Source organism: Nycticebus coucang, chromosome 1 (genome assembly GCF_027406575.1).
Source record: "Nycticebus coucang isolate mNycCou1 chromosome 1, mNycCou1.pri, whole genome shotgun sequence".
Taxonomy (NCBI): Eukaryota; Metazoa; Chordata; class Mammalia; order Primates; family Lorisidae; genus Nycticebus; species Nycticebus coucang.
Window position 1 is genome coordinate 45,981,877 of NC_069780.1, and position 144,179 is coordinate 46,126,055.

General features: G+C 36.7%; 1 protein-coding gene, 1 non-coding gene and 1 pseudogene across 2 annotated transcripts; all 3 read right to left on the reverse strand.

Annotated features, from left to right (window-relative positions):
- Positions 1-14,540: 14,540 nt before the first annotated feature.
- MAD2L1 (mitotic arrest deficient 2 like 1) lies at positions 14,541-21,527 on the reverse strand. The gene is made up of 5 exons (XM_053573259.1): positions 21,346-21,527; positions 20,387-20,533; positions 17,814-17,934; positions 16,486-16,589; positions 14,541-15,373 (listed from the first exon to the last, which is right to left on the reverse strand). Exons 1-5 carry the CDS (start codon positions 21,416-21,418, stop codon positions 15,201-15,203), a joined length of 618 nt encoding a protein of 205 aa, XP_053429234.1. The 5' UTR covers positions 21,419-21,527; the 3' UTR covers positions 14,541-15,200.
- LOC128590217 (14-3-3 protein zeta/delta-like) lies at positions 21,467-117,006 on the reverse strand (annotated as a pseudogene).
- Positions 22,869-22,991, reverse strand: LOC128593357 (small nucleolar RNA SNORA26). The gene has a single exon (XR_008382337.1). It is a non-coding gene; the product is annotated as a small nucleolar RNA SNORA26 (small nucleolar RNA).
- Positions 117,007-144,179: the final 27,173 nt, after the last annotated feature.

Below are 144,179 nucleotides of genomic sequence, written 5' to 3' on the forward strand. Positions count from 1 at the left end.
AGATCTGAAAAATACAGTAGAATCCTTCAGTAACAGACTGGACCAAGCAGAAGAAAGGATTTCTGACATTGAAGACAAAGCCTTTGAACACTCCCAAACTCTCAAAGAGGAAGAGAAATGGAGAGCAAAAACGGATCATTCTTTCAGAGAGCTCTGGGATAATTCAAAGAATGCTAATATCCGCCTCACTGGAATCCCTGAAAGTGATGAAGTGGCCTCGCCAGGCACAGAGGCCCTTCTCCATGAAATTATGAAAGAGAATTATCCAGACATGCCAAGAGATTCTGAAATTCAGACAGCAGACATTTTTAGAACCCCGGCACAACTCAATCCCATTAAGACATCCCCCAGGTATATCATAATTAACTTCACTAAAGTGAATATGAAGGAGAAAATTCTGAAAGCAGCCAGTTGTAAGAAATCCATTACCTACAAAGGGAAGAATATTAGAACGACTGCAGATCTCTCTGCTGAAACTTTTCAAGCCAGAAGAGGGTGGTCGTCGAATTTTAATCTCCTAAAGCAAAATAACTTTCAACCTCGGATCCTGTATCCAGCTAAACTGAGTTTCATTTATGATGGAGAAATTAAATACTTTAATGACATTCATATGATGAAGAAATATGCCATAACCAAACCAGCTCTTCAGGATATTCTCAGACCTATCCTCCATAATGACCAGCCCAATCCTCTACCACAAAAGTAAACTCACTCAGAAACTTTTGATCAAATTCCAACTTCCACAGTGGCAAAAGAATTAAAAATGTCCACTGGACTTTCGAAAAACTCCATATGGTTTGAACCGTCCTCTAAAGAGGCACAGGTTAGCTGACTGGATTACAAAAACTCAGGCCAGGTATTTGCTGCATACAAGACTCACATCTTACCTTAAAAGACAACTATAGACTCAGGGTGAAAGGATGTTCATCCATATTTCAGGCAAATTGTAATCAGAAAAAAGCAGGTGTTGCAATTCTATTTGCAGATACAATAGGCTTTAAACTAACAAAAGTAAGGAAGGATAAGAATGGTCACTTCATATTTGTTAAGGGTAATACTCAATATGATGAGATTTCAATTATTAATATCCATGCGCCCAACCAGAATGCACTTCAATTAATAAGAGAAACTCTTAACAGACATGAGCAACTTGACTTCCTCCGGCTCCATAATAGTCGGAGATTTCAACACTCCTTTGGCAGTGTTGGATCAGTCCTTCAATAAGAAGCTAAGGAAAGAAATTTTAGATTGAAACCTAACCATCCAACATTTGGATTTAGCAGACATCTACAGAACATTTTATCCCAACAAAATTGAACACACATACTTCACATCAGCCCACGGAACATACTCCAAAATTGATCACATCTTAGGTCACAAGTCTAACCTCAGTAAATTTAAAGGAAAAGAAATTATTCCTTGCATCTTCTTGGACCACCATGGAATAAAACTTGACATGAGAAAAACAGGAATCTGCATACTCATACAAAAACATGGAAGTTAAATAACCTTATGCTGAACGATAGCTGGGTCAGAGATGAGATTAAGAAGGAAAGTCAGTAGGGCGCCGGCCCCATATACCGAGGGTGACGGGTTCAAACCCAGCCCCGGCCAAACTGCAACCAAAAAATAGCCGGGCGTTGTGGCGGGTGCCTGTAGTCTCAGCTACTCAGGAGGCTGAGGCAAGAGAATCGCTTAAGCCCAGGAGTTGGAGGTTGCTGTGAGCTGTGTGAGGCCACAGCACTCTACCGAGGGCCATAAAATGAGACTGTGTCTCTACAAAAAAAAAAAAAAAAAAAAGGAAGGAAACTGCCAAATTTTTGGAACAAAGTGACAATGAAGACACAAATTATCAAAACCTCTGGGATACCTCAAAGGCAGTCCTAAGAGGGAAATTTATAGCACTGCAAGCCTTCCTCAAGAGCATGGAAACAAAGGAACTTAACAACTCAATGGGACATCTCAAGCAACTGGAAAAGGAAGAACATTTCAATCCCAAACCAAGTAGAAGAAAAGAAACAAAATTAGAGCAGAATTAAATGAAATAAAAAACAAAAGAATTATACAACAGATCAATAAATCAAAAAGTTGGTTTTTTGAAAAGGTCAATAAAATAGATAAACCTTTGGCTAACCTAACCGGAAAAGAAGAGTAAAATCTCTAATCTCATCGATCAGAAACGACAAAGACAAAATAACAACAGACTCCTCAGAAATTCAAAAAATCCTTAATGAATACTACAAGAAACTTTATTCTCAGAAATATGAAAATCTGAAGGAAATTGACCAATACTTGGAAGCATGTCACCTTCCAAGTCTTAGCCAGAATCAAGTGGAAATGTTGAACAGGCCAATATCAAGTTATGAAATAGCATCAACCATACAAAACCTCCCTAAAAAGAAAAGCCCGGGACCAGGTGGCTTCACATCAGAATTCTACCAAACCTTTAAAGAGGAATTAGTACCTACGTTGCTCAAACTCTTCCAAAAGGTAGAAAAAGAAGGAAGACTACCCAACACATTCTATGAAGCAAACATCACCCTGATCCCCAAACCACGAAAAGACCCAACAAGAAAAGAAAATTATAGACCAATATCACTAATGAATATAGATGCAAAAATATTCAACAAGATCCTAACAAACAGAATCCAGCAACACATCAAACAAATTATACATCATGACGAAGTCGGTTTTATCCCAGGGTCTCAAGGCTGGTTCAATATCCGTAAATCTTTAAGTATAATTCAGCACATAAACAAATTAAAAAACAAAGACCATATGATTCTCTCAATCAATGCAGAAAAAGCTTTTGATAATATCCAGCATCCCCTCATGATCAGAACACTTAAGAAAATTGGTATAGAAGGGACATTTCTTAAACTGATAGAGGCCATCTACAGCAAACCCACAGCCAATATCATATTGAATGAAGTTAAATTGAAATAATTTCCACTCAGATTAGGAACCAGACAAGGCTGCCTATTGTCTCCACTGCTCTTTAACACTGTAATGGAAGTTTTAGCCACCGCAATTAGGGAAGAAAAGGCGATCAAGGGTATCCATATAGGGTCAGAAGAAATCAAACTTCCGCTCTTCACAGATAATATGATTGTATATCTGGAAAACACCAGGGATTCTACTACAAAACAGCAGCATCTCAGGTTACAAAATCAACATTCATAAATCAGTAGCCTTTATATATACCAACAATAGTCAAGCTGAAAAAACAGTTAAGGACTCTATTCCATTCACAGTAGTGCCAAAGAAGATGAAATATTGGGGAGTATAGCTAACAAAGGACGTGAAAGATCTCTATAAAGAGAACTATGAAACTCTTAAGAAAAGAAATAGCTGAAAATGTTAACAAATGGAAAAACATACCATGTTCATGGTTGGGAAGAATCAACATTGTTAAAATGTCCACACTATCCAAAGCAATATACAATTTTAATGCAATCCCTATTAAAGCTCCACTGTCATACTTTAAAAGATCTTGAAAAAATAATACTTATTTTATATGGAATCAGAAAAAGCCTCAAATAGCCAAAACATTACTCAGAAATAAAAACAAAGCAGGAGGAATCACGCTACCAGACCTCAGACTATAGTATAAATCAATAGTGATAAAAATAGCACGGTACTGGCACAAAAACAGAGAAGTAGATGTCTGGAACAGAATAGAGAACCAAGAGATGAATCCAGCTACTTACCATTATTTGATCTTTGACAAGCCAATTAAAAACATTCAGTGGGGAAAAGATTCCCTATTTAACAAATGGTGCTGAGTGAACTGGCTGGCAACCTGTAGAAGACTGAAACTGGACCCAGACCTTTCACCATTAACTAAGATAGACTCTCACTGGATTAACGATTTAAACTTAAGACATGAAACTATAAAAATACTTGTATAGAGTGCAGGGAAAACCCTTGAAGAAATCGGTCTGGGCGAGTATTTTATGAGGACCCCCCTCCGGGCAATTGAAGCAACTTCAAAAATACACTACTGGGACCTAATCAAACTAAAAAGCTTCTGCACAGCCAAGAACACAGTAAGTAAAGCAAGCAAACAGCCATCAGAATCGGAGAAGATATTTGCAGGTTTTGTCTCCGACAAACCAGAATCCACAGTGAACTCAAACGTATAAGCAAGAAAAGAACAAGTGATCCCATTGCAGGCTGGGCAAGGGACTTGAAGAGAAAATTCTCTGAAGAAGACAGGCACACGGCCTACAGACACATGAAAAAATGCTCATCATCTTTAATCATCAGAGAAATGCAAATCAAAACCACTTTGAGATATCATCTAACTCCAGTAAGATTAGCCCATATCACAAAATCCCAAGACCAGAGATGTTGGCGTGGATGTGGAGAAAAGGGAACACTTCTACTCTGCTGGTGGGAATGCAAATTAATACATTTCCTTTTGTAAAGATGTTTGGAGAACACTTAGAGATCTAAAAATAGATCTGCCATTCAATCCTATAATTCCTCTACTAGGCATATACCCAGAAGACCAAAAATCACATCATAACAAAGATATTTGTACCAGAATGTTTATTGCAGCCCAATTCACAATTGCTAAGTCACTGAAAAAGCCCAAGTGCCCATCGATCCACGAATGGATTGATAAATTGTGGTATATGTACACCATGGAATATTATGCAGCCTTAAAGAAAGATGGAGACTTTACCTCTTTCATGTTTACATGGATGGAGCTGGAACATATTCTTCTTAGTAAAGTATCTCAAGAATGGAAGAAAAAGTATCCAATGTACTCAGCACTACCTTGAAACTAATTTATGGCTTTCACATGAAAGCTATAACCCAATTATAACCTAAGAATGAGGGGAAGGGAGAAAGGGAGGGGAGGGAGGGGGGAGGTGGGTGGAGGGAAGGGGATTGGTGGGATTACACCTGCGGTGCATCTTACATGGGTATATGTGAAACTTAGTAAATTTAGAACGTAAATGTCCTAACACAATAAGTAAGAAAATGCCCAGAAGGCTATGTTAACCAGTGTGATGAAAATGTGTCAAACAGTCTATAAAACCAGTGTATGGTGCCCCATGATCGCATTAATGTACACAGCTATGATTTAATAATAAAAAATACAAAGAAAGAAAAAAATTGAGTTTAAAATCAGAGTAACCTGGCTTATTGTACCCTGAATGAATCCCCAACAATAAAAAAAAAATAAAATTAAAAAAAAAAAATTGAGTTTAAAGATTTTTTCAAGGTCTGACCTTGAAACTTGGAACATTTGTCTTTCAATTTTAAAAACACAAATCCCCCTCAATAGGTAGATCCATGTTATTCGGCTTATCAATAAGGAGTCATTTAATAATTGGAATAACATAAATGCCATTTCAATTTGTAGAGTCAACATATAAACAAAACTTGTACCCCTCTAATCTGTTTCATGTTTTTGTAACCCGTATATTAATTTTAGACCATAAAAGTTAAAAGTGAAACAAATATAGAGTTTAACCATATTATTTAAAATTATAGCAGTAACTAAATATGCCTGAAAAAAATTAGGAGTAGGTGGATTAAAAAATCTGAACACAGTTTTTTATCTTTCCATAAATATCTAAAATTGAAAACAGACCAGGAATATTAGCATATGTTTGGAGTATCCTGATAGACTATAAGTAGGGAATGGGGGATCAAAGTTAGATGAAGAATCTATTCTTCATTTGGTATTACCCTGATCTATTTTATTTTTTTTTTTTTACTTCAGCATTACTTTTAGACCATAAAAGTTAAAAGTAAAAACTAAAACAAAAGCAAAACTTTCTGTAGCTGCAGCTCTTGGCACTATTTCTTTCCCCAGCTGCAGCTACTCTCTGTATACTTATGGTCAGACCTCCCGAGACAGGAAGAAATAAAAGCGGGCGGTAGAAAAAGTTTCTGCCCTGGAGTACAGGTTTTCTGGGGTCTTATTTTGTCTGTGCCTGTGTTCTATCTTTTCAGTGGCCCAAACTTTCTGAATACTAACTTTTGGCTACTTTAACCCATTATATCTACAAACTCCTTAAAGTTTTGCTGAACTTTGGGATCCTTTCATTATCACTTGACAAGAGTAATCTTGACTCACTGGACCTTGCTATGATCCTTGTATTTTAATTAATAAAAAAAATCATGACCATGGTCAACTCTTGGTCAGCCTGGACCGGCTTGATTTGCCTAGGTGGGAATGAAAAGTCCATGGAAGAGTGATTATAATTACTATTATCAGAATAAAGAAAATGTTAAATATTATTAAATTAAAATATTGCTGAGAGAGTTAGGGGGGTCATGGTCATTACTCCAATCCTTATGTTTCCATAGAAAAAGAGTGAAAACTTCACTCTCCTAGAAAGAACACACATGGAGGATTAGGGAATAGAGGTTTCTATTTATTTATTTATTTTTACTTTTTTAAAAATTTCAGATTAATGTGAGGGTATAAAAAACTAGGTTATTATGTTTGCCTTTGTTAGGTAGACTCCCTCTTACATTTGTGTCCTGCACCCAAGAGGTATGCCATATACCCTTTACGATGCGCCCATTAAGTGGGAGCACACCAATCCTCCTCCCTCCCCCAACTTAAACTGAATTGAGTTTTTCTCTTATGTGGGCATGTATTAGATTGTTTACTGGCTTCATACTAGTATTGAATACATTGAATACTTGCTTTTCCATTCTTGTGATACTTTACTAAGAAGAATGTGTTTCAGTTCCATCTAGGTTAATACAAAAGATGTAAGCCAGGCATGGTGGCTCTCACTTGTAATCCTAGCTTCTCGGGAGACCAAGGCCGAGGCCAAATTCTAGACTCGCCTGAGTAAAAGTGAGACTTTGTCTCTCAAAAACAGCCAGGTGTTGTGGCAGGTGCTTGTAGTCCTAGTTAGTTGGGAGGCTAAGGCAAGAGGATCACTTGAGCACAAGAGTTTAAAGTTGGTCTAGGCTATGATGCCACAGCATTCTACAGAGGGTGACAAAGAGAGACTCAGTCTCAAAAAGGAAAAAAAAAAAAAAGATGTAAAGTCCCCATCTTTTTTATGGCTGAATAGTATTCAACGGTATACATATACCACAGTTTGTTAATCTATACCTGGGTCGATGGGCATTTAGGTTGTTTCCACGTCTTGGCGATTGAGCTGTGATAAAACAATCTAGTGCAAATGTCCTTATAATAAAATGCTATTTTTTCTTCAAGGTAGATGCCTAGTAATGGAATTATGAGATCGAATGGAAGGTCTATTTTGAGTTTGAGGATTCCCCATACTTCTTTCTAAAGAGGGTACAGTAGTTTGCAGTCCCACCAACAGTGTAAAAGTGTGTCCTTTCTCCCCACATACATGCCAGCTTCTGCAGCTTTGGGATAGAGGTTTTCTTCAAACTAACCAGTTGGCATTGAAGTCCTGAAAGCATGAAGCCCTAGATACAAAGAAATGAAGAAACCAGAACATCTACATTTTCTAAGAACCAATATGTCTCAAATGCAACTCACTGAGAAAGCAGGGAATATATACAGGGAGCTTCCCAGAAGCATCACCACCACCAACAACAAAATCACAAAGAACACACACACATATCAAATGTGTGGAAGCACAACTGTTGGTGGGCAATTTCTGCCCAGTGAATGCAGATTCACTGGTGCAGTTGAATGGCCTTCCATGGGGCTGAAGCCCTGCTGTCCTCAGGGCCTTGTCTACAACGCAGGTATTACTAAGTTTCTATCATAGTTTTTGGCTGGCAACAGCCATTTCAAATGAGATCACACTATTTAATTCTGGAGCCATAATTTCGCTTGCAGTTTCTTCTGTGATTATTGATCCCTTGGAGAGCTAAACTAATTAGAGATCTGAATTAATTTCAAAGAGACTGAAGAAGCGATGTTCATTCCTAAGAAAGACACCTCAGCATACAGCTGAAGTTATAGGAACCCAAGGCCTGGAGTAAGACCCTTTGGCTAAGATTAAGCAAATTCTATAAAATTGAGACTAAAGGAAGTCAGACATTAATTTCTACAGGCTTTTCATTTACAAGAGGATTCAGTTTGGGGAAAAGAAGGAAAACTAGAAGAGTTTCATATTCAAATTTGGAACATTTTTGCATTGTTGATTTGGTCTTTGCATTCATCTGGTGAGCTATTTTGGACAACATAACAGGGCATAATTAGTGATAAGAAATAGAATACGGAATGACTTTTCATCTTAGGGTGCTTCATGGAATTCTGTCTAACTCATGTTGCTAAAGTCTTTTGTGTGCAAAAAGCAAAATACCCATAGTAGTTCCAAAGGGACTTAGTGCAATAGAAAGTGTAGTAGAATGTTTCAATAACAGATTAAAAGAAAAGAATCTCAGAGTCTGAAGACAAACTCAGACTTTTGAAGACAAAAGCTAAATCAATCATTTAAAGAGGCAGAAAAGAAGCCAGTAAAAGTAGAAAAATCTCTTAGAGAATTATGGGATTGCATGCAATGAACATATGAATTATAGGTATCCTGAAGAAGAGACCCAAAGGCATGAAAGCCCCAATGATGGACATCACAGCTGAAAATTTCCCAAGCATCACCAAAGATTCAAACACACTCCTTTTAGATGGCTATCAAACCCTGGTTCACCTCGATCAGGGAGAACATTTCCTAGACACACTGTGATTAATTTGTCCAATTAAAATATGACTGTAGAACAAATGGTCTTAATATATACAGAACATACCACCCCAGTAATACTGAGTATACATTCTTCTCGTAAGCTCACAGGTCATTTTCCAAAACTGACCATATCCTAGTACATAAACCAAACCTCAACAAATTTAAAAAACAGAAATTGCACCTTTTATCTTTTCAGCCACAATTGAATAAAGACAGATAAATGAACAAATGCTTAATGTTCCTAGTCATCCGAGAAATGCAAATCCAAACAACCTTGGGACATCACCTAACCCCAGCAAGAAGAACCCACATCACAAAGTCATAAAGCTACAGAAGCTGGCCTAGGTGTGGAGAGAATGGAACACTGCCACGCCTTTGGTGGGATTGCAAACTAGCACAACCTTTTTCAAAAAAAGGTATGGAGAATCCTCAAAGAGGTAAAAGTATATGTTCCATTTGTAGAAGTAGATCGTCCTTTTATCATGAGGACAGTGGCACTCAATGTTTACAGCAGCTCAATTCACAATTGAAAAGATGTGGAAACAACCCAAGTGGTCATCAATCTATGAACAGATTAATAAGATGTTGATATATCATGGAATTACTATTTAGTCATAAAAAAGATGGAGACTTCACATTTTTTGTATTTACCTGGATGGACTTAAAGAATGTTCTCCTTAGTAAAGTATTTCAAGAATAGAAAAACAAGCACTTGATGTACTTTAAATACAAATTTAAAACTAGTACATGAACTACAAGTCCATATGAGAAAAAAACAGTTAAATTCAATTAGGGGGAGGGAGAAAGTGGGTTTGGCAATCTCCCACCTATCAGGTACAATGTAGGGACATATGGCACACATCTGGGGTGAAGGACTCAACTACAACACAGATGTTACCTAACAAATGCAAACAATTTAGTCTAATCATATGTACTTTTATATTTATTAATCTGGAAAAAATAGTGAAATGAGAGAAGAAAATGTTGATGGAAGAAAATAAAGACAGCCAAATACTCTGTGTTTATAAACACTTAATGGCAGTCTATTACACAAGTGTTTTTTTTTTTTTTTTAATTAATGCAATATTCAAATATTTTGACTTCAAGTTCTCACTTCCCCTACTTCGGGTGAGATTCACATGCTATGCTAGTCTTCTTGCAGCTATGCCTGGGACAGGAGGACCCTCCTTAGTCTCTGAGAGGCAATGAGATATGGTAAAAAGAATATTGCCTTTGGAATTGAGCCTGGGAATGGTTCAGGTCCCTGCAAGTTAGGCAAATTACTTACCCTTCTTGAATCTCAATTCTTATACCTGTAAAATGAGGATAATAATCCTGATAGGATTGTTGTTGGATTAAAATAATGCAAGTAATGAAAGAATTTGATGACTGATCCCCTTCTTGCCCACAAGTTCGAATGAAGATATTCTACGAAGCATTCATTCTCCCTAGATAGGTTTTCCTCATAGTTTTGCTTTATGGCTCCCCTCTGGGACTCAGTGGGCCTTACTAGAGTTGTAAAGTCCTCACATGGATTCCATCTTTCTTCTCTTCTCCCTTCGTAGCCCTGAGCAGAGGTTTTGGGGCTGTTCCTTGCTCCAGAGCACTCCTTATTTAGCACTCAGACTTCCTACATCTGATAGCTTCCCCCATCTCTATGTGTTTCTAAGACCACAGCCTGTGGCTCAATTCTCCCATTTATCCACCAAGTCCAACCTCCATTCACTTAGGAGGAGCAAGGTGCCTGGCATATAGTAGATGATTAATACCCATTAATTTCCTTTCCTAGACTTGGAGGCTGTCTATTATACAGGCTGTTTTTACAGAGCTGTACTAGCTATTATGATTGCGAACACAGTGCTCCAAGAATCGTATTTTAGACATGAAATATCTTGCACATCACAAACTCAGTCTTTAAAACCATTAGCATCTGCACTTGGTCAATGAAACTGCCATTTCAGAAATAAATCTATGTCTATGTCCAGGCATCCACTGAATATGCCCAAATCTAGATAGTTTTTAAAAATGTTTGCAATCTTTCCCATGCATGGAAATGGAGTATGGGTGGTCCAGCTTATACTTGGTGGCCTTTTTCTGCACAGATAAAATTCTAAGACAATAAAGATTTTGATCTGATGTGAGTTCCTTTGTGCAAACAAACTTGCATAGCAAAATAGTGCAGATAAACCTAGATGAAAATGGCCTTTGCACAAATAAATGTAACTATATTATGTTTCTCTGGCATGAAAATAGATCAGATGGCAGAGGACAAAAATAGGTGACATGGTAACATAAACCGACTTGTGTAATCAAGAGGGTCAACGCTGACATTTTTCTCTCTAGACCTTTTCTAATAGTCTTGTTGCTAGGGCTACAATGTTTTTGCCAATTGCAACAGAATTGTCAACTCTAATGAAGATTAAGTAGCTTGCTCAAATAGATTTTTTTTTTAAAATAAGCGTCAGTGAATACTTCTGGCTTTAAAAGTCATCATCATGAAGAATGGAAAGATCTCTAAAGATCTGTTTTTAGAAAATATAACTAATAAAATTTGAAATTTAGTATAGTTTACATTTCAGGGTTATACTCTTTATTGTAGTCACACTGAAGAAAATAACCTGAAATAAGTATTTATAAATTAAGCCAAAAATAAATTCCCTAAAGACTGAGTAACTGAGGTTACTGAATGAACAATTCTTCTGATTAGCTGGAAAATTATATTGCATAATTGTTCATAAATTCACACCTGACTTATTTTTTAGGCAATATAAATAAGGTTTAGGATAAAGCTCTATACTTTGGTTTCTCCCGTTAACTGGTCAAAATCATCTGATAACATACTATCTGAAGAAAGTGTAAATACAAAGTCACCCAATAAGACTTGGTTAAGTTTTGCAAAGTGAAATACTACATAAAAGAAAAACTGCTTTAAACATTCAATTGCTGAAAGGATATAAAAAGTAAGAGAAAAAGGGTGAGGAAATACTACTTTTGATGTGCTTAATGGGGAGTCAGGAGTTTCCTTGGCTGAGGACATAAGAATTAGACCACCTACACTTCAAGAGTATGTACCACCCTAATTAATCCTGCAATTCTATTGTCAGAATAATTAAATTTATGAGAATTAAATAATTCATGAAAAGTGCTTAGCATGTGAAAGATTCTAAGTGCTTTTGACCCCTCATGTATTTATATTTTTGTAGCCAGAAATCTCAATGTTAATTTCCACAAAGAACAGCTGAATATTATGGTCTTTAGATCCTAAATAAATTCATCTTAATCTGAATAGTTATACCATTAGTGACATCTGCTGGAAAATATTATAGTTACAATGCTAAGTATTATATACCCATTCTGCCCTTTCGTGAATAGTATTGAAGAACAATTTTATACAAGTAAATGAAAACAGGTTAAGAAAACGTCTATGAGGATATTCACCTTATTTTTTCAATAACTTGAGTCTATAATCTAATATAGGTTAATGAACATGAGAAACATTAGTGCATTCTATTTTTTCAGTGTGCATGTTATATAGCAAAAAGATGATTTAAAATTGAAGTATAGATACTTTATGCTATTCTTTATTTTCTTTTGGAGAGTCTTACATTTTTGCCCTCACTAGAGTGCTGTACTGTTGTAGCTCACAGCAACCTCAAACTCTTGGGCTCAAATGATTCTCTTGCCTGTTTTTCATTTTTTTTTTTTTAAGTAGAGACGAGGTCTCACCCTTGCTCAGACTGGTTTCAAACTCCTGAGCTCAAGTGATCCATCCATCTTGGCCTCCCAGAGTGCTAGGATTACAGATGTGAGCCACTGTGCTCGGCCTTTTTATGCTATTCTCAGTCTCTTTTTATGTATCATATACCAAAGAATCTCCCTTCCTAAGCTTTCAGATCAAAGTTCACTGTGGGTTGTCCTATGGAGTATCTCAAAGAAATATGGAATTGAGATAAATTGTGAGAGAAAACTAATTTGAGAAACTATTAGTTTGGAGGATGGAGGCAACAAATGATGATGCTTTATAAGTAAGGCTTAAATATTAAAAAATCAAGTGCTCTGAGCTAGGGATTGAATATTTGTGACTAAAAGAGCAAACCGTGACCTACTAGAGTTGGCAAAGTACAACTCTTGAGCCAATCCATCTGGTTTTTGTTATTGGAACAAGGTCATGTTCATTCAAGTATTGTCTATGGCTGCTTTTAAGCTACAACCACCAACTTAAGGCTCTCAAAGCCTGAACTATTTACTAACTGGCCACTTACAGAAAGTCTGTCAACCCCTCCTTCCATCAGACATCCACATGCCCTCCTCACCATCTCCATGGGAGGAATATACTTCCTGGCCCCAATGAAGTTTGACTTGGGAAGGGAGGTTACTTTGGTCAGTGGCATGTTGGAGAAATGTTATACCTCTGCTTAAACTTTCTTGCAAAGGGTTGACTTCTCTGCTGATGCTGGGAGAAGGATCCCAAAGGCCAGGTAGTCCTTTCTGGGCTCAACTGGAACCTGTTTTCATTACCTATGATAAGCAAAACTGAGTCAGTCCAGGCAGGGTTAGAGACCCACCCGACTGTCTTAGAATCTTAGCCTCTTGTTATTTAATGGTATGGAAGCTGGTCAAAATCTTTTTTTTTTTTTTTTTTGAGACAGTCTCACTTTCACCCTGGGTAGAGTGCCATCGTGCCATAGCCCACAACCTTAAACTCTTGGGCTCAGGTGATCTTCTTGCCTCAGCCTCCCAAGTAGCTGGGACTATAGACTTCTACCACAACACCCAGCTAATCTATCTTTAGTAGAGACAGGGTCTCATTCTTGCTCAGACTGGTCTGGAACTCCAGAGCTCAAGCAATCCATCTGCCTCAGCCTTTCAGAGTGTTAGGAATACAGGCGTAAGCCACCAAACCAGGCCATCCAGTTACAATTCTTTCAGCTGTTGGTTTAAATGTCTTCCTCTGAGGATGAGTCTCAAGGTGATTTAAGAGGGTAGGGTAAGTTCATCTGGAGTTATAAACCAAAGCTTTTCCAATTTAGCTTTACCAATAAAACTTGCAGCGTGGCTCCTACTCAAATCCAGAATCCATATTTCTTTATTGATATATAATTAGTCCTTTGCCTTTTATTTTCCTCTCCCTTGTAAGATCTCAAGCTTTAGAAAGGCCAAGAATTGTTCCATTCATTCTGGTACTTGACACACCGTATTTTGCACATTATAGACGCTTGGTATGTCATTTTTGGATGAATATAGATTATGTGCATTTACTTAAGAAAAGTGAAGGCTAAATAAGTTAATACACACAATGAGCTTAGAACAGGGTCTAATTTTTTTTGTTGTTGCAGTTTTTGGTCAGGGCCAGGTTTGAACCTGCCACCTCAGGTATATGGGGCTGGTGCCCTACTCCTTGAGCCACAGGCGCCGCCCAACAGGGTCTAATATTAAGTTTAATAAAATTGACTTATTACAAAATAAGATTTAGAATAGGAATGAGATAAGACTTTTTAGAAGTCTGCCTTAAACTGAGATTGGAAAAATAGGTGAGAACTGAATAGAAATCATATACTTGATAAGAGTATTGATGAAGGCAAAGGAGTAAGTGTGGTATTTTAATATCTAAGAAAAACTAGGTTGACAATAAGCCTAAGAGTATAGAAAGGATCACATCCAACATTAGTTAAACTGAACTAATTCCAAACAATAGGTTATTTTAAGTCTACTGCTACGAGATGAAGGGGGTATAATCAAAGCTTATCCATTAGTACCTCAACTTATTCATTCAACTTTGTAGGCTTAGACCCTATAACCTCAGAGACAAAAGAAATAATTTGCTACTTTCAATCATTCTTTCAATAAACTATCTTAACACCACATAAATATCAAAATATTTTAAGACACACTATATACAAATTAAACTTTATTTCCTCATTTTCATTTAAAGCTTGATTTTATAAAATACAAACCAAAAAATTTTAAGAGTTCTGTATCATAGTAAATTAAACATTAGAAACACCCATGGCTTCATAGGTTCAATTTACATAAATTAAAATAGATGAAAATGTATTCAATATGGAAATTATACAATAAAATAAATGACAAAAGGACCTAATAAAGAAGTAATCTCATTACTTATGAATCATTACTTACTTTTAGGATCTATACCTGAATATTCATTCTTCTTTTGCTATATTTTATATATTTAAATTTCTCCCTACATATGTTGAGTCAAGCCACTTGACCAAAATGTCTGACTTAGGAAAGCACTTAGCTTTACAGCAAGTTTTTCCATCTACAGTTACCACCTTTAAAAAAATTAAATTACAATGCTGACAAAAATTTGCTGGCTCCCTCTGAACACTGTGCAATAAACTACGTCAATCCTATGGTTAAGTCAAATAGGCACTCCCAAAGTGGGACAATTACACATAGTTCAGTAAAGTATAACGGTTTTCCTTATTTAACAATTAACCAATGAAATAAAACATTCAACTATATATAGTTGATCTGGTTTCAGGAAAACCACATTTAAAAATTACATACTATGTGATCTGCCTCATCTCATCCTCAGTCACTGACAGGAATTTTGTAGGCCACCATGCTATTTACTTTGTGGATTGTAGTGGTAAATGAACGAAGACGGACTTCCTCAGAATTGGTAATGAACTGGGGTCCAGACTCTTCCCATTTTTCAGGTACAACCAAATCTTTGTCTGTATAGATCAGCAGATCAAATGAACCTAAATTGGGAATAAGATCATAAAAGTACATTATTTTTCACAATGAAAACTACCCTCCCAGTCTCTCTCATATTTTGTTAACCCATTGTTAAAAAAGATAGTTTAGCCTGGTTTCTAATCACTAATTTATTTTTCTCAATGGAAATTTCTTTTGCTAAAGGAAATATTGTACCTTTCAACTTTGTCTTATGAAAAATTCAAGTTTCTTTTCTTTAATGACAAATTCATTAAAAATAATTGGAGTATATAATCATGTGATAAAATATGAGGTAAATAATCATGATAAATAAGATTGAGAAGACACAATTACAGCCATAGTCTTAATTATACACATACATAGGTGTAGAAAATAAAGACAGTGAAAGAAATTACATCGAAAATTTCAGGAGTGGGTATTGTGAAGTATTTTTTCTTTCCTTTTCAGCATTTGCAAATTTTCTAGACAGAATATACAGTTATCCCCCTTCATCGTGGTTTCACTTTCCACAGTTTCAGTTACCTGTGGTCAAGTCAACACTGGTCTGAAAATATTAAATAGAAAATTCTGGAAATAAACAATTCGCAAATTTTAAATTGTGCAACATTCTGAGTAGCATGATGAAACTTTACGCCATTCCACCAGGAATATGAATCATCCCCTTTTCCAGCATACCCACACTATATATATTGTTTATCACTCACTTAGTACCTGTTCTGTTTTTTGGTTCAACTATTGCAGTTACACAGCAAATGTGTTCAAGTAATCCTTATTTTACTAAAAATGGCCCCAAAGCACAATAGTAGTAGTACTAGCATAGTTATAATTGTTCCATTTTATTATTATTGTTAACTCTTATTGTGTATAATTTATACATTAAACTTTATCACAGATGTAGTATACATGAAAAAAATTAGTACAGGATTCAGTACTATCTATGCCGTCAGGCATTCACTAAGGGTCTCTCTGTGGATAAGTGGAATACTCCTATTACTTTTGCTTTATTATGCTTTTCCCATTTATATTACAAGATATTGATAATTAAGAAAAAAATGTAACAAAGAATAAATGTAATAAAGCAGTAGCTTAATCTTTTCCCCAATAAATTTAAGACAAGAAGATGTGCAATGCTTACAAGAAACTTCCAATAGTGGCAGAAATGTCACTGTAGCTGTGATCTGCCTGATCACTGAACGGATTTCATCCTGGATAGCTTTCTGAGACTTTTCTCTGGGTGCACTGTCAAAAAAGCCAAAATTGATTAATTCACTTTAGGTTTTAATGAGTAAAAGAGTTGCAAAGTTATTCATATGATTAAATACCATCAAAATCAATAAGCAACACATAAAAAAGGAGTTTTAAAATTTATAATAAAACATATAATAATTCAGTCACCATTCTTGAGAACATAAAATTCTCAGATTATATCCTTCAATCAGTTTTTCAGTTGATTGTAAACGATTTTTAATAATCCATCATTTGCTTAAAGTTATTTTTCAAGTTATATTATTATTCAGAACTGCCTTAACTGAAAGTCATTTCAGTTCATAAAACAGTCTGTTTGCTATCTTTCCAGAAAAACAAACCCTAATATGGACTAAACACAAAAAAGGAGCTATTTTTAAAATGTAAGAGTATCCTTTGGATCTATAACCTGGTAGGCACAATACATATCCTTATTATTTATTCTTAACCACCTTTTAGGGTTCATCTTAGTATCAAGTCATCTAGTATCAGACTGACTAGAAAATTTGTCAACCACTTCAAGTCAGGAAAACTTGAGGATCTCTTAAAATAAAAAGCAGTATCTAAAATATTTAATTTGGGTTAAGTATTTTGACCATTTTAGTAATGTCTAAATTTCTAATTTTCTTTTATTGCAAATAACATATTAAGTTGTATATAAAATTGTTTTTATACGCTAAACATTTCCTAAAATAGACCAAAAACTTCAGAAGCAAATTAAATTTCAGTATGAGAAATGGTTCTGAGTTTACAGAAAAGCACGCCAGGACAATGCTAAGCCCTGAAATACAAAGGTGGGCATTTCCCATCCAGGGTGCCCTGAACCTTCAGAAGTGTCTTTGGAAGTTCATGGCATCAAACAAAGTATAGTCATGCTGCCGCTTAAGCTGTGTGAGAGTCTAAAATTATCCCCTACAGTTAAAAGTACCTTTGAACAATTCATTAAATGGTCCACCTAATACACTGCACAGCTTTGTATATACCACCATACTAAAGTTATAAAGTCACTGTACAATAAAGGCAATTATATTAAAAGTATATGATACAGGGTGTCCATAAAGTTCATCTATGATTTACACTGTAAAACCATTTTTTATTTAAAACATAACCGAGAAATAGACTATAATTTATATAAAACTAGTTCAATATAATTGAAACATTTAGTAATGAAAAGTCTTGAAAGAAAATGAAAGTGAAAATAACATAATATCTACTTACCTATCATCTTTTGCAGTCTTGTCACACTCAATATCAAACTGCCATCTTTCAAGGACCTCACCACTTTCAATATTTGAGATAACTACAACCAGTTTCTGAACTGAACACTTGTACAGCCAATCTGCAAGACACAACAAGGCATCTTTTTTGGTCCACTGCATTGTAAAGCAGCTCTTTTCTTAGGTATGTATTACTTCCTATCCTTAGCAAATACATTTCTACCACTGCTACTTTGCATGTCCTCCCACATGCCCCACTAGTAACCTAGCTTCGGTTTTCAAACTCATTTACAGTGAGTACTGAATATATGGTAGCTCCATCCTAATCCAAGGTGATGACAGAGGAAATGGGTATTAATCTAACTATCACACCAATAAATGAGAAATAATTATTGAATGGCTGTTATAAAAAAGATATATGGTGCAATGAAAGCATAAAACAGGAAAATTTGATCCATTCAGGGAGGCCTAGGAAGGTTTGAGTTTAGCTATTTGGATCAACAATACCAAATATGCAAAAGGAACAGGCCTTAAATACTCTAAAGGGAAGAACATATCACCAGAAGACTGAAAGCAGGCCAGTAAAACTGCAATGAAGAAACAAAGAATAAACAGGGTAATGCTGAATAAATAAATAGGAATTTATTTATGCAAAGCCAGGTGGGTAAAATTCTAAAAATTACACTTTAAGACCAGCCTAGTCATCACTGTGTTTGAAGCAGGGCATGATGTAATTAGATTTGGATTTCAAATTAGATTTGGATTTCGGAGATAATCCTAAATTTAGTTTTTATTATGCTTGTAGTATATAGATATAGCTACTGGATACATGGGGTCTGGAATAAGGAAAGATTTGAGTTAGATATAAGTTTGTGGGTTGACTACACAAATGTTAGTAAAGCTATGCACGTGTCAAGGATCACTTACAAAGAAATTATAAAGAGAGAAGAGGGCCTCAGAGTGAGCTTTGAATTAATCTTGGAAACTGGTATAGCATATTCAGGAATCAGCATATTTTTAAAGTGAAGAAATAGCAATCTAGCCAAATTTTGTAAATATTTAAGACTCATGAGATACCAAGCTCTCTGCCACACATTCTTTTTTAAACAACCCTTTAAAATGTAAAAACATTCTTAACTCATGGGTATTATGAAAACAGGCCACCTGTTTGATGTAGCCTGTAGACCTTGTGACCTAGGGCATAGCATATTTCAGTAACTTTTTATTATAATAGCTCTGAAAAGGAAGTGATTACATGGTAATGTGAAGCAGATTTGGGTTAGGTGGTAATTTGTTCTTTTAAAATTGGAAAGAGGAAACCAGTAGGAATAAGTAAATCAAAACAAAGAAGAAAATACAGGAGGGAAGAAATAGGATAAAGACCCTAAAAAGCTAGAGGCCAAGGATGTTGCTTAACATCCTATAATACACAGAAAAGCACACAAACAAAAGAAACATACAAGCTGAAATGTTATACAAACAGAAGAAACATACAATCTGAAATGCTGTACTAGAGAATAAACTCTATATTCCTTTGACTGTCAGGCTTGAAACACAACCTGCACAAATGTTGAGAGATTCCATTCCTGTAGGTAAAATGGCAGGGTAATATTAACAGCTTATTTACAGAATAATGTAGCTTACAAGACAGGCACCAATCTAACAAAGTTTAGATGGTCATCTTCAGAAGGGCATATTAAAACTGAAGTTTAAAAATTTAATTAAAACTGTCAGAATGAAACAAAAATTTGAACAAAAATTCTGAACAAAAATGAATGATTCCTAAATTTAAGAATTCAAAGGAGAACAAGATAGCCACTGTAGAATGGGCAGCCATTTTAGAAGACCAAATGAGAAAACATTTGATCATTTGAAAAATCAGAAAATTGTGAAAGTGAAAACTATTAAGAATTTTAGAAGGGAAGAAAGAAATTGATGGAGAATAAATATTCATCCAACAGGTAATACAGCAACTTCTTGAGGTAAGGGGGGGGGAAATGTTCAGATAGAAAAACCTTACTGACTTACAGACAGAATTTTAAAAAGACAAAATGAAAACAGGTGAAAAAGAAAAGTCTACTAAATGTTGTTATTTTGTTAATTACTTTTTTTTAAGTTTAGTACCTTGGTTGAATTCAGTGTTAATTTCCCTGATCTTAATTTAATAACATTAGACTCCTGTAACTTAGTTACAGAAAATCAGGAATATATAGTGAATATGTTTTCAAATATGTAATAAACACCATCATAATTATATAAAATTGCAATTTGTTCCCTATGGCCATATTAGTGGCAAAAGCCATTTCTAAAGGAATTATTTGATGGAAAACTTTTGTTAAGCCATGCCAGATTCATAACATCAAAATATTCAGGCCACTCAAAATATAGTGAGGAAGGATGAGATTTCTTTCTATGTATATTATTCACTTCCTCCAGGTGAAGAATCACTATATTTGAGATGATAGTGTGTTTTACAATTTTTTGTACAGAGCTGAAAAATGACCATTTAAGATGCTAGGAAATGTAGATCCTAGAAGGTCTGCAAAAGTCAAATTGTTTACAATGATTAAATACCTTTTAGCTGTTCCACCACATTGTTTAGGTATTTTTTGAGCTCAACATCAGTAGTTACAAGCAAAGTGAGTCCATATTTCTGCACTCGAGTAAAAGTTTCAGATGGATATATGCCACGCTGATATAAAATGCTGTTGATGCCAAATGCTGAAAGCAAAAGAAATGTTATAGAGAAGCTGTTACCACTTTTTAACTATAGAAAATAAAATGTATTTAGATGTGGTTATGGTTTCATTAACACTATAGTTGTAAAAGACTACATATTTTTGTGTGTTCTGCTGAAAGCAGAATAGGTACAGACTGGCATTAAAAAAACCTTAAAATCTTGCTGCTAAGTAAAAAAGATACCTGCATTTATGTGGCAATAAAAGAAAAAAAATGCCAAAGTGCATTAATCACTGCCAAATTTCACTTCCGTGTAATTGAAGACCAAATTCAGATTATGTGGTTAGAGGATGTCAAAGACGGCTTTGGCATCCGAGCTGGCACCTGATTGATTAATCCAGTGCCTCAGGCAAGCCTCTCCCTCTCTTTACTCCTCAGAAATCTATTAGAACCTACAGTTAGCCTGGCGGAGAACAGAGCTTCCCCAAGTCTTGCACCCTACCACCAGCCTCAGAATCACCGAAAGCAAGGCCTTGGTAAAAGTACACCCTGTGCCTGACCACAGTCACACTCCGTCCTAAATCTCGGGAAATAGGGGGTGGGAGCATTTGCACTTCTAACGAACGCTCCAGAGAAGCTACACCGCGAGTAGGCCTCAGCAGCACCTAAGCCTCCCGGCTCCACCTTCAGCAGCGCGTCCGGAGGAGGCGCCCGCAGCCGCCTCTTCCCCCGTTACTCATATGGAGCTGGAGGCCCGGGGCCGTGAGGGCTTCCCCAGACCCAGAGGCCAAGCCACTGGCCTGCGGGGCCGCCTGGACTCAGCTCTCCCCCACCCGACCTGCGCGAGGGCTTACAGAAGAACTCGGCAACGATTTCGGCGCTCCCGCGCAGGGTGATGCCCTGCTCCCGGGACAGTTGCAGCGCCATAGCCAGGCACGCGCTTCCAGCCGCCAAACAGCAACCGGAGCAGCACCCTCAGCCGTTCCCCGCCAATCGTTTCAAAAGTAACGACGCAGCACGCCGTCGCACGCAGGCGCGAGGAGCCTCTAAGCCCCGCCCCGCGCGGAGGGGTCCTGCCCTTTGCCTCTGGCGTCCCACGCCTTCCCCGAACGTCAGATTCACGCAGGCGCAGTTGGTGGATGGGCGGGTCGCGCCCTTCCGGGTAGTGACGACTTCGTGGGTATTTGTTGATAGTTGTCTGTGGTCGCGGTGGCAGGAGAAAGGAAGATGTGCGATCCCAGTTCTAGGGGTTGCCGCGTAGCGCTGTGGACTGGGCGACAAGGAGCACAATTTCTGAATCTAAAAGTGTAACGGATACTTTCAAACAGATAACTGTTTGCCAGCCCTGCCTGGAGTTGCCCCAGTGGTCCCTAGCGAGCAGTCTAAACTTCTGCCAGATTCTTTGGGAATTTAAAAACCAACTGCGTGCGCGGCAGCTAAGCCACAGCTTCAGAGGATCTGTTTCTGTGAGAGACCGTGGCTTTGCTGGAGAAATTGGGTTAGATACTGAAGGGACGAGCCGCATCCGCTTTTCTGTCCTTTGTTCACGTCTGTCCTGGGCTTAGGGCCCCTTTCGGTGGCGGGGCACAGTATGGGAAGGCTCGGGGATGCGTCTGGAGGTTGCTTCTGTCCAGCCCGCTCAAGCTTAGGTGGCTGGCCAGCAATAAGGTCACGTTATTTGTAAGGCCCATCAACATTGAAGAATTTTTCAGTGAATTTTGACTCAAATTCAGTAACTTTTCGTGTTAGGGTGACAGATACTAGGGAAATAGTGCACAATTAATGTTCATGTCAATTGTGAAAGGACTATATTCTAAAGCAGCTTGGAATCTTATTGTAAAATGAAGCCTGAAAAACTTTTGATGTTCACCAGACATACTGTTACTTAATTATATGAGAAATAACTGAGTGTGTAACTTATGCTGCTGCATAACCAATTACCATGAATTAGTGGCTTTAAAACAACACTTGTTTATTTTTTCAGTCCTGTAGGTCAGAAGACTGGGTATATCATAGGTGGATGTTCTGCTCTGACTCTGAACCAAAAGTAGGCTCTCATCTGAGGTCTGAGGTCTTGTTTCAAGCTGTGTGGTGATTGGCAATTTCTTCCTGGTTGTTGAAGTGAGGTCTGTGTTAACACCTTGCTAGCTGTTGGCCCCAAACTAGTCTTGTACCTTAGCCAGGTATCCCTTTCAAAGGCCTTTACATGTTTTCCAGTCTCTGACTTTTTAAAAATAATTTTTAAACCCTAAGTCTGTGACATATTTAATCTTTCTTAAATGTTAATGTATTAAGGAAAATTTTTTTGACCCCTTAGACTGTGTAAGGACCTGCTCTTAAGTATTTTCGTTCTTTCTTTTTTTTTTTCTTTTTTTCCAGATGTAACTCCAAACAGGATCCAAAGAGGAGTTTTAAAAATCTCTTCTCTGGGTTTTATGGAGATTTACTCTACCTTTCTGTGTTAGCTTCTTAAAGCACTGCATCAACCTTAAAAGGGCACAGGAAAGGGCGAAGTATTTTCATAGCATTTCCTAGTGCTACTTGAGAGCATTTCTTTCATTGTAAATAATTACATAATAATTATGTAAATAATTATAGAGCTTTCCTGCACCAAAAATAAAATCATATCAAGTTAGATAAATCTGAAAGTTTACTGTCAAACAAAAACTACAGGTCACAATCCAGGAGACTTCAAACCAAGTGGTAAGTAGCTTGCCAAAGAGCAGTTACAGCATAGGTTATAAAATATGAAGAAGGCAGTATTTTGATCTTTTTCATGATTGATATTCATGCATTTATGCATACATTAAGACTTCTTTTGATTTGGGTTTGGGGTTTTTTTTTGGGCAAATAGACCTGTGTAAGTTGTTTTGTTTATAGCCAATTGGCTTAATTTCACTGAATCATACTGACAAAAATGTAAAGCTTATGTTTTGTGTTTGTGACTGGAGATAGTGTTTCAGGAAATCGGGATGATTTAAATTTTGGTTATGTGCTTCTGATCAATTTGCGTTGGGATATAGCTAAACTTTGACCTCCATTTTTAATGTCTGTAAGATCCATGATGGCATTTAGTGGGTTCTTAACAAATGCTATATATTTTTTGAATGAATGAGCATTTGAGTATTTGTCTAGGAGAGCTTTATGGAAGAACCTAAAACATTTTCTAATTAGTAGGTTGGATGGATGAATGAGGTCACTTTTAGGGAACTTTGGGTACCTATCTGAGTTGACTAAACTGGAAGAACCAGGGATTTGTAGGTTTTTCAGATTGAAATAATTAAAGGGGCATTTTTTCCCCTAATATTAATGATGGCAGTCTGGACTGTTTACAGGGCAGTCTAAGGTAATGGTCCTCAAACTTGAGTGTGTAGAAGAATCTGTATTTTTCAAATTCCTAGATTTTAGTCTCCCTTCCCCAAAGCTAGTTCTGTCCAATGTGATAGTAATTAGCCGCAGGTGACAGTTAAGCACTTGAAATATGCTGGTCTGAATGAATAGATGGTGCAAGTGTAAAATATAAGATTTCAAAGATTTAGTATTAAAAAAGAATGTAAGGTGTCACATTAATATGTTTTCTAATTGATTACATATTGAAATTTTATTTTGCATGCATTGCATTAAATATATTATTAAAATAATTTCACTTGTTTCTTTTTAGTTTTTTAATGGAACTACCAAGACATTTAAAATTACTTGTGTATGGTGCCCCATGATCGCATTAATGTACACAGCTATGATTTAATAAAAAAATAAATAAATAAATAAAATAAAATAAAATTACTTATGTGACTCATCTTACATTTCTATTGGACAGTGACTTGTTTTAACTGGCATCCCCAGTGATTCTGATGCAAGTCTTTAGACCACTCTTTGAAAAACAATGGACTATGGTGGATATTTTAGCACAGGGCTGGGAAGTTGAGAGCTTGGATGAAAAAGATGCCAGAGAGGTGGAATAAGAAGGGGTTCATTAGGGAAAGACATTTTGAAACAAGAATTGAGTTGATGGCCGAATATACTGAAAGAAATAAATGGTAGTACAGATAAGCCAAAAGTGCCAAGCCTATAATACCATGTATAATCAACAGGCCCTGGCAGGAAAAGCTGCCCAAACTCTGAGCTTGTTCTGCTTTTATTTATCAGAATAAGACTTGAGATTCTAAGAGCTTTGGAGGGAATTCTTCGCATTAACTTTTTGGAACTTGATTTGGCATGGACTCCATCTTATCAAAACATGCACATTTATCTTTATAGAGTTATTTCTTAAAAACTTTCAGTTACTTGAGTTTTTTCTTCACAATTCAAGGAAATTGTTTTAATGCATATTGTTTAAGGGGAGGCTATTTTGATAAGGAGTCTGTCCAACTAAGACTGTTTTTCAGAAGAAAATTCAGAGTACGTAACCAAACTCATATTAATAAAAGAGGTAACTAGAAGTGTGTCATAAACAAACTTATGTTTCATATTAGGGTGCTAAAAACAGAAATATTCAGTTTCTAAAGCTAGGATCAAAGGAAATTTTAGAATGAAGGTGATAACTAATGATTTAGTTGAACAACCTTATGGATAATGAAACAGGTCCAGAGTGGCTGGATAGTTCATCTAAGGTTCGGTATCTAGTTAGTGGAAGTTTTAGTAGAGAATCTAGGCTGATTTAGTCTTAGAGTAAATTATATATTTTTAAAAACATGATTAAAAATGCTTCTTTTTAAAGTTCATTTTTGAAAAGATTAACAGATTTTAGGCTAAGGGTTTTTACTCAATAATCTGTACACTTGTCCAAAAAATGGCAGTTACATAATGAATTTCGTGTCACTATACCAATAGTGCCAGAAGATGGCACTGTTTACATGTAAAATAATATATTTTAAACTTCTAGTACATGTGTATGTGCCATTCAATATAAAATGAAGGAAAAATGAATTTAGTAGTTTCTAAGGTAGTAATAAATGTGGAATAATTCAGATAAAATGTTGAATCATAATATTAACGTATCACAGAACTGTTATCCTTTAGTATATGTACACACACACATACTGAAAACATAGGTACAGGTTGCCCATCCTTAATCCAAAATCTGAAATACTCTAAAATTAGAAATTTTTGAAGTTCAAAGGAAATGCACATTGGAGCATTTCAGATTTCAGATGCTGAACAGATAAGTACTATTCCTAATTCTGAAAAAATCCAAAATCATAACCACTCCTGATCCCAAACGTTTGGATAAGGGCATACTTATACTATGTGGGAATAGTATATATATGATATAGTATGCATTTAATTTACATCTCCTCACTTGGAAAAAGAAAACATTTTAGATAATAAAAGTACTATTTTCATAGATTTTGAGAGTTTTTCATCAAATTGCCAGTAGTTATTTTATTTTTGAAGCCAACACCTGAAATGGTATATTCTAAATTTGATAAAACAGTAGCAGATACTGTGATCGTTTTAATAAGACATTCACCTACCAAATTTTGAAAAGTCTTTTTGCACATAAGCTATTTAACTATATCAGTTTAGGGAATGTGCTTTATAAAAAATTATTTTTGTCTGAAAACTTAGAGATGTTTGTTACATGATATGCCTATAAATATATCCATATTATTTTCCACTTTGTGTGAAGGACAAGAATTAAATCTGTAATTTTTTACTTTTATTATTTAAGATTTTAATGATATTTGCATTTTTTCATGGGCTTAACAATTAAACTGCATAAGGTAACAGCATTACTGTGTTGATTTTGAATTATATCATCGCTTTATTATGTCAGTGGTAATGTGTAGTCATTTAGTAAATCTTTTCATAGCTTAACAATGGCTACATACCTAAAGGTATAATTTGAATGGTGTGAGATAATAGATTATATTTTCAGACTTAATATACACTATATATACACATTTAAGAAATTGAATATACACTATGTGAAATATATATTGCATAGATCATATGTTATATAGAACGTGTGTGTGAGAAGACTACGTTCTGCTGTCAATTGGATTTGACAGCACAGTACGTATTAAAATATAACTGAAATTCAAAGCAGCTCAGAAAAATTTCTGATATGGAAACTGCCCACACAAAAGTTCTAAGAAGAATTAAGAAGTCATGGCCCTACTAAAATTAATATCATGAAATTTAAGGAGTTGAATGATTTTATAATTACATGTTAAATTTGGTCATTTTATACCTGTAGTACATTTTCAGGTGATTGCTTCTAAACATATTGTATGTGGGATTATTGCTATTATTGCTTAATATGTAAATATAGGTGAATTAGTTCTGCTAATAAAACTAAAATGTTTGAGTAAGTAGAAAAATATTTTTAAGGAGTTCTATACATAAAATAGATTACAAATTTGAGTCTTTCTCAAGTATTTGTCTCAACCATTTTATAAAACATTTTTGAGAAGAAAAAGCTTTCTGAAAACATAAAAGATCACTTTATATTTTTCCTATTTAGATAAACTTGGGCTTTTTCAACTAGAAAAGTTTTCTTAGAACTTGCATTATAGTTATAGCTCATTCAAACAATACAATAGTCAAGCCATATTTATCAGATTAAAAATCAGTCATGCACATTAATTTCATAATTTATGCTGGAGCTTTCAACTTATAAATTGAATGACAGTGATTTTTATTCTTGAATAATGTACATAACCTTTTTATCATCAGTCACCAATGAAAAAGGCTTTCCAAACTCCAGAGGTTTTGGTTTAAAGTTGGAGATCAAGTGGACTCAAAATTAAATGATGTCTTTTCATGATTGCTTAGTCCTAACTCAGTTATAAATACAGATGCTAACTTTTTGCATTGAAATAAATGGCAATTCTCTGTTAAGGTAATTTTTCACATGATCCAGAATACGCCTTTTTAACCTGTGTTAACATCATTAAAATAAAACTTGAAGAAAAAGTTTCATTTAACCGATATACCTCCCAGAGCAGTCTTGCAGACTCTAGTATGAGGAATAATAGACTAGCATTTGTATGTTTTAACATGTATTCGTAAAATTTTGAAGTTTCAATTTAAGATGTGGTTATAAGTTTGTATTATCAAAAGATAATGAGATAGGGGTTTTTTTGGTTTGGAATTTTATATTGACTCATAAATTTTGAATTATCCTAAATAATAAGATTCTTAGTCTCCGTTGCAATATTTAATTCTCAAAAGCAGCCAAAAATACAACCATAACATAGAAGGCAAATATCTTAGGGACTTAGGACATTACTGTTCCTGGGATGCCTGCCTACCTGTCTTACGAAAAAGCTCAGACATGTGGGAAAGGCAGGTCATAAGTCTGCTTGTGCCCCAAGTACACTTGTCTATGCTTGTGGGAGACTGAAACATGGAGGAAGGCTTTGGAAGAACTCTGGATATATGAATGTACTTTTCTCTTCTCTTTCTCAAATATCTTGTCCAAAATAGTGTATCCCTTCAGTAACAGAAGTGTAATGGATAAACCTATATAAGTGTAGGTTATTTATCTCTAAATTATAAACATTTTCCTCATAGTGTTAGGCATTATTTACACACGTACACACAAATTATACATGGTTGTTAGAAATTAAAAACATGAGAACAAATAATTAAAAAATTCTTTTTTATCATTAGAAAACATTTGTATTTTCACATAATGTATTAATATATTAAGACATACGTGCAAATATGCTTCAATACTTTTTAAAATCTTGGTTTCATCATTTTTGAAAGAGTGATATAAATGTCTGATACCTCAGGGGTTTTTTGTACTCCTCTGGGGAGTTTGTGTTTTTTGGCCATCATTGCTAAAAACAGATACATCATAAAGATACGAAGATCCAATTTGGAGAAAGTGCACTGTTGACTTATTTCTTTTTATTTACCTGTATTAGCAATTATGCCAAGTTTTGTTGAAGAGGGAATATTAAATTTTAATTTTACTTGTTCCAATTAGGTGTTCTTACAAGCTAATTAAAAGGTGATCTATGAGATTTTTATAATTTTAACAAAAGGTCTAAAAGCAAGAGTTTAAGCAGTTTTTGTGACCCAATTGTTAAAAATATCAAAGCACAATACATTTTATTAGTTGAGAATTAATTTAACAAATTGTTGCTACCTTTTAATTAGTTTTGGAACTAATTTGTAATTTAGAAAAATTATAAATAGTTTAGAGAAATCTGTGTCCAAATTTTTCTTTTTCTTTTGTTTTTGGAGACAGAGTTTCACTTGTCGCCCTTTGGTAGAGTGCTCTGGCATCATAGCTCACAGCCACCTCAAACTCTTTGGCTCAAGTGATTCTCTTGCCTCAGCTGCCAAGTAGCAGGGACTACCAGGCACCTGCCACTATTTTTAGAGACAAGGCTATTTTTAGCAACAAGGTCTCCAACCTGTGAGCTCAGGCAATCCACTGCTTCGGCCTCCTGTGTCCAAATTTTTCCCTTGTGCAGATGGGAAGTTTGTCTTTGCTCAGTGAGTAGGGTGCCAGCCCCATATACCGAGGGTGGTGGGTTCAAACCCAGCCCCGGCTGAACTGCAACCAAAAAATAGCTGGGTGTTGTGTCAGGCGCTGTAGTCCCAGCTACTCGGGAGGCTGAGGCAGGAGAATCGCTTGAGCCCAGGAGTTGGAGGTTGCTGTGAGCTGTATGATGCCATGGCACTCTACTGAGGGCGATAAAGTGAAACTCAGTCTCCACAAAAAAAAAAAAAAGAACTAGTTAACTCAAACATGCTCTCCCAGTAGCATGAGTGACTTTTGAAAACCATTTACTTGCTCATTAATTTTAGGAGTCACCTTTTCTTTGAAAAACGGAATGAAGAAGTGTTGATTTTTCTGACATGGCTAGATAGCACAGTATTGCAAAGAGATAGGACCAATAAGTCTGGAAAAGTTGACCTTTATTACTTCACGATCATGACCCATGACATTCTGACATGCAGACTGAGTATGCAATATCAGTCTATTTTTTAAATTTTAGTAAAGATTATCTTATTATTATTATTATTATTTGCAGTTTTGGCCAGGGCTGAACACATCATCCCCAGTAAATGGGGCTGGCGCCCTACTCCTTGAGCCACAGGCGTGGCCCAGCTTACCTTATTTTTTTTTAGTTTAAAGATAATGTAAGTAGAAAAGTTGTAATATTCTTTCTGGTACCCCAAAGGATTATCTTGTGTGCCTGTTTGAGGTCTGACAATTAAGTTCATGAAATCATCCTAGAAAAAGCACCACACACCTTATTGGTGAATATCACTATCGTTACCTTCAAAGTACTGTTTTGGGAAACTATGTACCAATGTCAACTTCTAGTCCATCCTTCAAAGCAGTATTGAACTATTTTCTGGAATGACTATCAGAGCTGTCACTGTACAAAGAGCTCACCCATGAACAAAAGCAAAGAAGAGTTGAAGTTTGCCAAGACTTTCTGGAGAGGCTAGACAATGTTTGGGGCCAGTTATTACTGATGATGAAACATGGGTGTGCCAATACAACCCTGAAACACAGCGTCAAATTGCACAATGGAAGTCAACCAATTCTCCAGATCCGAAAAGTCCTGTCAGTCCAAATCAAGCATCAAAATGATATTGCTAACCTTTTTTTTTTTTTTTAATATTAGAGGGGTCATTCATTAGAATTTGTACCAACTGGACAAACAGTTAACCAACTTTACTATTTGGAAGTGCTGAAAAGGCTGTGTAAAAAAGATGAAAATAAACTGAACATTTTGCTAACAGCTCATGGCTCTTGATGACAGTGGCACCATCTGTGTAAACAAATAACTGTGTTAGAACACCCTACTCACCTGATCTGGCTCCCATTGACTTTTTTCTTTCCCCAAAGATAAAATATTGGAAGCAAGACGTTTTGATGACATTCAGTACATCAAGGGTCATGTGACCACAGCTCTGATGGCCATTTCAGAAAAAGAGTTCCAAAATTGCTTTAAAGATTGGGGTAGGAGCTGGCATTGGTGCAGAGCTTCCCCAAAGTAGTACTTCAAAGATGACCATAGTGATAATTCAGCAATGAGGTATTACTTTTTCTAGGATGAGTTTGCAAGCTTAATTATTAGACCTTGTATTCCACTTTGGAAGCCATTAATTTGAAGAATGTATACAGAAGTGAGGCACCCTCTGTTGGGAATGGTAATGTTCCTTGCTTATCCCCTCCCCCAGGTGAAGGTATAATTAGGATGGCTGACCTGCTTCCCCATGTGGAAATCTCAGCTATCATTCTTTATGCTGGACTCTCCCAAAGCTTGCTGTGAGGCAGATACATTCTTTCTCATTGGGAAGGAATACTTCACACTTTTGAACCCTACATATTTACCACTTAAATATGCTCAAGACAAGAATAAAGCTCTTTTAGGAGTTTCATTAAAGTCTTATGTGATGAAATTCTACTGGATCTTATGAAAAAGAACTTTACTGTTGGTGGCATAAAGGTGGATATCATGGTGCTATTAAAGAAGCAAGAATCTCCAAGCAGTCTACCAATAGTAGAGTCCCCAGCCAGATATGGCACAAAAGGATGTCACCCTAGCATGTCTAGAGAGACCTTTTAGAACAGACTATCTGGACAATTTAAGAATTATATATGTATATTTTCCTCACCTGTAAAATAGGGTAACAATAGTCCTTGCCACATAAAATTTTTGTAAGTATTACATTATCTAATTCAAATGAAGCTTTAGCTTAATGCTAATATTCCTGTGGTGGTTGTTAGTTGTTGTTGTTACTTAGATGGCTTTTCACTCACTAGTCCATGCATCTTTCCTGGGTTCGGTGCATGGTTAGTGTAGGACAGTGATTTTCAACAGTGCCATGAGAGGACATTAATTTTAAAGATCATTAATTATTTTTGAAAGAATTTCAAAGCACAGTAAATATATTCTATTTTTTACTCTCGCTCTCTCTTTTTTGTTTTGATCAACATAATTTAAGGGTGCCACAGAAGTTGAACTATAGGTTCAAGTGTGCTGTGTGATAAAAAGAAAAGGTTAAAAAACACTGGTTTAAGATAACAAAAGGGGCCTTAGATAACGCAAATTAAGTCAGATGGGGACAACCACTCTCTTGCTGTCATGACAGAAAATATAATGATGATAGCTAGCATTTATTGAGCACATACTTATCTGCCAGGCACTCACCTTTATGCTTTACAGGAATTCACAACCTCATGAGTTAAATATTACCTGGATTTTATAGCTGAGGAAACTGAGTTACAAAAAGAAGCTGAATAATTTACCCAAGTTAACCCATCTAGGAGAACTGAAGTGAAATCCAAATAACCTAGATGATAGCAAAATACGAATCCTGAAAGGTAGAAGGTCTGACTATATTTAGATAGATAATCTACCTAAGGCAAACTATAGTGGGTCCTTATAACCCATCTTTTTTCCATCTTGGATGTGAAATTCATGAAACCCATCCTGCAATTCAATCCAGTGGAACTGAAAGGCTGAAAAATCAGAGTTGGAGCAAGGAATCGAAGCCAAAAGTAGAAGAAGAGAAACAAGAGGTGGGGTCCCGGGTAAAATGTTGGCTCTTCTGGCGAAGAGTTGGCAGCCAAAAGGGCACCTTGACTAGAGCTGCAACAGCAGAATTTTTTTTTTTTTAATTTGGTGCATTAAACAAATGTTCTGGCTGAGGACTGGAAGGGTAGTTGAAATCTAACCTCCTGTTTGATTTACCAACTCTATTGATGGTTCTGGCAAAAGAAAATAAGAACGTTTAGTACAGTAGGAATGTATAAAGGTGACAAATTTAAAGGGTATATTGAAAATGTGTTCAGGTGTGTTAGGTGAACTCTGAAGATTAATCTGGATTCTTTGGGATCATAATGGTGATGATAAGTTTGTGGCATTGGATTAGTTTTCCTTCAAGTGGTTTTAGGCCAGGAGAAGAAAAGATCCAGGGAGGGGATTTGGAGGCAATAACAAAATGACACATGGAGAAAGAAGAGGCAGGGAAGAAAACTCAGAAGGAATGGAGACATAGGAGGCAAATCAGGAGAGGAATGTGTTAAGAATGTAATTAGGTGGGAAAATATTATTTTGGTAGTTTAGTACATGAGAGAATGACTCAGCAAACTCGTAGATTCTGTGCTTAAAAGATCTTTGGTGAATTAAGGGGAAGAAATTTGAATCATGTATTAGGGATAAAAATACTATTTTTCAAGGAGTTTAGAAGTGAGGGATAAGAAAATGGAAGGTAAAATTTTGTAAAAGAAGTGGAGAGTGGGAGATCCAATAAAAATAATTACTGAGTCTTGGGAATTTTATTATTAAGATATGTAGAGGAAAGATTTCACAGTCCAAGTGTGAAATATAAAAACTGAAGTTGAAAGCTGGATAGTTGTAACTAATAGAGCCAGACCCAGAGGCCATGGAGCTCAATGGCATCAACGTGCTCAGGGGGGAATAAGCCTCAGAAGAGACAAATCCCTCTTGGAAACTGAAAATAAGGAAGAAAGGAGAGTTGAGGTTATAGGTAAAGTCTTATTTTTTTTTCCTGGAAATTCAAATGAAAGATGATGTTTAGCTTCTCAGTGGAAGAAGAGACAAGATAGGGAAGTGGAAGAGGAGAAAGACAGAGTTAGATAAATGATAAGAATTGGAAAGATTTTGGAGGCAGCCATGGTGGGGAATGGGTTGAGAAATCAACCAAGGAGAAATAAAAATACAGAGCACTGTACCTCAATAGACATTTACTGAGCATTATTTATCCTATGGTGTGGTGATGTATAGATGAAAAAGGCGGAAAAAAGAGTCTTTGTCAGATGAATCTAGTTGGGGAGTCATTATACAAAGAAAGCTTACATTGAGGTACAAGACGGGAAACAAGTGAATGTATACAGTAGTTGCAAAAAATTCAAAGATAGCCAAAGGAATGTTTCTTGCAGTATGTAAAACTTGAAAAGTGCTTAGAACTTTGGATGGCAAAGATGGCTGGCATTTAGGGAAGATTTAATGGAGAACATGAATTCCAGTCTGGGCCATAAAAAAGAGGTAGGAAAAAAGCCTTCTTAGGTATAGATATATAGGGAGGATATCACTGATACCAAACTTAAAATCAGTGGAACTAAAGTGTGTTAGCATCAAACTAGCTCAATTTTCCCTGGGACAGTCTTCATCAGATGAATCACGTGTAGATCCTCTTTATACAGAGCCTTGTGTGGCAGGCTAAAAGTTTGGACTTTTCTCAGGAGACATTAAGGAGCCACTGAAAGTTTTTTTAGAATTATATTATGTGGACTGGGCAACTATAGCTCAGCGGCTAGGGTGCCAGCCACATACACGGAGCTGGCAGGTTCAAATCCAGCACAGGCCTGCCAAACAACCATGACAACTGTAATCAAAATATAGCTAGGCATTGTAGCGGGTGCCTGTAGCTCCAGGTACTTGGGAGGCTGAGGCAAGAGAATCATTTAAGCCCGAGAGTTTGAGGTTGCTGTGAGCTGTGATGCAACAGCACTCTACTGACGGAGACATAGTGAGACTCTGTCTAAAAAAAAGAAGAATTATGTGAACAATTTAATTAAAGTTGTGTTTTAGTAATATTATCATGGCAGAGGTGAATATGGATTAGAAAACATATAGTGACAGTCCAGGTATGAAGCACTCAAGACTTAATTATTTTAAATTATTCTTCACTGTTTAAATATTAGTGAGTACCATAATTACCGTAGTTTTGCCTCATCATCATAGATTCATCAATTCTCACCTACCCACCTTTTCCTGAGCTTCCACGTCTTTGATTTCTTGGCCTTTAACCCTTCTAAATTTTCACTCTTCAGCTTTTGTCTTTCATTATTCTTTTTCTGTATGAGCTTTCTAGCCCTTTGTTCTGACTTTATTCTGAGGATAGACCTACACACGTTAGCCTTGCCATAGAGAATTCCAAGAAACTGATGACCTATGTCATTCATTTCCTAGTGTTACTGATATATTCCATAATATTTGCTTAACCTTAGTGGTTATTAATGTTTTATGACATACTATTGCATAAAATCAATAAAATATTTTTGCCTTTTTTTGTTGTTAGGACTAACAGATGAGTGCATTAAATTTAGTGTAGTTGTATTTGTAAGCATAAGAATAGTAGTGTGTGTAATCCTGTAAGTTTTGTAACATTTACTGTTTTCTCTCGATTTTAATTTGAAAGTCTGTAAAATTAAAGTCAGAAATTCATATATTTTAGTTTGATCTTTATGGTTTTCTTAAAATCAAAATGTTGCTGTTGGTTTCTATCTGTATAAACTGTTTTCCTATTTAACCAATTATCTACTTCTGCTTTCTCTTATAGAGCTTTATTGTCCAAAAAATAGTGAATATTAAAATGTTGGTGTAAAAGCATACAAGGGATGAAAAATGTATGGAAAGGAGTTTTGATTCTGAAATATAGACATATTTACATACACATACTATGTTCCTGGAACCGTGTGACTCTCTGAGAACATTCCCTTTAAGGCGTCCTCTGAGAACATTCCCTTGAAGGCGTCATTAAAGTAGTTTCTAAGTGTCATTTTTCAAAGAACTTAAGGCTTTAAAAAGTAGAAATTCTGAGTAATTATGCTTAATGCAAATTGTACTGAAGGCAATAAGAAAGCATTGAGTAGTAAATTTGACTTTTTAATTATAAATGAGATATTTTATTAATGATTCAGTCCTGCACTTCTGCTTGAACACTTCTACTTGAAAGCGTTTTCTTTCTTTTTTTCCTCAGTGAAAGAGGACAATCAAACTCGTTTCAACTTCAGAGTTCAAGAAGGGGTGAAAAAAATGAATAGAGGGGAAGTCTTCATTCTGGAAAATGGATCCATTTTGAAGTTCAACTGGGAAAAACTACATAGATATATTACAATTTTTGTATAAAAAATATATCTAACTTCACGATTAACTTGATTATTTGATTTATAATGTAAACAAAGCGTAATGTTGCTTATAGCCCATGAATAAACACTTTTTCCAAGCTTGACAGATTAAGTGAAAACAAAGGGAGTGACCGAAATAGGAGGGGGTCATGAATCTGTATCTGCATGGAGGAAGGGGCAGTACTTTTGGGGAGTGCAATTTACATGAGCATCTGGGTCTTTTGTCATGTTTTGGATGGATGACCTTATTGTGAATAGCATTAACAAAGGTCTGGTTGTCAAAGCCTAGAAAGAAAAATGCAATTAGCCACAGCAATGAGGTGATGTCTGTGTTTGGGGGGAAGGAACCGATACCTAAATGGCTATAGAAAACCCTGAAATGATACCATTAGCAAAAGCCCTATTTGTGAGAGAGTGTATGTATGTTTGTGTATGTATGTGTGAATATGTATCTATTATATAGTTATCTTAGCTCAGTGGAATATGACAAAAATAGTCATTTTGGGGTACTGTTTGTTTAATGTGATAAGAGTAAATTTTTACCTGTTTCTAAAGAAATGACCTCTGCACAATGAATTTGTAACTCATAACACATTAATTTCACCAAGCTGACATTTGTAATTCTGTTTGTTTCTATGTAAAGAAAAGTTAGAATTAAGTAAAAGTGCACTGGAGTCCAATAGAGGTTTGCTCTTTTTTGGGTCTCATTTCTTTCCCTTGTAAACCATGCTATCCAGAGTAGAGAACCATATCTAATCTCCCAATTAGGTCAGGCCCCAGGGTAATCAATCTCCTTAACAGCAGATGCCTTGTTTTAGCAAATGAATGGTTGGTTTCAAAAGAAGTTTTGTGTTGAGGGAAGACTGCAGTTGGCATGGGTGATTAGAACTCTTTTAAACTTTATAAAAAGCTTCATTAGATTGTTTCATGCCCACACTTTGTGAACTAAAGTAAATGCTGTATATATCCATCTTGAAATGAACATGGTAGGAGCTTTATACAGCCAATGAGAGCATCTACATGCATATAAATGGAATTATTTGAAGTCAAAAATTTGTGTGAGCATTTGAATTGAACCGTGATTTTCGATAAAATCTAAAACTAATTATACATTTTGCTCTTCATATTTATTATGTCCCTTAATAACAATAATTATTAGATTAGCCATGTTTAAACTGAAAATATAATGATAAGTTAATAAGATTTTCATATTTATTGCTCAGACTGCCTTGGTATTAGTTTATACTTTTCTTCATTTGTAATGCTTTTTCAGTTCATGTTTTTACCACATAATAAATGGTCAGCATGTGAGATAACTTTGAAGTCAAGAAGAAATAATTTTAAAATCACAGTTTATAAACAATGTATACTAAGTCAAAACTCTAGCTTGACTTCATTTTGCTCACACTCAATCTAAGATATATTGAAATATAGTGAAATAATTTAAAATAGTACAAATGAAAAAAAACCCTAAAGCCTTCATACATTATTTTTGATAATTATTGTTGAAAATGATTATTGGAATTTGTCATTGGTACTGGAAATAATACATAGAGTAATTTGAGAGGCTACTTAAGTACCTGATACCTTTTTTAAGATTGCAGATTATATAAACAAAAACATCAAGTTATGACATTTGCAAGGTAGGTGAGTAATACATTCACCAGCATATTTTGGACTTTATCATTTCAACTTTATTAAATAATGGTCAGATCTGTCAATTTTTATCCTCTTCTATAAGTGATTTCAATCTGTGTCATCTATGGGAAGGTGACATTTTCTACAGTGAAGGCTGATAAAACATTTGAGGAAACACTAAAAAGAGCTGATCTCTAAATTAAGGAATATTTAATGCCAATTACTTCTTACTTTTTCATACAACTTAAATACTAGTAGATGTATAGGATTATATTACTTTTTAAGTAAGATTTTAAAGCAAAATGGGTAGAGATTAGTGAGATAACTAGATATTCATACAAAATTTTAAAAATACAGACATTCTTGGTAATACAAAAATACCAAAAAGCACTGTGATAATTCACTTTTATTTATTCTAATTTGCAACAGCATTTTAATGTCACTAGAAGTGCTTTGGCATATTAATAATCTTAAAGTTTTTAAGTACAAAATAGTTTGATGTCCAGCTCTATTACTCAGTCACAGTTAAGATTTAAAACTTAACTTAGTGATTTATATAATTGCATGTAAGGCAATTTACATTATGTTTAATTAACTTAACATTAATTTCATACAATAGCTTTCTTACTTAGCTTCCAATGATTTTTCAGAATCCGGAGATTTCCAAACAGAAGTGCTCTTACAGCTAAGTTTTTTTTTTTTTTATTGTTGGGGATTCATTGAGGGTACAATAAGACAGTTACACTGATTACAATTGTTAGGTAAAGTCCCTCTTGCAATCATGTCTTGCCCCCATAAAGTGTGACACACACTAAGGCCCCACCCCCTCCCTCCATCCCTCTTTCTGCTTCCCCCCCATAACCTTAATTGTCATTAATTGTCCTCATATCAAGATTGAGTACATAGGATTCATGCTTCTCCATTCTTGTGATGCTTTACTAAGAATAATGTCTTCCACTTCCATCCAGGTTAATACGAAGGATGTAAAGTCTCCATTTTTTTTAATGGCTGAATAGTATTCCATGGTATACATATACCACAGCTTGTTAATCCATTCCTGGGTTGGTGGGCATTTAGGCTGTTTCCACATTTTGGCGATTGTAAATTGAGCTGCAATAAACAGTCTAGTACAAGTGTCCTTATGATAAAAGGATTTTTTTCCTTCTGGGTAGATGCCCAGTAATGGGATTGCAGGATCGAATGGGAGGTCTAGGTTGAGTGCTTTGAGGTTTCTCCATACTTCCTTCCAGAAAGGTTGTACTAGTTTCCAGTCCCACCAGCAGTGTAAAAGTGTTCCCTTCTCTCCACATCCACGCCAGCATCTGCAGTTTTGAGATTTTGTGATGTGGGCCATTCTCACTGGGGTTAGATGATATCTCAGGGATGTTTTGATTTGCATTTCTCTAATATATAGAGATGATGAACATTTTTTCATGTGTTTGTTAGCCATTCGTCTGTCGTCTTTAGAGAAAGTTCTATTCATGTCTCTTGCCCATTGATATAAGGGATTTTTGGCTTTTTTCATGTGGATTAATTTGAGTTCTCTATAGATCCTAGTTATCAAGCTTTTGTCTGATTGAAAATATGCAAATATCCTTTCCCATTGTGTGGGTTGTCTCTTTGCTTTGGTTATTGTCTCCTTAGCTGTACAGAAGCTTTTCAGTTTCATGAAGTCCCATTTGTTTATTTTTGTTGTTGTTGCAATTGCCATGGCAGTCTTCTTCATGAAGTCTTCCCCCAGGCTAATATCTTCTAGTGTTTTTCCTATGCTTTCTTTGAGGATTTTTATTGTTTCATGCCTTAAATTTAACTCCTTTATCCATCTTGAGTCAATTTTTGTGAGTGGGGAAAGGTGTGGGTCCAGTGTCAGTCTTTTACATGTAGACATCCAGTTCTCCCAACACCATTTATTGAATAGGGAGGCTTTCCCCCAAGGTAAGTTCTTGTTTGGTTTATCGAAGATTAGGTGGTTGTAAGATGTTAGTTTCATTTCTTGGTTTTCAATTCGATTCCAAGTGTCTATGTCTCTGTTTTTCTGCCAGTACCATGCTGTCTTGACCACTATGGCTTTGTAGTACAGACTAAAATCTGGTATGCTGATGCCCCCAGCTTTATTTTTATTACTAAGAACTGCCTTAGCTATACGGGGTTTTTTCCGGTTCCATACAAAACGCAGAATCATTTTTTCCAAATCTTGAAAGTACGATGTAGGTACTTTGATAGGAATGGCATTGAATAGGTAGATTGCTTTGGGAAGTATAGACATTTTAACAATGTTGATTCTTCCCATCCATGAGCATGGTATGTTCTTCCATTTGTTAATATCCTCTGCTATTTCCTTTCTGAGGAGTTCATAGTTTTCTTTATAGAGGTCCTTCATCTCCTTCATTAGGTATATTCCTAGGTATTTCATTTTCTTTGAAACTATGGTGAAGGGAGTTGTGTCCTTAATTAGCTTCTCATCTTGACTGTTATTGGTGTATACAAAGGCTACTGACTTGTGGACATTGATTTTATATCCTGAAACATTACTGTATTTTTTGATGACTTCTAGGAGTCTTGTGGTTGAGTCTTTGGGGTTCTCTAAGTATAAGATCATGTCATCAGCAAAGAGGGAGAGTTTGAACTCCTCTGCTCCCATTTGGATTCCCTTTATTTCCTTGTCTTGCCTAATTGTATTGGCTAGAACTTCCAGCACTACGTTGAATAGTAAAGGTGACAGAGGACAACCTTGTCTGGTTCCAGTTCTAAGAGGAAAAGCTTTCAGTTTACTCCATTCACTAAAATATTGGCTGTGGGTTTGTCATAGATAGCTTCAATCAGTTTCAGACATGTGCCACCTATGCCTATACTCTTCAGTGTTCTAATTAGAAAAGGATGCTGGATTTTATCAAATGCTTTTTCTGCATCTATTGAGAGGATCATGTGATCTTTATTTTTGCCTCTGTTAATATGGTGGATAACGTTTATGGACTTGCGTATGTTAAACCAGCCTTGCATCCCTGGGATGAAGCCTACTTGATCATGAGGAATGACTTTTTTGATGATAAGCTGTAATCTATTGGCTAGGATTTTGTTGAGAATTTTTCCATCTATATTCATGAGTGAGATTGGTCTGAAATTCTCCTTTTTGTTTGGGTCTTTTCCTGGTTTTGGTATCAGGGTGATGTTTGCTTCATAGAATGTGTTGGGGAAGATTCCTTCTTCCTCAATTTTTTGGAATAATTTCTGCAGTACAGGAATAAGCTCTTCCTTGAAGGTTTGATAGAATTCTGGAGTGAAGCCATCTGGACCAGGGCATTTTTTAGTTGGAAGCTTTTTTATTGTTTCTTTGATCTCAGTGCTTGAAATTGGTCTGTTCAGGAGCTCTATTTCTTCCTGGCTAAGTCTAGGGAGAGGGTGTGATTCCAAATATTGATCCATTTCCTTCACATTGTCAAATTTCTGGGCATAGAGTTTCTGGTAGTATTCAGAGATGATCTCTTGTATCTCTGTGGGATCAGTTGTTATTTCCCCTTTATCGTTTCTGATTGAGGTTACTAGAGATTTTACTTTTCTATTTCTAGTTAGTCTGGCCAATGGTTTATCTATTTTATTTATTTTTTAAAAAAACCAACTCCTTGTTTCATTAATTTTCTGAATGATTCTTTTGTTTTCAATTTCATTGATCTCTGATTTGATTTTGGATATTTCTTTTCTTCTACTGAGTTTAGGCTTAGATTGTTCTTCTTTTTCCAATTCCATAAGATCTCTTGTGAGATTGTTGATGTGCTCTCTTTCTGTTTTTCGAATGTAGGCATCTAAGGCGATGAATTTTCCTCTCAAAACTGCTTTTGCAGTATCCCACAGGTTTTGGTAGCTTGTGTCTTCATTGTTGTTATGCTCAAGGAAGTTAATGATTTCCTCTTTTATTTCTTCCTGCACCCATCTGTTATTCAACAGAAGATTGTTTAATTTCCATGCCTTTGGGTGGGGTCGAGCATTTTTGTTAGAGTTGAGTTCCACCTTTAGTGCCTTATGGTCTGAGAAGATAGAAGGTAAAATTTCAATTCTTTTGATTCTGTTGATATTTGTTTTGTGTCCCAGGATATGATCAATTTTGGAGAATGTTCCATGGGGTGATGAGAAGAATGTATATTCTTTGTCTTTGGGGTGGAGTGTTCTATATGCGTCTATCAAGCATAGTTGTTCTAGGGTCTCATTTAAATCTCTTATATCTTTGTTTAATTTCTGTTTAGAGGATCTGTCCAGCTCTGTAAGATGTGTGTTAAAGTCCCCTGTTATGATGGTATTATCAGATATCATATTGCTCAGACTGAGTAAGGTCTGCTTCAAGAATATGGGAGCATTTAAATTGGGTGCATAAATATTTAGAATTGAAAAGTCTTCTTGTTGTATTTTTCCCTTGACCAATATAAAGTGACCATCTTTGTCTTTTTTGACTTTAGTTGCTTTAAATCCACATGTATCTGAAAATAAGATTGCAACTCCTCTTTTCTTCTGAATTCCATTTGCCTGAGAAATTGTCTTCCAACCCTTGACTCGGAGCTTTAATTTGTCTTTTGAAGCCAGGTGTGTTTCTTGAAGACAGCAAAAGGATGGCTTGTGTTTTTTAATCCAGTCAGCCAATCTATGTCTCTTCAGTGGGGAATTCAAGCCATTAACATTTATTGAGATAATTGATAAGTGTGGTAGTATTCTATTCGTCTTATTTGGTGAGAGTCCATTGCTTAGTATTATCTTTTGCATCAGTGTGGAGGTTAGTTTCTGTCGTTTGATTTCTGAGTTCTTACTTTGCTGCTGATCCATTGTGGTGGTCAGTGTGCAGAACAGCTTGAAGTATTTCCTGTAGAGCCGGTCTTGTTGTGGCGAATTTCCTCAATGTTTGTATATCCGTAAATGATTTGATTTCTCCGTCAATTTTGAAGCTTAGCTTAGTAGGATACAGAATTCTGGGCTGAAAATTGTTCCGTTTAAGTAGATTAAAGGTAGATGACCATTGTCTTCTTGCTTGGAAAGTTTCATTAGAGAAGTCTGCGGTCACTCTGATGGATTTGCCCCTGTAGGTCAACTGGCGCTTACTCCTGGCAGCTTGCAGAATCTTTTCTTTTGTCTTGACTTTGGACAGGTTCATCACAATGTGTCTTGGAGAAGCTCGGTTAGAGTTGAGGCGACCTGGGGTCCGATATCCCTCTGAAAGCAGTGTGTCAGAATCTTTGGTGATGTTTGGGAAATTTTCTTTTATAATATTCTCTAGTATGGCTTCCATTCCTCTGGGGCATTCTTCTTCCCCTTCTGGAATTCCTATAACTCGTATGTTGGAATGCTTCATAAAGTCCCATAATTCTGACAGTGAACGTTCTGCTTTCTCTCTCTTCTTTTCTGCCTCTTTTACTATCTGAGTTATCTCAACAACTTTGTCTTCTACCTCTGAAATTCTTTCTTCTGCATGGTCTAACCTGTTGCTGATACTTTCCATTGCATCTTTAAGTTCCCTGATTGACTGTTTCATTTCCTTCAGCTCTGCTATATCCTCTTTATATTCTTCATATCGTTCATCTCTGATTTGATTCTGTTTTTGGATTTCCTTTTGGTTATTTTCCACTTTATTAGCAGTTTCCTTCATTGTTTCCATCATTTCTTTCATTGTTTTCAACATGTGTATTCTAAATTCCCTTTCTGTCATTCCTAACATTTCTGTATAGGTGGAATCCTCTGCAGTAGCTATCTCATGGTCCCTTGGCGGGGTTGTTCTGGACTGGTTCTTCATGTTGCCTGGAGTTTTCTGCTGATTCTTCCTCATGAGTGATTTCTTTTATCTGTTTCCTTGCCCTAATTTTCCTTTCACTTCCTCTTGCTCTTTAAGTTCTTGTGCCTGTGGACTAAGGGTTACAGGACTAGAAGTGTGAGAAGGTTGAGGAGCAAAAAAGGGATGAAAGAAAGGAGGACCGAGTGATCAGAAAAAAAAGAAAGATAGAGAAAGGAGAGGGGGTGGGCATAAGGAATATTGACAAAAAGAAGAGAGGTACAGAAAGAGGGAGACAGGGCAATATAGGTGTACAGTAGGGTACTTTGACACAACCTTAAAAAACCCCACCTTCTGGGGGTGCCCAGTTGAGTGGTTCCCTTGAGGTCAGCAGCTCTTTGCTAACCTGATCAGACACAGTACCCCACCTCCACCAAGTAGAGAGGAAAGACAAAAATGCTATAAATCAAACCAAAACAAGCAAACAGAAAACTTTCCGGGGATACAATTGGGTGAAAAACCAAATGATAGGGGTAGAAACACGAGCAAAAATGAAGTTGTAGTTATTAAAAAAGGCAGCAATGGGAAATTATGATTAAACTAGAAAAATTGAGAAAGAAAAAGGGATCTGTATGGAGAAGATTGAAGTTAAAAAACAAAAGAACATCAACAACGTCAAAATAAACAAACAAACAAAAAAAAACCCAACCAAACAAAAAAAAAGAAAAAAATACACAACCAAAAACAAAGCAGTTTGTATATGTTATTGAATATTTTCTGGGCAACACGTGGTCTTCTGAGGTATGAGATGTTAGTCACAGTTCTGATACGACTGGAGGCTGCTGATTTCTCAAACCCCAGCAGGTAGACACCCTAAATCTCTCTTCAGCCCACTTAAAAGGCAATTTGAACTTGTAAACTTGCTGAGCAGAAGCTTGCCCAGCTTTCTCACTGGAATCACTGCTGAAGTGGCTATCCACTTACCCAGTGTGCCAAAACCGGTCTCACTCTGCCCCTGAGGGTTAGGGCTGCAAGGCGGCTCAGACCCCACCCTTAGGCTACTTGGTTGCTGGGTTACAAGCTCCCACCCGTTTCTAGCTCTGCGACCCTGAGGGCGGAGCTTGCCGGGGCAGATCACTGGCAATGGTTCCGTGTGACCCACCGCCAAACACTATTAGCTCCGTCTGGCTCAGCGGCTCAGACTGGGGCCCTAGACAACGGCCAAAGCTCTCCGCACTCCCGCTTAGGCCTTCCCCAGGGCAGTTCAACTCAGTGCCAAGTCCAAGGACATCAAAACAGTTCACAGGTAAGGCCTTTCTGGTTTGCAGTCTCGCTGGTACTGAATTTACAGTTGTGGGTGGGTTTAGACGGATTGAACACATGCGACCACTTGCCAGTTTTCCACTGTTTTAGTCCTCCTCTTGGGGTCCAGAAGTCTCTCGCTGACTCCCTGTATCCTCATAGGAGTGATGCTAGGCAGTTCCCACCAGCCAGAGATGCCTGGAGTCCTATCTCCCCAGACTCACGGTGCCCAGATGCAAGGAAGCTGTTACTCGGCTGCCATCTTGCTCCGCCCCCCCTTACAGCTAAGTTTTTACATGAGTTTACATGAGTTACACACACACACACATGAGTATAATATGAAAAAAGTCTGGAAGAAGATATACAAATATATGAACAGTACTTTTGGGCAGCGGATAGATTTGAGTGATTTGTAGAATATTCTTTATTGTATTAGAGTCACTTTTTTTTTTATGATTACAGTAGTTGACCACCTTCCTGTACCAAACGCCTCCTAATTGACCTAATTTTCAACGATCAGACATGCATGTATCAATCTGTTCAGTAGGCCCAGTTCCTTATGTTACCCATTTCTGTATGTTGGCCAGTTTGTTACAGAGATTCTATTGTATTTTATAATTAGGGAAAACATAGCTATTTTCAGTTTCAAAAAACATTACAGTCCCAGCATTGGTGATAATATAATTTGATAATAATTTTTTAAGACAGGTTGACAACAATTTTTCCCTGTCCTTTTGAATCTCTGTAAAAACCTAAAGGGGCAAATAACTTGTTCTTTCCTTGGCATTAGCAATTTGGCTATGGTGCTGGTATAAACCACTCCGAGAAAATTACAATGTAATAATTGTAAACTATCCCGAGTATGTTGTGCTTAAAGCATCCAAGGACTAATCCAAGAGAACTAATAAGCCTGGTAAACAGAAGTGGTACCTTGGTAAACAGAAGTGGTACCTGCTCAGGGTCTCAGGACCCCTTTACACTCTTATAAATTATTGAAGAGCTCCAAAGATCTTGTGTTTCTGCAGGTTTTATCTATCAGTATTTATCATATTAGAAATTAAAACTGAGAAATTTAAAATACATTTATTAATCCATTTAAAAATAGTAAAAGCACATTACATATTAACATATGTAACTTTTCTGAAAAACAAAACAAAAAATATATACATGTACAGTAAGAAGAGTGACATTTTTGTAAACGTCTTTAATATCTGGCTTAATAGAAGTTGGCTGGATTTTCTTACCCGTTTCTGCATTCTGTTGTTTGCAATGTGGTATTTTCATTGAAGTATATAAAAAAATCTGGCTTCACATAAATACATAATTAGACAAGAGAGGAATGTTTTAATAACTTTTTCAGATGATGTGGATTTTCTTCTTAATATTATACCAAATCTCAATAAGTGATAGTTTGTTACAGATTATTTTCATCATGAAATCTCAAACCATATAAATAAATTTTTAAGACTGTCGAAACTCACCTGTTTCTCAAGGAAGAGTTCTAGAACAAATCTAACTTTTGCATTAAGAAACAAATGATAGTAATCCAATAATAATAAAACAATGCAGACCACATTTTGAAGGGTGTTTTAACAGTTTAATTTTCATGAAAGTTAGTATTTTATCAAATACTTTGAAAATATCCAAGTACTGCTTTACTCTCTAATCTTGATTTTTTTTTGTTTTCCTATCTTTTTTATTGTGATATAATTAACATACAAACAATTGTGCACATTGAAATTATAAAAATTGATATTTAGGTGTTCAGAAAGAAAATATCTGAACAATTTATGTGAAAGAAACTAGTCAAAGCAACTTACTATATCTTGATTTCTTAATTATTAGATAAATTTACATTAACATTTATTACTTATTCTATGGACTAGCTTTAAAAGTCTTTGCTTTTCATCCTTTTGAAGGTACCTCTATGTGAATGAATTACATAGATATGAGCTGTGTAGGGGAAAATAAACTTTTATCAGTGATTTTTGGCATGGGGCTCCCTGTTCTAGATTTCTGTCCTCCCTACATAAGTACAAAAGAAAGTCATTTCTAAACAAAAGCTTTGCTTCAGCCCTGAGAACCAAAATATTGATGTCTAAAAGAAAATGTTTGTTTCGGTGATAAATATTTATACCAGAAACGGAAGCCAAAATGCACATTTCCTTTTATGACACTCATATAATATGTCAGACATTATTAACAATAATTTAGAATACTCCCACACTTTGCTTTTGATGGTGTTTCCTTTCTTTGTAAACATTTGTAGAAAATGATTAATTAACTGATTAATAAAACTCTTTAAAATCCCTTTGTATGAGGGATTTTAAAATGGGGTCTAGTTATTTCCAGTATGACACTTCTTTTTGTGAATGGCAAAAAAAAAAAAAAATGATGTTTTTACTGGTAGGTCAAATAACAGCACTAGAAGATGTGATCCCAAGGAAACCCTTGTTTGCTTCGTGCCACTGTTCCAGTAAAGATCAGAGAGTAAGGAGAAAGTTGCAGTACCTTTTGTGACCTAGCCTAGAAAGTGACATATCATTATTTCTGATGTATTCTATTGGTCATACCACCAATATGCAAGTGTGTAAGGGAACTATACAAGGGCATGACTATAACAAGGCACGGATCACTTGAGGCTGGTTACCACAGCTGACTCAAAATGCAGAGCTGCATTGGGGGTTTGGAAGGTAGGGCATATTAAATACCCTGACTTCCCAGTTTTTATTATTTATTTATTTATTTATTTATTTTCTGGTTGCAGCCGTCATCATTGTTCTTTAGCAGGCCCAGGCTGGATTCCAACCTGCCAGCTCAGGTATATGTGGCTGGCCCCTTAGCCGCTTGAGCCACAGGCGCCGAGCCGATTTCCCAGTTTTTAATGTGCCAAGACTTGAGTAGTAGAACACACCACCAGTGTTTAACCTTCTTTTTTTCCTTTATGTTTTCTAGGGGTGTCAGGTGAATTTTTTAAAAAAAGTGACTTCCTTATTTTGTTTCTTTTGCTCATGTAGTGACAGTGCTATTTGTTGAATGTGAGTTTTGGTCTTTGGGACCCAGGCATTTATTTCTCTAACATTCTTTACTACATCTTGTCATATGGGTCTCCTTGTAAGAGAAGAAACAAAGTAGTTCCTGATTGGCCAACGGTATTATACAATCCTATCCTACTTCAGTGACCACACAGAACCAGACAATGTGTCATGAATACAGATATTAAAAATATGACTTGGTGCATCTTACAAGGGTATATGTGAAACTTGGTAAACGGTCTGTAAAGCTAGTGAATGGTGCCCCATGATCATATCAATGTACACAGCTATGATTTAATAAAAAAATAAAATTAAAATATGACTTAATATGTAGGTCCAAGAGGGTTAGCAGAGAAAGAGTGCTAAAGAATTCAAATGCTATACTTTCTTTTTCCTTTTTTTTTTTTTTTTTGTAGAGACAGAGTCTCGCTTTATGGCCCTCGGTAGAGTGCCGTGGCATCACACAGCTCACAGCAACCGCCAACTCCTGGGCTTAAGCGATTCTCTTGTCTCAGCCTCCCGAGCAGCTGGGACTACAGGCGCCCGCCACAACGCCCGGCTACTTTTTGGTTGCAGTTCAGCCGGGGCCGGGTTTGAACCCGCCACTCTCGGTATATGGGGCTGGCGCCTTACCGACTGAGCCACAGGCACCGCCCCTATACTTTCTTTTTCAATACCTATTATTAAAAAGTAGCAAATGAAGGGTTTTGCCGTTTAAAGATTCTAATTCATAATTGAATATAATGAGGAGTTCCTTAAAGGGGAATGTGCCTTCCGTAAATGTCACAGTGTCATAACTTTAGGCGTCGAACATTTTTCGTCAAGTTCAGCAGCTCATTTTCCTGCCTTCTTTTCTCCAGTCTGAAGCCTCATTTGTTTGTTCTTTTCTCCTCCGTTCCTTGTGCTCTTCTTTTACAACTTTGTTCTTACTCTTTTCTTTGCTGTCATCCTTAAAATGAGTTTAGGTCAACACCATAGGTAGATCGTGATCATGAACCATCGGCTTCTGTTCAGTTTGCTTTCCTGTGAGTTCTTTGGTGACCCATTGAGAGGTATTCCTGTTTCAGAAAACTTACGGAATTTGAGGCTTTGCTTGATACTCAATCAGCTAAAAATGGGTGTATGAATGTGAGCGTGCACTACTAATGGGTGCTCTATCCATTTGCTTTTGCTTCTTCTAGGATTGTAGGAGAAATTTCTTCTTTCTTCACTCATCAATCTCATGTACTGGCAGACCATTATCCTCAAAGGCTTAAAGAGGCTTTAAAATTTTTTTTTAAAAGCCCCAAACTGTGAAATGGGTAGAAAGCACATAAGTCTTCTGCTTCATCCAGATGTCCAATGGATTCTCAGGAAGAGCTTGTGACAGGATATTTTGTGCTGGAAGTGAATTGCCAATGTACTTACAGAAAATAGTAGGCCAAGTTTTGCCAAGTGCTTTGAAAATGAAGAATAGTTACAGAAACTATTTTATCACATGAACAAATGACCAGGTTTCTGCATGGTCCTGGAGAAAAACTTTTTAAAAAAGAAAATGACAAGAGTCTTAGATTTAAAAGGAAGCACTCTGAACAATCTCCTTTTCAAAGGAACTCCTGAAATGTTCAGAGCCTCTTGGGTTTACTAATGATGATATGTCTCAAGTCTTATTAGAACTCACCAGGAAGAACTGCAAAACCAAGTTAAATAGCATTTTGTCCCTTTTTGCCAGCACTAGTGTATGCCTAAATGAGGAGCACTTTCTTGAAATCTACTCAGCCTGAGATTTTTTTTTCTCTGAAAGGAGAGAAGGAACTTGCCTAGTCTGACAGTTGTGGATTTCTGTGAAATGAGAGTGTCCTTCAATTTAGTGCTCATGCTCACATACAATGAGGGTTTCCTTTCTGGGGCTCCTAAATTTGAAAGTTTTTCCAAGGGCTTCTCCTGAGTCAAGTGATTGAAAAGGGCTGGAAAGAGAAAGACAACAGCAGTCTGTGAAATAAACTGTTTAGATTGAGCCTGTAAAAATAAGGCTGCAAAAATCAGTTTTGGAGATGGGATTATTCTTTTTTTTTTTTTTTGTGGTTTTTTGGCCAGGGCTGGGTTTGAACCCGCCACCTCCGGCATATGGGACCAGCGCCCTACTCCTTGAGCCACAGGCGCCGCCCCAGAGATGGGATTATTCTTAAACATTAGAAAAGTTAGGAACCATTCTAATGTTAAGGCTTCCCACACAAGTGGCTATGTTTACTTAATGGATGGTGAACATGGGAATATATTTTTATCCTACCTGTGATTCTGCTTGGTAAACCAGATGAGAAAGATTTGAGAGGGACAGAGAATAGGACCTTCCTTGGGTATCTGCAGATATTTAAAATGTTAACTCCTAAAGAGGCTGAAATCATCTCAAAAGGGCTGATAAAAGTATTATTAGTATTACTTGGGGGAACGAGGAGGATAAGATTTTGGTGCCTTTTTCAGCAGACTCCAAGACAAAGACACTTTTATTTTGATAGTGCAAAACAGAAGGATTCTGGGAATAAAATAGAACACACAACTCTGGAACTGGGTTCCTTTTACTTTGTAAAAGCTGCTACTCTACAGAAAGATTTAGATTTTATAATTTGTTTTAATCACCTTTTGTATTCGTTTGTATTTGGTAAGACCCAGGTATGATACAAGCTATTCCTTCCCAGCTGTAAAATAAGTGTGTACTCTGGGGATCTGAATTCATTCATTAAAAAATTTGTTTTTAGGTTTATCACCTGTTTATTTCCAGTGACATCTGCGTATGTTATTTTATAAATGATGAGATTCCAGGGGGTATTGAGCACGTTTCTTTTTATTTTTTTTTTACAAAGTTAGTTAAGAAAAAAGCTCCAATGTTGTTTTTAAATAAACTTGTTTTGCTTTATAGAAGAAAGAATGTTAAACTTTGTATTTTAAAACATATTTCTCTAAGGTTAAACATGATTTTCAAATGGTGTTCTTGTATTGCTTTTGGTATGGTCAAATATTCAGCTTGTTTATCATAGTTTTTGATATTTTCAGAAAAATCAAAATAAATTTGTTCGCCTACTAAATTTTCTGCCTTCTCTTTGAATCAGTCATTCAAAACTTGTGTAAGCAATTGCTATCTACAGGAATGAAGCCCTTTAATTTGGCATTATCCAGAGCTTCAATCTTATCATCAGCGTACCGCTGAGTTCTGAAACTTCTCATTATATAGAGTTAGCTGCTCATTTCTTTTTTATGATTGAAAAAGAGATAGAATACTTTATGAAATGATACTTCTTCTTCCTACAAAAAGTAATTTTCTATGACTCTATGAGATTTTCCCAGGCAGACAAATCATCTTTATCTGAAAATGGGCATTGAAAATCACAGTCATTATTCCTCACTACCAATTTTTTTTCACTCAGTATCCAGTCAAAAGTCCCAAACATAAGCTGCTTTATTTAACTATCTGATATCTTGCATAAAGTCCAATGCAAACACTAATTAAGGAAAATTAATTCCAGAGCCTGGAATTACAAGATTTCTTTTTTCTTATATCTCCTATTGTCCATACTAAGGTATTTTGGTGAATACATGTTAAGGGCTTGACGGATCTTTCAGGTGCTGTGGATACTCATAGTCATCATCTATGAACACTTCATAATTTCCTCTATTCTTCTCACCTTCTTCCTCATAATTTTTTTGGAGGTAGCAGAACTCTCTGGGGCCACTTTCACTTCAGTGGACCAAGTGAAAAGAAACACTTTACAGTTTTCTATAAAGTTTTTCTTTTCTTTTTTCTTGATCTGAAACAGCATGGGGCTCGCCCCCAAAACAGCAACTGTACACTGGAAGCTCCCAGTGCTGGTGACATTACATGGACAAGGCCCAGGCAAGCAGCTGCATCTTAAGGCCCTGCCACAGGACTACATTTGGATTTTAAAGTGCTGACCTGAAGGCTTGGCTCAGAGACGCAATGAAAACTGCAAATATTCCACCCAGCAACCCTAAAAACACCTAGTTTCTGTCTCAGCCAGACCTGCAAGGTCAGCCAAAGCAGCTAAAAGAGTCTTAAATACATGCCAGATTCTGTGCCCTCCACAGGTTTGGAAGTCCACATAGCCCAGCCCTCAGCCCTGGATCAAGATACTGTGATATCCAATAATATAGTTCCACTCATCTCAGTCCATTGCTTACTTATTTCTCAAGATTCCTTGTCCGTTTACCAAGATGTTGGAGTTCAGGGTAATCTCTCCCTTTCCCCCATCTTGAATCTAGATCCAATCCAAAGACAGATGCAAGATTTCATAGAAGAAATCAGCCCTTAAAATGTTTTTGTGTTTGTTTTTTTGTTTCATCCATGTAATCATTATAGTAAATTAATTTTATGAATTTTCATGATCAGTAGCCTTTATTATTATTATTTTTTATTAAACAGAAAGTTGACTTCTAGAGGCAAAGTATTCTAGACACAGATCTTTTTAATTAAACACTTAGCCTCAGGATTCCACGTGTTCACTCAGTGGCATTTCTATTTAAATATGTCACTCACTCTTTTTTTAATAATATAAGCCTCCACTAATACTTACTAGTCCATTAATAAATCTACGTACTACCTTTACCTGGGGGAAATACTAATTTATATTTCTTAAGATCTATGACCAAGTAGTTATGCACCCCTAATTTATCACTGCTTAATACCCAAGTTTGTTTTTTTTTTTTTTTTTTGAGACAGAATCCTACTTTGTCATGCTGGGTAGAGTGCCATCGCATCATAACTCACAGCAACCTCAAATTCTTGGGCTCAAATGATCCTCTGGCCTCAGCCTCCTGAGTAGCTGGGACTGCAGACATTTGCCACAATACCTGGCTATTTTTTTTTTTTAAAGACTGGCATCTTGCTCTTGCTCAGGCTGATCTCTAACGCATAAGCTCAAGCAATCCACCCACCTCAGCCTCCCAAAGTGCTAGGGTTACAGGCATGAGCCACCGTGCCCGGCATCTAATACCCAATGTTTTAAGTGTTATTGTTTAATTTATTTTGTTGATTTATTCATTTGTTACAGGAGTATTCTATAAATATAGCCCTTTTTAAAAAAGTATTTAATTTTAAATGGAAGTGGAAGTCCTATTGATCAATTTTCAAATGTTACACAAACCTTACATTTGTTCTAAATCCCACTTGATCATGATGTATTATCCTTTTTATGTATTGCTAGATTGGATTTACCAGGAGTTTGTTGAATAATTTTGCATCTGCTTTCATAAAGGACATTGGTCTGTCCTTTTTTGGTAATCACCTTGTCTTTGTGGCAGGATAGTGCTGCTTTCATAAAATGATTTGGGAAGTGTTTTCAGTTCTTCTAGTTTCTGGAACAATTGTATAGATTTATGTCATTTCTTTATTAAAAGTTGAGTAAAATTTACCATCGAAAATACCAGGACCTGGAGTAAGCTTTAGGTATTAATGGAAAATTCATTTCTTTAACACATATAGGACTATTCAGATTATCTTTTTCCTCTTGAGTGAGATTTGATAGTTGGGATCTTTCAAAGAATTGATCAGTTTCACCTAAGTTGTCCAGAGCTGTTTCTATGAAGTTCTACAGGCAAAAGCCAGACTAATTGGACTTAAGAGGTTTCTAGAGGAGTTTTGGTATAAAGGGCAGCATATACTGTGGTAGTATCTTAAAAGAAGTGGGTTTAAGAGCCTTCTTAAAAATTTTATTTAAAAAAATTGATGTATTTAATAAGGGAAATAGGAGAATATATGATGTGGAAAGAGACCCCAGAGAATTTGGTTGCTCCATGTGTAATCAATAAGATGAAAGGTGTACAAATTGGGTTTAAATCACAAAGTGGTATGAAAATAATAGTTTCAGTATTGATTTAGTGCATATTGTTTCTGATCTTTCATCTTTACATCCTAGACCAAGGCAGATCACTGAGTTGTTTTCACTCAGGAACTGCTCTACCAACTTAAAGCAAGCTTCCACGTACCCACTGACCTTCCGGTTTTAAGTAAAATGAGGATTATTATAATTGAAGGAGCAAGGTATTTTAATAGAAATTATTGTTTCCCCTCATTTTCCCACTTACTTTCCCACCACTTGATATTTTGTTTCTAAATTATGCTGATAATTTTTACTCAATTGTGAAAATAGTCACTGATTGGATCTAGCAAGATACTTTAATGCAGCTGGGCGTGGTCAAGCACACCTGTAATCCTAGCACTCTGGGAGGCCAAGGCGGGTTGCTTGAGTTTGAGAACAGCCTGAACAAAAGCAAGACTCTGTCTCTACTAAAAATAGAAAAGCTGAGTCAAGAAGATTGCTTGAGCACAAGAGTTGGAGATTGCTGTGAGTTATGATGCCACGGCACTCTACCCAGGGCGACAGCTTGAGACTCTGTCTCAAAAAGAAAAAAAAAAAAAAAAGATACTCTAATGCCATGAGAGGAGGAAGGAGAATATTAATTAAACTTAGTTTAATTAAAGGTATAATGTATGCTACCTTAATGGTCAGGTGGTGTGTGTGTGTGTGTGTGTGTGTATGTTTGCGTGTGAAGTAGCCCCTTCTTTAGATACGCTAAGACTTGTATACCTGCCACCAACCTCTATGTTCCTATGATATACATAGCAAACCTCTATTAAAGTAGGAGATGGTCTTAAAACAAAAAAGATACTCTAATGCCATGAGAGGAGGAGGGAGAATATTAGATAGTATGCAAACAGTTATGCAGGGGAGATGGGAAGAGAGTTGAGCCCAACCAGCTAAGATCAATAAGTTATCTTGGTTTTGGAACCAGTCATCTTACAAAAAGCTAAGACCAGAGTGAACTAGGCAAAGCTCACTACATGTGCAAAATCCCTAGAGGAAAAAGTGCCTAATGTTATTCACTATATAGTGTGACAGAATCCAGTGATGAAGCCAGGTAAAACTAGATGAAATCACACAAATGGGCAAGGACCAAATTGTTCAGGACTTGTGAGCTATGATTAAAAATCATATTTTATTATGTTTGGTGCTAAATATGTAAAGGATTTCTATTTGTAAAAGATTATTCAGGTTGCTGCATAAAAGATAGATTACAGCAAACAAGAGTGGATACTGATAGCAGCCTATGGTAACTCTGGAAGTGGTGGTATTATGAATGACGGGTGAAATGAAGCAAAGTAGATGGACTTGGAGGTAACTTGGAGGTAAAACTCAAATTTCGAACTTACAATTTCAACTAGAATGCTCCTGAAAACTATTCATTACATGACTTTGGGCTTTTGTTTTTTAACCTTTCCCACTGTGTTTCTGCAGAATGGGAGTTTAGGGGACATTAAAATCACACACACAAAATGTAAGGGTTGTCCCATGATGTCTGGTGTGCAGTGGGTAGTAGCACACCGTACAGTAGCTATCATTCTTACGTTATTATAGCCCCATAATTGATAGGCCTGTGTCCAATTCTCTCTCTACACTAAACACTATCTCGACATTGCCACCCAAATCATCTTTGTAAGTTACAAATCATTTCACTCCTTTACTTAAAAAACCTCTTACGTCCTTCTCATCAATATAAACTTCACAATATATATCAAAGATACTCATCTGTCATTGAATCTTCATTTTTCACATCTTGTCCCCCATACTACCGGCCCTGGACTGGTGCTTCTCAAACTTTAACATGCTCACAGCTCACCTGCTCGTTTTATTTATACCACACGCTGATTCAGAAGATCTGGGTGAGGTTGAAGGTTCTGCCTTGTTGACAAGTTCTCCGAGGATGTTTCCTGCTAGTCTCTGGACCACACTGTGAGAAGCATAGCACTATGTACTTAAAGTTCCTGCAAGGTTATTCTGTGTCCCTGTAACTTTGGCTTTTCTAATTAATCTGATCTCACTGTCTGGAAGGACCTTTCCTCATTTCTGTACTTAATGAAATCATTCTCATCTTTTAAGATCTAACTGAAAGGTAGTTTTCTCTATGAAATTCTTTTTTAAAAAACATTCATTTCATTCACCACCACAGCCTCCCAAGTATTTGCCTTCTCTCTTCCTCATAGTCTTATGAGATACAATGGCAAATGGCTTTACTGCAGCACATACCATTTTGTACTGGACTGTTGATGTTCCCTGTTGGACTGTGCTCCTGTGGTCAAGTGTTCTGTCCTTGTTCTTTCAGCAAGTTAGGAAGTTTCTTGTACAAATGAATGAATAAAGCTGTGTTGTGTGCTTCTGAAAAATGATGAACCACTCTGTGTAGCAAATAAATAAATAAATATTTATTCCAAGTAAATACTAAGTTGGTATTTTGAGCTTAATTTTGCTTTTTTTTTTTTTTTTTTTGTATAAAGCACTCCTTAAATTTTCTTTGGTGGTTGTAGCTGGTCATCTAAGACAATTATACTTCCTTAGAAAGTCAATTTATTGAGTTTATTAACTCTTAACAGAGTAATACTTCTTTTTCGGATTTGAAAGCCTCAGGCTTTTCTTGGCTTAAGCCAAACTAAAATTTGTAAAGATTATACACACTGTGACTAATGATTTCTTTTAACTGTGCTATCAGAGAGTAACACAGTTAAAAAGTTTTTGCCTGAAGCTGGTAAGAAATGAAAAAAAAAAAAAAAGGAAAAATATAATTGCCTTTTTAACATTTAAATAATATGAAAAAGAGTAATAGGTATGCTACTTAATTTATGTTTTAATATCTACAGCCAATTCTTTAAAAAGTTCATTTTAAGCTTTTTAAAAATTATATTTATCTAATGGAGAAATTTATGAATCACATTTGACCAAAAGTGTCTTCAGGGTATGAATTATACTTTTAACTACCTCTTTAGCTTTTATGAAATTTTCTGAAAGAGAGAATCCAGGTTTATTTCCTCTCTTCCCAACCCTCCTCGTTCCCAACTGGAGAGAAATCACTTTGAAGTCAGTGAGAACTCTGCTTGCATTGCAGCATAAAATGAAAGCTTTCCTGCAACAGCTAACCAGGAGAAATGTCTGTCTATCTGCAGCTCCGAGGGCTCTGTTTTCAGGCTGAGTTGCGCTTTTCCATATGCACAACTCTGGGTGTTGCTGACTTCAGTTAAGTAGACTTTCACATTTTAATTTACATAGCATTAACACTTTTCCCTGAGAAGTGACAGTTTTATGGAGACAGTTCCTTGTCTATTCTCATGAAATTAAAAAAAAAAATTCCATGGGGCATTCATTTACACTTCTAAAAGTGATAGGCTGTGTTTTTATGCCATTTTCATTTGCACTGCTTCTGATAGTGCCATCACTAATTAAAAAGGGAATTTAGGGTAATATAAACAATACTCTTTGGCTATATTAAAAGCTTTTTTTTTTTTGGTCTGATAGTGAGGGAGAAAAGGCTGTTGGACAAAGGATAAATAGCTTTCAAGAGGTCTTAGAGTCTACTGTTTGCACCTTCCTTTGTGGAACTTTCTTCTAGTTTAGTTCCATTATCTGTCATTCTGTCCTACTTCAGCCCAGTGAGGGTACCCTAAAATCAATCACTCTGAAAGCAAGGCAGAGTTTAAATTGGATCTTGAAATAGGAATCTGATTTTAATATGAGGAGGGAAGCTATTTTGTTATGCCTGGTTAAAAAAGAATTATCAGTGGGAGCCCAAATGTAGGAAGAATGTTTGGAATATTCTAGGGGCAGCTCAGTGATCAGCTTTGTTGGATAGTAAAAGATAATTGAAAAGGGAAGCTTGGGGCAGTGCCTGTGGCTCAGTGATTAGGGTGCCGGCCCCGTATAACGAGGAGGGAGGGTTCGAACCCATCCCCGGTCAAACTGCAACAAAAAATAGTTGAGCATTGTGGCAGGCGCCTGTAGTCCCAGCTACTTGGGAGGCTGAGGCAAGAGAATCACCTAAGCCCAAAAGCTGGAGGTTGCTGTGAGCTGTGATGCCATAGCACCCTACCGATGGTGATAAAGTGATCTGTCTCTTAAGAAAAAAAAAAGGAAGCTTGAGGCCAGATTACTGAAAAACATAAATTTGAATCAAGTTGTTTAGACTTTATTCAGTATATGTTATGAGTTATTGAAATATATTTTTAAATGGTAAGATGATGGCCTTGTTAAATTTGGATGGGTAAGGGTATGAAACATCCTGGGACTACAGTGACAGTCAACAAGTAAAGAGAGGGAAACACAGTGGACAAAAAAGAGAGGGAAACACAGTGGACAAAACCAAGCCTTGGAAAGCTGACCCACATCTGTAGTCTGGTTCACAAACTCAGGTAGTAAATGGGCAATTATAGTAACAGAATTATTCTTTTCTACTGTGGAATGGCAATAAATAATAATAGCAATATTGGAAATCGAAGGGTTCACAGTGCATGTCATAAAATTTTCCTTTTTGGCAGATCCCTTGCTGGTGGGGGACGAATTTACCCTGCAAATAATCAGAGAAAGTAAAGAGCTTATCCTGATTCAAGAAGAAGACGAGGAGCCTTTATTTACTTCCTGAGGTTCAGGGTAGGCTCTTAGTTCTTTAGTTTGTATGAAATAGATTGGGATAAGGCGAACATGGGGTCTGAGATATTAGGACACGTAACATCTGGCAGAAAGTAAAGAGTAAGATCAGACCCAGAAACTTTGTCTGATGGATAAAGCCAACAGAATGTGGCTATATTATCAGGCTGGGCTTATCCTTAGCTCACTGGACCCCAAGTATATTGGTGATGAAGGAGGTTATTAGGTTTGAGGTAATCCAGCTGATCTCTGGCTCATCAGACCTAGAGAGGCCGATCTGATGATGGCAGTGAGATGGTAAACTGCTATGGGCTGAGCCTGTCCCCAGCTGATTCCTCACTGGGAAGAAGCAGAGGAAATGAAGCAGGGTAAAGCAGATGTCTCATGTAGTGTCTGTCTCCTCCTAGAAACTCTTCAGTGGTCTTTATAAGAATGTTCTAAAGCAGGAGCCTGCTATGCAAGTCCCTACACAATATTTATCAAATGGCTTTGTAACTGTATTATCTCTTACAGTTTTTTACATGAACTTAAGAACTTAATTTATCTGTTATCCTCACACACTTCATACTTTCCCTTTTCTACTCTTTTTCTTATAATTCCATTTTCCCTAAAATACCTTTTCTTCTTGCTACTTATCAAAATTCTGTAAGATCTAGGACAACCATTCACATACCTCTTGTTTATTTCAGCTCACAAAAAAGTAAACTCTCTCTTAACATCAGACTTCTTATCCATGAAACATTTTCTCATCCTTCCTTCTTGTAAGAATTCTTTATTCACATTTTTCAGTATAACAGGTTTATTGAGAGTCTACCTAGATGCTGTGAAAGGTGGGGGAAGACTACATTTTTTTTTGTAACAGGCCTTCACCTCTGTATTTCTTAAGTTATAGAAAATGCTACATAGATCATTGGGTGTATTAGTTTGCTCGGGCTGACAACAGAAATTCTTAGTGGGCTGGGTAGTTTAGGATCAAGGTGCCAAGCAAGTTAGTTGCTGGAAAAGACCCTCTTTCTTGCTATAGATGAGCCATCTCTTTGCTGTGTCCTCCCATGACAGGGATAAAACTCTCTAGTGTCTCTTCTTTTTATAAGGATATGAATCCATCATGGGGGCACTACCCTCATGACTTCCTCTAGATCTAATTACCCTCCAAAGACCTCATTTTTTAATACCATCACAGTGGTGGGTAGGGCTTCAGTATATGAATTCTGGGTAGACACATCTAGTCTATAACATTCCACCCGTGATTGCCCAAAATTCACATTCTTCTCACAAGCAAAACATATTCATTCTATCCCAATGGCCCCCAAAGTCTTAACCCATTCTGGCATCAACTCTAAAGTCCAAAGTTTTATCTAAATGCCATTTAAATCAGACATGATGAGACTGTAGATATGATTCATTCTGAAGTAAAATTTCTCTCCATCTGTGAACCTGTGAAACCAGATAAATTATGCACTTTCAAAATACAATGGTAGCATATGCATAGAACAGACATTCGCATTCCAAAAGGAAAAAATAGGAAAGGAAAGAGTAATGAGTGCTATGCCTGTCCAAGATGTAGCAATGCAAATCCCATTAGATATTAAGTTGTGATAAGAATCTCTTTGGTTTGATGCTCTGTTCTTCCATCCCACCAGTGTGGCAACATCACCCTCATGGCTGGGTAGTGTATGCACACCTTTTTTTGTAGGTAGGGCTGCAGGGCCCTACCCACACCATAGCTGTTTGCAGGACTGCTGTCTTTCCTCTGAAGCAGTGTGGAGGTAGTCTTACCCCCTGGGCTGGTGCACTCTGGGTCTGTGGTGAGAGTGGCATCCCTGATAACCTCTAAATCATTTATGTTTTCCTTTTTCCTTTTCTTAAATGGTGGCTTATGTTCATGGATGAATAGTTCTATGGTACCATCTTGTAGAATCCAAAAGTCCAGCAGCCTTTCTTCATTCTGTCCCATTTTTTATGTTCCTTTTAGTTCAAACCGGCATAATTCCATCTATATTCCTGATCTCTGATGGAATAGCTGAGGTCATGAGCCACACTCACATGATCTCTTTATCAAGTGGCTGCTCAGCCACACCTTTAGTTGTCTCTTCTGAACAAATGTACTCATCCTTTACAATATGAATGGCTGAGAATTTTCTAGATCTTTACATTCTGGTTCCTTTTTGCTTAACAAGTCTATCTTCAATTTATTTCCTTTCTGTTGGATTTTATTATAATCAGTTAGGAGAAACCAAGCCATTGCTTGAACTCTTTGATTAGAGGTCTTCTCAGCTAAATATCCAAATTCATTGCTTACAAGTTTTAGCTTCCACGGAACACTAGGACATGACCATAATTCAGCTAGGTTCTTTGTCACTTTGTAACAAGGATTACCTTCCCTCTAATTTCTAATAACACATTTCCTATTTCCATGAGATCTCATCAGAAAGGCCCTTATCATCTATATTTCTACCAACATTCTGTTCATGATTATTTATGTATTTACTAAGACGATGGAAGCTTTCTGTGTAACACTTCTCTTTTCTTTTTGAGCCCTCACCAGAATAACCTTTAATGTCCATATTTCTAGCATGTACCTCAAAATTCCTCCAGTCTCTACCTACTATCAAGATCCAAAGCCACCTCCCTATTTTTAAGCATTTATCAGAGCAACACTCCACTTCTTTGTCCTACTAGGAAATAAAAATTCTGAATATTGATGACCCAATGATAGAACTTTTAAATACACACACACACACACCTGATAGAATTCTAAGGAGAATTATATAGTCAAAGATTTTGACTCCTACTCTCAATAATTAATATTGTAAGAGGACAGAATATAAGAAATTTTATAGATTTGAATGGCACCATCAACCAACTTGACCTAATTGACATTTATAGTCCATTCCGTCTCCATCTAACAAGAGAATACATAATTCTTATCTGAGCACAAGGAGTATTTATCAAGATATATCGTATAAATGAATAGAGAAATTTTAGAGAGAAAAATTAGATGAAACATGTTCTCTAACCACAAAAGAATTAATAGAAATATAATGGCAAGGGGGCCACAATGGTGGACTAGAAGCAGCCCACACATGCCACTGTCTGGAAGAGGACTGAAAAGTGCAAGTAAGAGGTGGACCCTCTTGGAGACAGCACTGGAGATCATCAGAGAACTCACAAGGGACACTGAGAGTGAAGGAGACAGGGACAGGGAGATTCACTTGCCAAGACTGGAAGATACCTGGGGGACACTCTTGTTGGAAGAAAGATTTAAATTTAAAACACGAAACAGCAAAAGTTCTAGAATAAAATGTGGGAAAAACTCTTAACACTGGTGTCAGGAAAGATTTCATGAGGAAGGCTCTCTTGGCAATTGCAGCAACGCCAAAAATAAATGAATGGTACATGATCAAACTGAAAAACTTCTGCACAGCTAAGGGTACAACAATTAAAGCAAACAGAAAACTTTCAGAATGAGAGAAGATATTTGCATGCTACGAATCTGGCAAAGGACTGATAACTAGAATCTACAAAGAACTCAAACTAATCAACAAGAAAAGAGCAAACAATTTCATTTATAAGGGGGCAAAAGACAAACAGAATTTTTTCCAAAGAAGACAAACAGCCAACAAATAATGAAAAAAATGCTTATTGTCCCTAATCATCACAGAAATGCAAATCAATACCACCCTGAGATATCATCTAACCCCAATAAGAAGAGGCCACATTACAAAGTCTCAAATCTGCAGATGCTGGTGTGGCAGTGGAGACAAGGGAACACTTTTACACTGCTGGATGGATTGCAAACTAAGACAGTCCTTATGGAGGCTCCTCCAAGACCTAAAAGTAAACCTTCCATTTGATCCTGCAGTCCTATTACTAGATAGCTACCCAGAAGAAAAAAATCATATTACTGTAAGAACATTTGCACTAGAATGTCCATCACAGCCCAATTCACGGTTGCCAAGATGTAGAATCAACTCATGTGCCCATCAGTGCATGAATGGATTAATGAACTGTGGTATATTTGTACATGGTATACTATTAGCTATTAAAAAAGATGGAGACTTTACATCATTTATATTTACCTGGATGGAATTAAAGAACATTCTTCTTAGTAAAGTATCATAAGAATGGAAAATCAAGTATCCTATGTACCCATTACTAATCTGAAGGCTAAAATAAACAATTATACCCCCACATGAGAGAAAAACACAACTAAGTGCAAGTGGGGGGCAGGTAGGGGATTGGTAACCTGTCACCTAATGGGCACAATGTAAGGGCATACAGCATAGCCCCTAGGTGAAGAGCTCAACTACAACTTGAAGATTACCTAACAAATGCAAACAATGTAACCAAATCCTTTGTACCCTCATATTAAACTGAAATTAAAAAACATACCATCATCAGCTCAATATATGCAAAAACCCATTTGACAAATTATAATATCCACTCCTGTTAAAATCTTTTATAAACTAGAAATAAAAGGGAATTTCCTTAACTTGCTAAAGAGTTATCTAAAACCTACAATTAAAATTATACCCAGTACGGTGGCACCTGTAGCTCAAAGGGGTAGGGCGCTGGCCCCATATGCCAGAGGTGGTGGGTTCAAACCCAGTCTCGGCCAAAAACTGCAAAAAAAAAAAAAAAAAAATTAATTAATAAAAAATTATACCCAGTGATGAAAAACTGAATATTTTCCTCCCTGTGATAGATTGTTCGATCTCACCACTTCTATTAAATATTGTTAAGTTCTAGCCAAGGCAATGAAGAGAGGCGAGAAAAGCAAAGGGTGTTCAGATTTGAATGGAAAAAGCAAAATTATTTCTAGATAGCAATATCACCTCTAGAAAATCCAACGGAATCTATAGAAACCTACCAAAGGTAATAAATGAGTTTATAAGTTTGCAATACACAAAATAAACATACAAAAATCTGTTTTACTTTGATATATAACAACAAACCACTGGAAATTGAAATTTTAAAAATATCATTTACAATAGAATAAAAATCATCACACACATAGCAATAAATTTGACAAAAGATGTGTAGAACCTATACTCTGAAAACTACAAAACCTTATTGAAAAAAATGAAAGACAACCCAAATACCTATTTAGAATGAGTTATTGTAATGGACTAAATGTTTATGTCCCACCCAAATTCATAAGTTGAAATGCTAACCTCAGGTGATGGTACTTGAAGCTGCAGCCTTTGGAGGGTGGTTAGGATTGATGGCGAAGCCCTCATAAATGTCATTAGTGCTCTTATGGCAGAGGACCCTTGGAGAGATCTCTCACTCCTTTGGCCCAGTGAGGCTATAATCAGAAAATGCCAGCGTTTGGAAACAATGCCTCACTTGACACAGAGCCCGCTGCTGTGCCTCAGTCTTGAGCTTCCCAGCTTCCAGAACTATGAGATATAAACTTATGTTGTTTATAAGCCACCCAGTATATAGTATTTCGTTATAGTAGTTCAAAAAGCCTAAGGCAGACATCATAGACTGGAAGACAATATTTTTAAGATAGCAATTCTCCTTGAAATTGAATTATAGTTTCAACACAATCACCGTTAAAATACCAAGAATATTTTTTGGTAGAAATTGTAAATACCAAAACCTTAGAATATCTAAAATAACTTTGAAACTACAGAAAAGGTTAGAAGATTTATACTGTGAGATTTCGGGGCTTATACAACTCTGCTAAACAAGACTGTGGCAGTGGAGTAATGATGAAAAGATTAGCTAACCAGACCATAAGGTTCAGAAATGTACCATGCATATATGGTTAATATGTTTTTTATTCAGCTGTCATGATAATTCAATGGGGAAAGGATAATTTGCTCCAAAAAATGGTGCTGAAGAAAATGGGATGCTTATATGAAACATTTACCGTGTTTCCCCGAAAATAAAACATCTTCCGAAAATAAGACCTACTTACAGGTTTCCTTCTGGGTGAAATATAAGGCATCCCCCCTGAAAATAAGGCCCCCCCCAAGGCTCTGTCTCTGAATGAAAATGAATTTACCGTAAACTGGTTGCTAGGGCTGCCCCGACTGGCGTCTAGCAACCAGTGACATTAGGCAGAGTCCTGACATCACTGCTGTGTGGAGGCGGAGCGGAGGTCCGAGTGAGCGGTGAGCATGGGGCGGGAGAGAGGAGGAGACTTTTGCAGATGCGTGTAGAAGAACGGGAGGATCAGAGTGGACTGGACATGGCGAAGGTCGTGAGTGCTGGTCTGTCTCTGGTGACACTGCCTGATGCTTGCGGCTGCCCTCATGATGACTGAAGGTCGGATTCACAGTTTGTCTGGTTTGTGTTGACAACTACCGTACTACCATACCATATACAGGTAATAAATTTCCTTTATTTTCATTTAACAATAAATGTGTACTGTATTCTTCTTCATGGAAAAATAAGACATCCCCTGAAAATAAGACCTAGCGCATCTTTGGGAGCAAAAGGCAACTGTCTTATTTTCGGGGAAACAGGGTATTTAGATCCTTACCTCCCTACTTGAGGTAAGTAGTTTTTGACTTGAGGTAAATTTTTGACTTGAGGTCTTGAATTGGATCATAAATCCAATGACTGTTAAAGCAAAGACTATAAAACTTCTTGAACAAAACTTTAGAAAAAAATATTTGTGACCTTGTGTTTGAAAAAGATTTTTAAAATATGACACAAAAGGCCAAAACTATAGCAGAAAAATTCAATAAAATGAATTTCATCAAATTAATACTTTTGCTTTTCACTAAGTTTGCTTTTCCTACTCTTTGAACCATAGATTGGTAGAATGCATTTGCAAAGAACAGGCAGCTAGAACATATAAAGAATTCTTAAAACTTGATAAGAAGACACACAAGTCAATTTAAAAATTGGACTGGCTGGCCAAGATTGCTCATGTTTGTAATTCCAGAACTTTGGGGGGCCAGAAATTCAAAAACAGCCTGGGTATAATAGTAAGACCCCATACTTATAAATGATTTTTTAAATTAGCCAGACAGGTGGTACATGTCTATAGTCTTAGATACTCAGGAGGCTAAGAGACAAGGATCACTTAAGTCCACTAGTGTGAGGTTACAGTGAGCTATGATCAGACACTGCACTCTAGCCTGTGTGACAGAGCAAGACTATGTCTAAGAAAGAAAGAAATTCAAACAGGCATTTCATTAAAGAAGATATGTAAGCAGTAAACAACCACAGGCAAAGATGTTTGATGTCATTAGTCAGTAGGTAAGGTACAGATCAATACCACCACAAGATACCTCTACAGACTCACTACAATGGCTAAAATTTAACTGACTAACAGTCAGTTGACAGGGTGCGGAACATTTGGAACCGTCACACACTGCTGGTGGAAATATGAAATGCAGCAACAACTTTGAAAAAGCAGTTCAGTAGTTTCTTATAAAGTTAAATCCAAACCTACCATATGTCCCAGCCATTCCCCTCCTAGGTATGTGCTAAAGAGAATAAAAGCACATATCCTCACAGAGATTTATGTATGAATGCTCATGACAACTTTACTTACAATAGCCCCAAACTAGAAACAGCTCAAATTTCCATAGTTAGGTGAGTGAATAAGCAAATTATAGTATATCTATACAGTAAAGTAGCACTGAGCAAATAAATGAATGATGTCACACACAAGAATGGATCTCAAAATAATTATGCTGAGTGAAAAAAATGTACATTCTATATGATTATATTTATGCAAATGTTCAGAAATTGCAGACTAACCTATTATTACAGAAAACTGATCAGGGGTTGCCTGGGATATTCTTGAGGGAGGGCTCATGTGAAGGGTTGAGATAGATTAACAAGGGGGCAGAAGAAAACTTTCATAGGTGATGCGTTGTGTTCATTAGCTCAATTATGGTGTGGTTTGATGCATGCATGAACTCAGCACACTTCCCCCTCTTATCAGAGGATCTTCCCCCTCTTATCAGCCTCTTAAAACATGCAATTTCATGCCTCAGTAAAGCTGTTTAAAAACTATCATTGAGGCTCGGTGCCTGTAGCTCAAGCAGAGCTGGCGGGTTCAAATCCAGTGTCAGCCTGCCAAATAACAACTACAACAACAACAACAACAACAAAATAGCCACGCACTGTGGCGGGTGCCTGTAGTCCCAGCTACTTGGGAGGCTGAGGCAAGAGAATTACTTAAGCCCAAGAGTTTGAGGTTGCTGTGAGCTATGACACCATAGCACTGTACTCAGGGCAAAAGCTTGAGACTTTGTCTCAGGAAAAACAACCTACCATTGAGTTGTATTTATCTGTTTCTTTTTTTGGTCTGGATTATAAAAGTGTAGGGTAAAGGGTCTCTGTTTTGTTTAGACTGTGTACCTTAAAGACTTCAAGGATTTTAGTAGGGCTAGATACATAGTAGGGCTTAATAAATGTTTAACTAAAGATTAAATGATTATAAGAATAAGTTGTTTGAGTAATAAATTAGAAACAATAGTCTTATTTATTAGGTCTTTTTACATTTGCATTACTTTACAATCTCAATTTGATTAAAATTTCTGAATTAAATTAAAAGTATCTCTTTTAATTTACCTAGAAGGAATTAGTATAAAATAAAAGCCTGATCTTTATTGAAGGGGCACAAGTGTCTGCAGCCTTACTTTAAGGCCACTTGGAGGTTCTAACAAACTCCAGGTCTTTTCCAGTTGTTAGGTCTTCTATTATTGATTAAATACTATGTCCAGTTTCCTTTCACTTAATTGAAGTTTTATGAAGTGTTATGCAATTATTCTACCAGGATTCCCTGAGACCCTATGTAATTATCTGTAGTTTCTTTAGACAGTTTGTTATTATTAATAGTTTTTCTTCAATATAAGCAGCATACTACTTTATTCCCTTCAATAACATTCAAATAGAGATCACACATACTTGATTATTAACTTGAAATCATTTTATTACTATTTAATATTTATTATACTACACAGTATAGCAGGCTTCAGATATTACTCTCAAAAAATCCTCAAACTATTGACAATGCATTTGAATTGGATAGTATGTATAAATTAAAAGAGCTGTTATTTTAAAATATTTTGATGGATTTACCTTTTCTAAGCTTCATATTCTTCATCTTAAGTACTTTTCAAACTGTGAATGACTTATAGAAATGTGATTATTTTAAATTATTTTCAAAGATGTTTGCTGGTAAGTTTCCAGGGTGAATGGTTGACAAGATGTCCATGGGCGTGTGAGCTTTGCATATACGTTAATCAGCTGCCTATGTGTGAGGTCCGAGTGTGACTTTAAGTGCCTTTTAATCATTCCCATTATGCATATTTAGACTGCAGCAAGATACTACCAAAAAGAATGAAAGGGAGATGTCCGGCCAAGCAGAGTTTAAAAATGAAGTGTCAGCCCAAAGGCCAAATAAAAAATTTGTGCTTGTCCACCAAAGCTATTGTGCCACTATCTTGTTGATTTCATTATCGTGGTGTAGTTTCTACTCTTCAGCATCCTTAACTTTTATTTCTTATTTTCTCACTTCTAACTCTCCCTTTTCTTCATCCTCTGTTTTCCCTTACTGTTTCTGCATTCAATTTACTCAGTGTTACTTAGAAATCATCTTTGACTCAATGTGTTCATTAAAAAACCCACACATCTGAGAGATCATCTGCTTTGCTATAGTTAATCTTTGTAACATGGGCGCCTGCTGTCTAAACTGGTCATGCTTTATAATAAAATGCTATATTGTGAACTTAAATTTTTCGGAATACATACAACTGTACTCATTTATTACTAAGTAAATGATCAATTTTTCTGAGTTCTAAATCCCAATTTCCTCAGTAGTTAAGGACTCATGGAGGGACTGTATATTTAGGAAATTACCTAAAATCTCATTTGTGATGGATTCTCCTGGAGAGAGTGGAAAGGGACAATGAACATCCAGTCTACTTATGAGCTACAAATATTCTAATACAACACAACAGCAAAATCTGTCAGTGTGATCTGAGAATAATGTTTTACTCCAGTGTCTTTGTCTTTTCAGCTTTTTAAGCAAGATAATGAAGATAGGTCAATAATAATTAGGTCTAATGAATTGGTTACAGTAGAAAATATCCTTCCTTTAAAATACTTCCCAGTTCATTACTTATCCATAATCCTTATAGTTCCAATTCCATAATAAACTGCACAGGTCTTTCTTTGGAGAGGAGGGAAAAGCAAGACTATTAAGGACTTTTAAGCCTCCAAACTATTTTGGGGTTTTTAACCATCTTAGTACTCTTGCAGACCTGAGTCATGCCACAGTATGTAACTCTGGCTAGCACTGGGAAGATTCCATTGACATCTATGCACTTCAAAAGCCTGGGCCCTGAGGATGCTGTGTGAGATGACAACACTTCCTGGCCACTCTTCCTACGACCAGCATTGTTCCAAGTGCTTTGTGTCTATTGTCTCCTCTTACACAACAATCCTGTGTGATAGGTCATGTCCTTTCACAGACAGAGAAACTGGAATTCAAAAAGGGTAAGTAGCTTGCATGAGATCACACATCTGATGAAAAAGAGATCTTGGAATTCCTGTTTTGGTTTTGGAGTGCTCACTTTCTTAACCAGTACATTACGGCAGCCTCTGGACATCCCTCAATTGCTGTCTTCAGATACTGGTAAATGTGTCAAATATTACCGTTTCAAAGATCCTACCTATCGAAGATAGGAAAGCAAAGAATTCCATGGCTAGCTAGGTATCCACATCCCAATCTCCAAGAGTAGCAATCAAATAACCTGAACCTAAAGGTTATCACCCATTAGAATTCATTCTAGATAACGAAATGCACATTGATAAGAGCGCTTTTCATTGTGGTAAACTAGAAAACTGTAGAGAAAGGAAGGTATACCAGGACAAAGCCTTGTGCTGGAAATATTTGCTGTGCTTTTCCCCTTCAGTCTAGGCATCAAGGTTAATTCACCAATTCTGGTTCTTTGTCATCCTTTCTAATCCTGCCCAACACATTTAATATCTGTTTGTTAACATGCTTTTGCATATATGTGAATTATAAAAATAATGGTGTCTATCAGGAGAGTTTGGGCTAAATTGAGTGTTTTAGGATCAGCGAAAAGGAATAAACAAATGATTAAAAATCAAATGCCTCCCAGTGAGTATGTGTCATGTTTTTATGAATGTCAGGCTGGTAACAGCAGCATAGAGACTTAAATTTACTTTGCTGTCTCTCCTAAGAAATTTTATAGCCTGTGCTCTGAAATAGCCATGATTGGAGTTATCCTTAGGATTTGGCCCCTCCCTGACTTTGTTTTATTTAATATCTGTTCTTTATTTGTTTCATCTAATCTTTGAATTTCAGGCTATTTTATCCACATATATATTACTTCACAAAAATCAAGGATCCTTATCTGATGTGGAGATTCATAATGTTCTTCAACCTTTTGTTTTGTTTAACTTGCTTACTTCACTCAAATATTCGATCTAGCAATATTCTAGGAATTTTTATGTCAGGTCTTTAGGTATTCTTCTGACCTATTCTTCTTAGAATAGAATTCTAAGAAGTAAATAAAAATTTCATCTGCATCCCATAATTTCTACCACTAGAATGGTTCCCAGGGTCTGATTTGACACAGGTGGGCCTTAAACAGTTGGCTCATTTCCAAGCCATCTCCTATATTCACAAAAAACATTCACGAAAAAATTGGTTTCAGTGTCGGTTATGGTCCAAGCAGGTGATTACACTTAACTGACATCAAGAATGTTCCTTTTCTGTATTTCCATTCAAATGATCCACAAATGAATGACAGACTGTCCATGTATTTGAGTGAGTATAACACTGATTTGGCTGTATCTTTTAGGGTGAGAGGGAAGTTTTTTCGTTGTATTTGCTGGAAACATTTGTGAGAGGCGTACCACTCTGCCCAGTATTTCTATTGATCCTTTGTTTGGGGTGTGATGATTTCCAGTACATTATAAATTCCTGCTGTAGATAGATTCCTCAATCTCATTAGTGATTTTCCTTAAGTTCTGACCTTTTCCGGTTCTGATCTTTTCCTGTTCTGGATCTTTCTTAAGTATAGGACCCAGACCCAATTTTTTAGTTCCCCAAAACTCTTCTATAGCAAGTTGATCTATGTTTCTTGGGTTTGATGGTTAACATAGGGGGCTTGAATACAGGAACAACAGAAATGCAATTTAAACCACTAGGAATTTCTAATTGGCCATCTTTCTTCTTAGCTGTCATTTTTCTGAATTTGTCTTTTTCTAGGAATTCAATAGATTGGCAACCACATCAACCATATTTCAGTCACCGTTTGGCCCATTGATGAGAAAAGATAATTTTTTCTAAGCAAAAAATCAGGGTTTCCCCCCCCCACATTAACTGGTTAGTAGTAAATAAGCAAATAATCACTGAAATGTTTCATTTATTTCTTTTGTACGTTAGGAGACTGAGCAATTTTGTGGAATACATCATACACCAATTTTCAGCTTGGGATCCAACTGATAGCACTGGTAAAGTTGTTTGGCTGGTGACAACAGTGCCTGTTCTGATTGATTGTGCCTGTGCCCAGTAATTATTAAATACTGAAAATCCTCTGTGGCCAAATCTGTTTTCCTATTTAAATAGGAAAGTAAAGGTACAAAATTAATACAAATTAATGTATTTTTAGTTTTAGGTTTTTGTAGTTACTATGATTCACCCCCCTTCCCCCCCAGTTGATCTATTCAGGTTTCTTTTCTTTCTCTTAATCAAAGACTGAGAATAATTACATCTTTAAAAATACAATAAATACAAAGGTGGCCTTAAAATTATGTTTTTTTCTTAAGTATAGGACAATTATTTTAAACTGCGTATGAACTGTATGGCCACCCCCTTATCTGTATGAAAAGCAGCAAAGCACATCATTTGCTGTTTTCTTTTTTTCCCAGTCTTTCTATCACAAACTCTAATTGCAAATTTGTATAATTTTCTCAGTGGCACATGATCAGAATTTAGCATTTAAAAACCTTTACATGCAAATTCTGGGAAACATTTAGCTATTTATGTGTTTTTTTACCTTGTGGGATTTGGGGTAAGTAAAAAAGTATCTCAAAGCTGGTCTGAGTTATTATTGTTAGGAAAACTGAAAGAGTAAAATTTCAATGCAGATAATATATTCAAGCATAATATTTGTTTAGATTCATCTTTTAGTTGATTTTGTCTGGCTTAAGTATAAACTTCCAAAAGTGAGCATAGCAATACCTTGATCAGACATACTGTCCTAGGAGTCTGACTCCTAGAATGTTTACTTCAAGATAACGTGCTTGACTCAGTGTGTGACCTCAGAAAGTTTGGACCTTATTTTCAGAAATCAGTCTACGAACTTGAAATAAACAGAAAACAATATTCTCTCAAAAAAATAAAAGGAGCCATTTTACTTGAAATAGTACTCATTACCTCTGAGAAGCAAGGACTTTTTTTTAAAATTGAGAATGTGTGAATAGGATGAGTGCAGTTTGGTGGAAAAGTAATAACCCTAGGATATAACTACAAACACACTGCTGGGTTTGCTGGTACCGGTCCAGATGCTGGGGCTGGTTCTTTTGTTGATGGAGATGCTGATATTATCACTACAAGAAGAGAAGCAGTAGAAAGGGCGCTGCTTTCTTTTTTAAGCTCTATTATAACCTTTTAAAATGGAGTTAACATTTTTTCAAATTCCAGATTTAAAAGTTCAGATGAACAGTGAAGAAATTCCAAGATGCCTATAGAAACCAAAGTTGTAGTGCATATTTCTTTACAATATCTCCTAACTCTTAAGATATATCATATTTCAAGGATTCTAATATTTACTTTTTTGAGTACATTTTATCATCTCTGGAACCAAGAAGTATCTTATGGTGGTCCTGATATAGTCATTATTGCCTGTCCACGAGCATCAAAAACTTGCAGAATAATTGTTAGCAGCTTTGAATGAAATTCCAGAGATAGTACAGCATCAGCAATACTCCTGACAATCTAGAGAACAACATTGTATGGTGAAGCATGGTCACTCATGACTTTGAGTTGAAAATGTTTGGAGGCTGGGTACTGTGTCTCACACCTGTAATCTCAGAACTTTGGGAAGTCAAGGCTACAGGATTACTTGAGGCCCAAAGCTGAGCAACATAATGAGATCCCGTTTATATATAAATTTATTTTTTATTTTTAGAGAGAGTCTCACTCTGATGCCCTGAGCAGAGGGCCATGGCACAGTAACCTCAAACTCTTGGGTTCAAGCAATCCTCTCACTTCAGCCTTCTCCCAAGCAACTGGGACTACAGGTGCCTGCCACAATGCCCAGCTAGTTTTTCTGTTTTAGTAGAGACAGGGTCTTGTCTTGTTCAAGCTGGTTTCAAACACCAGAGCTCAAGCAAACCACCACCTCAGCCTCCCAAAGTGCTAGGATTACAGGCATGAGCCACCACATTCAGCTTTACATAAAAATTTTAAAAAAAGAGAGGGAAAGTATTGGGAAAGACTAGACTTGAAATGTGGGTAAACTTCAGGAATTTCTTAACCAATTTTTTTGCTTATATTTTTACATATGCTTGAGAATTATATAAAATAATTTACACTTCTGTAAGTATTACAAAACCCTATGAAGTTACAGTTTTAGGTTATAGAAAACATTATGTTAACTGTATAGCAGCATTTTTCCCCTCTATGATACATGAAACAGTGACATCTTTACATTCCATACAGTCGTATGATTGAAGACAAAGACTGTAAGAATATAGAATTCTTGAATTGTGAATTTTAATGAAATTTCTATCACTGCTATATTTCTTAAAGAGGTGAGACGAATCAGATCACATCAAAGGAGGCATTAAAGCATTTTTTCAGAGAGAATGGAAAATAAAATTTAGAATTATTTAAAATTTCCTTTCATTCTACAAATAACTTTCTTTTAAATAATTACTTTCAAATATGTTCTTTAAAGGCAAACTTCAAAGTCTCACATTGGGCCATAAGTAAACTACTTTGTCTTGTTTATTATAGACAATCATCTTTCAGGGTTTTAAAGTTTATTTTGGAAGAGGATTTAGCACTCTGTAAGTTTATACTTAAGATTGCAATATTGGCTGATGATCTTTCCTAAGATGTAGCAGACATAATAAATGCCCTGTGACACTCAATATTTTCAGAGTGTTTGCCATTACTGTATTTGATGGGTGTTATTTTTAGAAAATCTCTCTGATCTCCCTTTCTGAAAAGGAAACTAAAATTACTTTTAAATCCCTTCACTGTCTATGTATAATCTATGATTTAATATTGTTAAGTAAACACAGTGACACCTCATTTCCCTAGCATTGTCCAGGAAAGGTTTGTTCTACACTAGTAAATTTCCCAGATAATTGAAGGATGGACATTTAAATGCTAAACATTAAACTTTTTTTTTTTTTTACTATTTCTGAAAGAAATATTTCTACATACACCTTTCTATCATTGTTAAGGGAGAATACTGAAAATTGAAACTTGTCTTGTGTGATGATCTCCAGAGAGAAATTTCTTTATTTGGTACACAGTGGGTAGCAGGGTAAGAGGAAGCAGTCAATCAGAGCGGACTGCACTCAAAACTAATTGAACTTTTGCCCTTTTGTTGAAAATGTGGACTCATTCTGAACATCAGTTACAGCAGACATTGAGCCTTTCTGACTCCAGAGTTCTGTTATCACCCCCAGCATAGGGCTCTCATGTGCATTTTAATTTCTCTGGAAAGGCAGTTTCATCCCCTCACCACATGATTTGATTCAGAGTTCAGACATATTCTGATCATTAATTGAATTAAGCATCATCTAACTCTGCTTCTCCTTCGCACTTTCATCTCCTGGTGCATTTGGATGTTTTAGCCATCCAAATTTCAAATCTTGGCAGTATCTGTGATTTTCTACATTGCCAATCTTCCACTGATGCCTGATTACCTTTTTATAATTTTACTCTCATACTGCCTTAATAAAAATCATTGCCTTTGCTTAAAACATTTTAATTTGCCTTATGACGATATTCTAGCTCTCCAGTCTCTTCAGTGGTCAGTGTTTTCACCACAGAGTTGGCAGATTGTGCTGTTCACAGCATAGCGGAGCCTCTGCCACTGCCCTGTTCAAAGATCCCAGTTATTCTCTGCTTTTTTTTTTAAATTATCATTTACCAAATAATAACAAGCAATTATCAGCAGAGGCTAAGGCATACTTTTGTAATTGCTTCATGCAGAATTCTGTTGGATCACATATGAATGAAAGGATAGGAAATTATTTTGGTGTTAAGTAGTAAATTCCTTTCCTACAAATTATTCACCCCTAAATCTTCTTGGGTATCCAGATCAAACATATCAATCTTCCATTTGCAGGATAAATTATAACCTTCCCTATGCACTCTTTAGAAACCACTCAAGATACCCTAGCATCTCAACATTATTTATATATACTACGGTTATCATCACAAAACTTTAAATTTTGTCTGTAACTTGAGATGTCACTGAATCCTTTTAAAGCCTTTGAGCTTCTTTTTTTATTACATAATATTATAGGGGTACAAATTGGTTACATGTATCAATTTTATTATGATTATGTCAGGGCTATGAGTGTGCCCATCACCCAGATAGGGTTCATTGTAACCGTTAAGTAGGTATTCACCAATCCTCTCCTCCCCTCTCCCCACCACTTGATTTTCACCAAATTTTACTTTCCTCTATGCACATGTGTGCTCATCACTTCCAGTTTAACACTAGTGAGTACGTGTGGCATTTGTTTTTCCATTCTTTAGATAATTCACTTAGGATAATGATCTCCCGTTCTATCCAAATTGTTCCAAAAAGCAAGTTCATCCTCTGTGGCTGAGTACCCTGTTTTCCTGAAAATAAGACATCCTCCAAAAATAAGGCCTACTTACAGGAAAGATAAGACATCCCCTGAAAATAAGACCTAGCGCATCTTTGGGAGCACACCTTAAAATAAGACACTGTCTTATTTTCGGGGAAACAGGGTAGTATTCCATAAATACAGATATCACATGTTATTAAGCTACTCATGAATTGATGGGCACCTGGGTTGATTCCACATCTTTGCAAATGTGAATTGTGCTGCATTCAATATTCAAGTATAGACGACTTTTCGATGAAATGACTATCTTTCCTTTGGGTTACTGGAATTTCTGGATCAAATGATGTGGCTACTTTTATTTCTCCGAGGAATCTCCATGCTGTTTTCCATAGAGGTTGTACTCATTTGCAGTCCCCCCAGCAGCGTATTAAGTGTTCCTTTTCCTGTGCATCCACACCAGGATGTTTTAATAAAATCCATGTTGGATGTTTTAATAAAAGCCATTCTAACTGGGGTAAGGTGATATCTCACTGCCATTTTAATTTGCATTTCACTTGTGTTTAATGGCATTGAACATTTTTCAGGTTTATTAGTCGTTTGTCTATCTTCTTTTGAAAAGCTTCTGCTGATGTGTTTTGCCCACTTTTTAATGGGTTGTGTGAGCCTGAAAGGCTTTGCCAAGTTTCAGTTGTTCCTTTTCTAGCCACTAGGGGAGCTGCTGGTGGGAAGGTCAGGCAAGCTCTTCAGGATGGCAAGGCTTTTCACAGGGCAGGGGACTGAACGCTTGAAAGCTAAGCCCAGGTCTGGCTTCTTCCCATCCTTAGTCAGTAGCACCAGTTGTCTGAGGGGGAGGGTAGGTGCTTCCCCAAGTGACAACTCTTGAGCCCCTGTACACCCTGCTGTCACCACATTACATGTCCCACATCTCTGGGATTTTACAGTGCTGCTTCAGAGACGAGCAGTCTGTGTTAACACTGCTGCCAGCAACCTTACCTTGGAGCAGCACACTTGGAGGCTGCCGCTAGTCCACCATCTCCCCCGGAATCTTATTGTTGATCTCTAGTTTTATTCCACTGTGGTCTGAGAAGACACATGGTATGATTTCTATTTGGTTGAATTTGTCAAGACATGTTTTGTGGCCTACGATGTGATCAGTTGTGGAGAATGTTCCATGGGCTGATGAGAAGAATGTTATGTTCAGTAGTTTTTTTGGAAAAATGTTCTGTAAATGCCTGTTAGCCCCATTTGTCTAGAATCCCATTTAAATACAGTGTTTCTTTATTTATTTTCTGCTTGGATGATCTAGCTAGCTCCGTCAGTGGGGTGTTGAAGTCACCAGCAATTTTGATGCATTGTTTATCTCTTTGTTTAGATCTAGCAGAATCTGGGTGGTCCTGTGCTAGGTGCATAAATATGTAGAACCCTATGTCTTCCTGTTGAACTCCTTGCTTTCTCATTATGTAATACCATCTTTGTCTTTCTCTGCTATCATTGATTTAAAGTCAATTTTATCTTATATGACAATAGCTACACCTGCTTTCTTTTGGTTTCCATTTGCATGTAATACTGTTTTCTGTCCCTTCAGCTTACATCTGTATGAGTTCTTGTGGGTTGGATGTGTTTCCCAGAAGCAGTAGATCCTTGGTTTGTATTTTTTGATCCATTCAGCTGCCCTTTATCTCTGGAGTGGGGCATTCAGACCGTTCACATTGATTGATACAATTGATAAGTGGGATGCTGTTTTGTTAATCCTACTGGGTAGTACCTTCTTGCATTGTTTTACTTCTAGTGCTGTTGCTTTATATGAGCTCTAGCTTTTGGGTGGTTTTACCATGGGGAGTGTCTATTGTGCTGATCCATGCATAAAATGACTCTGAGTATTTCCAGCATGGCAGGTTTTGTCTGGACAAATTCCCTCAGTGTTTGCTTGTTTGGGAAATTCTTTATTTCTCCTTCATATACGAAACTTAAAACAGGATACAAAATTCTAGGCTGGCCATTGTTCTGTTTAACAAGACTAAAGGTGGATCCTCAATCCCTCTGGCTTGTAAGGTCTCAGTTGATAAGTCTGCAGTTAGCTGGATGGGGTTTCCTTCCTAATTTGCTTGATGCTTTTGCCTCATGGCTTGTAGGAGTTTCTCCTTCATGCTGACTTTGGCCAATCTGATGACTATGTGTCTTGGTGATTGCCTCTTTGCAATGAATCTTCCAGATGTTTGTTAAGTTTCTTGTATCTAGATGTCTAAATTTCTAGGAAGACCAGGGGCATTTTCCTCAATTATTCCCTCAAATAGGTTTCTCCAGATCTTGTGAATTTTCTTCTTCACCCTCAGGGATGCCTATGATTAGAATATTTGGCCATTTTATATAATCCCACATTTCCTGCCTAGTGTAGTCTATTTTTAAAAATTTCCACTGCATTTTGTATTTTCTTAAATAAAATTTTCATTTACAGAATTTTATTTGTATGTTTTTATTTGTTTAATATGTGAATGTCCCTGCCCTCAGAGGTCTGGTATCGCTACTCAGCCATCTTCTCTCTAAATCTCATTGGAAAAAATAATTTTAATTCAGCATTTGAAAATCCATCTACAACTTTTTAGAAACCCAGATATACAATAATTTTAGAGGCTGATGTAGCTTTCATTTATGAACTCCCTTGATCCTTCTCATTGTGTTTTCATTCCTACATTCAGTCGTTTGTCAGAATTTTAATTGAGATACTTCTATGTGTAGGCATGTCAGGTGTCAGAGACACAGTGGTTCACAACACATTATTTTGCCTTTATGAATTTTACAGACTAGTCTTCCTCATTATTTTGGGTTGAAAGTTTTAAATTTTTTATTGCATATTCTATTTTTGGAACTTGAAGATCATTTTCTTTGCTAAAAAACATATTCTATTATCTGTTAGCAAATTTCTCTTTTTCCTAAGTAGTAAGATTCTTCCTTTTCTGTCTTTTCTCTCTCATTGCTTCAATTATGATGAAGAAGTACTTTTTATCATCCCAAATATTTTCACAAGTCTAAGCTCATTTTGGAATGTAGAACTTTTGACCACTGATTTCAAACATACTGTGTATGTTTTTTTAACTTTACAGGTGTATTTTTTCCATTCGTTTAAATATATTCTGAAAACATAGTATTCAATATATGTTTAATAGTATATCTTATTTAACCACATACTATTTACGGCTATTTTGTTTATCTTCAACTTTTTTTTTTGCTTGTTTTGCAATTTTAATTAATGCTTCTGTGAACATCGTGGTACTTAATTCTTTCCCCGTATTTCTGATTATTTCTTTATGTTGCACTCCAGCCTCCAAATACAGTCCATTTCTTGTGCCCAGGGACTAAATAGGCTGACTGTTTTTCTAATTGCTGTCCATTGAATATATTATTCACTCTAAACTTTTTGGATTATGAGTTTTGCTGGTGCAGGGCTCAAGATCTACAGCAGTGGTTCTCAACCTTCCTAATGCCATGATGTATTTTCATTGTTACAGAGGGATTGCGACCCTCAGGTTGAGAACCGCTGATCTACAGTGATATCCCTTCAAAGAACCTACTAGACGCCTAGGATACCTGTAAGAATGGCAGAAGAATGGTAAAGGCCTACCCACCTTGTTGTGTAGCAATGAGGGTAAACTTGTGTGTGCATGCCTGTGGGGGAGAGGGACTATTGCTGAGGAATGCAACCAGTTTATGATTCTTTCTGAGTTGGGAAAATGATAATGCACAGACTTTTTAGAATGCCAGTGAATCTTGGCTTATAAAACCCTGAAACCCCTAACTCCAAAGCTTAGCCAACTGTAGTAAAATATTTTGCTTCATTTTTATTAGCATTTCTTTAGTTTTGCTACTTCTTTCTTATTTCTTCCCTCTTTTCTTATGTAGCATTTAATATAATCAATAAACTATATAAAGTATATATGTTATTTAAGTTTAAACCTTTCTTTGTGACTTTCTAACCCAAAGCTCAAATCAGGAGAGGATCAATTGAAAATAATTATTTCCAAGACAGTCCTCTTTTTGTTTGTTTGTCTGGTTTGTTTTTGAGACAGAGTCTCACTATGTTGCCCTGGATAGAGTGCTGTGGTGTCACAGCTCACAGCAACCTCAAACTCTTGGGCTTAAGAGATTCTCTTGCCTCAGCCTCCCATGTAGCTAGGACTACAGGCTCCACCACAATGCCCAGCTATTTTCTTGTTGCAGTTGTCATTATTGTTTAGCTGGCCTGGGCTGAGTTCGAACCCTGCAGCCTCGGTGAATGTGGCTGGCACTGTAACCACTCCACTGTGGGGCCAAGCCCAAGAGAGCCCTTTTTAATGGCAGATATTCAGTCATTTGTGTGGGAACTGTTTCCCACCCTAGCCAGTTTAAAAAACATTATATAACTGGAACATCCTTGTTAGGCCCTCTTTTTGGTTAACTCTTCCTGTTATGATCTTATGACTATATTTTATTTCTATGAAATTTCTAGGATTTAGTGTTTCTGGTTTTTTGTTTTGTGATAAAGAAGCAGGATGTTACTTATATGGTCTCAGTGGATTATAAAGAGGGACTGACACCTTGGGACATGAGAGTTTTCTTTGCTCATGTTGACTGCTTTGCCTTCTGAAGCATGTTATTGTAACTGAATTATTTGGTATAATTCATACCTAGAAATATTGTCTTATGTGGCCACTGTGTGTTGCTTGGATGTGTGAACTGAGAAATATATTGGACTGTAAGTTTTTCTTTGGAATGTTTGAAGAGCCCTCAGGTGCTATTGAAAGTGAAGGCTAGGAGTGCTCTCAGGAAAACAGGTGTTATTACGTTTTCTCAAGTAATGATGCTATCTGGAGAAACTGAAAGCAAAGCAGTAAAAGTTGTTATACATGTGATGCCAGACACCAGCAAGAGAAATGGCTGACCAAACAGAGAAAGTCTCTGGGCTAGCCTGTGGTTATCTTCTCTGTCTGTTTGTGAATCTTTCAGGGGCAAAATCAAGCATGTTGCACCATGCCAAATAAATATATATATGCTGCTGGGGTTTGTGTATTTTCCCCCATGAATCCAGCTCTGTTTTCAAATAAATACAGAATGCCATAAAGGTAGGAAATTAACCCTTGGCTGGAAGCAGACGAAGACTCAACTTCTTGTCTAAAGTAGCTCATTGGCATCATTGTCCTTATTTTATTTTAGACTTAAATATTAAAGGCAACAGTGGCTAAATATCACTGAAGATGTTGCAGTGTTTTACTCACATAATAGCTATTATGTGTAAAATTTCTTTTTTTTTTCCTTGAGTATTTTTTTTCTTGAGTATTGAGTGTAAAGTCTGGATAGATTTAAGATAAAGTTATTATGCCACTATGGCATTGTACTGTAACATGACATTGACATTGACATTGACAATGACATTTGTGATATTCTCCTCTGGAGAAGAAAACTGATGAAATTATCAAGGATAGAGCTGAAGAAGGCCAGTAGATAACCACAGTCAATAACATTGAATCCAGAAAAATACATTTCCAATTTCCTACCCTTTGTATCTCTGTACTGGGATCAGAGCATTCGTGCTAAAGCAAATGCCCACTGCTTCTTTTCATGTGACTTACAAGATACATATAGACAGGAGCCTTTTGAAGTCAGGAGGGAAACGGGGGCCCACACATAAAGTCTGAGTAACTGATACTCTCCATTTCAAGGTATTTTATCAGAATTACTTAATTATAGCAGAATACCCTCGAGAATGAATACCAATATTTACAAAAATTCAATGGCTACACGTGGATTTAAATGTCTATTTTAAATCTGTAAGCATTATTTTTTCTAGGACTTAAAAGTAGAAGATGGAATTTGGCCTTGTCCTTGGACGGGCCTTTTTGAGAACTCCTTTGCTACATAATACATTATTTAAAAACTCCCTTGAGGAGGTTTTATCACTTTCAAAAAAAAAAATTCCAAAATCACTTTTTCAGACTGAAAAATTTACATTTTCTGTTTTAAAAGTAAATTGAGGGTGATTTTAGTAACATTGCTCCTGTAATTTTTTTTCTTTCTCATTATTAAGTCTGAATTCAACTTGCCAGAAAACTTTCTAAATCTGAATTTCAACTCTTTCAGATTGATAAGGGTTAATTTCAGGGGAACATGTATATAATTTCATTCCAAGTATTTTCTTGCATAAAACTGTAGACCAAAACAAGAGGGAAGTAGAGATGTGACTTTCTCTTTATTTTGTACTAGAAATAAGACTATGAAAAGGGGATTGATTGGACTAGGCTCCACGTAGTGAAATCTAGGTTGAACTGCTAGTATTCAAAGTGAGATTATTATAAGTTGGATAAACCAGATGTAAGGAAATAATATAATATTATGCTTATAGTTGCCTAAACTCACTTGATGTTTGTCAACTATCTGAGAAGTGAACAAGATGTGAAATGTGAGAAATGGAATTCTGGAGCCCTAAAGGGTTAGTGGGAAGAACGAAATGAACAAGCAGCAAGGCCTTCTGTCAAAGATGAGATGCTCCTGATACACGGAGAAAAACAGAACTAAGCGGGTGGTTTGGCCAGTGGGGACTCTCCTGTGAGATGTCACAAATAACTAACAGGAGAACGTCTGCAGCCGGAACTGAGAAGCTATAGCCAAGGCATATTTGTTGGACTGTGTAATCCTTCCCTGGGGAATCTCAAAAATACAAAGGTTGAAAAAACTGGACTTCCTTTAGGGTGGTGCCTGTGGCTCAGTGAGTGGGGCGCCAGCCCCATATACCGAGGGTGGAGGGTTCAAACCCAGCCCCGGCTGAACTGCAACCAAAAAAAAAAATAGCCAGGCGTTGTGGCAGGCGCCTGTAATCCCAGCTGCTTGGGAGGCTGAGGCAGGAGAATCGCGGAAGCCCAAGAGCTGGAGGTTGCTGTGAGTCCTGTGACATCATGGCACTCTACTGAAGGCGGTAAAGTGAGACTCTGTCTCTACAAAAAAAAAAACAAAAAAACTGGACTTCCTATAGTTGCACAGAATGGGATCTCACACTAGATTTTGTTAAAAAATTAATCAATGATAGTTAAATGTTAACCAGTGGCAAACAAAAAGATACTTAAGTCACACATATGGCTTGCCAAGCAAAAAATTAATTAAGAGGTGTGGATTAAAGTGAGAAAAAGTCATTACATCAACTTATTGCTGAAATCACAAAAATTATCTTGTCTGTTTTCCTGGCATAAGTTTGAGAAGTTTAATCTTTCATAACCATGTAATAAATGACATGTGTATGATTATAAACTGTCAAATATCTAGCTTTTCTATTATTCTTTTTGATTTCATATTTTTCTTTTTATATACCTAATTGAGCAATGAAGTCGTTACATAGTAGACTGACTCAGATATACATATGTAAAATGTTTGTGTTAATAAAAAAGTTATCTCACTCTTAGCTTACTTTTAAACTGAAAAGTCAACTTCAAAGCATATTTGAAATGATGCAGTTAAAACTTGACATAACTGTAGCTATAAATTGGAAGGAAACTTATAACAAATGCATCTATCACATAAACTGACTTGCCAATAGTTTATTTTTCTAGATAGTATTTTTTCTATATAGATTTAAGTCTACCAAGTAGTATGTTAAAAATTTAAAAAGTTTGTCCTTATTCTTTCGTATCAGTTTAAATACTATATTCAAGAAGCCAAGGAAGAAATACAGACTGATAAAATTATAGGTAATAAAAAAAAAGATCCATGCAGTAGAAATCTAACTAGACTTCAAGTCCTGGAGGATGGCATCAGCTTTTGTTGAACACTCAACCTGGAAAGTCTAGCTTTCTATATTTTCCAGAATATGAAGATATTTGATTTTTTTAAGATTCCAGGTTGAACATTTCTTATATACAATACTTCAAATGCTTGGGAAAATAAAGATCACATTCAGAATTCTGGTGGATGGTTTTCAATTAATTCAGTTCTGTAAGTGACCTTTACGCTGTGTGTGTGTGTATGTTTAAATCATGCTTTAATTTACTCTTTCAGACAATGAAAATTTTGAATGGCAACCTGTTTTTAAACTTTACTATTAGCTATGAGCACCTAGGAAAAGAATCACTTTTAATGATACATATATTATTGGTCAATATATGACTCTGGTCTTTTGTTTTTTCCAACTGTCTCCAGTACAGGCAATGAATTCACAGGGGTACTTTGAATGCCATGGTTAAATGCTGAGGACCATTATTAGACTCCCAGCTCTGTTATTCCTACAGAGTTCTGAGTCCAAGATATTTACAGAGGTAAAACCATGTGGTGATTCACTGATGCCTGAGCCCTTCCCTGTTTGGCCAGGGAGGCATGTAAGGTACTTAGTACTAGATTCTGAGGCACACTGATTTAGTTCTGACCTTGGGGTAAAATGGAAAGAGATGTTCTATCCTAATATAGTTTTGCTAAACAGTTATAAGAAAGTGGACTCCCAAACTAGGGTCTAGCCTGAAGTCCAAGTGGGTTCTTGGCTTTGTGCGGGAAGAATTCAAGAGGGAGCTGACAGAGAGCTTTTTGTTTTATTACTTTCCCCTCAATACTCCACCTGGACAGACTGACTTTCTTTTTCAGTTTTAGTGGGCACTCGACAAGAAGCCTGATGTGTGGTATGTGTACTTGGCATTTGTACTGTCTGGATTAACAGTGAGATTAACGTGGATGATGTGAAAATTCTAATCCAATTTAACTGGCAACTTACCAAGTCCGAATTATCAGTGCGAAAAAGGAAGCTGATGATTGCCATGAGGAAATGCAACTTGTTCTTCTGGACACTTCATGGACATGTGATTGCTCTCTGCTAAATAACCTTGTATTAATAAAACATAACAGGAGGTGGATTCCCTCTGGATCCCTGCACTGTGGCTAAAACAGCAGTTTGTGGACATTTGTACAGTCAACTAAAGGAAGTTCTCAAATTAAAGCATTATTTAGACATTTTCAGTAAAGCCTCAAGTTATGGCACACCATGTTATTTTTATGTATAGACTTGTCCTGTTTTGGGAATAAAGTATGGCCTGTAAGTTAGGAATTTCATCAGTTATTTTTAGAAAAATGCTGTTCTTTTCCTATGTTTTTTGTAAATTCTAATTTTTCTTTTCAGTGTAAACTCTGGAATGATGAAGGCAGGAGAGCTTTTGATCTCTCACAGGAGACTATGGCCTGTTGCTTCATTGAAGCCTGTGGGTATCTGTCAGGATTAATGTATATCTGAGCCAGGGTGGTGGCAGAGACATTAAACCTTCTTTCAGTGTGGGTGACATCATGTTTGAAGTCTAACCCAGGGTGTCTTCCTTGGCCCCAAGAACCATGGCACTTTCTGGCAATGGCAGTCAACTCCTAGGAAACAGCAATGATGGACAATATCATTTCTTTTCTTCTTTTTCTTTTTGGCAGTTTTTGGCTGGGGCCAGGTTTGAACCCTCCACCTCCAGTATATGGGGCTGATGCCCTACTCATTGAGCCACAGGCGCTGCCCAGACAATATTATTTCAATGCCTTATGAAAATAGTATACAAGCTATATTAGTGTCCAGGTACTCTCTTCTTGTATATAGAAAAATGTTTTATATATATATTCCCCCCAAATGCACATTTTGGGAAAGAAAAAAACTTTATTGAAATTGTAATAATATATACCAATAACATTTGTTATCTTGTATATTTTATCTTGTATCTCTTGTAGTTACACAAGTCAAATGTGACTTGAATATTACAATTTTATAATAGTTCTTTTCCTTTCTTACATTATACACACTTTTTTTGGTGCTCTCTCTCTCTCTATACACACACACACACACATATACACATATAGTAAGGAAGTAAAAATTCTCTGTTCCTGTCTATTCCCACACCCTGTGTCAACTGCCATTAATAGTTTACTCTATTTCCAAGAATAGTTAAAGGAAATTTCTTGCACAACAGTGAAACATAAAGTTTTATTTAAGTTCTCGGGATAACTTACTAGTTCTAAGTTAGATGTTCTGCTGTACCTGTATAAAAAACAATTCATTTGAGATTGAAATTTCGGTTTATGCCCTGAGATAATACACACTGTGCTCCAAAGAGAGGTTAGAAAAATCCTGATTCAAAATTTTCAAAGGAAGTGTCAAAAAAATGTTTAGGAGAAATGGAAATAGGAGGGAAGATTTTGGGAGAAAAATATTTGTATGCTGTAAATTTTCTATCATATGGTGGGCAAGATGGAAATTTGTGCTTTTACTATTAGTCAAATGAAAGGGGCCTTGAAAAGACCATTTGAAGTCTGGGGTATCTGCTGGGCACAGCTGGCTGAGTTTTCTGACTCCCACCTGCAAAATATAGTGTATGAGAAATCATGTTTGATAAATTGGGTGAAGTTGTCCTAGATGATTTGCACTTCATAAACCCAGTGGCTTTTCTCAAGATGATAAAAAAAGAAATAATTTATAATGAGTGTCACATTCACTGCTTAGAAATTAAGTACAGAAATTTCACTTTAAAAATAATGTTTTATACATGAGAAGTAATACTCTTATTTTGTTTAGAAATGTAACATTTATATTCCAGGTTCAGATGAAATTTTATTTCATTTTTAATGTGTGTATACAGACAAGTATACACTTAAATAATTTTAACTATAATGCCATTTAAAATTAATCAATTTTACTATAAAATTAATCAATTTTACTGTATGTAATTCATACCTTAGTAAAACTGATTTAAAAATTGGATTGTCTGGAAAAGTCTGTTAAGAGTATTTCATACCTATAATTCCAGCACTCTGGGAGGCTGCACAGGAGGATTCCTTGAGCTTAAGAGTTGGAGACCAGCCTGAGCAAAAGTGAGACCCTGTTTCTACTAAAAACAGAAACAAATTAGCTGGGTGTTGTGGTGGATACTCATATTCCCAACTATTTGGGAGGCTGAGGCAGGGGCAGGAGGATCTCTTGAACCTGGGAGTCTGAGGTTGCTCTGAGCTAAGCACTCTAGCCTGGGCAACATAGCGAAACTGTGTCTCAAAAAAAAAAAAAATGTTATTGGAAAGAATAGAATAATGTTAAGTTCCTGAAGCATAATTCAGTACCTTGATAAATGTATGTTCATGATATTTATCTATGAAAATCTTGATAACCACATCACACAATGTAAAATTTTTGTTGCTTTGAAGCTATACCAATCGTTTATGTTTTCTGTCCTTTAAGGTTTACTTTCTCACTGATTTAACATCAAATCCTTACCCATTACATTTTGAAACTTAGGATCACTTTTTAAAACATAGGCTCTGTGCTTGCCAGATGGCTTTGGAAGTTGTCCCAGTAATGTTTTTATTGCCATAATCCACTTCACAATTCCATCATGAATGAGGTCATTAAGGAATGACATCATTTTCAATACCTCCTAGATTATAAAATTAAACACACACACACAGTAACTCTTGTCTTCTATTTGTTTCTTTTACACAATCGTGACTAAGTAAATCAGGACACAGTTCCTAAATCTCACACACACACACACACACACACTTGCAATGTGATTTGAAATCACATAATTGGAGGAACTTCTAAGGACATGGTTGTGGGTGGTCCTGAATTGCTAAAGGCTTCAGAAAAATGCTAAGGGACATGGACGGCTCAGGCCAATAGGAAGAGGTCATCAAGAGTAGGAAAGCATCTAGGAGCTTTTCTGCCTTCTTTACTCTTTGAAGAAACTACATAGAAAGTTGCTGCTGTCCTTAAAAAGAAGAATTATATAATAAATATATACCCATATATTAATGCAGGCATGCAGCCATGTACTCAACAAGTATTTATGATCAGTGTATGCTATCTAATAGTATAAACAGTGGGGATAGAGTTGTGAAAAAGTTAAATATTGTCTCTGCTTTCATGGAGCTAAAATTCCAGTTGGAGAGATGATCAGTCATTAACAAATTACAGGGATAATTTCAAATTTTCAAATTTCAGTGTTATGATGAAGTACATGTTTCCATTAAGGTCTATATTAGAAGGCCGTAGGTGATCTAGGGGCTCATGAATTTTTCCTTGGGCTTAGCCTTGTAAGATAATGAAGATTTAACAATAGAATGAAGTATAGTATGAGGAACAGAATATTCCAGAAAGTAGAACTTCACAGTCAATGTCCTTGAGGAAGAAAAGAAAACTATTGTGGCAGCAAATTGATGTAACAGAAGTCTAAAATTGAGAAGGGCAAAGCAGCTCTCTCCCTCAGTAAAAAAAATAATTCCTTTCCACTAGAAAAATGGTTTTGGATAAAAATAATTTCCTCCAATCAAACATCTATTGAAAGCATGAAATCAATTCCATCATAAGGTGTATTATTTTTGAAAGTAAATACCATCACTGTAGAACTTGGTTCTTAGGCCAGGGCTTGGGAGCGGAAGGGGATGCTGAGTGAGAGCCACGTACAGAACTACGCTGTGTGTCTACTACAACTGGCAGATTGGCATTGTGGAGGCGTCCCTTTAAAGATTCTAACCTAGTGCCTTGGTAATGTTAGATAATTTAACAGCATTCAACACATCATTACAGAATGCTCATTATATCCCAGCCACTGACTGGCTGGCCTCGGAGGTCTTGGCATGTCTTGTTGCAGTGCACATATTGGCAATGACAACAATAACCACAGAGACACAAATGAACAGGAATGACAAAGATTTGGCCTCTGAACCGCTTTCTCTTTCTTCCTGGGTGGTCCTAACCTTCCAGGTGTGTGCCAGAGATTATTGCAAACATGGGTAGTTAGCACTGCAGCTGCACTGAGCTGACCTGATTAAGACAAAACAGGTTTTCTTGCACAGAGAAATAACTTCTGAAACAGGGCCTACTAATGATAGAAATTTAAAACAAGACCTGATACCATTTTTGAAATCATAGTCTTTTTTTGAAGCTGAATGAGCCACTTATTTACCATTTTTATTGGGAATGTTTGCACATAAAGCATTTGAGAAAATTGCTAAATTATACATTTGGTAAGGGTATGGCTGTTCACAATTATACCTGATATTCCTTCTTTATAAGCAGTGTATACCCCCCAGCTCATTGCCATGGCACTTTCCTGTTTCCTGTTGTGGAGAGTACACGTTTCTTCCTCTTCTCCATTGATTCTGGATTTAACTATGTAATTTTCTGTGGCCTTTGGAATGTGAACAGATACGATTATGCTACATGGGATTAGAAATGAGATTCTAAGTATTATTTCAGCCTCTTGCTTTTCTTCTCAGCCCGCCAAAAGGGTATGCTTCATATAACGTCTGGGTCTTAGAATAAAAAGATTCAAAGAACCAAGTCAAGCAGTCTCCACAGCTGCATCCATCCAATAACTGACTGTGTGAAATGAAACAGAAACAAGATGCTTTTGAAAGCCTGTGAGATTGCAAGGCTGTTTCATAGCAAAACTCTATAGTACAGAATGTGATTCTTAGAAGTGAAGTGTTACTTATAATAATATGTGGCATTGATTTGTGGGGCCAGAGAGCTCATCAAAGGCTGAAAAATTGGTCAGATATTTTATGCGGTAGCAAAATATTTATGGTAAACCATTGCCTGAGATTACTTGGAAGGCAACACATTTATAATATGCTTAGGGCTTTTGGTAAAGAGGATTTGAAATGTTACTAATGTGAATTGGTTATTAAAACCTTCATTGGATAAGATAATACTAGAAGGAGAATGAGTTTAAAAGGAAGTGACTTGTTTAAGCACAGGCATAGAAAGAGGGCGGCGCCTGTGGCTCAAAGGAGTAGGGCGTTGGCCCCATATACCAGGCCCCGGCCAAACACTGGGAAAAAAAAAAAACTAAAGAGCTGAGAAACTTCAGGACTTGCAGGATTGGGAAATCAAACTGTTCTCATCTCTAACTGGCTAAAAGAGAAATATTGTGGGCCACAAAGACTAATGAAGACTCAGAGTTAGAGTCAGGTTAGGGACAGAAACTAAATTAAGGCTGGTGAGCAGAACCCTGTGTAATTCTTCTTGGGTACAGAGAGACAGCCAGAGTGAGACCCCTACTGCTGAGCTAATGATGTGTAAAATGAGCCAAAATTAGATGTTTACTGAAATAAGCTACTGAGATGGTGGATTAATTTTTATGCAACAAAACTGATTGACACAGTCCTTAAAAATTTGAGGGATTTTTCAATGTTGATTTGTTTAGCTCTGTGAATTCATATTTTGTTCGTTTTTTTTTTTATTAATGTAAAGCTGTGTACACTAATGCATTATGGGGTACAATGTGCTGGTTTTATATACAATTTGAAATACTTCTGGTTAATATAGCCTTCACCGCATTTTCTTAGTTATTGTGTTAAGGCATTTATATTCTACACTTAGTAGATTTAACATGTACCCTTGTAAAATGCACCATAGGTGTGGTCCCACCAATTGCCCTTCCCTCCACCCACCCTCCCTCCTCCCTTCCCCTCCCCTCCTCTTTCCCCTTCATCTTGGGCTGTAGTTGGGTTATAGCTTTCATATCGAAGTGCTTATAAATTGGTTTCATAGTAGGGCTGAGTACATCAAATACTTTTTCTTCCATTCTTGAGATACTTTGCTAAGAAGAATATGTTCCAGCTCCATTCATGTAAAAATGAAAGAGGTAAAGTTATCCATCTTTTTTAAGGCTGCATAATATTCCATGGTGTACATATACCACAATTTGCTAATCCATTCGTGGGTCGATGGGAACTTGGGCTTCTTCCATGACTTAGCAACTATGAATTGGGCTGCAATAAATATTCTAGTGCAAATATCTTTGTTATAAAGTGATTTTTGATCTTCTGGATATATGACAAGTAGAGGAATTGAAGGATCAAATGGCAGGTCTATTTTTAGATCTCTTAGTGATCTCCAAACATCTTTCCAAAAGGAATGTATTAGTTTGCATTTCCACCAGCAGTGCAGAAGTGTTCCCTTTTCTCCATATCCACGCCAACATCTATGGTTTTGGTGTTTTGTGATGTGAGTTAATCTTATTGGAGTTAGATGATATCTCAAAGGGGTTTTGATTTGCATTTCTCTGATGATTAAGGATGATGAGCATTTTTTCATGTGTCTGTGGGCTGTGCACTTGTCTTCTTTGGAGAAGTTTCTCTTCAAGTCTCTTGTCCACCCTGAGATGGGATCACTTATTCATTTTTTTGCTAATACGTTTGAGTTCTCTGTGGATTCTCGTTATTAAACCTTTGTCAGAGATATAACCGGCAAGTATCTTCTCCCATTCTGAGGGCAGCCTGCTTGCTTTACTTACTGTGTTCTTGGCTGTGTGGAAGCTTTTTAGTTTGATCAGATCCCAGTAATGTATTTTTGGTATTGCTTCAATTGCCCATGGGTCCTCCTCATAAAATAGTCTCCCAGGCTGATTTCTTCAAGTGTTTTTCCTGCACTTCTGGTATTTTTATAGTTTCATGTCTTGAGTAAACCTAAGACACTTTTAAGAGAAGAGTGTTATAACCTAAACTCTGGTGATGTGATGCCTTCAGATTTGCTTTTATTTCTAAAAATTGTATTGGCTATTCAGAGTTTTTTTCTGGTTCCATATGAAACAAAGTATGATTTTTTTTCAAGTTCTTCAAAGTATGATGTTGATGCTTTGATGAGGATTGCATTAAATCTGTGGATTGCTTTGGGTAGTATGGACATTGTAAGGATGTTGATTCTTCCTAGCCATAAGCATGGCATGTTCTTTCCTTTGTTGATGTCCAGCTACTCAGAAGAAGAAAAATCATTTTACCACAAGGACATTTGTATCACAATGTCTATTGCATCTCAGTTCACAACTGCCAAGTTGTGGAAGCAGCCCGAATGCCCATCAACCTATGGATGGATTAACAAACTGTGGTATATGTATACCATGGAGTACTATTCAGCCATAAGAAAAGATGGACACTTTACGTCTTTTGTATTTACCTGGATGGAAATGAAACACATTCTTCTTAGTAAAGTGTCTCAAGAATGGAAAAAAGGTATAAAGGTATCCAATGTACTCAATACTAATATGAAACCAATATATAAACAACTATACTCCCACATGAAAGATAAAACACAAATACAGTCTAGCAAGGGGGAGGGGGAAAAGGGTGGGGAGAGGACAATTGGTGGGATCTCACCTAATGTGCACAATGTGGGGGTATTCAGCATGCCCCCTGGGTGAAGGGCTCCATTACAACTTGAACTTTACCTTAGAATTGAAAACGATGTGACCTAAACATTTGTGAGCCCTCATAATTTAAAATTAAAAAAAGAGAAGAGTATTGATATAGACATTCATTGTTTCTTTACAAAAGTTTGTATATTCTCTTTTTTATGGATTTTTTAAAGTAAAATTTAATCTGTACCAAGTCAATAAAGGGATGAATTTTCATTTCTTTAAAAGTTCTACAAGTGTTGATGACTTTGACATCGCACTATTTTGATTTTCATGATTGTATGTTAGAACGTATTTGGGGAGACCATTTAAATAACATCAATATATAAGATTTACAAATGTTCACTGCATACTACACATTTATCTTAATTTAATATTGAAAAATGCTTCATGAAAAAAGTTCTGTTGCTATTTCTTTGATAACACTCAGAGAAATAGGTCATTTTTTTTCAAAGTTACACAGCTTGTAAAGTGGCAGAACTTGGATCTGAATCCAGAACGCACGTCCTTAACCCATACTACCTCATTATTTTGTTTGATATATGAATGTTTCTAGGCATCAATTTTTTTGTATGCTGGATATTTCTAAGACCTTAGCTGCTTTCGAAAGTGCAAAGTTTTCACTTATAATGATAAGATTTGTTATTTTAGATTCCTGGGTTATAAAGAGACCATATATGAATAAAATAAATCCCTCAATGCATATGGTGTGTGGTGTAACATAACATATACGTTTATAAAAATGAATTAAAAATATATGTATTTTTAGCACTTTCTGAGCTTGTTCTTAATTATTCATATAATATCCAGATTCAAGAAAATGATATCATTCATAATCAATATGGTGTAACCCTGCTGATTCTCTCTTACATTTTCAGGGATATCATAGAAGAATGGCAACTAGCGATCTAATTTACTTTTAGAAGAAATAGGAATGCTTCCTCTGTAACAAGTCATATAATGATCTTCCACGCCTATTATTGAGCTGGTGCTTCAAAGTTGCCTCAAGGACTATTGCCTTCCTGTTGTTATGTTATGTTATGAAAGTGTTTGGAGCAAATAATGGATTCCACATTTATTAAACGTTTCATTTATTGTAGAGTCATCAGCACCTTCTATATACTTCTGTATATTACAAAAGGAGTATAAATATATTTTGTTTCTCAGATTTTTTTTTTTTCTCTCTCTCAGATTTTTTTGACCAGGACTGAGTGATAGATCAAAATCGGAAAACATTGATTTAGATTAAGGAAGGATTAATTCATCCAGAAACCCAGGGATAAAACTCATCATATTAGGGTGGCTCCTGTGGCTCAAAGGAGTAGGGTGCCAGCTCCATATTACATGTATATATAATAGAAAATTTATACATGTATATATATAGAAAATTTCATATTGATTTAGAGCAACATTTGTAGATAATAAATATTAGCAACTAATAGAGCTGATAACAGAAGAAATACATGAGACCAGTTAAGTCATGTTGTGGGGGATTTTAAAAGCTAAAAAAAAATCTTTCTATGTCTCATACATATACTTTAGCTTATCAGTCAGATGTGAATATTTATTTATGACAGTTCAGTCATGTTTAGTATAAATCATGCATGATCGGATTTTAAATGCTGTCATATAAAGACGGAGAAAAATACCTTACCTGCCCTAGCAATTAGTAATGATAGTTTATTATGGTGGAATATTATTTCTAAGGATAAAAATACATCATTATGGTTGTGATGGCTGTCCAGCCACATTGGTTAGCATTAAATGTCAGTGTATCAAAGATTGCTAACATTTCCAGGAGCTAGTCCTCACTGAGTTATATAAGAATTCCATTAGACAGAATTTCTGAAAATCACTGCTATCGTCTATTTTGCTTCCTTCAAAATCTCTGTGCTGTCAACTCGGTGGATACATGTATACCAGGAAAACAACAATGGGAAGCAATTCTTGTGGAGTATAGCAGCATGATGGATAGTTAATGAACAATAAATAAAATATTTATTTGGGGTCAGCAAAGAGATGACAACTAACTATCTGTCATTTTATTCTTTTCTTTGTATTTCTCAAAACTAATTGCCTTCTATTTTTATTTTCTTTCATATTTCTAAAGTGTATTTTGTGATATCCATTAAGTTGCAACTTTCAGAAACCTGTCAATTACTCTCAAAAACTCCTATTTCACTTCAGGTTAAATCCTCATTTGCATTATGCAATCAAATAGAATATTTGCTAAAACAAATATACAGTTCATACTATGTCTATTTTAGACAAAATATTCATTGTTTCTAACAGGCAGACATTTTAAACACTAAAAACGACTTAAAGTTGTCATAAAAAGTATGAATAATTTATTAATTTGGGTGAACAGATACACATGTTTTTCAATGTTTCACGGACAAAAATTATTTCCATGGTAACAAAAGTTTATTTATGAAAGGAAATATATGTATAGATTTCAAGGGCTCATAAAAAGGCATCTATCTCCAGAGGCAGTATTTAGTGAAAACATTACTGTTTTTGTCTTGGGTGAAGATTTTTGTAATATTTGCCTATGTTAAATGCTGAAGATTCTAATGCCAAAAAAGTTATCACTTGTATTTTGTCAATCTAAGAGAAGTCTCTAGAGTGTGAAATATTATTTTCTGGGAATTTGGGGGTCTTCTTACAAATATGGCTTTTTAGAATGACAGATGTGAAAATTTAGTGTGGTGATAATTTCATCATGAAATCAACAGAGAATGACCTCATAAAAAGATTTTGAGAAATCTTACATACTTTGATTCATCTGGCATGAAAGCTAAATTTTCTTCTTAAATCTTATAAGAAGAAAATAATTATGTTTACTTTTGACATTTATTTCATGCAATATAAAGTATGTATGTTATCTGACATACTTAAGAAACACAAAAACTTTACGTTACTCAGAAACTTTCATTTATTTATACTACAATTTTTTTTATGAAAACCCTCTCTCTCTTTTTTTTTTTTTTTTAAGAAAAAGGTATTTTCTGGAGTGGGTTCACAATCTTGAACCTTGAACACATATGGTTGTTTCTTATCACTACTACATTTTCTTATAACAAACCTAGCCACGAAAAGCTAGATGCTACTGGATGTATGGACCTGAATTTTGAGGTAAAAACCCAAACGATTTCTTGAAGCTTTTGCAGAGGCCAACAAGATCCACCTAAGATACGCTGATACATTTTGGAGATTTATTGGATATTAATAGATAAGGTTTGATTACCAGCTCAATCATTTACCAGATTGGTGGCCTTGGATAAGTTTCTTAATTTCTCTAAATCTCAATTTCTTTATCTGAAAAAGAGTAAGAATATGTAACTTATGATTTGCTGGGAATATTATTTAAATAAGGCATTGCATATTAAAATACCTTATTGGGTCCAGTACATTGTTGGATCTAAATAAATGGTAGGTATAATGTATTTTCTTGATTGCATCCCCAGTTCTTATTTATTTGTTTAATGCTTATGATTAATGGTTTAAAATCATGGAAGAGGCTCAGCGCCCATGGCTCAGTGAGTAGGGCACCAGCCACATACACCAGAGCTGGCAGGTTTGAACCCAGCTCATGCCTGCCAAACAACAATGACAACTACAACCAAAAAAATAGCTGGGTGTTGTGCTGCGTGCCTGTAATCCCAGCTACTGGGAGGCTGAGGCCAGAGAATTGCTTAAGCCCAGGAGTTTGAGATTGCTGTGAGCTGTGACGCCACAGCACTCTACCCAGGGTGACATAGTGAAAGTGTCTCAAAAAAAAAGGAAGAATAATATATCAACATTTTACTTTTGATGGCTAATTAGCATGCTGCCCATTAACGCATGTTCTGTAGTATAAAGTGTTAATCTGATAAACTGTGCATATATGTGCATTGTTTTTAGTTACCGAACAGATTTTTGCACTTGTAGCATGACTGAGAACCTTTTCACAAGCTGAAAGAGGGAGAAGCGCTGGGCAGCATCAGGTGCTGAGAACTTCAGTTAGTGGCTAAAGTCAGTCTAGAAAAAGAGGTAGGGTTGATATGGAGCTTGCTGGTAACTCCAGAGGCGTAGTTCATGGCCTACCCATCAAGGGGCAGGGACACAGTGAAGAGGGCTTACCCAGAGAAGAAACGAATTGGGCCACGCCAGTAACGAGCAGAGGATAAAAGCGGGTCAGCTGCTGGTGAGAGGTGGACAGCAAGACAAAAGAGTCCTGTCGGAGAAAGAAAAAATCCACTTCAGTTAAATTCACTCTGGTTCTGAACTCAACCATTTTTACTGGAGGGCAAGACAATCTCGCTATTAAATTTTTGTTTAACATGTTATACAGAGATCATGGAATCAAGTATCTATCCATTTTACAGATGGATAGACACATGGAATCACAAAGAGTAAGGACTTTTTATTTTTAAAATAATATAATGAAGTAGACTGTAATTTAAGAATTAAACATGCTTTTATTATCATCCTATTATTTTTCTGACTATAGATTTTTGCCTAAAGCTGTCACCATTAACCTTTCTGTTTTCTTCACTCAGGAATCTTAGAACTGCGACGCATCTCTGAACCTCTGCTTGGCTCCCAAGGGAAGGCTGTGGGATGGTTAACAGCTGTGTTCAAATATGCAGGGAATTTCCACAAGAAGAAAAAAAGACCAGGTGTTTTCTAATTTTCTACTGAAAACAACATAAGAGTAATATTAAGTTTGAGTATAAGCCTCAATACGAAGCCTTAATATTAAGTAATATTGAGTTTCCTTGGGCTAGAATTTACCCCACCTCAACTCTGCCTGGTTTTGTTTTGAAAAGGTAGTAGGAAATTTTTTCCCCTGATTTTTTTATAAGTTTGGCAGAAAATTATGGGAATAGTTATTACCTAAGTTAAATTAATAATGCCATAAAATATGATAATTTGGATACTTTGTATAATTTTAATTTGTGTTTTCAACCTAATCCATAAAAATATTTGAAGGCTACTTATGCCTAGCATGTTAAACATTGATACATTTTGTTACACAGTATGACAAAATATTATAGGTAGCTGATCAGAAATGATAGAAAAGAATCTTTTACATTTGGTTCATTATAAAATACATTTCTAGTGTTCCTGTAGTACATAAACTATCTAGGTGTCTTTTTTTTTTTTTTGTAGAGACAGAGTTTCACTTTATGGCCCTCGGTAGAGTGCTGTGGCGTCACACAGCTCACAGCAACCTCCAACTCCTGGGACTATCTAGGTGTCTTTAACCTTACCTTTAAAAGTTGAAGTGATTGTCCTCCAGCAGTAATTTAAAATTTATGCCAGAACAGAGTAATAAATGCATAACTCTGCCCAGCCATTCCACCTCAATTAGGGATTGAGATGGTTCCTTTCATAACAATATTGTCACTCTGTGGCATGTGGGGCTACCAGGAATCACCTCTTTATGGATAATTAATTGGCAGAGAGTCTGTAATCCCAAGTGACAATTCAAATGGGGCCCGGCAAAGTGATGGCACAGGCTGACTGTCTTTTGCTGGACAATCCACAGATGGCCTTTTAGGGACTGCTCTGTCCTGTGGCTGAGGCTCTGTGCTTGCCAGGGTGGGCTGGGGCTTGGGCTTGGTTTCCACCGACCCCATTGGCTAGCCATGTCAGAGGCTCTCCTTCCCCCTACGAGGTGTTTTTCTTCTCCCTGAAAATCTCATCCTGCTTTCTCAGGCCCCCAATCCCTCCAAGGCAGGATCCCAGGTGTTCTCTTCCTCTCTCCTGATTGACATGCCTGTGCCTCTGTTTCCTCTCCAGCCTTTGCTGTGGTACACAGTTCATGCGCAAAGAAAGCCAAGAGGTACAGGGAGGAAAGGAAAAACCCAAAAGTAAGGTGAATGTTCCAGAAACCTCTCTCACCACCTCTGTAGGGCTGTGTTTCTGACCTCTGAGTTTGCAGGGCCCCAGCCACTACATCTGCTTCACCACAATACCGGATGGTAAGGAAGCTCATCTGCTCCACGTTTTAGGAAGCTGTGCAAGCAGAGTTGGGCCCAAACTTTAACTGTGTTTCTAAAAGCCTAATAAAATTGTCTATAAAAAACTGGCTCAAGAATTTGGAAAGCTGTTCTTGTCCTTAGGCCTACAACTCATATTTCTAACTATCTGTTGTATGTCTATTATGTACTAGGCTCAGTAAAAGTCCTAATTGACCTTACTTATTCCTGTGTGCTGGGAGTACATTCTCTAACTCAATCCTTGTAACAACCAGAGCCAGTGGACACAAGTATTACCACCATTCAACAGGTGAGGAAACTGGAACTTGCATGGGTCATACCACAAGAGGGGCCCATGCTAGGTCTGCATGGCTAGCCTGTCTTTTGGAAGGCAAATGTTCTGTGCTCAGCCACTTTGCTATACCATCCTGTGGAACTATGGGCTATCTCCTTGGAAATTTCAACTCATTATTAGACAGCCTTTGGTGAGGAAATATGTAAGAAAGGCCTCTTTACCTGGATGCATTCCCATAAAATGGTTCATGTCTTATATGAGAAGAGCAGCCCCTTATTCAATCATTCTTATATGCTTGGTTACCTGATTTCCTAAATGCAGGTGAGCTTACAAAATGCCAACTTAAAGGATTGGGGCTAAAAATGTTACTGGAAGTAAGTGCACAGGGGTAGTGACAGACAGGGGCAAGGGGAAGTGACGATGAGGGGAAAATAGAGACTCCACCAACAAAACGCAGCACCAGAGCACATCCCAGACAGCAAGGATCTCATCTGTCCTGAACACCCAGTGCTCAGAATTACACCGTTTGTTGACAAAATGAACAATGAATGCATGTTTGGAAATGCTGCAGAGTAGTGAGGTCTTTGAGAATAAATTATTTCACAAAGAATGTTCCTTGCAACTGTAGCCCCAAAGATATTTCTAAGAAAAAGTTAAAGATAGTGTGGTCTAGTTAGTTATGTATATTATAGTCTAACCTTTCATTTTTGCAAGCATTGTGCTTGGTCTTAGCCAAAAGGCCAGAGAAGTGATTGAAACTAGTTCTGGAAATATTTCTCAAGTAAGAAACCTGTTTAGCTGGGTTTAATCCCATGTTGTCCCAAATTTTGATCAGAAAATCTTTCTCATACAGTATCTGAAAACACACTTGGGAGCTGTGTTCTGAGGGAGACAGGAGCACATTTTATGAGTGTAGGCCAGCAGTTCGGCGTTCTTGAGGCTTCTGCTATTTGAGAGCTAGCTCAAAAAAATATTTATAGATTCTATAACTTCTTTTAGAAAGCAAGAAGGTGTGACAGAAATTCTAAGAAGATACCTAATAAGATGAGGAAAAAAATTATGTTTTGGTAATGAAAATGTTAATATTTTGGAAATCTAGAAAAACCCTTGTGCCGGTCTTCTCCTGGTCTTGGCCTCAGCAGGCTGGTCTATTTGAATGACATCAATGAGCATCTTTGACTTCTAGCTAGTGAGGGGCATGGTAGAAGATCCTCGGGGGGGAGGAGAAATGCGAGGTTAGGGTGTACACCCTTTCCTCCCTCACTGCTGCCCGGTGTATAGAGTTGGCTGCTTCTTGTGACTGAGTAATTTTCCCAGGGAGGCCCTCCACATATGACTCATTCCTACAGGGTTCCTGTGTTACCTGCTCCCTTTGTTCTTACTGTTTCACACGGCCTTACGATTGCTAACCTGAGATACTGCACTATTTCTCCATGGCCAGCTTAGTTTTCATAAATAATTCTTTCAGAAAACCCAATTCTTTCATTTAAGTGCTCCTTGCATTATCCTAATTGAGTGTTTTAATCATTTCATCTACATCAACCTCTCTAAGTTGACCACCCAGGGGTGGTACGTGTGGTACATGTCTGGTCTATGAAAATTAGGTCAATGTATGGAAGTGGCCAAGGTAGGGAGATGATCAGCTATCGAGGTTCTACTATATGTTATCTCCTTAAGCAATCAGTTATTTGGAATATGTCTATATATCTCTCTACCATGGTGTAAATCCATCTTGATAATGTATTTAACTAGACAAATCTTATTTTATTTTAAATCATCTAAACAAAAACTTAAGAAATATTTTGGCTAGAGAGCTCAGGGTCAACTCAGAACATAAAGGTTAAGTGCAGAGTCTCTGGGATGAAATTGTCTGGGTTTTAATTTTAATTCTGTCTCTATTAATTATGTGATCTCAGGCAAGTCATTGAACCTCTCGGGTTCTCAGTTTATCAGTAAAGGATGTGTAATAATAGTAGGTGACACAAAGATTGGTAGGAGGATTTTAAAAGCTAATATTTATAATACATTTAAAACAGTGTCTGGCACATGTTAAAGGCTCAGTATTTGGAAAAGAGATATTACAATTTTATGGAGTATCTATTGTATTCTAAGAAGTATGCCGGATACTTTCTTATACCTTATCCCATATAATCCTTAGAATAATCATGCAAAATAAATATTGTATTATAGTGCATGTAATAGAAGAAATTGAAGGTCAGAGTAATTAATTTGCACCAGATCACTTGGTAACTAAAGAGTAAAGTTGGGCTTTGAAGGCAAATTGGAATTACATCCTTGTTAGATCAAATTATATGCAGACACTCTGAACAGATACATGTATACACAAATTTGTCTTTACAACTATTTATAATAACAAATTATATTTAAATTTATGGAAAACTTACTCTTGGAATATGATGCTTAATAAATGTTCCTTTATCTCACTCTTAATTCCATTTTACCACATGGATTTTGTCTTACATGTCAAGGAGTAACATGAACTTTCTGGAAGTTTTGTGAGTAGAGAAGAGAAGAATGTAAGTTATGTCTGTCACCTAACCTCTCCTTTCTCCCCACTGCTCCAGGATAATAAAAGTGTAAAATTAACAACATATTTGAATAGATATAAAACTTGGATTTTCCACACACACTGAGCTTATTCACTTAGAAAACTATGGAGGGCTGTGCCTGCTGCTGTGAGTGAGTCCCAGATAAAGGGATCAAAGGTGACTAGGAGGCTAGCCAGATCTCCCATAAAGAGCTCTGCCTTTCTTAAGGCAACTGATGGATGATGTGAGAGGTTCCATGGGAATGCTTTTGAATGATCTACACAAATGTTATATATGTTAGAAATTTCATCAATGGGCCATATAGCTTTGGGGCAACAAAATTTTGTTAAAGCACGTTCACTTAAAACATTACCTGATCTTATACAGATGCAATTAAGAATTTGATAAGAAGGGATCTTTTCTAGAAACCATACTAAAATATATCCACACCATTGTTAGGCCATTCTTGCACATGGAATTTGAGACTCTCTTCTGAGTTAAAGATTTTTTAAATTCAAAGTATTGTTCTGTTGTGTTAATTACTAAAGGATTTAACTGACTTGTAAATATCATACATCTAGTAATTGGGCAAAAGTTAGATTTTAAAAAGACCTTTCTATCTTCAAAATTCATATGTGTTCTCCTTTCTATACTGCTTCTAACTTCAGATGTGCACATCTGAGGTAATATTTACCAGCTCAAACTTACAAATTGCACTATGTATTAGCTAATCCTAGTCTTCCATCTAAGTTATTGATTAATTAATTAATCTAAAGATTTGCTTTTTTTTTTTGAGACAAGGCTTTGCTCTGTGGACCAGGGTAGAGTGCAGTAGCATCGTAGCTCAACATAGCCTCCAACTCCAGGGTCCAAGGGATCTTCCTGCCTCAGCCTTCTGAGTAGCTAGGACTACAGGTGTGCACCACCACCCCCAGCTAATAGCTTTTCTTACTTTTCTGTTTTCCAGGCTGATCTTGAACTTCTGAACTGAGTGGCAGGGACTACAGGCATGAGCCACTGTGTCTGGCCAAGATTTGTTTTCTGGAGGATCATAAATGGGGTGGTTTTTCTATCTCCTAGCTTTTTTTTTTTTTAATTCCCTTTGTGATATTAGAAGAGTTTTTCTTAATAAACAGGAAGAAAAAAAGGCAAATTAGGGTTTCTTTTTACACTAGCTTGTTAGTCACTGAAAATGTCTTTGGGGTTTTCCTGTATAGTAATATTACCTGCCTCAGAAGAATATTATAAAGATTAAACTAGTTATTTTGAAGTACCTAGAAGTAAATCTTGCACAAACTAAATGTTTATTCTAACTTCAGGAATACTGATATTTTTAATAACAGGGAAACTCTCTTATTCTTTGACTTTTAATTTTAATTGGTCATATGTTTAAGCCAAAGTCAGCATGTGTAATAATTTTTGTTCCATACAGTTATTATTGACAATCACTTTGAATCTTTAATGGAACCACTGTGTTATATGGCTTTCTATGGCTATCTTACTACACTTTTTGGTTTTTTTTTTTCTGGAAATAGAGGCTGGTTCAGCTATGTTTTCAAAAAAGACAAATGATTAATTTAGCTTCTGTACCCAAATGATACTTAACCAGCAGATGAGAAAACCTTTTTCTATGTTCGTTCAAATTCTCTGTAGGAATAGAATGTCTGACCTCCAAAATGGGATCTTCCCGTTACCTTCAAATCCAACTTTAAGTGCTGACAGAATTATATAGTAGTTACCAAAACTATGTGGATTTATGGGCTAACAAGTTATTTGTCATAAATTGGAAAAAAGTGGGACCCACAGTATCAAGGGGAAAGGTAAGAGCCCTTGTCCTGCGAACCATGACCCAAACACTAGCTGATAATTACTTTCAAATACGAATAGTGGCCAACTCCTTTCTATGGAGGGCCTGGTCCTTCTGCTCAGTTCCAAGTAGGCAGCTTTATCCCTTTGAGAGACAATTTGGTAATTTTTCACTGACAAACTTAGCATTTTTAAGGCAGGGCAAGTGCCAAGTTTTCTTAGATTTATTATATGTTATTGTTTTAAAATGATTTGCTTTTAGGATAATTTCTTTCTCAGAGACTCTGTCTTACCTTGAACTATTTAGCTCATTTTTGGCAAGTCAGAAAGTACTTCTTTTTTTTTTTTTTTATTGTTGGGGATTCATTGAGGGTACAATAAGCCAGGTTACATTGATTGCAATTGTTAGGCAATGTCCCTCTTGCAATCATGTCTTGCCCCCATAAAGTGTGACACACACCAAAGCCCCACCCCCTCCCTCCGTCCCTCTTTCGCTTTTCCTCCCCCCCCATAACCTTAATTGTCATTAATTGTCCTCATATCAAAATTGAGTACATAGGATTCATGCTTCTCCATTCTTGTGATGCTTTACTAAGAATAATGTCTTCCACTTCCATCCAGGTTAATACGAAGGATGTAAAGTCTCCATTTTTTTTAAATAGCTGAATAGTGTTCCATGGTATACATATACCACAGCTTGTTAATCCATTCCTGGGTTGGTGGGCATTTAGGCTGTTTCCACATTTTGGCGATTGTAAATTGAGCTGCAATAAACAGTCTAGTACAAGTGTCCTTATGATAAAAGGATTTTTTTCCTTCTGGGTAGATGCCCAGCAATGGGATTGCAGGATCAAATGGGAGGTCTAGCTTGAGTGCTTTGAGGTTTCTCCATACTTCCTTCCAGAAAGGTTGTACTGGTTTGCAGTCCCACCAGCAGTGTAAAAGTGTTCCCTTCTCTCAAAATCCATGCCAGCATCTGCAGTTTTGAGATTTTGTGATGTGGGCCATTCTCACTGGGGTTAGATGATATCTCAGGGTTGTTTTGATTTGCATTTCTCTAATATATAGAGATGATGAACATTTTTTCATGTGTTTGTTAGCCATTCGTCTGTCATCTTTAGAGAAGGTTCTATTCATGTCTCTTGCTCATTGATATATGGGATTGTTGGCTTTTTTCATGTGGATTAATTTGAGTTTCTATAGATCCTAGTTATCAAGCTTTTGTCTGATAGAAAATATGCAAATATCCTTTCCCATTGTGTAGATTGTCTCTTTGCTTTGGTTATTGTCTCCTTAGCTGTACAGAAGCTTTTCAGTTTAATGAAGTCCCATTTGTTTATTTTTGTTGTTGTTGCAATTGCCATGGCAGTCTTCTTCATGAAGTCTTTCCCCAGGCCAATATCTTCCAGTGTCTTTCCTATACTTTCTTTGAGGATTTTTATTGTTTCATGCCTTAAATTTAAGTCCTTTATCCATCTTGAATCAATTTTTGTGAGTGGGGAAAGGTGTGGGTCCATTTTCAGTCTTTTACATGTAGACATCCAGTTCTCCCAACACCATTTATTGAATAGGGAGTCTCTCCCCCAAGGTATGTTCTTGTTTCATTTATCGAAGATTAGGTGGTTGTAAGATGTTAGTTTCATTTCTTGGTTTTCAATTCGATTCCAAGTGTCTATGTCTCTGTTTTTGTGCCAGTACCATGCTGTCTTGTAGTACAGACTAAAATCTGGTATGCTGATGCCCCCAGCTTTATTTTTATAACTAAGAACTGCCTTAGCTATACGGGTTTTTTTCCGGTTCCATACAAAACGCAGAACCATTTTCTCCAAAACTTGAAAGTACGATGTTGGTATTTTGATAGGAATGGCATTGAATAGGTAGATTGCTTTGGGAAGTATAGACATTTTAACAATGTTGATTCTTCCCATCCATGAGCATGGTATGTTGTTCCATTTGTTAATATCCTCTGCTATTTCCTTTCTGAGGAGTTCATAATTTTCTTTATAGAGGTCCTTCACCTCCTTTGTTAGGTATATTCCTAGGTATTTCATTTTCTTTGAAACTATGGTGAAGGGAGTTGTGTCCTTAATTAGCTTCTCATCTTAACTATTATTGGTGTATACAAAGGCTACTGACTTGTGGACATTGATTTTATATCCTGAAACATTATTGTATTTTTTGATGACTTCTAGGAGTCTTGTGGTTGAGTCTTTGGGGTTCTCTAAGTATAAGATCATGTCGTCAGCAAAGAGGGAGAGTTTGACCTCCTCTGCTGCCATTTGGATTCCCTTTATTTCCTAGTCTTGCCTAATTGTATTGGCTAGAACTTCCAGCACCATGTTGAATAGTAAAGGTGACAGAGGACAACCTTGTCTGGTTCCAGTTCTAAGAGGAAAAGCTTTCAGTTTACTCCATTCAGTAAAATACTAGCTGTGGGTTTGTCATAGATAGATTCAATCAGTTTTAGAAATGTGCCACCTACGCCTATACTCTTCAGTGTTCTAATTAGAAAAGGATGCTGGATTTTATCAAATGCTTTTTCTGCATCTATTGAGAGGATCATGTGATCTTTATTTTTGCCTCTGTTAATATGGTGGATAACGTTTATGGACTTGCGTATGTTAAACCAGCCTTGCATCCCTGGGATGAAGCCTACTTGATCATGATGAATGACTTTTTTGATGATATGCTGTAATCTATTGGCTAGGATTTTGTTGAGAATTTTTGCATCTGTATTCATGAGTGAGATTGGTCTGAAATTCTCCTTTTTGGTTGGGTCTTTTCCTGGTTTTGGTATCAGGGTGATGTTTGCTTCATAGAATGTGTTGGGGAAGATTCCTTCTTCCTCAATTTTTTGGAATAATTTCTGCAGTACAGGAATAAGCTCTTCCTTGAAAGTTTGATAGAATTCTGGTGTGAAGCCATCTGGACCAGGGCATTTTTTGGTTGGAAGATTTTTTATTGTTTCTTTGATCTCAGTGCTTGAAATTGGTCTGTTTAGGAGCTCTATTTCTTCCTGGCTAAGTCTAGGGAGAGGGTGTGATTCCAAATATTGATCCATTTCCTTCACATTGTCAAATTTCTGGACATACAGTTTCTGGTAGTATTCAGAGATGATCTCTTGTATCTCTGTGGGATCAGTTGTTATTTCCGCTTTATCATTTCTGACTGAGGTTACTAGAGATTTTACTTTTCTATTCCTCATTAGTCTGGCCAATGGTTTATCTATTTTATTTATTTTTTCAAAAAACCAACTCCTTGTTTCATTAATTTTCTGAATGATTCTTTTGTTTTCAATTTCATTGATCTATGATTTGATTTTGGATATTTCTTTTCTTCTACTGAGTTTAGGCTTAGATTGTTCTTCTTTTTCCAAATCTGTAAGATGGCTTGTGAGATTGTTGATGTGCTCTCTTTCTGTTTTTCGAATGTAGGCATCTAAAGTGATGAATTTTCCTCTCAAAACTGCTTTTGCAGTATCCCACAGGTTTTGGTATCTTGTGTCTTCATTGTTGTTATGCTCAAGGAAGTTAATGATTTCCTGTTTTATTTATTCCAGCACCCATCTGTTATTCAACAGAAGATTGTTTAATTTCCATGCCTTTGTATGGGGTTGAGCATTTTTGTTAGAGTTGAGTTCCACCTTTAGTGCCTTATGGTCTGAGAAGATACAGGGTAAAATTTCAATTCTTTTGATTCTATTGATATTTGTTTTGTGTCCCAGGATATGATTAATTTTGGAGAATGTTCCATGGGGTGATGAGAAGAATGTATATTGTTTATCTTTGGGATGGAGTGTTCTATATGCGTCTATGAAGCTCAGTTGTTCTAGGGTCTCATTTAAATCTCTTATATCTTTGTTTAATTTCTGTTTAGAGGATCTGTCCAGCTCTGTAAGAGGAGTGTTAAAGTCCCCTGTTATTATGGTATTATCAGATATCATATTGCTCAGACTGAGTAAGGTCTGCTTCAAGAATCTGGAAGCATTTAAATTGGGTGCATAAATATTTAGAAATGAAACATCTTCTTGTTGTATTTTTCCCTTGACCAATATAAAGTGACCATCTTTGTCTTTTTTGACTTTAGTTGCTTTAAATCCACATGTATCTGAAAATAAGATTGCAACTCCTCTTTTCTTCTGAATTCCATTTGCCTGAAAAATTGTCTTCCAACCCTTGACTCGGAGCTTTAATTTGTCTTTTGAAGCCAGGTGTGTTTCTTGCAGACAGCAAAAGGATGGCTTGTGTTTTTTAATCCATTCAACCAATCTATGTCTCTTCAGTGGGGAATTCAAGCCATTAACATTTATGGAGATAATTGATAAGTGTGGTAGTATTCTATTCGTCTTATTTGGTGAGAGTCCATTGCTTAGTTTTATCTTTTGCATCAGTGTGGAGGTTAGGTTCTGTCCTTTAATTTCTGAGTTCTTACTTTGATGCTGATCCGTTGTGGTGGTCAGTGTGCAGAACAGGTTGAAGTATTTCCTGTAGAGCTCGTCTTGTTGTGGCGAATTTCCTCGATGTTTGTATATCCGTAAATGATTTGATTTCTCGTCAATTTTTAAGCTTAGCTTAGCAGGGTACAGAATTCTGGGCTGAAAATTGTTCTGTTTAAGTAGATTAAAGGTAGATGACCATTATCTTCTTGCTTGGAAAGTTTCATTAGAGAAGTCTGTGGTCACTCTGATGGGTTTGCCTCTGTCGGTCAACTGGCGCTTACTCCTGGCAGCTTGCAGAATCTTTTCTTTTGTCTTGACTTCGGACAGGTTCATCACAATGTGTCTTGGAGAAGCTTGGTTAGAGTTGAGGTGACCTGGGGTCCGATATCCCTCTGAAAGCAGTGTGTCAGAATCTTTGGTGATATTTGGGAAATTTTCTTTTATAATATTCTCTAGTATGGCTTCCATTCCCCTGGGGCATTCTTCTCCCCCTTCTGGGATTCCTATAACTCGTATGTTAGAACGCTTCATAAGGTCCCATAATTCTGACAATGAACTTTCTGCTTTCTCTCTCTTCTGCCTCTTTTACTATCTGAGTTATCTCAAGAACTTTATCTTCTACCTCTGAAATTCTTTCTTCTGCATAGTCTAACCTGTTGCTGATACTTTCCATTGCATCTTTAAGTTCCCTAATTGACTGTTTCAGTTCCTTCAGCTCTGCTATATCCTTTTTATATTCTTCATATCGTTCGTCTCTTATTTGATTCTGTGTTTGGATTTCCTTTCGGTTATTTTCCACTTTATTAGCAGTTTCCTTCATTGTTTCCATCATTTCTTTCATTGTTTTCAACATGTGTATTCTAAATTCCCTTTCTGTCATTCCTAACATTTCTTTACAGGTGGAATCCTCTGCCGTAGCTACCTCATGGTCCCTTGGTGGGGTTGTTCTGGACTGGTTCTTCATGTTGCCTGGAGTTTTCTGCTGATTCTTCCTCATGAGTGATTCCTTTTATCTGTTTCCTTGCCCTAATTTTCCTTTCACTTCCTCTTGCTCTTTAAGTTCTCCTGCCTGTGGACTAAGGGTTAGATGAGTCCCTTTTTTACAGGAGCAGAAGGGTGAGAAGGTTGAAGAGCAAGAAAGGGATGAAAGAAAGGAGGACCGAGTGAAAAGAAAAAAAAAAATAGAGAAAGGAGAGGGGATGGGTAAAAAGAATATTGACAAAAAGAAGAGAGGCACAGAAAGAGGGAGACAGAGCAATATAAGTGTATAGTAGGGTACTTTGACACAACCTTAAAAAAAAACCACCTTCTGGGGGTGCCCAGTTGGGTCTTTCCCTTGAGGTCAGCAGCTCTTTGCTAACCTGATCAGACACAGTACCCCACCTCCACCAAGTAGAGAGGAAAGACAAAATGCTATAAATCAAACCAAAACAAGCAAACAGAAAACTTTACGGGATAAAATTGGGTGAAAAACCAAATAATAGCAGTTGAAACAGTAGCAAAAATGAGGTTCTAGTTATTAAAAAAGGCAGCAATTGGAAATTATAATTAAACTAGAAAAATTGAGAAAGAAAAAAGATCTGTACGGAAAAGGTTGAAATTAAAAAAAACAACAACATCAACAACATCAAAATGAACAAACAAACAACCAAACAAACAAACAAAAAAAACAACCAAAAACAAAGCAGTATGTATATGTTGTTGAATATTGTCTGGGCAAACGTTGTCTTCTGGGGTATGAGATGTTAATCATAGTTCTGATACGACTAGAGGCTGCTGATTTCTCAAACCCCAGCAGGTAGACACCCTTAATCTCTCTTCAGCCCACTTAAGAGGCACTTTGAACTTGTAAACTTGCTGAGCAGAATGTTTCCTAGGAAAATGCTTGTCACTGGAATCACTGCTGAAGTGGCTATCCACTTACCCAGTGTGCCAAAACCGGTCTCACTCTGCCCCTGAAGGTTAGGGCTGCAAGGTGGCTCAGATCCCACCCTTAGGCTACTTGGTGCTGGGTTACCAGCTCTCAGCCGATTCTAGCTCTGCAACCCTGAGGGTGGAGCTTCTGGGGCAGATCGCTCACAATGGCTCCCTGTGGCCCACAGCCAAACACTATGAGCTCCATCAGGCTCAGCCGCTCAGACTGGGGCCCTAGACAACTGCCAAATTCTCTGCATTCCCGCTCAGACTCTCCCCAAGGCAGCTCAACTGAGTGCCAAGTCCAAAGACACCAAAACAGTTCACAGGTAAGGCCTTTCCGGTTTGCAGTCTCGCTGCTACTGAACTTACAGTTGCCGGCGGGTTTACACCAATTGAACACATGTGACCACTTGCCGGTTTTCCACTGTTTTAGTCCTCCTCCTGGGGTCCAGAAGTTTCTTGCTGACTCTCTGTATCCTCACATGGGTGATGATAGGCAGATCCCACAGCCAGAGATGCCTGGAGTCCTATCTCCCTGGACTCACGGTGCCCAGATGCAAGGAAGCTGTTACTCGGCCGCCATCTTGCTCTCCTTCCCAATTCATAGGTTTTTATACTGGGTTTCACACTCTCTGGGCTGTGAAGGTGCCTTGACTGCTGGCGAAGGTCCCAGTCTCCAGGCGCCTGAGTTCAGGTAGGGTGTGGCGGGGCCGGCGGGACGAGGAGCCCAGAAAGTACTTCTGAGGAATTATTTTATTAGAAAGGCCAACCATTTGATCATATCTCTTAGGTCTGTAACAGGAAAAGGGATATCTTTTTTCTGGGGAGAAGGACACTATATAAATGAACCCACGTATACTAGATGAAGCAGTTTGCATTGTTACTTTTCAAATATAGGCTGCCCTCAAATTACAAATATCTGAGTTATGTACAACTCACACTTATAGGTGATTACAGGTAATAGGTAAGTGCACCTGTTCCAACTTACATACAAATTCAACTTAAGAACAAAAACTATAGAACCTATGTCATTTGTAGCTTGAGGACTGACTGTAAAAAATAGCCAATTGTTAAAAAAACTTCTCTGTCAAGTGTGGAAACAATTAACCAAATACTAGAATCTCTGAGCAAAAAAGAAATTACCTAGGCCAAAAGAATTCAGACTGGGGACATATTAGGATTTTAATGACAATGATGTTCAACAACAGTAGTTGCTGATAATAGCTTTAATGATTAGGTGCATGGTATAGTGTTCAAGAGGGTGGGCCTAAGCCATCTGGGTATGAATCCCAGCTGTGCCACCTGAGAGCTATGAATATTTGGATAATTTACTTATCTTCCCTAAAACTTCATTTTCCTGTATAGTAATATTACCTACCTCAGAAGAATATTATATAGATTAAAACAATGTTACATAGATGTTTGTTCGATCATTATCACATTATCAATCTATTTACAATGTTCATTAATCTTCTGTGTTCAAAGATACTATACCATAGGATTGTTCCTATACAGGATGTCTAGTCAGGAGAAATTCATGCCAGTCAGCTAAATATATCCTCTCAAGAGGTAGCTATGTGTAAAATTCTATACTTAATTTTATCCCGAATAGAGCAAATAACTCCATTTATCATTGGGCAACAGACATTTGAATAGAACTTTCTACCAAGAAGACTAATGGCTAACAAATACATGAAAATATGCTCATCTTCCCTAATCATCAGAGAAATTCAAATGTTGCGATATCACCTAACCCCAGTGAGAACAACCCACATGACAAAATCCCAAAGCTGCAGATGTTGACATGGGTGCAGAGAAAAAGGAACACTTATACACTGTTGGTGGGATTGCAAACTAATAGAGCCTTTTTGGAAAGAAGTATGGAGAATACTCAAAGAGCTAAACATAGGCCTTCCATTTGATCCCACAATCCCATTACTAAGTATCTATCCAGAAGAAAAGAAATAATTTTACCATAAGGACATTTGCACTCAAATGTTTATAGAAGCTCAATTCACAATCACAAAGGTGCAAACAACCCTAATTCCCAACAACTCATGAACAGATCAATAAACTGTGGTATATATAGACCATGGAGTATCACCAACTACTATAGTTGGATGTCATTCAGCCAAAAAAAAAAAAAAAAATGGAGACTTCACATCTTTTGCATTTACCTAGAAGGATTTGGAGAACATCCTCTAAGTAAAGCATCATATGAATGGAATAGCAAGCATCCAATGTACTCAATAATCATGTGAAACTAGTTGGTGAATTACTATATGCCCACATGAGAGAAAAACATTTAAATTCAAGAAGGAGAAGGAGGTAAGGTCTCACCTACCAGTTGCAATATAAGGGTATATGGCACATCTCCTGGGTGAAGAGGGCTCCACTGAAACTTGGACTTTACCTAATAAATGTAAACCAATGTAATTTGATTGTATTTATTCTTATATTAATTGAAAAAAAAAACAACAATTGACCTTAAGTAGAAAATATATTATAAAATGGTTTCTGTTTATTGTTAATTCCCTAAAAGCAAAGACTGTATATGTATGCACACACACACATATATGTAAAAGTATATTTATATACAATGGGTGTCCAAAAAGTATACATATTTTAAGAAAGGAAAAAAACTGCATTAAAATTGTAATACTCAATATACACCAATAATATTTATTATCTTATATATTGTATCTTATATATCTTAATACTGCAAAAGTTAAACATGATGAGTGTTACAATTTTAATATGGTATTTTCCTTTCTTAAAATGTGTATACTTTTTTGGGCACCCTCTTTGTTTGTGTGTGTGTGTGTATGTGTGTGTATACATACAAGTATATGCTTCACAGGGCATAATAAAAGAGTAGATACAAAGGTATGTTGCAAACCAGCATGGTGAAGGGGAGCAAACCAGAGTGGAATGGGTAGGGAATGATAAAAGATGGGATTGGGAGGTCTGACTGAGCTGACGGCTGTAGCCAGCACCAAAGCACAAAATCAGCTTTATTTTATAGCATCCGTACAGGGTTGTTAGAGGGAAATAGCATAGACAATATGGGGAAATAGCATAATCAAAAGACATAATTTTGGTCTTACAGTACAAGAGGAAAATGTAAATGACTTTAATGAAGACATTAAATGGTTTCTATTTGACTTCCTTAACATATGACAAATAGTAAGAAGGGAAATATGAGGATCTGAGCATAGTTGACAAAACAAAGGAAGAACTATATGACTTAGTGGTTTCTACTCAACTTTGTTAACATATGACAAGAAGTAAGAAGGCAAAGATCACAAGGATCTCTGCATAGTTAACTAGACAAAGAAAGAGCTATGTGACTTTTGGCAGAGGGAGCATAAAGAAAGGAATATGGCTGTTTCAGGAATGGAGGACAAGGAGAAGCAATTGGAGGTTCATTCCCTGAATGTTCCCCAGGCTGTGGGGGCCCTGCCATCTCACAGCCCACTCTCCACAAGGGTAGACAATTAGCATTTGTTTTTAACAATAATTAAAATTTAATCAAATAGATAACAAACCACATCAAGCTTCCTTATTTTTTGTCTTGTAATTGGGCTGACTACAGCTCTTGATACACATACATGGACTTCAAGTTTCAAATGTCTGTATTTGCTGAACTGTTTTGGTAAAACTCTCACTATTGGTCATGGTATAGGGGATTTGTAAAAAACTAACATTAAAAAAAGCTACATTACAATAAAAAAACCTGTAAAATGAAAATGCTATTTTTAAACTGCCTATAAGTAGAATAAAACATAATTGGTAGTGCCTGTGGCTCAAAGGAGTAGGGCGCCAGCCCCATATGCTGGAGGTGGAGGGTTCAAACACAGCTTGGACCAAAAACTGTAATAAATAAATAAACAAACAAACAAACATAATTTATTTGTAAGTCACCTTTAAATAATCTATATTTATAAAATACTAAAAAATTATAATTCCACCTAGTTTCAGTGTAAATAATTGCAAATTCACTTAACAGCAATAAAACTAAAATAATTCAAGAATTTTTAAAAACCAGACAAATTTAAAATAGAAGTGATTTACTCTTAAAACACATTTAAATTTTCTGCATTTGTAAAATATTATTTAATTTGTGATTCTATCAAATCACTACATATATGAAAAGCAATGTGTAGAATAGAGAACAAGAGTGAGTTTTCTTCCCATGAACTGCCCCCTGGAGCTCTTTTTTTTGAGCCAGAGTTTCAAGCTGTCATCCTGGGTAGAGTGCTGTAGCATCATAGCTCACAGCAACCTCAAACTCTTGGGCTTAAACAATTCTCTTGTCTCAGCCTCCCAAGTAGCTAAGACTATAGGCATCCACCACAACACCTGGCTATTTGTTGTTGTTGTTATTGTTGAAGTTGTCATTATTGTTTTCGCTTGCTTGGGCTGGGTTCAAACCCGCCAGTCTGGGTATATGTGGCTGGCGCCCTACCCACTGAGCTATGGACACGGCCACCCTGGAGCTCTTCTTTCTCATCTGAGTTCTGACTGGGCAATCAGGCAGAGGAAGAAAGGCTGGTCCTGAATCAGCTGTCCATAAAAGGCCAAGATTATCCTTAGTGTCATTTCTACTAGAGTCCATTTTTGAAGATGTATGATCCTAAAGTGTTATCATGAGACATAGTAAATTTTAAGTTCTGCTGGTCCACCTTAGAAACACTAGGACAACTTAGTTAAGGCTTTTTGGATAAATCATTGGAAAAGTACTGTGACTTGATGGAAGGATCATTTTCCTCTGCTGCTGATTCTGTTGTGGTGAAATTTGGCCCACACAGATAGATTCTGACACTCAATCCCTCAGTTATCACAGTTTACTACTGTCGCTTTCTTGATAATTTGATAATCCCAAAAATAACTTGGTGGGCCTCTCAACTTCTAACAAATGCCCCACTTTAAAGCTTCAGGAGAGTAAAGAGCCTCTTTAAAGGAAAAGGATTAAATTTCAACTCTGCCTCACTGAATTTTTTTTCTAAAATACTATGTATTTTCTTTTCTTAATTCGTTTAGTTTTCTCTTGGCTGATAGAATTTTTTATCAATTACTATGAGCTTTTTTCCTTCTGAGAAATCATTTGGTTTTAATAAAAGCAACTGGTTCTTTTTAAAAATTTTTTGTGTGAATTTTTGCTTGTTTGTAGGTATACAGCTGTTCACAATTAAGGCTGATAGTTTCATCTGCTTCAGACAGTTTTTTATCTATCATTAAATTCTCTACTGAATGAATGTTGCAGTATATTTTTCTTCAATTTCTCCATGAAGGTCAGGAAGGATTTTAACTTTCTTGGTGAAGATTTTGAATATCACTTTCAAACTATTCATTTTTTGTCTTTGATGAAGTCAGTTTTAAAATTTTAAAAGTCTCAATTTGGAGAATTTTAATCTGATCTGTAAATTCCTTATATGTGATGGAAACATGCTTGATGAGGTGAAAATTATAAAAGAAAATTATGTCAGTAAATGCTGATTTTTCAACCCCCCCCAGTTTGGAATTTATAGAGGCTTTCTAAACTTGCCTTTTGTTCCCTCTGAAGACCTTTTATGTAAATATAGCTGAAGATACTTTCTCAAATGTAAACAAGGCTTCTAGAATTTTCCCACTGTCCATGGTTATTTAAATATTATTATCATCACAGTGCAAGTTATATATGTGACTTTATCCTCCCAGCTTTGGTACTTACAGGAAACAAGTGAGTTTTCTTTCTTGTTTTTTGCAATATGAAATATATCTGCCCTTGGATTATTATCACAAGGTCACCTCCTTAAACCAATAGTTGTTCCTTTCTATTTTACAAAGCAGTTGATCGGTAGGGAATCAATCTCTAATGATTTAAATTTAAATGTCTTTGTGGAATGGCTCTCTGTGTGGGTGTGTATATTTAGGGAAAAGCTTCAATATCTGTATATTGACCTTACTTTCAATGGAGTTGCTTATTCCATTGAATAGTGGCAATGATTATCTACATCTGCTGTGAGAAGACAAATCGTCGCTTACCAGAGCCTGGGATTGCTATCAAATTAACTTCCTGTTTTTCTCAAATATGATGAAAGATGACAACAATAATACACTTTTGTAAAATGAATCTTTTTCTTCTACTGTATTTCATTATGGAAGAGAAAAAATTTTGAAGACATTTTTCAAAAGCCTGTAATACATTTCACCCCCAGAAAAACTCCTCTATTCAAAGACATGTATATAGAGCATATGTATTTATGTGTAAGAAGAGTTTTTGTTTATGTCTGTGTATACAGTATCCTTACCTCTTTTCATTATAGGATAGAATGCAAATCTAAGAAATCCTCTCAAAGGGGATTATCTTTTAACATATTTGAGTTAATTTTAGGAAAGCAAACCACAAAACTTGATTAAATTACCAACTTTATTTGATTTTGTTTATTTTTAATGAATTCTTTTGTGATTTTTGTCTGGAGAAAATTCAAGCTGCATACTGTACCTTTTGGAACATACCCATCAACAAATTACAAACTTCTGTAACTTCTGCATTTTGGAATTATTCTTTTGTTAAACATTTTACAAAATCACCAAAAAAATCAAGAAAATATTACTTATTAGGACTTTAGATAACTTTTGTACTTAACATGCATTATAAGATCTGACAGCAAATAAATTTCCAGTGTAAACCCAAGTATTTTTATTAAAAGCTTGTGTTTCTGCTGTTAGTTGGAGAACATCAAATGTCCTATTGATTCACCACTATTTTCCTAGTCCCTGGAATAAAGTAACGGAAACTACAAGATAATTGTAAACTCATAGTAATGGGTAGGCTTTTTTTTTTCACTGCCTCCCATCGTCAATATTTATTGAGCATTTACAGTGTACCTGGCACAATAGAACATACAGAAACATTGTCCCTGCTCTTGAAGAGCTTACATTCTAACAGAAAACAACAACAACAACAACAAAACATCTTTTTTTAAAATGGCATTTTTGTTTGGTGTTTTCTGCAAAGTACTGAGGACATAGTCTGTAGAGTGAGCTTTGGGTATAATTTAGCCCCATCATTATTTAGAGAATAGAGGAAGAGAAAGAGGAAGGATTTTAAAGGCAGATAATGACAGACCAGGCAGGATAGGTAGAGCTTAAAGAGAGAAACGCAATCTCATCGACCTAGGAGCTTTGCTGCAGTAAAGCAGATGAGGGAAATAGATTGTGGGATGCAAGCCAAGGAAGCAGGGTATCTCAGACATCCAGTGGAGCCAGAAAGATCATGCAGCCTTTTTTCAAGTACATGGCCACCTACTAGGAATGGTTGGTGATGAGACAGAAGGCTAAAAAAGGAAGGTAATCTTGTGCACCTGACAAACAGAAAGAATAAAGATTCAAAAACAAAAGCAGGCTATTAACAGTAACAAGAAATTCTTAAAAACCAGAAGTGATTTGGAAACACAAAACTTATAGTCAATGCTACCCATTGTCATGATGGGCCAAGAACACTGTGGCTTCCTAAGTTAGAAAATGCCATGTACCAAAATTTTAAACGGAACATATTACTTTTTCCCAATCTTCCCCACCCCAGAAAAAATAAGAACTCATTTTGTAGGGGCTGGGAAGGAAGAGAGGGGAACTTGGGATATGGTTGGAGACAGCAGTTGTATTAGAATATTTGTTATGATAACTTTGTGTTTAAACTTGGTAAAAGCCCATTAGCTGCCAAGAGGGAATAAGGAATACATTTCTAAAAATGTGTAATTTCCGTAGAGAAGTTTCAGAACCAAAAGACTAATTTACATGAAAACTGTAGAGAAAATAGTTCAAAAAGTCCATTCATAAAACGTTTATTCTACTTCCATGAACTTACACATGTGTTCTTAACAATTATGATTGGATTGTTCATGAAAATTTTGTAAGACATTTAAATAAAGCTAGCCGTCATCTCAAGTAAATTCCCTGTTAACTACTTTTTACAGCACATGCACGTTAGGCAAGCATCAGAACAAACCAAACAATCACAAAAGCAAAAATCCTAAAAAAAGTTAAATATATGTTTCTTTGGTTTGTTTTACTGCTGTGCTTGATATATACAAGGTAATAGATAAGAAGCAATTCATTTTACTGCATTTTTTTCTTTTACATTCGTCTTAGCTTGCCTAAAAATTTCAATACAAATAAAATGAGTTAGTAAAATAATGAAAGCAACAGCAAATAATTTTACAAAAAATGGAATGTGAACCGTTTCTGCCCTTATCTAGAGTAAACTGGGTCACAACTTTGTCTAGAGGAACACTTCTGCAGCTGTAGTCAAAGGTGAGCGCACTGAGATTGAGTATTCCACAGATGCACACGGTTTAACACGTGGTATCCAGGAGACATCTGTTCCTACCACAGCCCAGTAAGCATGCCAAACCTTAAAAGTACCCATAATAACTACACCTGTGGCTGGAACCAAATGATCCCTTTTATTCCCCAGCAGGACAAACCAATATATAAACAGTTTTCTTTGCTTAGACATGGAAGCAGTTTTAACACTGGCCCTTGTGAAGCCACAATGTACCAAAAGTACTATGCCGAACACTTATAGCTTGTATAAAAATTCCACATCATCATATTGGCCACCTCAAGACGAAAACAGATACCTCCCTAAATGTTAACTGGCTCTACTCCCCTAATATTAAACACAAAAGCCACCTGGGAAATAGGAAAATTCAAATAGAAGTAATATAAATCTGTCATAAATTGTAAACAAAAAACTATTTGTGGGACAGCATGAATGACAAAATGGTCTGCTGTGTACATTTTAGAATGAGGCAGACAGAAGTTGGAAGGAGGGTGAATTTCCCCTCCTTCTCCTGCTTCAGCTTCACCTTCCTGGTATCCGATGTCCCCAGTGTCAAGTTGTCTCTCAGCAATTGCATTATTAGCATGCTGTCTTTGTATGACTCTTAATGTATCAAGTTCAACAATGGCTTCATCAAAAGTTGTCTTTGCAAGAGAGCAGGCTTTCACTGGGGAGTTCAGAATCTCAGAATAGAAGACAGAGACGTTAAGGGCCAGGCCCAATCTGATAGGATGTGTTGGTGACATTTCCTTCTTGCTGATTTCAAAAGCTTCTTGGTACGCTTGTTGTGACCGATGCATAACTCCTTTCTTATCACCAGCAGCAACCTCAGCCAAGTATCCTCGTGGTCTCCTTTCATTTTCAAATAGAAGACTTTGCTCTCTGCTTGTGAAGCACTGGAAATCAAGAACTTTTCCAAAACAGACAGTACATCATTGCAGACATCTCTTAGCTCGGTCTCAATTTTCTCTCTGTATTATAGAGCCATCTGCCATTTATTCTCAGCACCTTCCGTCTTTTGCTCAATACTTGAGATGACCCTCCAAGATGACCTACGGGCCCCTACAACATTTTTTATGAGCAACTGAGAGAAGATTCCTCTCCTCGTTGGATAATTCAGCCCCTTGCTCAGTTACAGACTTCATGCAGGCTGCCATGTCATTGTATCGCTTAGCCTGCTTGGCCAGTTTGGCCTTCTGAACCAGCTCATTTTTATCCATGCCTGGATGCTCTACGTCCAGAGTGGGTGGTGGTGGACAGAGGGATGGACTGGGGCCCAAAAGTCTCTGAATGGGTAGGCTTTTGAATTGTCATTGCCACTGTTAGCATCATATCTGAGTATCTGTACTCAACATGGATATTGAATATTTTATACTCAACATGTGCCTTCTTGTACAAGATGGTCCCAGTAAAGAACATATGATATAGGAAGAAAAGATATGAGAATATATTCATCCTACTGATGAGAAAGTTAACAAGTGGCATAGTCAGTCAAAGCTCAGATCTTCTGGAAGGTAGTTCACTGTCCTTTCCACAGTGGTACTGCCTCTTGTCAGATACCTCTAGCCTTTAATCACTTGGGGCGCCAATCTTATAATAAATATATCTTTAGAGAGAGATGTTGGGATTCTGTCTATGGTCTATTCCAATGTATAATCATTGATTATCCTCAGTGATCAATAATTTACTTTAAATTTAACCAAATTATTTGACCAACATTTAAGTTCATTTTTGTGTAAGAAGACTCATACATTATGACAGAATTATATTTTTTACACAATAATCTTTTTATATACTCATAGCATTTCTAGCCTTTTCGTCCCTGTTGTAGATGTCTTTAATTTTTTTAATGAAGCATTACTTTCTCATCTAGTAATTTTTATTCCATTCACTCTTTTGTTTCTAGATTCTACTCTACTTTCAGTATTTTTGTCTCCAACTAATGTTATATATGTGTTCAAACTCTGTTTAGCACTATTTCATACTCAAAATCTCAATTGGTTTTCTACAGCATGCAGAAATATATCCTTAGTCTGGCACAAAACCTTCAGTGATGTAATCTAATCTATCTTTGCAACCTTATTTTTCGCATCTTTTAGTCATGACTTTCCATAATTGAGCTTCAGCCCAAACTAGGATGGACTTACAAAATTGTGGTTTTAGCATTTGAGATGTTGACTTATTGAATATATACTCCCAAAGGTTAATGGCATCTAGTCACTTATCATTTTGTTGAAGCACTATTTGTGTTGCAAGAATTATAAGGAGGTGTGAATGTGAAAACAGTGCTGAATTCAAAGTGTAGTTTTGTATCCACTGTACACAAGTACAGTACAGGAGGATATACTGTGCTTTTTGGTCTCAAGACCACTTCACACTCTTTAAAATTGAGGCCTCCAATGAGCTCTTAAGTGGGTTACGCCTATAGATATTTATTCTATTAGAAATTAAAACTGAGAAGTATTAATTTATTTAAGCTATTTTAGTTTATTTATTCGAATTAATTTAAACTACCAATTCACTTAACAGTAATAAACCCATTATATGTTAACATGAATACATTCATGAAAACTAAACATTTACTAAAATATTATGAGAAGAGTGACACTGTTTTATCTTTTTTTGCATTTCTCTTCAATGTTTTTCCTAATAGAATAAAGCTTAATCTTCACATCTCTTTCTGTATTGAATCCGTTATATATCATTTATCATATATTCTTTGGAAAACTCCACTCTACACTTATGAAAAGGGAGTGAAAAAATCAAATAACTTCCAAGTATTACAGGGAATATTGTTTTGAGTTTGTGGACCCCCTCTCCCCCGAAAGTGACTCAAGATGCCCCTGGAAGGTCTTTGAAACACATGTTGAGGATCACTTATGTAGCAGTTAAGGGCTTCGGTGGTGATGCCTCCCTGCGTGCCTGCACAAGCCTGTACACTCTGATTTTTGTGATCTTGGACAACTTATTAAAATTCCATGCCTCAGTGTTTTTTCTTTTAAAATGGAATTAACAATAATATTTGTTTCTTAGATGTATTTTTAAACTTGAATCATATATTAATATGATTTGCAATTAAAACAGTTCTTGACTCTGGGAATAGTCAATTTTGTGGCAATGCCATTTTTTATTTTTTTAACTAGCTGGGGATGTTCCTCTCTTATCGCTGGTCTTTAATACCTTTTCTTATCCAGATTAACATTTATTTATTTATTTATTTATTTATTTATGTTTGAGACAGAGTTTCACTTTGTTACCCTTGGTGCACTGCCGTGACCTCATAGTTCACAGCAACCTCAAAATCTTGGGCTCAAGTGATTCTCTTGCCTCAGCCTCCCAAGTAGGCACCTACCACAATGCCTGGCTATTTTTTTAGAGATGTGCTCTCGCTCTGGCTTACACTGATTTCAATCCTATGAGCGAGCTCAGGCAATACACCTACCTTGGCCTCCCAAATGCTGGGAATACAGGCATGAGCCACTGTGCCTGGCAATATTTATTTGTTTTAAAGACAGAATAAGAGAGATTGATTATATATATTTTTTGTTGTTGTTGATCAAGACTTTAGGCAGTGTTAATTCTTTGATATTTATTTAGATAAAGCTAAAGTATTCACGCGGATTTTATTTTATTTTTATTTTTATTAAACCATAGCTGTGTACATTAGTATGATCGTGGGGCACCACACACTTGGTTCATAGATCGTTTGACACATTTTCATCACATTAGTTAACATAGCTTTTGTAGCATTTTCTTAGTTATTTTGCTAAGACCTTTACATTCCACATTTACTAGGATTCACATATACCCTTGTAAGATGCACCGCAGGTGTAATCCCATTAATCCCCCTCCTTCCCCCTCCCTCCCCTCCCTTTCCCCCTTCTCCCTATTCTTAGGTTATAACTGGGATATAGCTTTCATGTGAAGGTCCTACATTCCCACACAGATTTTAATATGTACTTGAAAAAAATAAGAACAAGCTCTAAACATTTTTATTAACCTGCAATGCTTTGTTTAGTCCGTTTATATGCATCGGTTTTCCTTTTCTTTCTGTAATCTGTCAAGCTTAATTTAATACTTCCCTTTAGGTTAAGAGAAAGTAAACAAGTCTATTATTCCTTCATTCACTCATTCATTCATCGCATACCCATTGTACAAGATGTGCTACTAAGCTCTGAGGTGCAATCTAATCATCTGGTGGTAAGGGACACATATTAAACCAATGAACAAAAAATTAAATGTATGAATAAGAATGTGAGAAGCTTATGAAGTACTCTTTCTTGTTTCTTTTTGTGCTTTGAATACTATCTTTATAAAATATTACATGTGCCTTCATTTATATTAGTGTTTTAACTTAATTTTCTTTTTTTATTATTAAATCATAGCTGTGTACATTAATGCGATCATGGGGCACCATACACTGCTTTTATAGACTGTTTGACACATTTTCATCACACTGGTGAACATAGCCTTCCTGGCATTTTCTTAGTTATTGTGCTAAGACAGTTATATTCTACATCTACTAAGTTTCACATATACCCTTGTAAGATGCACCGCAGGTGTAATCCCACCAATCACCCTCCCTCTGCCCACCTCCCGCCTTTCTCCCTTTCCCCTATTCTTAGGTTATACTGGGTTATAGCTTTCATGTGAAAGCCATAAATTAGTTTCATGGTAGGGCTGAGTACATTGGATACTTTTTCTTCCATTCTTGAGATACTTTACTAGGAAGAATATGTTCCCGCTCCATCCACGTAAACATGAAAGAGGTAAAGTCTCCATCTTTCTTTAAGGCTGCATAATATTCCATGGTGTACATATACCTCAATTTATTAATCCATTCGTGGATCGATGGACACTTGGGCTTTTCCCATGACTTAGCAATTATGAATTGGGCTGCAATAAACATTCTGGTACAAATATCTTTGTTATGATGTGATTTTTGGTCTTCTGGGTATATGCCTAGTAGAGGAATTATAGGATTGAATGGCAGATCTATTTTTAGATCTCTAAGTGTTCTCCATATCTCTTTCCAAAAGGAATGTATTAATTTGCATTCCCACCAGCAGTGTAGAAGTGTTCCCTTTTCTCCACATCCACGCCAACATGTCTGGTCTTTGGATTTTGTGATATGAGCTAACCTTACTGGAGTTAGATGATATCTCAAAGTAGTTTTGATTTGCATTTCTCTGATGAGTAAAGATGATGAGCATTTTTTCATATGTCTGTAGGCTGCGTGCCTGTCTTCTTCAGAGAAGTTTCTCTTCAAGTCCCTTGCCCAGCCTGCGATGGGATCACTTGTTCTTTTCTTGCTTATACATTTGAGTTCTCTGTGGATTCTGGTTATTAAACCTTTGTCGGAGACATAACCTGCAAATATCTTCTCCCATTCTGAGGGCTGTTTGCTTCCTTTACTTACTGTGTTCTTGGCTGTGCAGAAGCTTTTTAGTTTGATCAGGTTCCAGTAGTGTATTTTTGAAACTGCTTCAATTGCCCGGGGGGGGGGGGGGAAGGGGTCCTCCTCGTGAAATACTCACCCAGACCGATTTCTTCAAGGGTTTTCCCTGCACTCTCTTCTAGTATTTTTACTTATTTATTATTATTATTTTTTTAATTTATTTTTTTATTAAATCATAGCTGTGTACATTAATGTGATCATGGGGTACCATACACTAGTTTCATAGACCATTTGACACATTTTCATCACACTGGTTAACATAGCCTTCCTGGAATTTTCTTAGTTGTTGTGCTAAGACATTTACATTCCACATTTACTAAGTTTCACGTATACCCTTGTAAGATGCACCACAGGTGTAATCCCACCAATCCCCCTCCCTCTGCCCACCTCCCCCCTCCCTCCCCTCCCTTTACCCATTCCCCCTATTCTTATGTTGTAACTGGGTTATAGCTTTCATGTGAAAGCCATAAATTCATTTCTTAGTAGGCTGAGTACATTGGATACTTTTTCTTCCATTCTTGAGATACTTTACTAAGAAGAATATGTTCCAGCTCCATCCACGTAAACATGAAAGAGGTAAAGTCTCCATCTTTCTTTAAGGCTGCATAATATTCCGTGGTGTACATATACCACAATTTATTAATCCATCCGTGGATCGATGGGCACTTGGGATTTTTCCATGATTTAGTAATTATGAATAGGGCTGCAATAAACATTCTGGTACAAATATCTTTGTTATGATGTGATTTTTGGTCTTCCAGGTATATGCCTAGTAGAGGAATTATAGGATTGAATGGCAGATCTATTTTTAGATTTCTGAGTGTTCTCCATATCTCTTTCCAAAAGGAATGTATTAATTTGCATTCCCACCAGCAATGTAGAAGTGTTCCCTTTTCTCCACATCCACACCAACATCTCTAGTCTTGGGATTTTGTGATATGGGCTAATCTTACTGGAGTTAGATGATATCTCAAAGTAGTTTTGATTTGCATTTCTCAGATGATTAAAGATGATGAGCAATTTCTTCATATGTCTGTAGGCTGCGCCTGTCTTCTTCAGAGAAGTTTCTCTTCAAATCTCTTGCCCAGGCTGCGATGGGATCACTTGTTCTTTTCTTGCTTATACGTTTGAGTTTTCTGTGGATTCTGTTTATTAAATCTTTGTCGGAGACATAACCTGCAAATATCTTCTCCCATTCTGAGGGCTGTTTGCTTGCCTTACTTACTGTGTTCTTGGCTGTGCAGAAGCTTTTTAGTTTGATCAGGTCCCAGTAGTGTATTTTTGAAGCTGCTTCAATTGCCCGGGGGGTCCTCCTCATAAAATACTCTCCCAGACCGATTTCTTCAAGAGCTTTCCTTGCTCTCTCTTCTAGTATTTTTATAGTTTCATGTCTTAAGTTTAAATCTTTAATCCAGTGAGAGTCTATCTTAGTTAATGGTGAAAGGTGTGGGTCCAGTTTCAGTCTTCTGCAGGTTGCCAGCCAGTTCACCAAGCACCATTTGTTAAATAGGGAATCTTTTCCCCACTGAATGTTTTTAAAAATGGCTTGTCAAAGATCAAATAATGGTAAGTACCTGGATTCATCTCTTGGTTCTCTATTCTGTTCCAGACATCTACTTCTCTGTTTTTGTGCCAGTACCATGCTGTTTTGATCACTATTGATTTGTAGTATAGTCTGAGGTCTGGTAGCGTGATTCCTCCTGCTTTGTTTTTATATCTGAGTAATATCTTGGGTATTCGAGGTTTTTTCTGGTTCCATATAAAACAAAATATTGTTTTTTCAAGATCTTTAAAGTATGACAGTGGAGCTTTAATAGGGATTGCGTTAAAATTATATATTGCTTTGGGTAGTATGGACATTTTAATAATGTTGATTCTTCCCAGCCATGAGCATGGTATGTTTTTCCATTTGTTAACATTTTCAGCTATTTCTTTTCTTAGAGTTTCATAGTTGTCTTTATAGCGACCTTTCACGTGTTTTGTTAGATAAACTCCCAAATACTTCATCTTCTTTGGCACTACTGTGAATGGAATAGAGTCCTTAACTGTTTTTTCAGCTTAACTATTGTTGGTATATATAAAGGCTACCGATTTACGAATGTTGATTGTGTAACCTGAGACGCTGCTGTATTCCTTGATCACTTCTAAGAGTTTTTTAGTAGAATCTCTGGTGTTTTCCAGATATACGATCATATCATCTGTGAAGAGTGACAGTTTGATCTCTTCTGACCCTATGTGGATACCCTTGATCACCTTTTCTTCCCTAATTGCGGTGGCTAAATCTTCCATTACAATGTTAAAGAGTAGTGGAGACAATGGGCAGCCTTGTCTGGTTTCTGATCTGAGTGGAAATGATTCCAATTTAATTCCATTCAAGATGATATTGGCTGTGGGTTTGCAGTAGATGGCCTCTATCAGTTTAAGACATGTCCCTTCTATGCCAATTTTCTTAAGTGTTCTGATCATGAAGGGATGCTGGATATTATCAAAAGTTTTTTCTGCATCGATTGAGAGAATCATATGTTCTTTGTTTTTTAATTTGTTTATGTGCTGAATAAAACTTACAGATTTATGGATATTGAACCAGCCTTGAGACCCTAGGGTAAAACCGACTTGGTCATGATGTATAATTTGTTTGATGTGTTGCTGGATTCTGTTTGTTAGGATCTTGTTGAATATTTTTGCATCTATATTCATTAGTGATATTGGTCTATAATTTTCTTTTCTTGTTGGGTCTTTTCCTGGTTTGGGGATCAGGCTGAAGTGTGCTTCATAGAATGTGTTGGGTAGTCTTCCTTCTTTTTCTACCTTTTGTAACAGGTTGAGTAATATAGGCACTAATTCCTCCTTAAAGGTTTGGTAGAATTCTGAGTGAAACCATCTGGTCCCGGGCTTTTCTTTTTAGGGAGGTTTTGTATGGTTGATGCTATTTCAGAACTTGACATGGGACTGTTCAACATTTCCACTTGATTCTGGCTAAGTTTCGGAAGGTGACGTGCTTCCAAGTATTGGTCAATTTCCTTCAGATTTTCATATTTCTGAGAATAAAGTTTCTTGTAATATTCATTAAGGATTTTTTTCAATTTCGGGGAGTCTGTTATTTCATCTTTGTCATTTCTGATTGATGAGATTAGAGATTTTACTCTTTTTTTCCTGATTAGGTTGGCCAAAGATGTATCTATTTTATTGACCTTTTCAAAAAACCAACTTTTTGATTTATTGATCTGTTGTATAATTCTTTTGTTTTTGATTTCATTTAATTCTGCTCAAATTTTCGTTGTTTCTTTTCTTCTACTGGTTTTGGGGTTGGAATGTTCTTCTTTTTCCAGTTGCTTGAGATGTCCCATTAAGTTGTTAACTTCTTTTCTTTCCTTTCTCTTGAGGAAGGCTTACAGTACTATAAATTTACCTTTTAGGACTGCCTTTGCAGTATCCCAGAGGTTTTGATAATTCGTGTCTTCATTGTCGTTTTGTTCCAAAAAATTGGCAATTTCCTTCTTAATATCATATCTGACCCAGCTATCATTCAGCATAAGGTTATTTAACTTCCATGTTTTTGTATGAGAATGCAGATTACTGTTGTTGCTGAGCTCAACTTTTATTCCATGGTGGTCCAAGAAGATGCAAGGAATAATTTCTATTCCTTTAAACTTACTGAAGTTAGACTTGTGTCCTAAGATGTGATTGATTTTGGAGTATGTTCCATGGACTGATGAGAAGTATGTGTATTCAGTTTTGTTGGGATGAAATGTTCTGTAGATGTCTGCTAAATCCAAATGTTGGATGGTTAGGTTTAAATCTAAAATTTCTTTGCTCAGCTTCTTATTAGAGGATCGATCCAACACTGCCAAAGGAGTGTTGAAATTTCCAACTATTATGGAGCTGGAGAAAATCAAGTTACTCATGTCTGTTAGAGTTTCTCTTAGAAATTGAAGTGCATTCTGGTTGGGTGCATACCCTGTTTCCCCGAAAATAAGACAGTGTCTTATTTTAAGGTGTGCTCCCAAAGATGCGCTAGGTCTTATTTTCCAGGGACGTCTTATCTTTCTTGTAAGTAGGTCTTATTTTCGGAGAATGTCTTATTTTGGGGGAAACAGGGTAGATATTAATAATTGAAATCTCATCATATTATTACCCTTAACAAATATGAAGTGACCATTCTTATCCTTCCTTACTTTTGTTGGTTTAAAGCCTGTTGTATATGCAAATAAAATTGCAACACCTGCTTTTTTCTGATTACCATTTCCCTGAAATATGGATGACCGTTTTTTCACTCTGAGTTTATATTTGTCTTTTAAGGTAATATGTGAGTCTTGTATGCAGCAAATATCTGGCCTGAGTTTTTGTATCCAGTCAGCTAACCTGTGCCTCTTTAGAGGACAGTTTAAGCCATTCACATTAATGGAGAATATTGATAAGTCTGGTAAAATTTTGGGTATCGAGTTTTTCGAAAGTCCAGGGAAATTTTTAATCCTTTTGCCACTGTGGAAGTTGGAGTTTGATCAAAAGTTTCTGAGTGAGTTTACTTTTCTGGTAGAGGATTGGGCTGTTCATTATGGAGGATAGGTCTGAGAATATCCTGAAGAGCTGGTTTGGTTATGGCAAATTTCTTCAACATATGAATGTCATTAAAGTATTTAATTTCTCATCATAAATGAAACTCAGTTTAGCTGGATACAGGATCCGTGGTTGAAAGTTATTTTGCTTTAGGAGATTAAAAGTCAATGACCATCCTCTTCTAGCTTGAAAAGTTTCAGCAGAGAGATCTGCAGTCATTCTAATATTCTTTCCTTTGTAGGTAATGGATTTATTACGTCTGGCTGCTTTCAGAATTTTCTCCTTCATATTAACTTCAGTGAAGTTAATTATGATATGCCTTGGGGATGTCTTATTTGGATTGAGTCATACTGGTGTTTTGAAACTGTCTGCTACCTGAATTTCAGAATCTCTTGGCATGTCTGGAAAATTCTCTTTCATAATTTCATGGAAAAAGTCCTCTGTGCCCACCGAGGCCACATCATCACTTTCAGGGATTCCAATGAGGTGGATATTAGTCTTCTTTGAATTATCCCAGAGCTCTCTGAGAGAATGATCTGTTTTTGCTCTCCATTTCTCTTCCTCTTTGAGAATTTGGAAGTGTTCAAAGGCTTTATCTTCAGTGTCAGAAATCCTTTCTTCTGCTTGGCCCACTCTGTTACTGAGGGATTCTACTGCATTTTTCATATCTTTGAGGGCTGCAAATTCTTGCTTCAGTGTGTCTAAGTCTTTGGTGGTTTTGTCTTTAAATTCGTTAAATTCTTCAGACAACTTTTGAATTTCTCCTTGAATTTCTAATTCCGACTTTTGAATCGCTGCTCGAATTTCTAAAACCAAATTTTCCTCCATTTTATTAATCTTGTTTGCAATCCAAATTCTGAGTTCAATTTCTGACATCTCAGCCAGCTGTTTATGAATGGGATCTTCAGGTACATCTGCCATATCTTTCCTTGGGGGTGGGGAGGAGGTTGATCTATTCTGGTTATTCATATTACCAGAGTTTTTCCACTGATTCCGCCCCATGATTGTTTTACACTGTTTGAGTTTTCCTCTGGAGTTTTGTCGAGGACCTGTACAGTGGTATGGCCTGAGAAACTGGGAACCTGTTTGGTGTGGTGGGGCTAAGTGGTTCTGTCTTGTTTTCAGCTGGTCTCTGCTCGACCCTAGTGAAACTCTGGGTTGAAATCTCAGCTGTGGAGAAATACCAGCAATTAAGTCACCCCACTCCCAACAGGCAACAATTGGAAAAGGAAAAATCAAACCTTTCTACAACCACACACCCAGGGCACCACCTGAATATTCCTCAGGTGATTGTCTCATTTTAAAAGGTTCAAATCAATTGTGTCCGTCAGCACCTGTCTCAGGTGGAAGAGTTTCAAAGGTCTCTGAAAACTGGATTGCAGGGGTCTGGTGACTACTCAGATATGGCTTGCTCCTGTGCTCTGTGGAGTCAGGAGTACCCACCCAGCAAATAGATCAGTCTGGGAAGGTTGATGCCTCCTTCCCCACCTTGCACCTCTGTCACACCCAGTCACTGATAGTCAGGCAGGGCTTTGACCCAGTTGTCTGTAGTGAACAGATACTCCAGGGGTTTGTACCTGTCTGAATCACAAGGAAAACAATTTCTGCTCAGCCGGGCCGCTGCACTCTGCCTCTATCTAGCAGGGGGAGGTGAGGCCTGAGAACCTTGGGTGCTTGATGGAGGCTGGGGGTTGTTCACTCAGTTCTAGCCCCGCCCCTGATTGATATTATTGAGAGAACAGGACAGAACAACTTTGCGGGAATTTATTTCTGTCCCTGCTAAATTCCCCTGCAGAAGAGAAGCTGTTTTGAGTTCCCAGAGCCTGAACCGCAGGCCCTGTCTTTGATCCTGCAGTTTTGTATTCGATTACCTGTCAGTTCTAGTCTCCTGTCTTCCTTTATCTATAGGTTGACGATCCCCTGAGGGCCGGGTGTGTCTTAGGCTCAGTAAAGTGGTCCTCTGGGTCAGCCCCGCCCTGGGAACTTCCCAACTCTGTGTGTGTGTTTCTAGTCTCTGTGCTCCACCCAGGCTGGTACGACCCCAGGCAAACCCTTTACTCACAGGGCCTGCATTTCCATGCCAGATCTGTTCCCTAGTGGTTGCCACCTGAGTAGATGCCTGGCCTCCTCTGGATGCCCAGGGAGACAGGGGTGTGGCTTTGGAATATCTGGGAGTGAGCCCTATTGTTGCTAAAAGACAGCTGCTGCTCTGCGCCTCGGGGCATCGCTGCTCCGGTGTGGTTCCCTCTCAGCCGACTGTCCTCTCCTGACTCCCGTGCTTCAGAGTCAACACTGACCAGCTGCAGTTTAGGCCCTGTCCACACCCCTCGAGAAATCACCCAAGAATCTGGACTCCTGGGGGACAGGCCTCCAGACCTCAGAGTGAGAGTGGAGGAGAGTGCTGGGAGCTCAGAGTTGCAGGTAGAGCATATACACAGTTTTATACAGTTTTATGCCTGGCAGGAGAATGCCGTGGCACCCTAGTAAGGGAGGTAGGTCCAGTTTTTAGAGAGTTTCTCCCATGGAGTGTAGTGGGAGGACCTTGGAACTCTGCTCATTTTTTTGTGGGGCACTCCGAGCCATTCTCATGGGGGAGGGGACTCCCGTCCGCTGGGTGATGGATTTTTTACCTTTTGTTTGTATCTTTGGGGTCCCAGCTCGCCTCAGTATGGTTGATGTGCATTCTTCAACCTTCTCTCTTAGTGCAGCTCAAATCTACCAGGTTACTTGCTAAATTTCTGTCCTTTAACTCTCCTTCTGGATGGGAGCCTCTGTGGAAAGCTGGCTTCAGTCAACCATCTTGTCTCTGCCCCCTTAATTTTCCATGTGTAAAATAATTAATGAAAAAATGGGGAGGAAAGAACATTAGTTGATCTGATTCTGGTTTCTGCTTTGGTTCTAATTAGCAATATGATCTGAATAAAATATGAAAATTTTACCACAATTTTTTCTCAATTGCAAAAGTAGACAGTTGTTTAAAATCTCTCCTAGAATGAATGTGGTATTTGTTATTATGAGAATATCTTTACTATAATTTTCACATAGTGTTTGAATGAGGAAATTATTATAGTATTTTAATTATTTCCTTCAAGCTATCAGTTTGTGTGAATACAAACTAACTTTCTTTCTTTTCTTTCTTTCTTTCTTTCTTTCTTTCTTTCTTTCTTTCTTTCTTTCTTTCTTTCTTTCTTTCTTTCTTTCTTTCTTTCTTTCTTTCTTTCTTTCTTTCTTTCTTTCTTTCCTTCTTTCTTTCTTTCTTTTTTTTTGAGACAGAGTCTCACTATGTCGCCCTGGGTAGAATGCCCTGGCGTCACAGCACACAGCAACCTCAAACTCTTGGTCTTAAGCGATTCTCTTGCCTCAGCCTCCCTATTAGCTGGGACTACAGGTGCTTGCCACAGTGCCTGGCTATTTTTGTTGTTGCAGTTATTGTTGTTGTTTAACAGGCCCAGGCTGGATTCGAACCTGCCAGCCTTGGTGTATGTGGCTGGCGCTATAACCAGTGTGCTATGGGTGCCGAGCCTGAATACAAACATCTTGAAAACCAGATCATGAGTCTTCTTCATATTTCTGTTCAGAATATTCAGTATGAGTTTTGTTTTATGTTAAATATACTTTAAACTATATTTGTGATGGCAAATTCTCCCAAAAGATTTTTCATTAAATTGACTGTAATGCCCAATAGAAACATGGGATAAAACTATTTTTCTGAGTACACTCAAGAGAATACTGAATGTTTTGTGATTGTTGAATTTAAAGGAACTTAGATGGACTTTTCATATGTGGAATGAACGTCACTAGTCTTGAATTTTATTTATGTCCAGAAGATGGCACTAGTGCCTCAACTAAAACCCTAGTTTGAAGAAAACTGTGAGATAATGCATACATTTAAGCCTAAGCAGATGTCATAAAAATCCAAGAGAATATTACAAAAATATTTAGACTTCTCTAGTTAAATTCATAATAAAGTAGTTGAGAAAGTATTTTTTTTAAAGTTTCTTCAAATTTAAGTTTGTAATTCATGGCAATTACTAGTAGAAAACTAGATAGGAAGAAAAAAAGCAAACATAAACTGGAGAATTATTCCAGCAGAAAAAAAGGTTCTTCCAAGGTCAAGACATGATCCAAGATACATTTTGCCTAGAGTATCCCTGAAAAATTTGTAAAAATAGTCACAAAAAGGAATAAAGATCATTCAATTTTTCCTCCTATGTTGCCCCTTGTTTTTATTATATTTTAATACCTCATCAATTATTTACAGTTATGGAATAGACATGTTTTAGGTACTGTTGAAAATCAGGGAGTAAAAGCAAGTATTAGCAAATACTTCCAGTATTTAGCTTGAGAAAATTAAGCTTTCAAAAAGTTTTCTTAGCATTGAGAGCCTTGACTTATAATCCTAACATCCTTCTTCCTGAACTTTGTTATGTTCATTTTCCCAATGGAGCAATCAGCAATTCTTCTTTTCTTTTAAAATCTGAAATGAACAAATGTTTACCTAAATTTCTTGAAATGTTATTTGGTTTTCTTTGATTTTTAGAAGTTGCTCTTACTGCATTTCCTTTTTATTATATGAAACTAGCCTATATTAGATGTTAACTCTCTGTAAATTTTCAATACTGATAGGGTTATCATTTTTAAAATCTACTTTCTAAACTTAATGGATGTTATTATCTGATTAAATTTAAAAACTCACGCAAAAGAAAACAAGATTTTCTAATACATTAAGAGCAGTATGATAGTATTAAATCAACAAAACGATATCACTTTCTTCAATTAGGTTACATTAATGACTGGGGCAGCACATACTTCTTTTCCTCAAATAAGGCAAATATTTACTCTCTTAAGAAATACTCTGGTAAGCTTTTTATATAGACAGATTTTTTTTTATTTAAGTATGCTTTTGATGGAATAAACTAATTATTAAGAATTGGTATGTAGAAACATTAGAGTGGAAATGACAGGACTTTGTGGATTTTTAAATTCTGTCATTTAAGAGTGAAGTTCAAAGAAAGGAATAGAACCTACTAGTCTCAAAAGTGTGGCCTGTCATGACTTCTTCATTTGAAGAAGTCCTTCTTACTTCTTATCCACTCTGACTCATCCATGTCCCCTTCACCATGTCTGGTGTCATCATCTTGAGTAAATAAAGAATAAAGGGAATGGAAATCAAGAATGAATGCCTCAGGGTAGGACAAGGAACCTTGTGAGCTCATATTGAAAATTAAATAAAAGCACACTATGAGTTTATGTAGTCATCCATGTGCCACATGTGGATTTCCCTAATCATTTCTTTTTTTATTTATTTATTTTATTTTATTTGTATTTGTATTTTTTTTTTTTCAGTTTATGGCCAGGGCTGGGTATGAACGTGCCACCTCTGGCATATGGGGCTGGCACCCTACTCTTTGAGCCACAGGTGCCACCTGATTTCCCAAATCATTTCATAGTCATCTATGAAAGGAAGAATTTATGGGTGATAGGTGTTTTAGGCCAGTTTAATCTCTATTTGGATAGTATATATTCTAAGCATATCTACTTCCTATTTTCCTTAGAAATCTCTGGTTAATTCTCTTCGGCTTTGATTTATTATAGACACATGATTGATAGATACAGAGGCGCTTTAAAGAATCAATATGGAACTAATAGAAAAAGGGAATTTTCCTGGACTCTGCCTTCCACTCTTCTGCACATATTCAGTGGTAAGTCAGTGCGTCTGCTGGGGTGGAGATGCTGTGAAAGAGGAGAGGGGAACTGGGAGGCGGTGGAGTCAGCACTGGGCAAGGTGAGTAGAGCTGAATCAAATTCTGGTGCTTGGAATGCCTTTTCAAACTGTTTTGAATGTTAATCTACATCGTTAACAGGGATCAATTCTTACCTTTTTAATCAAAGAGAGAGAGAGGGAAGTATCTATTCCAATGTTAATCTATACTGTTATCAGGGATAAATTCTTACCTTTTGTAATGAAAGAGAGAGAGGAAAGTATCTATTCCTCACTTCATCTCCTCCCTAGGTGTCTTAAAATTTATTTTTCTTCTTTTCTGGGTCACTGAGCTATTAAGAAGTAATATTCTGGCTTTTATGATTTTATAAACAATGTGAACTGAAATTGTTTTTCCATTTCTATTTTTAAAAAGCAACTAAATCACTTGAACACTGAGAACTTACCTTACACAAACAACAACCCCTTGCCATCTTCAATATGCTGCATTTCACTAAATATAAATATAAGTCTGTGCCATTTAAAAGTCTCTTTGCTTAGAGGCACATCACATCAAGTGGGGGCCGTTTTGTAGTCTACCTTGTATTTCACTGCCTGTGAACTCTGTGAGCAAACAGAATTTGTTCACAGGGTGAAACACATATTTATGGTCCTGAATAAACTGCTCAGATTCAAAAACTATTTGTGTGACAGTGCTAGACACAGGAATTCTGAGGCCAAATGGGATGTCTGTAGCCTACATTTGCATATCAATGCCCAGACTCCCCTTTAGGAAAACTGCTGCTTCATGACAATGCTGTTGTCTGAGGTCTCAGGGAAAGAAAACCCATAAAAGTTTGGACTCACTTTTCAAAGCCCTCCATTCTTTTTTTGTGCTTTGGAAAACTGTGAAACAAGGTCACCAAGTTCCCTTTGCTATAGTTTTATTATGTTTTAAATGAAGCGATTGAACCTGCACAGAACCCAGACAGACAGACACTTTGTGGAAAGGCAGCTTCTCTGGAACATTGAAACTTGTCTTACTGTGTTTCATAGGCTTGGGATCCACACTACTGGTCTCTTAGTTTAAAGAACCAAAGGAAACCAGAACTCTAAAGCAAAATACTTAGAACCGCCCCCCCCTTTTTTGGAGAAAAAGTATATAATAAATGGTTCTTTTACCTAGAGAGAAGGCAATCTAAGAATATAATAGTTATTTGAACATCAGGTGGTGGATACCAAAGGGGCTTTAGAAGGCAATGTTGTTTTCTCCCTGGCCCCAGCCACCCAATGGCTGTCCTTACCTTTGAAATGCAGGTCATGTCACACTAAGGCTTTCATAGTTTTGAAGTTGGGTGTTTTTTGTTTGTTTGCTTTCTTTTTTTGAGAAAGTTATTTCTTTTTTACTTTTTTTTGTCTAATAATGTTTTGGTCTTTCTGAGGGGAATTTTATAAGAAAAAAATGGCAATGTTCACAGCCCTGCTGGCAGCCTGTGCTGAAAGGAAGCCACGCAGATGCCAATGGTACCGTTGCTGGTACCGAACGTAAACATTTACAGTGTCTTACTGTTATTTTATGATGAAAGGCAAGTGTAAAACCAAAATATCTAATTTTATTTAAGGAAAAGATACTAATTTGTACTAAAAGAGGGTGAAAGGTATTGACATCCTTCAAAAAAATCTGCTTGCTGTAGCAGTAACCTCAAGTAGTTGAAAGTTGATTTTGAGAGAAAACAAAAACTTTTGTGCCTAAAACTAATGACTTGAGTTCATGAACAGAAAGATGTGAGATCTTGTACAACAGTGATGAATGTGAAAGAAATTTTGACTGCTAAATAAAATTTTCACAGCAAAAAAAAAAAGAAAAAGTGACGCTTTCATAGTACCACCCTTCACTACACATTTGAAATGTCTTTGTGACAGTGCTATAAGTGTGAATATCAGAGTCAGAAGCACTTCTTCCTCCTAGTTTTACTTGCAATGAGCTGTCTCTCCACATTCAGACATGGTATTGTGTACTTAAACAGCCCTTTTAAAGCCAACTCTGAGGTCCTATATACAGTTCTGCTTTTGAATTTTGTCATTAATTTCCTCCCTCTTTGCAACCCAACTATATTTCTACTTGAGCATTTGGCTATTTCAAGAAGGACTTACACACTATAAAATTGTCTTGAACACAGGTGATGATGCATTAGCAATATTTTAATTGCTTTGATCAGAGCCCTTAACAGTTTCCTGATTCTCTTCCAAGTGCCTACTTTCTACTTCTCAGCTTCAAAAGAAGACAAAAGTTCATTTGATAAAGGAAGCTATTCTGATCTCTAGACCCCACTTTTGTCTGGTACCACTGACAAAGAAATGTCAGTGCCCCTGTGGAGAACATGAGTGGCTTCTCTGTCCTTGATTTTTACATGAAATTTGCCATTACTGGCTCTTCTCTGTTTTTTATTTTTTTATTTTTTTCTGATATATTCTCTCTCTCCTAACTCCTCTCAAATAGTACAATGATTTGGTCTCTTCTTTCTAAATTCCCTTCCTTATGCCAGGAAGGCTATATTAACCAGTGTGATGAAAATGTGTCAAACTGTTTATAAAACCAATGTATGGTGCCCCATGATCGCATTAATGTACGCAGCTATGATTTAAAATTAATTTTAAAAAAGGAAAAAAAAATAAATTCCCTTCCTTAGAGTTTTTCAACAGCTTCAAGTCTTCACCTAATATCTCTATGTAGGTAGCTCCAAAAATGATAATTTGGCTCTAATTCTGTTCCAATAGCTAAGTTGTTCATTTGGTATTTCCATTATTATATTTATCGCAAACTTGATTAGTCTGAAAGTAGGCACTATAGATGATTTTCCTGTAGTAGTTTTAAAATCTGTCCAAAAATTATTTGACACTCTCTTCTTCAAAAAGTGTGGAAGGCCTTCAAAAAGTTCATAGGAAGTGCATATTATGAAAAAACTATACAAGAGTTTCAACATTTTTTGGACCAAAATAAATTTGTGTTAACCTATCACAACATGTCTGAACAGGATCAGTTTGAGGCACTAAGAAGAACAAGACATCAGTTTGAAAAGAGACCCTACCAGAACACCATGAATTCTGCTAAAATTGAAATAAGAAAAAACTTTAAATTTGTGACAAAGCTTGGGTTAAAGAATGCTGAAATTAATGATACTCTACAAAAAGCTTATGAGGACAATGTCTTAGAGAAATCAGCAATTTATAAATGAATAACTCATTACAAGAAGGTATGAGATGCTGTTGAAGATTAAGTCCGCAGTGGCAGTCCATCCACATTAGTCCACCAGGGAAAAAATTAATCTTGTTCTTGCTCTAACTGAAGACCACTTATGGTTAATAATCCAAACAACAGCCAGCACCATAGATGTCTCCATTGGTTCAGCTTATTCAATTTGGACTGAAAATTTACACTTGAACATACTTTCCACTTGATAGGTGCCAGAACAATAGCACCCATCAGGTGCAGACAAAAGCAGAAGCTTCAATGAAAATTTTACACAAGTGAGATCAAGATAGTGAAAACTTTCTTTGAAAAATTACAGCAGGAGATTAAACTTGTCTTTACCAGTAAGATCCTGAAGATAAAGCACAATCAAAGCAATATCTGCCAAGAGGGGGAAGTAGGCCAGTTAAAGCAAAAGTGATCTGGTCAAGAGCAAAGGTCATGGCAACAGCTTTTTTTTTGGTTCTGGTGACAGTTTTTTGGGCTGTTTGAGGTATTTGTAGATTTTCTGGAGGGCCAAAGAATGATGACATCTGCTTATTATTATGAGAGTGTCTTGAGAAAGTGAGCTGAAGCTCTAGCAGAAAAATGTCCAGGAAAGCTGTACCAGACAGGCCTTCTACACTATAACAATACGTGCTCCTCTCATCAAATGGAAATTTTGCAAGAGTTTTGACGGGAAATCATTAGGCATTCACTTCACAGGCCTGATTTGGCTCCTTCTGACTAATTTTTGTTTCCCACTCTCAAAAAATCTTTAAAGGCCATCTATTTTTCTTTAGTAAATGATATAAAAGTTTGCATTGACATGGTTAAGTTCCCAGGATGCTCAGTTCTTTAGAGATGAGCTAAATGAAATGGTTGGTATCCTTTCTTATAAAGTGTCTTGACTTGATGGAGCTTATTTTGAGATATAAAATTTATATATAGATGGAGGGGTGTGTGTGTTTTCCTCTCTCCCTCCCTCCTTCCCTCCCTCCCTCCCTCCCTCCTTCCTTCCTTCCTTCCTCCCTGTGTGTGTGTCTCTCTCTCTCTCTTTCTCTCTCTTTCTTCTTTCTTTTCTTTTCTTTTCTTTTCATAGATATTGAGTCTCCTATATTGTCCAGGCTGGCTCAAACTCCCAGCCTCAAGCAATCCTCCCATCTCAGCCTCCTTAATTGTTGGGATTATATGCATCACTTACTAGCCGTGGGCAAAGTTTAATTTTTATCTTTTAATTTCATTTTCCCACAAACATTTTAAAGTCCCCTCATAGACCATAATTCTCTTCTTGAAGATGTGCTGAGTTTAATAGTCCTTTTTGTGATTGGAGTATGGCAGAGGTGACCATCTGTGACTTCCCAGGCTTGTCATAAAAGACTTTGCCACTTCCACCTTTATTTCTCCTATGACGCACTCTGGAAGAAACAAGGCACCGTATCGTGAGAAGAGTGAAACAGCCCTATGGAGAGGAACTGAGGCCCTTTAGAAGATCACAGCTCTGAACCACTGGAAGGCCATGTGTGTGAGTGAGCTTGCAAGTGCATCTTCTAGCTTTAGTTGCAACCTTTAGATGACATTTGACCGTAGCCACATAAGGGATTTTAAGACAGAACCATCAGGATGAATTGTTCTTGACTTCTTGGTTCAAAGAAACTCTATGAGATGATAAATATTTTTATTTTATTCCACAAAGTTTTGGGGTAATATGCTATGCAGCAATAGAAGGTATTCTACCACTCTTCCAACATCCGCTTTGTTTTCTATACAGTCGTGTGTCCTTAATGAGGAAGACACAGTCTGAGAAATACATCATTTTGCGATTTTGTTGTTGCGCAAACATCATAGAGTATACTTAGGCAAACCTCGATGGTGTAGTCTCCTACACACCTACGATATATGCTATGGCCGAGGGCCCTGAAGCTGCACACTTGTAATCAATACTGTAGGCAACTGTAATGCCGCAGTAAGTATTTGTGTATCTAAACATGCCTCAACAGAGAAAAGACACGGTAAATACATGGTATAAAAGGTAAAATGATACAGCTATATGGGGGCACTTATCATGAATGGAGCTTGCAGGACTGGGTGTGCTCTGAAGGAATAAGCAAGTGAGTAGTGAGCAAATGTGAAGTCTAAGACACTATGTACACACCATGTAGACCTTATGAACATTTGTACACTTAGGGTATACTAAATTTAAAAACATTTATTCACCAATCAAATAACCTTAGCTTACTGTGCCTTTTAAAATTGATGAGCTTTTTATTTTTTAACCTTTTGACTGTTTTGTCATAGCATTTAGCTTAAAACATATTGTATAGCTAGACAAAATTTTCTTCATATCCTTATTCGATAAGCTATTTTGCTATTTAAACTTTTTTTTATTTTTGACTTTTTAAACTTTTTTGTTAAAAACTAAGACACAAACACAAAGATTAGCCTCAGCCTACACAGGGGTAAGATCATCAGATATTAATAGATGACAGGAATTTTTCAGATTCATGGTCTGCATTGACAAAAATGTCATGTTATATTGCACGTGACCGTGTAGAAAGAATTTTTGCCTTTCTTGGCTTCTTACTTTGCAGTGATTTGGCTATCTATCTCTTTGAAATGTAATTGTCATGTAACCCCAAGGTCAGCTCAGAATATCACCTTCTGGATGGCTAAATTGTGTAGCCTTTTAGCTAGTCTCTCTGATTCCTTTCTTTTAGTCTCTGTGATAAACCCTAGAATCTTATTTTTCCCTGAACTCATGGATGCCATAAATTTCCTATGCTCAAAAATCTTTTAGCGTTTTCCCTTTTGCCTTAAAGACAAAATCTTGTGTTTGTTAGTATGGTAAAAAGTCAGACAATTAAGTTTGTGAACTCATCCTAGAAAAAATGCTACTTATCTCTTTGCTGAATATCACTCCAGTCACCTTTAAATTGCTCCCCTTAAAAACTATGCACTTATGACAAATGCCTAGTCCACATCAAAGCAATTCTGGAACTCTTTTTGTGGAATGGCCATAATAGCTGTCATTGTACAGTATATTAGATTTATGTTAGCAAATATTCACTTCTTCTCACCCTCCATAGAAGGATACTCTCCTGCCCATCTGATATCAGCCTTGGTCATGAGACTTGCTTTGACCTTGTGGCAGACAGGGTATACTTTTGCACCTCTTGATTTGGGCTTGTCCATGTGTCTTACTTAGGCAATGTATTTCTAGAAGACACTACATGGAAATATGCAATGCACTCAGGTTGTTGGGCTTCCTTGATTGCACTCTGTCATTCCTGTGAGAGGTCATGGGCCAGCTAGACTGCTGGTCTGAGGAGGACAAGAGAAATCTGGAGAATCCATGAGTCCAACACAATGTGAAGAGAACCCATTATTTCTGTCTCTTCCTGGTTTCCTAAATACACTTGCCCATTTCTGTTGACATATCTTCATTTTTCTTTCCACAGACATTTTAAGGTCCTCTTAATAATAATTAATATTTATTAATTTCCTAGTACTCCACTGAGCTGTAATGCTATCCTTTATTTATGGAAACAATATTATTTTCACTTTAAAAGTAAGAAAGCTGAATCTTATATCTTGAAACTTGCCCCAATTCATGTAAGAAGTAAATAGAGAACAGAATTTGAATTCAGGCCCTTGTGATTAAAAAAAACAAAAAAAAAAACATCAATGCTAATGACTAAGATTCTATGTCCCTATTTAAGCTCCAATGCCTTCTTTTTTTTGGACAATTCCATTTCACAGATTTTGTAACAACTCCCAATGCACTTAATATTCTCAGCACTAATAGTTTTTACCATCATTTTAAAGGCAATTTTTTGACATTTCCATCTTTTATTCTATTCAGTTCTTACAACCTCTTTCTGAAGAATGTATGATTATTTTCTCCGAGAGGAAAATCAGGCCTCTGGTTGATTCCTTTGGTCTAAGTCCTTCTGCTACATGTTATGAACTGAATCGTGTCCTTCTCAAATACATATGTGGAAGCCCTAAGCCTCCAATGCAATGACATTTGGATATAGGGCCTTTAAATTATGGTTAACACTGGTGTCCTGAAGAAGAAGAATATAGAGCATGCGCTTTCTCTCTCCCCTCCCCACCATGTGAGGACACAGGAGGAAGGGAGCCATCTGGGAACCAGAAAAAGAGGCTTCATGGAAACCAACCCTGATGGCACTTTCAATTTCGACTTCCAGAGTCCAAAACTTTGAGAACGTGAGTTTCTATTATTTAGGCCATCCAGTCTGTGGTATTAGGGTTATGTTGGGAAGAAGACAAAATGATACATTTTTAAAGATAAGAAGGAATTAAGGTAAGAAAGGTTAACTATCAGTCAGTTATTGTTGTATAAATAATCACTCCCCCAAATTCATTGATTTAACACAATAATGACTCATGGTGGCCCTAGACAACCAGTATACAAGCTAAGCTTCTCGCATTCCAGTTTTCTCTATCCTTAGCTCCTTACATCTTCTCAACATCACACTTATCATTAGTTCTCTGAGGACAATGAGAATATCTCTCTATTCCTCACCATGTTATGTGTATAACAGTATTTATATGTGCACAGAAGGTTTAAAAGTGGAAGAAGTCTAAGATGCCAATTTATCTTCCCATTGTAAAGCTGACTAACTCAGATGCAGAGAGGTTAGTGAAGAGCAGGGTTTGGAATCCAGGCCCTCCTTCAGCTTCTGGGATACAGGGTTTCTATTATTTCACTGAGGGAAATGGAAACTGAATGTGTCACCCTCACTTCTGTTACTGTCCCCTGTTTTTACTGGGAGTGTGTGATGGAACCCAAACTCTACAGAAACTGGAGCGGTTGAAATTAGATTGATAACCAGATATGCTAAAAAGGAAATAGAAATCCAGGCTTTTCAAGGAATATGACAAAGCAAACATATTTAGCAGACATATTAGACAAAGCAAACGTATTTAGCAGACATATTATTTTGTTTCTTGTTGACTTATTATGTAAAAAAATTTAAATAATATTATATTTGGGTGTGTGTGAAAAATGTAAGCATATTTATCTGATTCATTTCATTACATACGATGTGCTTGCTTTTGTTTCCATGAGGGAAACCCGATTCAGGTGGCACAAGGACACGTTGGAGGCACATGTGTATGTCCTTCCATCTCTCAAGCAGTCAGGGCCGATGACTCACTGCTCTGTGGTAGGAACATAGTCTGTGAATGACTGGGGTTGGAATGGAAACCGTCAGTAAAATGAAGCCCATAGAAATGATGACAGAATCTTTTGCCTTTATCAAAAGTTATTTGAAATGCTAAATCAAAAGGATGCCAACTGTTGGCCTTGCTGCTAATCTCAGTAGAGAAGAAAATGATTAAATTAACATGAGGCTTTAAATCCATTCCCACTTGATAGAGAGGTCTGAAACTGATCATCATGGTGGCATGTGAAAACTTGCACAGTGGTGTTTGGTGGCACTTTGTTTAATAGGTAAACAACACTCACAAGTTGATAGTACAGGCTGTCATTTTAAGCAGTTAATGCATCCAAAATTTAGACCTATAATTTAAACTACAGCGTTTCAGGCTGTTTTTATCTCTATTGCAAATATGATTATGTGAATATGAGACCATCAAAATCCCCATCTGCAGAAAGGCAGCATGGTGCTATAGACAGGGCACTGGAAGAGGGCTCACATCACTGAGGTCCACCTCGCTGCACCCCTTGAGACATTCCGCAGCAGAGTCCCTCAGCCTCACTACACCTGTCTTCCTCATCTGTAGCATGTTTACAATTACAACTACTTCCTTGCTTACTGTGGTGAAAATCAACTATTAGAATAGCATTTAAGTTTGTATGATCTTTTAGTCCATGAGGCTCTTCCTATCTTTTTTTTCCTCATAAAAATACAATAGAAACACAGCAATGAATTTTTCTCTTTTCAGATAGGGTCCTCAGATGTTTTACGTGCACATGGTGATGAGTGGCATGCTTGAAAAGGACTGCTATGCAGAAAGGAAGTAGATTTTGGTCTTTTGAAATCTTAGTAATTGAAGGGAGGAATGTTTAAGACTAAGGGCTTGCTTTTGCTAAGAATTTGGGTAGTAATTCCTAGAATTGAGTTCTCCCCATTTTTATACTTTATATGGTTGTCTTGAAATTCTCATGGTGATTTCAAAGGTGGAGAAATTTTAAAACCACACTGTAAATGATATTAGAGTTAGTCAGACTTCGTGTAAGGTGAAGGAAATAGCTGGCAAGCTATCCTTGCCTGCATTTGTCAGCCCCTCAGCAGCTTTTGTGTGAGGGTTTTTTACTTTAATACCTGCATCCAATCTTCCAGCTCCTGCAGCCAGTCTCTGACCTGTCTCCTGGTCTTCTGCTCTAACAGTTAGGTTCTACCAAAAAATTAATTCTTCAATGCACCCAGGTATATGAGGTCTCTTTTATCACAAGCGAACCTTTTAAGAATCCACTTGCTGCTAATTCTGCAAAAGCATTATACATTCAAATCTAGACTGCATTGATTGCTGATTCACACAGATATATTATCATAATCTTGTTTTTATACTACTTTAGGCTGCAAAGTCAATAATGTCAGTGTCCACTGTTTTCTGCATTCATGCAGGGTACAAATTCTCAGCATAACAGGTTGGTGAGGAGGGATGAAATGAAATAGGCACTACACAGGCAACATTATCAGAGCAGTATTAGCTTTCTTCCCAAGTATTCAATGATTTACTCCTTAGTACCATCATTAAACGTATATCCCCGAACTTCCTTTATAGTAATTATTAATCAACTAAAAAAAACATATTAAGCCAGATGCTCATCTAAGCACTGAGGATTCAGAGATAAATGAGGCATGACTTCAAAGAGAAATGTATTATAATTAGATATTTGCCATATTGTTTTACTCTGACTTTGCTTAAGAGGAATAACTGTCTGAGTCAACTCCTGCTGCTTTTTCTCACAAACCCTGGGAAACTGGACACCTTGCTGGCCTCCAAAGATACCTATTTGCAATCTGCAAGAAGTGCTTCATTCTGCCACGTCAGCATGGTAAAATCTCAGACATTTTTCAAGAAGCTGTACATTTGTGGGCGGCACCTGTGGCTCAGTGAGTAGGGCGCCGGCCCCATATGCCGGGGGTGGCGGGTTCAAACCCAGCCCCGGCCAAACTGCAACAACAACAAAAAAAAAAATAGCCGGGCGTTGTGGCGGGCGCCTGTAGTCCCAGCTGCCTGGGAGGCTGAGGCAAGAGAATGGCGTAAGCCCAGGAGTTAGAGGTTGCTGTGAGCCGTGTGACGCCACGGCACTCTACCGAGGGCGGTACAGTGAGACTCTGTCTCTACAAAAAAAAAAAAGAAGCTGTACATTTGTGTACACTACTGATGATCTCTGCCACCAAAATCTATCCACCTTGAGGTTGTATCTTCTTAGGAGATAGGTGATAATAACTATGGAGACCCCAGAGAATAGAGAGAGAATTTTAAAGGAGGACTTTCCAACTTCTCATTGGGAATCCTGGGAGCAGCTCAGTGTGTTTGAAAAGACAAGGCCTGAGACAGTCCTAGAGTCTTCTGTGACATCAAGGGGCTATGAAAGAGGCCTGGGGGTAAGGCAGAGAGAAGACTAGACATTGGACTATTATGGAGACTCTGAAGGAACTTTGGACATCCCAGCAGGTGCCAAGGTTGTCATCCCAGCAGGTGCCAATGGCCAAAACTAAGGAACAAAGATGGTAACAATTGTTTCAATGTGTGCCTGAATATGTACTTGAAAATATTATAACTGTCATGTGGACTGTGGGATCAAATGCCTTCTTCCTCAGTCTTCTCTATTAATAAATTATCTATTTGTCTTCTTTATATATGTAATCCTTGTTTAAATCGTTCTCCCTTTTTGGGAGAAGTGTATTAGAGTAACTAATGGTAGATACTTGTTCCTTCTTCCTTATTAGATTGCAATCATCTTGTTGGTTTGTATCATCTGTCTTGTGATATAATCATTGTTTGCAAGGCCTAACAAAGCATCATATATTTCTCACATAGTAAGGGCTTTATATAGAATATGCTGAGATTAACTGAGTTGTAAAGGAAGAAGCACCATTGAGTTTGTATTCCTTTCATACACCATAGTGTAAGACAGGATGGTAACACATATCTCTTCTTTCTCACATACCTAAGTGGATTGAACACAAACATGACATTTAACCAAAGCAATAGGGATTTTAGCAAATGAATGTCTGTGAAATGGTGCTAGTTTTGCAGTGAATGTCTTCTGAGCTCTGTAAAGCAGATGAGGCAGTTTTGTGGCTCCAAATAGTTATTCTTTATATTTTTATAAAGCCACTTTCTTCACCCATTACACTAGAAGTCTTTAATATAGCAGGGCACTGTTTTAGAAAATATGTAGACATTCTATGATGATTCAGATTTCCACTCACAAAATATTATGTAAGGAAAAACCTTGGCTATGATTCCTGAGTAAACATTAAGAAAATGAAAAGGGAAACTTCAGTATGAAACCTGTAATTCTAAGAAATTTCTTCTTATCCTGAGCCTGGTCTCATTGTGGAGAGTTGTTGGAATAGTATTTGCCTTTCCTTTCCAATTTTTTACTTTATTTTATTCTCATAAAATTGACATTGTCCAATTTACTCGTTTCAGTATAAAATTAGAAAAACCAATGAATTATTGATTTAAGTTTTTTTTATTTTTTATTTTGGCCATCAGCATCTCTATGAATCCATATGAAGCTGTCTCAAAAATTTGGCAACTTCATACAAAAAAATATATGGACTATTGATTCCTTTATGTGCAGATCAAACTATTAAAATAATTTTATTTGCAATTAAATGTAACTGAAACTATAGGGCTGTGATTATAAAATTATATTGGGGAATCTGCTTGAGAAAACAGAAACTACTCTTCCTTTTATAAAATCATGTTTATATGCATATACTTATGTAGTCATACTTATTTCCCAAAGAATTTACATTTTAGAATCACCTAATATTTTAGAGGTAGTCATTATTTACTTATTAAAAACAGAATCTAATAGAATGGCAACAGCACCAAAAAGCTCTGGTCTGAGAATGCGTTGGCTATATATATCCTTACCTTTTCAAGCCTTTTAATCTGTGTCTTGGAGCATCAGGCTAAGCAAGATAAAAATCTTGGATGGAAGCAAATGCTTTTGCAGTGTTTTCACAAATTTATATTACCATGTATACATACCTACGGGGAATAGAGTGTATTTTAAGTTTTTTTCCTTAGGATCATGGCTGTGTTTTCCTTCTCACAGTTAATGGTAAGACTTCATCACAATTGGGAATTGAAGTACAGAAGAAGGGGAAAGAAAAATAATTCTTCAATGACCAAATGTGATTTTTATAAATTATAATTTTCATTTAAAAGAGGTCTGAAACGAAGAAAGCAAGAACACCTTTCTTCC

Coding starts and splice junctions, on each gene's coding strand:
- MAD2L1 (XM_053573259.1), bottom strand. CDS start 21,418: ATGGCGCTGCAACTGTCCCGGGAGCAGGGCATCACCCTGCGCGGGAGC. Junction 20,534..21,345: donor AATCGTTGCCGAGTTCTTCT/GTAAGCCCTCGC, acceptor TTTTGCTTTCAG/CATTTGGCATCAACAGCATT. Junction 16,590..17,813: donor AAGACTGCAAAAGATGATAG/GTAAGTAGATAT, acceptor CTTTTTTGACAG/TGCACCCAGAGAAAAGTCTC.